Here is a 144,179-nt window from a genome sequence, read left to right on the forward strand (position 1 = left end):
TATCTTGGATATACAAATGTGGAACATGTATATACTTCTCGTCATAAATTAAAGGTGAACTTTATACTGAAATTAAAAAAATTATTATTTTTCCAACTTGTACCGTAGTCAAATATCAAAGATGACATTATGGGTTTTCATTTCCAAAAAAGGATATTATACCTATAAAAGTTGTTAACTCTCTAAATATTTGAGATAAACTGACCAGATCCTAACAACTCTAAAGCTTTTACCCAGGCAAGTTGTATAACACCCACACTCCAGAAAGGACATTCCCAGTCTGGAGCTCAACGTGGTAAGACGTGTTTGTTTCGCTTGTGCACACTGCATGTGCTGTCGTGTGCATGACTTGGGGATACTCCATGTTGTTGTTTTTGTCAACGAAATAGAGATTTCTACTGGGATGTATGCGGCCATTGGAACTGACTGAACGCTGGAACGCTTCTCGTTTCGACAGCCTGCACCACCAGGTTGGATTATTTTTTAGAGAGATTCCTTGCCTCCACGTAATTTCTCCAGCTGGCTGTGTCGACTTGTTTCTCCGTGACTCGTATGACAGCCATTCTGAAGAAAGCCATGGTTGTTCGCGTTTAGTATCTACATATCCGAGCCTGTCCTAGCAGTACTGGAAGATTGACGGCCCCACTCTAAGAAGAAATAAGAAACAGGGTCAGCCCCTACTACTCATTTCTAGACTTTACTTTGTTTTATACTGATACCATCTCGTATCCTCCGGGCCCGTCCGCACCACTATACCAACCCATGACGACTGGACTATACCCTAGTCTGATACCCTCTCTTGTTCAGACGTATCCGGCTTCTCAAGATCTGTATTTCAGTAGAGCACTACACCTTCAAAGAAAAGAAAGACATGTTTTATTTAACGACGCACTCATCACATTTTATTTACGGTTATATGGCGTCGGACATATGGTTATGGACCACACATATATTGAGAGAGGAAACCCGCTGTTGCCACTTCATGGGCTACTCTTTCCGATTAGCAGCAAGGGATCTTTTATGTGCACCATCTCACAGACAGGGTAGTACATACCACGGCCTTTGATATACCAGTCGTGGTGCACTGGCTGTACACCTTCAACGTCTAATGACTGTCAATCTAGGGGGTTTTCTTGACAGGATGCAACCCATCTCGTCCCTATAAGCTGTGCACCTAAACGACCTTAACGAGGCCAACGACGTGGACATATAGCCTCTATTAGAAAGTCGACAAAACAAATAGGCAGAGTTACGTCCCCTAACCACTCTCTACTTCTGGCGTGATGAAAATGTGCCTCCAAAAAAGATTACAAAGGTTAGGTTGCAGGAATAGGCCTATTTACGAAAAAGGGAGCTTCCAGCAACGAGAACAAAACCACAGCTGGAAAAACGATGGTCACAGTTGTTTGTGAATCTTTAGCTGAGATTTATGCATACCAATCCCTGGCATCAAAAATGTCCCCACCTATGCTTTAAAAATAAAGAATGATACAGGTGAAAATTAAGTTGATGAAATTGCGTTTTGTTATAACTGATCATGTGTTAAATATAGGAGATGAATCTAGCGAGCTGTCACACACCCTAATTGTTTTGGTTTTCTTGCATGGAAATATTTTAATTTTTTGTGTCAAAGCTGCAATCTCGCCTCACATTTCATTTAAACACAAACACACCTGCAGTTTTAATGAATTGTGTCTGATAGTAACACCGTTGTAACAGATAATATAAACATGTTTATAGTGCGGCAGGCCCGAACGCAGAAATGTATATGGGGTTGGGGGGTGGGGGGTGGGGTGCATAATCGACGGCCCAAAGGGCCGGAGTTATTAGGGGGATCCGGGGCCATGCCACCGAAAACAATTTAAATCTAGAAAGCAGGAGATGCATTTTCCTGCATTCTGGGAAGTAAATTTGTCACATCGTCGGACTATTTTTTTTTTTTTTACACATCCACGGACGGACCTCGACAGACTATAGGGGGTGCGTACGCACCCCTCGCATCCCCCCCCCCCCCAACCCCGCGTACGAGCCTGCGTTCCACGGGGAACGCATTTTTTCATACTATGGAATTTACAAGTTGTTTATTTCTGAGCCGCTTGTTTTCTAAATTACACACAAAAATAGTATATTTTTATTTTTACGTCAAACCAAACTTAAATTATTTACAAAAAAAATTTGTAGGATGGGACGGACTATATGTAATATTCCGATCAAACAGTCCCCTTCATCACGTGCTATAGTATGTTTGTTTTGTTTTTTTCAGTGTATTTCTGGGGACGCATGACCCGACCCCTCCCCTAAAAACACCACTAGCCAGTTACACAATTTCCTGCACATGCGCTTGTTCGACTAAATATTTCGTTTGCGGTAAATTGATTAGGCCTATATACATTGCATTATATAGTGTAAATTTTGCTGTAATAACAGCTAAATATATAGTTTAACCTAAAAACATCTACCTATAATAACAGTACTTGTTTTGTTTACATCAAAATATCTGTGAACATATGTATGTTAGTCTTGCATGATAAATCTGCCCCCAAATAAACAATAGCCTACAAAACAAGCCAACACACCAGTAGGCTACACACGCACAACCAAAAACATAACCCAAACTAACACGCACATTTGAAAAAAAAAAGTTTTATCTATGTACATATACCAGTGGCGTATGAAGGTGGCAAGGCGAGGGGATGTATGCATGTGTGTGCGCACACACACACACACACACACACACACACAGAGCCAAAAAGTGTAGGGAGGGGGCCACACTTTTATATTAATATATAAAGCAAACTATCTGAAAAGTGTTGGGGGGGGGGGGGCACTTGCCCCCCTGCTTCCTACGCCAGTGAATATATATAGGTCGTAGTTAATAATGCAGCTAGCGGTACAGAAAATCGCAGCTAGTCGTTTAGTCAAATTAATGTACTGCCATTCATACACAGTGATATATACACAAACACATGCATATTACTTGCAAATTTAATATTAAAACTTTATTAAGGTGCCGTTTTAGCACGATCAAAACCAAGGGCAGATAAGTATGTTTCTAACAGAGGCTATAGATCGGACTTTAAACTTTTATGTCAAAATTATTTTCTTTTTTTAATATTATTAAATAGTCCGATCCTTTCTTCTTTCTTGTATTTATTTTTGGACTGTTCTTGTAAAATGCTCCAAATTATACAAATATTCGGCCGAGCAGTCAATTCTTTTTATTTTTGGCTTGTAACTTTTTATTATTATTATTATTACTTTTAAATTCTATTAACTTTTTTACTAATTGTTATTTTGAAAATTCTTCCTATTTCAACTATATATACACACTTTTACACTGTTATAAAGCAAATATAAAGCAAAATATCTGAAAAGTGGTGGGCCCCTTGCCCTCCACCCCCCTCCGTTTCCTACGCCAGTGAAAATAATTCAGATGTCTTGCAATCGTGTTATAAGTCAAGCAAATAAATAGTTATAATGGTAACATTGTTTGGTTTAAAAATATAAGCTGCATTCTGAGTTTTAATAAATAAACAGATATCCAAAAAGATATTTGTTAAAACATATAAGGACCATATATTTTTTGCAAGTATCTGTAAAGATAATTTTGCCAGCAGACACCGTGACAATCATGTGATTTCAATAACTAGATAGCAATACAGTTGACAACAGACAAAAATAATTTTTAAAATTAAGTTTTCTTTTAAATGACAGTCTTTGAAAATCATAGAAAAAAAGGTATTAAGAAATGTGCTATATGTTTATGAAAGAAAGAAATGTTTTATTTAACGACGCACTCAACACATTTTATTTACGGTTATATGACGTCAGACATATGGTTAAGGACCACACAGGTATTGAGAGAGGAAACCCGCTATTGCCACTTCATGGGCTACACTTTTCGATTAGCAAAAATGGATCTTTTATATGCACCATCCCACAGACAGGGTAGTACATACCACGGCCTTTGATATACCAGTCGTGGTGGACTGGCTGCTTGTTTCCTTCCTTCTACACTAAAGCATACCCAGTAATGACTTAAAGGGGAAGATGTGAGTTAACTACCACTTAGGGTCAGAACCAGTAATGACTTAAAGGGGAAGATGTGAGTTAACTACCACTTAGGGTCAGAACCAGTAATGACTTAAAGGGGAAGATGTGAGGGTCAGAACCAGTAATGACTTAAAGGGGAAGATGTGAGTTAATTACCACTTAGGGTCAGAACCAGTAATGACTTAAAGGGGAAGATGTGAGTTAACTACCACTTAGGGTCAGAACCAGTAATGACTTAAAGGGGAAGATGTGAGTTAACTACCACTTAGGGTCAGAACCAGTAATGACTTAAAGGGGAAGATGTGAGGGTCAGAACCAGTAATGTCTTAAAGGGGAAGATGTGAGTTAACTACCACTTAGGGTCAGAACCAGTAATGACTTAAAGGGGAAGATGTCAGTTAACTACCACTTAGGGTCAGAACCAGTAATGACTTAAAGGGGAAGATGTGAGGGTTAGAACCAGTAATGACTTAAAGGGGAAGATGTGAGGGTTAGAACCAGTAATAACTTAAAGGGGAAGATGTGAGTTAACTACCACTTAGGGTCAGAACCAGTAATGACTTAAAGGGGAAGATGTGAGTTAACTACCACTTAGGGTCAGAACCAGTAATGACTTAAAGGGGAAGATGTGAGGGTCAGAACCAGTAATGACTTAAAGGGGAAGATGTGAGTTAACTACCACTTAGGGTCAGAACCAGTAATGACTTAAAGGGGAAGATGTGAGTTAACTACCACTTAGGGTCAGAACCAGTAATGACTTAAAGGGGAAGATGTGAGTTAACTACCACTTAGGGTCAGAACCAGTAATGACTTAAAGGGGAAGATGTGAGGGACAGAACCAGTAATGACTTAAAGGGGAAGATGTGAGGGTTAGAACCAGTAATGACTTAAAGGGGAAGATGTGAGGGTTAGAACCAGTAATGACTTAAAGGTGAAGATGTGAGTTAACTACCACTTAGGGTCAGAACCAGTAATGACTTAAAGGGGAAGATGTGAGTTAACTACCACTTAGGGTCAGAACCAGTAATGACTTAAAGGGGAAGATGTGAGTTAACTACCACTTAGGGGCGGGACATAGCCCAGTGGTAAAGTGATCTCCTGATGTGCAGTCAGTCTGAGATCGATCCCCACTAGTGGGACCATTGGACTTTTTCTTATCCAAAGTCCGTGCAAGTAAAAGGCCAAGGTAAGTGCTATCCTGTCAGTGGGATGGTGCATATAAAAGATACCTTACTGATAATGGAACAATGTAGAGGATCTCTTCTCCAAGACTCTATGTCAAAATTACCAAATGTTTGACATCCAATAGCCGATGATTAAAAAAATCAATGTGCTCTAGTGGTGTTGTCAAACAAAAAGATTTTAACTTTACCACTTAACTTGTTAATCTTTTCAAACCTAATAGGGCCTCGATGGCACACAGTGGTTTAATCAAATGTTAGGGCCCACAGAATTGTTTTATTAGGTTAAGACGTCAATACAAGTTTCACGGTGTTGTCAAACAAAAAGATTTTAACTTTACCACTTAACTTGTTAATCTTTTCAAACCTAATAGGGCCTCGATGGCACAGTGGTTTAATCAAATGTTAGGGCCCACAGAATTGTTTTATTAGGTTAAGACGTCAATACAAGTTTCACGGTGTTGTCAAACAAAAAGATTTTAACTTTACCACTTAACTTGTTAATCTTTTCAAACCTAATAGGGCCTCGATGGCACACAGTGGTTTAATCAAATGTTAGGGCCCACAGAATTGTTTTATTAGGTTAAGACGTCAATACAAGTTTCACGGTGTTGTCAAAACAAAAAGATTTTAACTTTACCACTTAACTTGTTAATCTTTTCAAACCTAATAGGGCCTCGATGGCACACAGTGGTTTAATCAAATGTTAGGGCCCACAGAATTGTTTTATTAGGTTAAGACGTCAATACAAGTTTCACGGTGTTGTCAAACAAAAAGATTTTAACTTTACCACTTAACTTGTTAATCTTTTCAAACCTAATAGGGCCTCGATGGCACAGTGGTTTAATCAAATGTTAGGGCCCACAGAATTGTTTTATTAGGTTAAGACGTCAATACAAGTTTCACGGTGTTGTCAAACAAAACGATTTTAACTTTACCACTTAACTTGTTAATCTTTTCAAACCTAATAGGGCCTCGATGGCACAGTGGTTTAATCAAATGTTAGGGCCCACAGAATTGTTTTATTAGGTTAAGACATCAATACAAGTTTCACGGTGTTGTCAAACAAAAAGATTTTAACTTTACCACTTAACTTGTTAATCTTTTCAAACCTAATAGGGCCTCGATGGCACAATGGTTTAATCAAATGTTAGGGCCCACAGAATTGTTTTATTAGGTTAAGACATCATTACAAGGTTTACAGTGATGCAGTCAGACTTAAAAAAAAATTGGTTCCTGTTCAAAAACTTCTATTTATTTTTGTGTGAATATTCCGACACACTTTATTTTTGGCACCCGTCAAAATTGCTCAAATCACCTTCAAAATTTTTCTGTCAAGCACCGTTTATTTTTGGATTTAATTTTTTATTCCAGACTTGAGTTGACTGATCAGTTCTCCATTTTTGGCTTTAGGTCTTTGACCAAACTTTTAAATTTATTCCAAATTCCGCCCACTTCAAAGTTACCTTCCCACCTTACCTGTCCCAGACTTTATCACTGGCGATGTCAGAGGTTACACCCGGGATGGGTGTGTTTGAAACCTTTGTGGTACATGAAAACATGAAAGTAGTACCCAGGACCCAGTGATGCAGTGGTTTGAACATCAGTTTGAGGCTGTAGATGCAGACTTCGTATCTTAAATCAAAGATAGACTTCGGTTACTCCACATTTACAAAGGTGAGAATTTGTAGTGCACATACTGGTACATTAAATTCATTCCCATTAACACTCTATAGTTATCTTGGATATACAAATGTGGAACATGTATATACTTCTCGTCATAAATTGAATCTGAACTTTATACTAAAATTAAAAAATAATAATTTTGCCAACTTGTACCGTAGTCAAATATAAAAAATGACATTATGGGTTTTTATTTCCCAAAAAATTGCTTTTTAGCCCCCCCCCCTTCCAAAAAAAAAAAAGGATCATGAGTTAACTCCCTTGAAGAGTCCCACATGAATAGTGATTAGTCACCTTGTTTTGAATAAAGTTTAAAATATTTAGCATAGGTTTGATACTTTGCAGCGCTTACATAAAAGCAAAGGAATTTTTTTTATTTTTCCCTCATTATTTGAATACAAATTGCATGTATACAGTGAAACAGACTAAAGTGTATAGCTCATAGTTCACAATCCTATAATAAAGTTAACCTTTCTGTGAACATTCAGTCGCACATGTACTTTACTGCTGTTTCACAGGGTTCATTGGTTAGCTGGTTGTCTTGCAGGTGATAGAACAATCAATCTTCTGGAGATTTATTTGTATTATCACTCGGAGCTCAGAGCCGGTTTAAGGATCCGCGAGGCCTATAGCACAAATAACAGCGGGGCCCCCTTTCCAGGATATATATTTTGCAATCCCCTTGGAAAGAGGGGGAAAATGACCTGTGGAAAATAAATGTACACATTACCGTGGGGCCAGTTGCACGTGCATCATGTGATACTAGGATAAACCGGCTCTGCCTGAGCTTCCTTATTTCGAGACCTCATCATTCTTCAATCTTTATACTTCTTTACAACATATTAGTTATTAGGGTTATTATGGCCGTTTTGGGGGAAAACATCATTTAAGCTTAACTGGAATTGAAGAAGATATCGAAATTTGTTTTTTGCTTTTAGTAAAAATTAGTCATCTCAGATAATGCAGTATATTATGATCTGCATCTTGTATGGTCGAGGGGCAGGATGTAGCCCAGTGGTAAAGTGCCTGACTGAGGCGTGGTCGGTAGAGGATCAATCCCTGTCGGTGGGCCCAATTGGGCTATAGTACTTCTTGTTCCAGCCAGTGCACCACAACTGGTATATCAAATGCCATGGTATGTGCTATCCCATCTTACTAATAATGGAAAAATGTAGGTTTCCAATAGCTGATGATTAATAAATGAATGTGCTCTAGTGGTGTCGTTAAACAAAACATTTTTAAATGGTCAATCACTCTGTATGTAAAACTATTTATCCAGTTACTAGTCATTTCATACCATAGTTTATAGTCATTTCGTACCATAGTGCTTGGTCATTTCGTACCATAGCCATTTCGTACCATCTCATACCATAATGTTTGGTCATTTCATACCATAGTGGTTTCATACTCGGTATTTAATTTTTTTCACGGTATGCCACTTCTTATTTTTATTGTTGACGAATAAATGTTGACGTGTAAACATACCTTGTAAAGTGAGCAAAGGTTTAAATGAACATATGTATATTCCACTGATGATCATTTCATATGAGCCTAATGTTTATTTTTTAAAATCAGTAATTCGACATTTTACTCTCTATCAGTCAACTAAGCTGCACAATAAATGATTGAGGTACAAAATGACTTTGGTACGAAATGACCAAACAGACATGGTACGAAATAACCATGGTACGAAATGACTATGGTACGAAATTATCAAACAACTATGGTACAAAATGACCAGGGTACGAAATGGTAAAATTGGGTAGGAAACGACTGGTACGAATTGACTGGTTACCATTTATTCAGCAACCGCTGTTTATACTACTAGTAATTTATCACTTGTCAGTTAATTGACATAAGCTAACTCAACTCGCTTACTTTGAACTAGATTTTTAATTGTTTAGTTTAATATCATTAATTTTAATGCAGTATATAGAAATAAAGTATTATGTATATAGAAATAAAGTATTATGTTTTGGTAAATGCAAGCAAGTGACTTGTGTGTCCCATGACAATGTCTGAATACAGGCAGCAGTTTTACACTGTGGCCCTTAACGTTTGCAAATAGAGGTAATAATAAACAAGTATTCTGAGAGTAATGCTAAAGCAATACACGTCTTATTTCAAGGGTGATAACTCTGTCAAAATATTTTAAATTGCCTTGAAAGTCAAAGTTGATCTGTAGCTATACATGATAAAGAAAGAAATGTTTTATTTAACGACGCACTCAACACATTTTATTTACGGTTATATGACGTCAGACATATGGTTAAGGACCACAAAGATATTGAGAGAGAAACCCGCTGTCGCCACTTCATGGGCTACTCTTTTTCGATTAGCAGCAAGGGTTCTTTTAAATGCACCATCCCATAGACAGGATAGCACATACAATGGCCTTTGATGTACCAGTCGTGGTGCACTGGCTGAAGAGAGAAATAGCCCAATGAGCCCACCGACAGGAATTGATCCCAGACCGACCGTGCAGCAAGGGTTCTTTTATATGCACCATCCCACAGACAGGGTAGTACATACCACGGCCTTTGATATTAGCCCAATGGGCCCCCCCGACCGCACATCGAGCGAGCATTTTACCACTGGGCTACCTCCCGCACCCTATACATGATAAAGCTATACACAATATTTCACTTCACTATCTCAACACATTGTGAAAAAAATGTGAGCAGAGGAATGGACAGACAGATGGACAGACAGACAGAAGTACGGAGATGAAACCAAAAGTCCCCTCCGGTTGGACTGGTGGGACTAATAACTGATATATACATGTACATGTGTGAAAAAGACTCCCCAAAACTCCAGCCACTATAATCAGTTAAAGATTGACAAGTGAACAAAAACAAACAGGACATGCATATGAAAAGATTCTTTCATTCATGCTTTTGTTGTATTACTGTACATTATATAAATAGGCTCTAGTTAACCCTATATACAGCATAATCCAAACCCTACATAATTTAAATATGTACATTGAGAGATTGTTATGGCATTCAGTGTATACATACATGTATAGTACAAGAGCTTCTACAAAATCAAGAGTAGTTTCTCCGTAAAGAATCTACAGTGCGCAAACAAACAATAAACTCAACCAAGGTCCTAATCCAAATTATACCCAACCAGTTTGTTTAGTGCACACAGTTTATGGAAGTCCCTAGAATGAAAATGTGAACAATGAATCGGCCGTAAGATGTTTTATTATTATTATTTACAAGCCCACCACCTCACCTCCAAATAAAAAAGTAAAAACCAGACATAATAAACACCAAAAGTTGTCTTTTATTGATGAAAGAGTTCATTCTTTATATATTAATACCAAGCAAACATAAAAACTTTGAAACAGACTGTAACCTTGACCTCAACTGACAGACCCGAACCCGACAGGGTTGATTACAGAAGCCAGGTGTAATAAGTTTTAAAGTTTGTTTCATTATTATTTAAAAAAAAATTATGCTTATATGGTAGTTTATCAAATAAATTAAAAACATTAATATATAAAAGACAACTTTTTCTATCTTTGTTATGTCTGTTTTTATGTATAAGAGCAATCACATACGAAAACGTATTAATAATAGTTCATCATAATACTAATAGTTTTCACGTTTTCATTCCAGGAATATTTTCATGAATAAAATGTAATAAGGAAAACAATTGCTGGGTATAATTTTGATTAGGACTCCAGGTGTACATGTAGACAGCTTGCTAGGTAGTTTTCAGCCTGTTTCATTGATTACTGGGTGTGAATCCTGAAACCAAACTGCAAACAAACCAACTTCTTGAGAGAGTTCTAGGTGCTGAGTTGCTAATTTACTTTGTTGTTGTGTCTTGAATTCACCACACAACAGTTACAAGGAAGGAAAACAATGCAATTTAAACTATGGCTATCTGGTGCCACCAATTAGAATACTCTTACCAAACAGCAGAAAGCGATTGTTTACATGAATTTTCCAATAGACTAGAATAGAATAGAACAGATGTTTAACGACACCCCAGCACGAAAAATACATTGGCTATTGGGTGTGAAACCCTGGTATTTCCAATAGACAGGAACACACAAATAATGGCCCTTGATATACCAGTCTTGTGGCACCGATTAGGACAGAATAACGATGTTAACAGGTCCACCGAGGGTGATCGATCCTACAACTCACTGCACCTCAGGCGAGTGCTCTACCACTGAGCTACATCCCGACATACATTTTTAGATGTAACAAATATACAAAATAAGGATCATAACAAAATTCAAAACAACCTTTATACAAAAGTCATTGTATGTGTTCCTGTAAAATTATGCATTTCATAATGTACTGTCTTCCTCTCTTTGGTAAACAACGATAGAAAAAACAACTCTATGCCATAATTTAATTTTCAAGCAGGTGAATAAACAAAATAGAATAAACAAACAATATTTTGTGAAAACCATTAAGAAACAAGAACTAAGAAAGCAAAAGATGATGGTACAAGTAAAACTGCACTACCACCCCCTGATGATTCTGTTAAGTGAATATCACAAGTCACAGCCATTTGAGATTTTGCATAATCTACACTTTGTTCTGATCACACAAGGTCACTGAATAATACCAATTTACAGAAGTAGCCTCTAAATATGCAGTGTCTAACAAATGTATTCAACGTTTCCTAGTGTTGGTTAACCTAAGGGATAACTCTACTTTGTTTTCTATTTGCTGATGCAGATTTACGGTTTTACTGTAGCAAATTTATTTTATTGGTGAACCATTATCAGAGCCAATAAAATGGGAGATTTGCGACAGTAAAACGATCAATCTGCATTGACAAATCAAAACAGAGAGTAGTGATTCATACTCTAATTTCAACCATTTGTTGTCGTTTTTAATAACTAATTGTATTCATGTGTTCTGTATTTTCAGGATCAAATAAAAGTAACACCTGGAAAGTTAATGACATCATTAGAAATTGGAACAGGCCAAGTTGACGGTTCAAGGGTCTACAGTTAGATTGTAGCCAGGTATTTTTTTTTAAAGAAATGCCAAATATAGTTAATTCCGTAGAAAAATTATTCAGTTTACAATGGACATAACCATATGGAGTTTTTAGATTTGTGGGTGTTATTGTCTATTTGATGCCTGCAAATATTTCATTTTTAACCTCAGGCTAACGCCTTTGGTTAAAAATAACATTTCGTGATCAAACAGACAATAACACCTGCAAATCTAAAAACACTATTATGGTTATCTCCTAAATCTAAAATGTTTGTTATGAAAAAAATGTCACCAGCCAGTGACATCATTAGGTAACCTAATACTAAAAGCTGGGTGGAACCACCATTATTGGTCCTAACACAGATCGTTTCATCGGCTATCATGTATAGATAAAGCCTAATTGAAGAAAATTATCATTTCTGACTTTAAAGTAATTCAATATTTAACTTATTCCATATACAATATATACATGATAGCGATATTGTCTTCATGGCATCATTATTGAACATCTTTGCTAAGTAACTTATATGCATGGCATGGTTTGACTTCCAAAAACTGTGGCTGGTAAATCAAGTGTTACTACCTCAGATTTTAGTAGGAATCTAATCAGATTTTTTCTTACAAATATGTAGCATTAGAATTAAAATTGTACTTGCACAATATTAAAAGAGGTTAATAATTTGTAAAAGATAAACTTATATCTAGGAATGTTCAAGAGATCTCCAACACCATGGCTCTGTAAACCACAAACCATATTTGCAGACAAAATCTGACCACAGAAAGCAACTTTAGATAAAATATCTCAGCCAATTTAATTAAAATCAGGCTTCATGCTTATGAAAACTAAGTCTAGACTAAAGACCTTGATAGTGTTGCCCATACAAACAGCTTGTGGTCTAAACATTTTGGTGGTCTCAAGTCTGGACTTACAAGTCATTCTTTGAATCCCTGTCAATAGATGACACTTCATTCGACCCATCAAAACAAAACACCTCCAGCATAACCGTACAACTATAGACAACAAGAGGGACGACTTTCTGACTGAATTAATGAAGCCTGTTTTTCTTAAATGTAGGTGTTTAAGCACTGAAAATTATGTACTAACCCGCATGTAAGACAAAAACAGGCTTTGTATATTTAGCTCTATGGATTTTCCCAGCTTCATAGACACAACTAGACACAACTAGATTTCATTGTCCATATAGTTCAACATAACTGAGTTAATAATAATCATACGAAGCACACATGTAATAACAAGTTTAATGATGTAATTTGGGGAAGTGATGTCATAACAGGAGGTTGCTTCTCCAGTCCTAGCTCAGACTGTGCAATTGAAATATGTCATTTCGTCGTCTCCTTCAAGTTGTGGCTGAAACATTTTGAGTTGGGTCTTGTTGTTCATAAAGAAAACAACACTAATAATATGGATAATAAAGAAATGATTACACTCGTGAGTGAGTCGTACTGATTTTACGAAACTTGTGTCAGAATTCAAGTATTACCCTCGCTCTCACTCAGGCAATACAAAAATCCTGACACTCGTTTCGTAAAATCAGCACAACACACAAACTCGCATAATAATGTCTATTTATTGGACTGTGAAATGTTGTCTTTCCCCCACTATATACGATCCCACACTTAGCAAAGCTCAAATCTTTTACAATGGACCTAATATTTCACCAATATGATCAATATGAAATTCACATGGATTAAACATAATCACTAATGCATTGTAAGAAAGTGCTCAATAAAGGTAAACATAAATGCACCTGTACCTGTTAAAACCCTAACCCATAGAGGTTTGCAATGCCCATAGAGGTTTGCAATGCCAAGTGAATTGTGAATTAAAAGTTGAAAATATCAGTCCAATAAAATATGGAACTGAAACACGAAAACACCATACTTTTGAAATCACAAACTGTATGGTCATACAGTTTTTTTGTATTCTTGACTTATTCATCTAAATAAGGAAAAATAAGGTGTAGTAACTTTGGTAATTAATTTAAATTGTAATATGTCCCATGCTCCAAAAAGCATGTTTAATCAACTTTGGTTTGCTCTAGAGGTGAGAATTTAAAAAAAGGGACAAGTTTTGGAAATGAGAAAAAGGTGTTGTATTTTTTGAAAATTTAAATAAAATCTATCAACCTAATAAAAGAAGAAAACAAATATTAGTAAAACTTGAGAAGGAATAATTTCTATAGTTTTCAATAGCAACCTTAGGGTACCACAATAAATGGTACAGACAATTTTAATATCTGTTCTTAAAAAAAATCATCAAAAATGTCAAAACGCTTTTTCACAGTGACTATTCTTTTAAGTACTGATAAAATTGTATTTGAATTCAAAGAAAAAAAGTATGTTCTTTAAAAAAAAAAAATTGCACTTTTTTTTCTATGTTAAACCAAACTAAAGTAATTAGGAAGAAATACTTTTGTGGACACTAGGATGGATCAATCATTATATTTAATAATTTTATTTCCAATGTATTTTTATATAAATCACCTATCACTTCTCAATAAATAATATATTTTCCCCAATAGTTTTACTGCCTTGAACCTTAAATATATTGGTGAAATTTATGAAAACTCTTTCATATTCTAGTGATCTTATACATGTACATCCACTTTATAAATATTTTTTAAAAATAGAAATATTCTATAATAAAAATATTGGATTTACAATTCTCTTGAAAATGTTTAACATATGCTGCAGTGTTACACTGCATTTATACACATTACATCATTCATACATTTGATTCCAATGTACCAACATGGCATTATTCCAACAGGTTTGGTCCAACACACCTAAGCAATTCCACATGGCTAAACAACATAGACTGGTCCAGTGCAGAATTTACATGGAAGGAAATTTCTGTCCATAAATGGAGGCTTCTCAACCATACTGGAGTGTCCTATTTCTGAAAGAAGGTTTAGAATTCTGTGAGCCGTTTGGTCTTCTTCAGAAACGAGCGGCCGAGGCACATGGTTTTCATGGTGATGATAATGTACATGTTTGTGATTTTGAGCGTGATCGCCCACTTGTTCACCCTCGGCTGTTAATTCATGCTTATTGCCCATGTCCGTATGATTGGGAACAGTTTCTTGTTGGTCGCCGTAGCCAGCAGCACTTTCGCGATCACTGTCAACACGGTGTCCATCCACTTGCATAACTGCCGTTCCTTCAGCACCACCAACAATGGTTTCCACTTCACTCTCCGTATCACTCTCAGAACTCGTGTAGTCAGGCCAGTCTGAAACGTATAAGATATATGTTGTAAATAAATGACTTTCTTGTTACTTTGTACCAAAAACAAAGACTTGTTAATAATTACTTAGCCAAAATAAAGTGGTCTTCTTATGGGTATTAGCCAAGAAAAAATAATGAAGACAAATAAGAGAGAGGCAATTTATGAAATAGTTGCTTTTCATGACAAATGACCTTAAAGATAAAAAGACTTGGTTCTTGTCATTAAAAACTGCTAAAATGATTAGATAGTGTGATTTATTTTTACTCTCCTATAAGTAATTGACTTACATTTGGTTACTTAATTGCAATTCTAGTTGTGAATCAATTCATCTTCATATATATATATATATATATGCAGATCAGAAAGCTGAACATAAATCAAAATGAGATAATTAATCAAACTGATTATGTAAGAAACTTTTGTTCTCCATAAAAAAACAAAAAAACAAGGTGGCACATGAGGCAGTGTGAAGAAAATCTCAAATATTTCTTTCCTTCACGAAGAGCTCAGATTTCCAAATATCCCAGACTCAAATATAAATGTGTGTTCTTCAAAGCAGTATTAATTGTATACTGTTTCAGTATGTCACATGTCATATTTTATGTATGCGTTACTTTTGTTGTGTGGTGTAGTATGTTGCATGGGCAGTGTGTGGATGAACAGTGGAAGGCACGGGATAATGGTGTATTGTATTGGGATGGGCAATTCATGGAAAGCACGTACTAATTGTGTCGGGGAAATGCGTAAATAGAAAGCATTATTAGGTGTTGGGCAGAGTTATCATTTTCGTTAAGGAGGAAGGTGCTCTCGTATTTCTCACGGTGTTAAGACGTAAGCTTTGATTCTTATTACTTAGATTGCTGTAAATGACTTTGTGAATATTAGATACCGTATTTGTGCAACAATGATTATGTATAGTTATAATTTGTTAAATGTTGGGCAATGCATGTACACGTTTATAGTGATATTTGTTTGTAAATAATTTGGTACATGTATATAAAATACGGGATTGTAGAATGCAATACATGCAATGCATTTTATATTGTTACAGCGGGTGTTCCCAGGTGTAGAATCCTGAGGTTGGGGTGGAGACTAAACTCTTTGATTGATGTGAGTGGACTCATATGGTTGGATTCCCGAGGTTGGATTCCTGAGATTGGATTTATGAGTTTACTCCGACGATTGGGTTACTCCGACGATTGGATTCATGAGGTTGGATTCATGTCGTAATCGGGAGGTGTATACGAACCACCAGGGTGGTGTGGATTGGAGACGTGGTCTCTATAAAATTCTGTAGTTATTTTGATATTTAGATTTGGAACGTTTGTAACAACACTGAGTAATTTTCATTTCGGAAACTGTTCTAGAACAAACTGTGCACATTTAAGTACTGTGATTATGTTTATTTTAGTTTTTTTCCAACATGGGGTTGGATTGATGGATGAATGGGGCAAATGAGATGAGTGGTGAGTGATTGTGGGGTTTTGTTGTGCGTGTATATGTATATATATATATATAGTTTTTTGTATTAAATATATAATAATATTTCATTTTTTGTCGAGTTATTTTTTCCATAATCTTTGGTACGTGACAATTTTGGTGGAGATGCAGGACAAAGTTAATTAACGTCACGTGGTAAAGATTTGGAAAAGATAGTCTCTTTGGTACCAGGGGTACAACTGTGTTATTTTTGTTAGATTACCCGGGTTCATGTGCTTGTTAACTGTTCGGTGTTAACATGGGACTGGCGTTGGGTTAGTCACCACCTTCTTCTCAGCCGGGACGCAGTCCATTATCTCACCAGGGATAAAATGACAGGTATATCTAAAGTAGGGTATATACTTCGGAGGTAACTACAGGTAAGCAGTATTGGTCATTGGTTATAGGTTACTTATTGATAGGTCGGGCATAACTAAACGGGATAGTTTGTACAGGTACGTATATTGTAAATAGTTTCGTATTTTATTGTGGTATATATGTGGATTAATCATTATTGGATTTGTTTTAGTTTGTGTATAGTGTTTATGTCTAGATTCAGCATGGACATCGAAAAGTTTTTGAACTGGGAAAGACTCTTGGATTGGAGAAAGAGGAGTTACAGAAGTTTGTGAAGGAGCAGAAGGAGCAATGGAGAGAGAAGGAATGACTTGAGAGAGCAGACCAATTGATGGAGAGAGCGGAGAAGGAAAAGGAGAGAGCGGAGAAGGAAAAGGAGAGGGCGGAGAAGGAAAAGGAGCAGGAAAAGGAGAGACAAGCGGTGAAGGAAATGGCTAAGTTGGAGTTGGAGAAAGAAAGGATGAGGTTGGAGTTTGAATGACAAAAAGGTAATGTAGACAAGGATATGTCGCCGAATCATACAGCCACGGGTAAACTTAAATTGAAGTTACCAGTATTTCAGGATGGACGAGATGATATGGACATATATTTGACAACTTTTGAAAGATTAATGACTGTACAAAAGCATCCAGAAAATACGTGGTCGATTAATTTAGGAATTTTGTTAACTGGAAGAACTAGGGATGTGTACGCAAGGTTGAGTAGTGAAGAGGCAAGTGACTATGATACACTTAAGAAAGCATTGTTACATAGATATGATCTTACAGAGGAAGGATTTCGATTAAAATTTAGAGGATCCAGAGTTCAACAGGGAGAAAGGTATGCACAGTTTTTGAATAGAATAAGCTACGTGACTAGATGGATTCAACTTAGTGGAGCTCCATTAACATATGATGGTTTGTTAGACTTGCTCTTAAGAGAACAAATCTTATTTTCTGCAGGGTCTGATTTGACATTATTTTTGAAGGAAAGAGTACCAGAGAATGCGACAAAGATGAGTTGGCAGACAGATTTCTTGCGGTAAGAAAGGGGCAAAAATGGAGAGATAGTCGAGACAGAGGAGTGAGACCAGGAGGAAGTGATGGAGAGATGCACATGGGAAGAGGACGAAGCGGCATTGACCACAGGAGTAGTGGTAATTCAACGATATCGGGTAACGATAAGAAAACTGAGATCAAGCCGTGGCAACCATGTTGTTTTGTTTGTGATAGGAAAGGTCATATCGCTAGGGATTGTCAACGGAAAAAGACTGTAGATAGACGAAATAGGGAAGTGATAGGATGTTGTGAGATTTCAAGGGAGGAAAAACCATGGAGAGTGGGTTCAAATATTGTCAAGACGGTTGTGTCGGGGAACTGTATTACCATACTTAGAGATTCTGGTTGTTCAACAATTGCGATTAACCGTAAGTTGGTACCTGAGAGTGCTATGACAGGGGAAACTGGAATTTGGAAAGGTATTGATGGAGTTGAAGGTGAACGTCCTTGGTGTAGGATAAACATAGATAGCCCATTTTTCACAGGAGCAGCAGAGGCACTTGTATTTGATAATCCTATATTTGATATTGGGATTGGTAACATTTCAGGAGCTCGTGAAGTGGGTGATCCGAACCCATCGTGGAATACGTTGAAGATTTATGGTACGAGTGAGATGGAAGATAAACTGAAGAAACCAGAAACAGAGGAGGTATACACAGTAGGAGTAGTGGAGACAAGATCACAGAAAAAGGTAAAATGCACCAAACCATTAAAGATGACCGATGTGAAAGTTGATGTGATGACTGCAAATGAGATCCAGACAGAACAAAAGGAGGACGCGACTTTAAAGAAAGTGTTTAACTAGCTACTTTACAAAAAGAGAAGGTCACGGGTGAGAATGTTTCAAGATTCATCTTTAGAAAAGGCATCTTAATGAGAGAGTTCAAGTCAAAAAAGGTAGAACATGGAAAAGCATTCACTCAGTTAGTAGTTCCAAGTAGCTTAAGAGCACAAGTAATGAAAGTGGGACATGAGACGATGATGGCGGGACATTTAGGTACAACAAAAACTATAGATAGGATACAAAGACATTTTTACTGGCCGGGAATGCAAAATGATGTACGAAGATTTTGTCAATCGTGTGACAAATGCCAAAAGACCATACCTAAAGGGAGTGGGGAAAGTTCCATTGGGTCAAATGCCATTAATAGATACACCATTTCAGAGGGTCGCAATGGATTTGGTGGGACCAATTGATCCGATGACGGAACGCAAAAGCAGGTACATCTTGACAATTGTAGATTATGCTACGAGATATCCAGAGGCCATTTCTTTACAGAATATTGATACTGTGACGGTAGCAGAGGCATTGATATCGGTATTCAGCAGAGTGGGTATGCCAACTGAAATCTTGACGGACATGGGGACACAGTTTACTTCAGGAGTGATGAAGGAAGTAGGACGTTTATTATCTATTAAACAGATGACCACAACTCCATACCACCCAATGTGTAATGGTTTGGTAGAACGCTTTAATGCAACACTAAAGTCCATGCTAAAGAAAATGTGTTCTGAAAAACCAAAAGAATGGGATAGATACATTGATGCATTACTTTTCGCATACAGGGAAGTTCCACAAGAAAGCTTAGGATTTTCACCTTTTGAATTATTGTATGGTAGAACGGTTCGAGGGCCAATACAGATTCTAAAGGAACTATGGATGGACGAGGCACAAGGGGAAGATGTGAAAACGATGTACCAGTACGTGATTGATTTAAGAGAGAGGTTGGAGGAGACTTGTTCACTAGCGCAAAAGGAATTGGAGAAGGCATCTACAAGATACAGGAAGTATTACGACACAAAGGCAAAAGATCGACACTTCAAGGTAAACGATAAAGTGTTGTTGTTACTACCAGAAAGTCATAATAAACTCTTAATGAAGTGGAAAGGTCCATTTGAAGTAGTGGAACGATTAGAAAAGATGGATTATAGGATCAGACATGACGATGGAAAAGTAAAAACGTATCATGCTAATCAGTACAAGGTAAGGGATGTTATTGATCAAACAAATGTTGGAAATAAAAATCATATAATATCTATGTGTGTTATAGAAGATGATTCTTCAGATGCAGTGGAGATACATCCAGAGATTGAATTGCCGGTGTTGGAGTCGACTGAGGCTTGGACAGACTGTCACATACCGAGTGAGTTAACCAAATAACAAATGAGTGAGGTGAGAGAGGTGTTGGAGAAGTATGATGATGTTCTAACAGACAAACCAGGTTTGACGAATTTAGATACATTTTCTGTAAAACTAACATCAGAGGATCCTGTTAGGTCAAAACCATACCCTACCCCACATAGTCTTACGGATGTAGTCAAGAAAGAGCTTGATCAAATGCTAAAGATGGATGTGATTGAGTCATCTAATTCTGCTTATGCTAGTCCAATTGTATTAGTAAAGAAAAAGGAAGGTACATTCAGATTTTGCATAGACTATCGGAAATTGAACAGAATTGTTGTATTCGATGCTGAACCCATCCCCAATATTGAGGAAATGTTTACAAAGTTGTCCAGGGCTTTATTTTTCAGTAAGCTCGATCTTACTAAAGGTTATTGGCAAATACCTGTTAAAGATGATGATAGAGACATAACAGCATTTGTAACACCACATGGGTTATCCCGTTGGAAAGTTATGCCTTTCGGAATTGTGAGTGCTCCCGCAGTTTTTACAAGAATGATGAGGAAATTGTTACATGGCCTAAACAAGTTGTGAATTATATTGATGACATTTTGATTTATACAGAAATGTGGGAAGAACATGTGAAAATTCTGGAGTTGGTGTTAGAAAGATTGAGGAAAGCTAATCTTACCGCAAAACCAAGTAAATGTTTTATAGCACATCACAGTTTAGAATTCTTAGGACATGTGATTCAGAAAGGAGAAGTCATGCCAGAGGAAAGTAAAGTTCAAAAGATTCTTAAAGTGCAAAAACCAACGAACAAGAAGCAAATGAGGTCATTTCTGGGTTTGATAGGATATTACCAAAAGTTTATTCAAAAATTTTCAGCTATTGCAGCACCGTTGACTGATCTGACCAAGAAAGGAGTCAAGAATCATTTGGAATGGAATGAACCAGCCATCCGAGCATTCGAGAGACTGAAAGAGTTGATGTCCCAAGCACCGATTTTGAAATTGCCTAATCTAAATGAAAAGTTCATTTTACGTACAGATGCATCGGGAACAGGTGTAGGTGCTGTAATGTTACAAGAATGTGATGGTAAGTTATTTCCTATTAGATATTTGAGTCGAAAACTGAAACCACGAGAGACGAAATATGCTGTGGTGGAACAAGAGTGTCTGGCAATCGTTTGGGCAATAGGCAAGTTGAAGCTGTACTTATATGGTAAAGAGTTCATTTTAGAAACGGATCATAAATCACTGACGTGGATGAACCACGCGAAGAGTTTTAAGGTGGGCCCTAAGCATGCAACCATTCAGGTATGTATGTCGAAGCATCCGTGGTGTGGATAATGTGGGGGCGAACTTGTTGAGCAGATGTGGAGACACCAAATATGAGGGTCTGTAAATAGGTGCTGTATTGTTTTGGTAGCTAATGGAGTATTGTTTTTATGACATATGAATTTGTGAAATTTTCTGGAAGAAATTTCTTAAGTTGGGGTGTGTGTCACATGTCATATTTTATGTATGCGTTACTTTTGTTGTGTGGTGTAGTATGTTGCATGGGCAGTGTGTGGATGAGCAGTGGAAGGCACGGGATAATGGTGTATTGTATTGGGATGGGCAATTCATGGAAAGCATGTACTAATTGTGTCGGGGAAATGCGTAAATAGAAAGCATTATTAGGTGTTGGGCAGTCATCATTTTCGTTAAGGAGGAAGCTGCTCTCGTATTTCTCACGGTGTTAAGATGTAAGTTTTGATTCTTATTACTTAGATTGTTGTAAATGACTTTGTGAATATTAGATACCGTATTTGTGCAACAATGATTATGTATAGTTATAATTTGTTAAATGTTGGGCAATGCATGTACACGTTTATAATGATATTTGTTTGTAAATAATTTGGTACATGTATATAAAATACGGGATTGTAGAATGCAATACATGCAATGCATTTTATATTGTTACAGCGGGTGTTCCCAGGTGTAGAATCTTGAGGTTGGGGTGGAGACTAAACTCTTGGATTGATGTGAGTGGACTCATATGGTTGGATTCCCAAGATTGGATTTATGAGGTTACTCCGACGATTGGATTCCCAAGGTTGGATTCCTGCGATTGGATTAGAGGTTTGATTCCCGAGGTTGGATTTCAGAGGTTGGACTCCTGCGATTGGATTCATGAGGTTGGATTCATGTCGGAATCGGGAGGTGTATACGAACAACCAGGGTGGTGTGGATTGGAGACGTGGTCTCTATAAAATTCCGTAGTTATTTTGATATTTAGATTTGGAACGTTTGTAACAACACTGAGTAATTTTCATTTCGGAAACTGTTCTAGAACAAACTGTGCACATTTAAGTACTGTGATTATGTTTATTTTTGGGGTTTTTTCCAACATGGGGTTGGATTGATGGATGAATGGGGCAAATGAGATGAGTGCTGAGTGATTGTGGGGTTTTGTTGTGCATGTATATGTATATATATACAGTCATCTCCACTTATTTGCACATCGGTTTATAGCATAATTCGGTTAATCGACTATTTTCACCCAACACGGAACCATTTGCCCTTATAACACTACAAAACATCCGGTTAATTGCACAGTCTACAGGCTATATATCGGTTATTTGCACACATAAAGAAAGATTTTTTTTTTTTTGTGTGTGCGAAATTAATGTCACAAATGACTGAGAATGTCTATCAAACTTTGGCAAAAAAACCTCAAATAAATCACCGATTAATCTGTTTTGTTTGAGCTCACTGTGTGGTAAGCCGACTGTAATCGCTGTTTACAGTCCACATGTGACATGCAAATGAGATGGTGTGCACGTTACTACTGGTGAATCACAATACCCGACTACAAGATTTAAGAATGACATAATTAAGTTGAATAAACCTAAGACCTAATGTTTTGTTTGCAATATATTGCTGTTAATCAGAGGCCATCTCAATAACAGGTAACTCTTCGACTATTATTTTTAGAAGTACCGCCTGTGCGCTTGTACGCATGCGCACTCAACTATTGAGGCCCTATTCGATTGACGTGTTCAGGGCAATCATTGTTCTGTATCAATTATTACCTTATGTTGAGAAGCCTTGTTAATAATTAAAAGATTACAGATCAATCGTCCTAGGTGGTTATGTTTTTAATAAATGTGACCGAGAAAGGGTTGTTGTTCACTTATTCATTAGATGCAGTGTACGCTATATCTGTTAAACGCAAAAGAAACGATTTATCACTTGCTTCCCGGAAAATGTAGCGGAAAAAAAAAGACTGGTGGGGGAGGTCGTCAAAAAAACAAACATAACAAAGACCGTTATTTATGGATCGTCCCTAAGTTTCTGCTATATTGTTAGACACCAATCAGTCGGACCGCACCATGAAGGTCAGTCAATTGTGTTAGACCGGTCATGCATGCAATGCAGACTGCTGGAACTGATAACGACTCACTAGCCGAGCTTAACTTTAATTGCTTAACAATAGCAAAGTCATTATTTGGGGATCACAAATAATACCAAAGCTTGCCATATCTTTTGGGATGGAAAGAACACCATACCAGCAAATTCATACAAGTAACTCAAGTTCACGTAATTCTATTCGGTCAATCGGTAATTCCGGAAACTGACGTCATTTTGTAAACATGTGCACCGATGAAACGTGAACTTTTTGATGGTTCTGTTGTTTCAAGTTTATCTCATTAACTACATGGCTAATACACTTTGTTTACACTAGTGGGATGGTCAGTGGGTTTTTTTTAATGCACAAAGTTTTTTGTATTAAATATATAATATTTAATTTGTGTTGAGTTATCTTTTCCATAATCTTTGGTACGTGACACAGTACCAATATGGTAAAAGCTCAACTTACAAATGACTTTTTGATATACCTACAGCAAAGAAACATTTTGTTAAAACTCAACAAAATCAAATCTAAAATGATGACAAAATGCGAGAGATGCTTTACCATTGTAGCTGTTATCTGCCCCACCATTAACGAGCTGATGTGGATATTTATGTGTGTGGGCCTTATTAGCATGGTTATGGTGGTGTGGTATGTGTTTCGACTCGGGTGACCGCTGTGTCTCCTCGTTGTAGCTGTTCAGCATATTGCGCTCTCCCAGCAGCTGCATTACCAGAGACTGAAGCTGGCCAAGCTTAAGCTGAAAAAACAACAAAAAACTTTTCAATTTAAAACTCTGATACCGTTCCAGGAAATAAGTTACCTCCAGGGACAAAAATTAAAACTCACCTCCTCGTCCAGACAAGTTGAAACAACACTAGCCCCCCTGGCCAGTTAGTTATGTCCCAATATCATTATTATAGACATACTTTGCGTATCTGTCAGTGACATGGTTTTAATTTACAACAAATGGGGGTGGGGAGGATTGCAAGAGATTTTTTTTTTTGTGGGAACTAATAACTATTATAACCTACTAGTCACACATATCAGCTGGAAAATGTTCTTCATTTCTACCCCTGATCTTGAGATAATGATCCAACAATGTTTATGTTCAAATGTAGGTTTAGGGTAACTTAAAATACATCAAATGCAAGGATTTGTCTTTTCAGTTTTAAATTACTTCTTAGAACACACACTCTTTGATCGTGGTGTGCATTACTTTGGTCTTCTTCTTGTCTGATATTAACAATAATTTCCAGATGGTAACAGCTCTAGTTAATTCAACTTTGCCAACTTTATGAAATTGAAGTCCACACATTCTGCCAAGTATGGGCAGAGTGCACCTGAATTGCCTTGACATCTATTATACAATTTATTATCTTAACTAGTATAAATATACAAATTCTGCTAATAACAGTTAAATATATTATATATGATTTTTGTTTTAAGCCTCACCCTCTTTACTTGCACTAAAAAACACCCATTCTTATATTCACAAGAATATCAATATTAATCATTTTTCATTTCAATAAAAAAAAAAAAAAAAAATAGTGCATCAGAGAGTTAGTGTTAGTGTAAGTTACAGACCTGCATTTCCTGTCGGTCTTTATCCAGATGAACAATGTACTCATTCTTCTGGGATTCCCGCTGCTGTAGCAGTGCCCTCTGGTGGTGATACAGTGAGATGTATTCACCTGTTTCAAAACAAAGAGACAGCACTCCATACAACTCTTCATCACAAAATAGGCCTTATCACTTTTGTACCAGTTTCAGTCACATACACACCAAACAAATTGTAAATAAAAGAAAATATCAAACTAAATTTGCACTTAATATGAAATGTAGAACTAAATGTGTAAAATTTGAAAAACTAGAAAAACATTAAAATATATATGAACTGTGCATAAAATACATTCAGACTATCATTTCTTTCTTGTCATAAACAACAGATTTATTTCTGACATTATATGAAGAGTTCAGGCGCAATAAAAAGATAACGCTATTTTATGAAAAAACTACTATAATTACTCAGTTCAAGGCGTTATGTTCTGATTGTCATACTCGTTTTTATAAATTATTTCCTTTATTTACTTTACTTATTTCAACTTAAGATCGCCCATTGTAAACTTGATTTGTTTTACATAGAAAGCATAACAAAAAAATACTCTATTGCACAAAATTACTAATAAATGGATTGGTCGGTTTTTGCATCTGAACTCTTCATATAGAGCCTGTACTACAAACACAGTGTTTGAAATCTTGCCTATAGTGTCCGTTTCTCCTTGAAGCTGCGTCACCATGTGTTCCAGCTGGTCTGCCTTGTCCGACAGATCAGCCTTGTCTCGCATTACCTTAGAGTATTTCTCCTGCGCAAACAAAAAACAGACAACTCAATACTGTATAATATTATAATGCATTAGTATCGTTTCAGCCAGAATTACAGGTGTTTGTGCTTTATTTCTGCTAAATAATGCTACCAGAAATGGGCCAATTACTTGACAAAAGTAATCGATTATGATTACGATTACTTGAGAATGTCACAATTATGATTAAAAGAAAATTGAAAGTAATCTATTACGATTGCGAATACACTGTCCAGTATTAATGATTAAAAACATGATTACATTTCCACAAATATGCACAAACAGTGAAATGGTATTATTAACATGAAATTATTCACTTTTACATGGTTTATCATGATGGACTACTTTCAACTGGGTGTTTGCTTAATTAGTAAAGTTATTTGTGGTTGTGTCTCTTGATACGACTGGCTGGCTATCCGTCTGCAGTCTCAACCACTAACAAAAGAAACAAAATCTTGTAACAGTACTGTTGGTGGACTTTCACACCTGTGACAAAACGAGGTATTGTCAAATGTTTCTTAGTTGAATTCTGACCCATGATAACGCTGTACACGCATTGAGAGGAACACAAGTGTTTTATTATAATTTTTTTTTTTTTTTTTTTATGGCAATGAATTAGTACATAAAACTGGGGTAGGGTGCAGCACCCTTCTATATATTGCTAGCTAGAACACTGTATTTATTCAAGTGGTTTTATAGTAAACGTAAACAAGATAGAAGCCATAATGTGAATGTGTGGCTTCGTCCCTTGGGTTACATTCATTTGATAATCCAGACAAATGATAGTTCTACTATGAGAGTAGTAGACAATGGGAGATCAGTTCTACTGATAGACCAGTACTGCTTCTAACTACAGGCAATGTTACTGAAGTCGATGCTAAAAATATCTAGGTTTAGTAAATAATTATGAGTAATCGAAAAAGTAATCGCCGACTATAATTACATTAGCAATGTAATCAATTACGATTGCGATTACATGGCATTCTCAAACACTGTAATCGATTACGATTGCGATTACATGACATTCTCAAACACTGTAATCAATTACTATTGTGATTACATGACATTCTCAAACACTGTAATCAATTACGATTACTGATTACGATTACCCCATTTCTGAATGCTACCATTCTTAAAAATATTCTAGTTTACTGCCATTCAATCACCAGTTTAGGTTCTTTTCCATATTATTTACAATATTTTTATTCTCTAAGAATATATAATTCCAAAAGTTGTGAGGCACAAAACTATTTTATTTGGACCATGCCAGTTTTAGGCACTGCGAATACTTAACGGAGTTTTAGATTTCTTATGTGTATTTGCACATCTGGTGTAGTGATGAAGTTTGATGTTTGACATTATACAGGACAGTTCGTCGTGTGATATGTCTACTCAATACAGACCCGTATGTCTACTCAATACAGACCCGTATTATTGATAATTACAGTTTGATGTTTGACATTATACAGGACAGTTCGTCGTGTGATATGTCTACTCAATACAGACCCGTATTATTGATAATTACAGTTCGATGTTTGACATTATACAGGACAGTTCGTCGTGTGATAGGTCTACTCAATACAGACCCGTATTATTGATAATTACAGTTCGATGTTTGACATTATACAGGACAGTTCGTCGTGTGATATGTCTACTCAATACTGACCCGTATTATTGATAATTACAGTTCGATGTTTGACATTATACAGGACAGTTCGTCGTGTGATATGTCTACTCAATACAGACCCGTATTATTGATCATTACAGTTTGATGTTTGACATTATACAGGACAGTTCGTCGTGTGATATGTCTACTCAATACAGACCCGTATTATTGATAATTACAGTTTGATGTTTGACATTATACAGGACAGTTCATCGTGTGATATATCTACTCAATACAGACCCGTATTATTGATAATTATAAAGATAAACCATCCAGTCATAACATACTGTTACACATACATGTGCAGCCAAATCTTTTTAAACAGCAATTTTACAAGTGCATCACATGTACATGTATGTGATGGAACATCAAAAGTAAATGTTGCCGTAAACCTGTCTAATATAGCCAATATCTTAAACCTGTTTCAATTGGTTATTTTGATATATGCTGTACATAAAGGGGAATAAGGGATAAACGTATATTTAGTTTTTTGTAAGTATTATGTACTCAAATGCTATACCATTCATACTGTGTGTAAAGAGTCTGAGGTTTACAAATGTAAGAAATGAAGTTCTTAACTGGCATCAGCATTACACATAATACAGACCTGCACCATTTCCATGGCCGTCTTCAACTGATCGTAGTCAGCTCTTGTTATTATGTCGTTGTCAAGGTTATCCTGAGCTGTAACCAAACAAGCAACATCTATTATTATAGTCTTTTATTATAAGAACATTAAACAAGTACAAATGCGTGAATTCGATTATACACAGAATCCATCTGAACTGGGGATAGAAGAGACCACAATAACAAGAGACCACATTAGTAAATATGAGGATGTAATTAAGGATAGAAATGTCAGGTGAAAATAAAATTATAAAATGCTGTTACCCTCTGTTCTGAATGTTATGTGACAAAATTAGGTTGATATTGAAGCCTAAAAAATCCCAACAAATTTCAATTAGCTAATGTTAACCAGTTAGGAAAAGCTTTAAATACATATTAGGTTGTCAAAAAAAGAAAGAAAGAAATGTTTTATTTAACGACGCACTCAACACATTTTATTTACGGTTATATGGCATCAGATTTTGAGAGGAAACCCGCTGTCGCCACTACATGGGCTACTCTTTCCGATTAGCAGCAAGGGATCTTTTACTTGCGCTTCCCACAGGCAGGATAGCACAAACCATGGCCTTTGTTGAACCAGTTATGGATCACTGGTCGGTGCAAGTGGTTTACACCTACCCATTGAGCCTTGCGGAGCACTCACTCAGGGTTTGGAGTCGGTATCTGGATTAAAAATCCCATGCCTCGACTGGGATCCGAACCCAATACCTACCAGCCTGTAGACCGATGGCCTGCCACGACGCCACCGAGGCCGGTAGGTTGTCAAAAAGGCAAAATGCATTGTAAAAATATCATTTTTTATTTATTCTTTTCAATCTGACACCTGGTTAACATTTATTATGCAGAAATGTTGGTTGTCACTTATGAATGATTCCTCTGACCAGAAAGATTCTAAAAAAAATGTCCTGATATTCAGCCAACTTAAAAAACTACTAGGTTTATTTATACTCTTTTAAGGCGTCAATTTCGTAGAATATTAAGATATATGGTTTGACACAGGTGACTGCTTAATATACATGTATTCAGTACACATTATTTGGTGGAATATTAAGATATGTGGTTTGACACAGGTGACTGCTTAATATACATGTATTCAGTGCACATTATTTGGTGGAATATTAAGATATGTGGTTTGACACAGGTGACTGCTTAATATACATGTATTCAGTGCACATTATTTGGTGGAATATTAAGATATGTGGTTTGACACAGGTGACTGCTTAATATACATGTATTCAGTGCACATTATTTGGTGGAATATTAAGATATGTGGTTTGACACAGGTGACTGCTTAATATACATGTATTCAGTGCACATTATTTGGTGGAATATTAAGATATGTGGTTTGACACAGGTGACTGCTTAATATACATGTATTCAGTACACATTATTTGGTGGAATATTAAGTTGACCTTTTGAAATATGGTTGCTTGAGCTGGTTTAATTGTAATCAAATTCTATATAAATATTTAACATGATACTTATTACTTATAAATGGACTGGTAGTAAAATTGATTTATGATACATGCAACAGAATAGATAACAACAAACATACAGACAGACTGATTTTTAGATACAAAAATATACTAAACACTGTGCATTCATTTTTAAAGGACAAAGTTATTGTCGGTCATGAACACTGATAAGGACACATGCCAGTTAATGACCTACTTTTCCTAATGATCTCTTCTTGTAAATCGGCGACTTTGACCCCAAAGCTATCAGACAGCTCTCGCTGTTCTCGAAGACTGTCAATGAGTTGAACTCTTTCATTCTCCAGCTGTCTGATGGTTGATGAAAGTGAATCAATCTGTGAATAAATACAAACATTAACATCAAGGTGAACAGCCTTTCCCCCACTACGTAATGCAAAGCCCTTCCTCCTGGATATAATTTTTTTCAATTAAAAATACTGTAAAGTTTTGTCTGTTTACAGAATCAGGCAAGGGTTTAAATGGACCAGAAAATACTATTAGCTTGAAAACATGGAGTCACCTTCAATTGGGTATTAAATGAACAAAATTTGATAAAATAATGGCTTTTAAAAACATGCTAATTCTTTAATTTTTATTTGACAATTTTGTAATGTAATAAATGTATTATTACAAGTAACAGAGTGAACTCCAGTTTGTATTTAGTAATTTGGAGTGAATGAAAACTGAAACATTTTCAGTCAGTCTGAGCTAATTTCCATCAGCCACATCAAGTGAACCTGGTGACTCAATGAATTTGTCAATTAATACTTTACATGATTAATTTCCATATGGTCATTTTCTTTAAACAGGAAATGAAGATGACATGTATTTCAAGAAGCACATTAACATCAAATACTTGATTAAACATGTATCTGAACATGTGTCAAGAGATTAGTTTCTTTATATCCATCTCACCTTCAATTTTTATGTTTTGTTAAATTAAAAAAAGAAAGAGAGAAAAAAGAAGAAACCCCCCCTAAAAATAAAGAATTAATAAAATAACCCTTCCTTCCACCAAAATTAAACCTAATTCCAATACAAGCCATTTTTTATTTTTTAACTGGCACCAAGGAATCATTTCTAGTGATGGATTATTACTGATAATGAGAGACGTCCAACAGATTCAGTGGTGGTTACTGACTCGGTGATCAAAGAGACAGGTCTGCCGATACAGTACTAACATCAGTGGCTAATAAAACTATTCAAACTTACGACTTCATCTCGGTTTTTGCCCATGTCCGTTTCATCAGAATTGTCAGAATCCATCTTAACCTCAGTTGCCTTGATTAACATGGTCCTTAGTTCACGGTTTTGTGTGGTCAGTGCATCCATCATATCCTAGACAAACAAAAAGTGATACATTACATTTAGTTCCACCCTTTCATAAACATTTTGCACTTGCTCTAAATATAGTAAATACATTAAGGACTGAAGCACCACTGCTCTTGATTTATCATACATGTCATTTTACTTTTCATTACAAAAACCAATCAATAAAAAAGGCCTAATTTTGTATTTAATATAAATTTTAAAATCTTATTATTACTATAATCATTTAAATATACTACCATATTTAGCAAGCATTCAGAGTACTACTAAAGCAATAAATTTTCTCCACTAAGCCCAACAAATTGTCATGTCCTAAGTTCAAGGGCCATAACTCTAGAAAAATGTGTAAATGACCATGAAAGTTAAATTTTGTATTAATATAAATTTTAAAATCTTATTATTACTATAATCATTAAAATATACTACCATATTTAGCAAGCATTCAGACTACTGCTAAAGCAATACATTTTCTCCACTAAGCCCAACAAATTGTCATGTCCTAAGTTCAAGGGCCATAACTCTAGAAAAATGTGTAAATGACCATGAAAGTTAAATTTTGTATTAATATAAATTTTAAAATCTTATTATTACTATAATCATTAAAATATACTACCATATTTAGCAAGCATTCAGACTACTGCTAAAGCAATACATTTTCTCCACTAAGCCCAACAAATTGTCATATGTCTTAAGTTCAAGGGCCATAATTCTATAAACATGAAAGTTAAACTTAATTTGTAACAATACATGATAAAATATACAAAATTTCATCTCAATATCTTCAGGCATTAAAAAACAGTCTGGAAAACAAATTTTCTTATCTCCACTGTATAACTCCATAACTGTGAAAAATGGGTAAATTGTCATTGAAAGTCAAACTTTTTTTTTTAATGAAAATCAAACTTAATTTGTAACAGAATATAATAAATCTATTCACAAAATTTCAGCACAATATCTTGAGGCATTGCCTGAAAAAAGTTTTGGAAAATAAATTTTCTCATCTCCTAAGTTCAAACTCCATCAAATATGGATAAATCGTCTTGAAAGTCAAATGATAAAGCCATGTACACAAAGTTTCAGCTGAATATCTTGATGCAATGCAAAAGAAAGTTGGAGAAAACAAATATTCAAACCTCCTAAGTTCAAGGGCCATAACTGTCAAAAATGGGTAAATTGTCACGAACATCCCACTTGATCTGTAATAGTATGATAAAAGCTATACACATACTTTCAGCTCAATATCGCAAAGTATTGTCCAAAAAACTGTATGTGGCGCAGATTGGCGGAGTGACAGAAAGAAAATGAATGAAACTTATAGTCCACTCCAGTTAGACCAGTAGGGGACTAATAAATGTAAAACAACAGTGAGTCCAGGAGTTGAGATCCATGATTTATATGAAAAAAAAGTTTGCTTTATTTAATGACACCACTAGAGCAGACTGATTTATTAACCATCAGCTATTGGATGTCAAACATTTGGTAATTTTGACATACATGTAGTCTAAGAGAGGAAACCCGCTACATTTTTCCATTAGTAGCAAAGGATCTTTTATATACAACATCCCACAGACAGGATAACACATACTATGGCCTTTCATTTCCCAATATGTTGTGCACTGCTGGAACAAGAAATAGCCCAATGGGCCCACCTACGGGGATCGACCCCAAACTGACCACGCATCAAGCGAACACTTTACCAGTGGGCTACATCCCGCCCCTCCATGATTTATAATGATACACACATACCTTTTAACATACCCCTAACCTCAACAGGTTTATAATGATACACACATACCTTTTAACATGCCCCTAACCTCAACAGGTTTATAATGATACACACATACCTTTTAACATACCCCTAACCTCAACAGGTTTATGATACACACATACCTTTTAACATACCCCTAACCTCAACAGGTTTATAATGATACACACATACCTTTTAACATACCCCTAACCTCAACAGGTTTATAATGATACACACATACCTTTTAACATACCCCTAACCTCAACAGGTTTATAATGATACACACATACCTTTTAACATACCCCTAACCTCAACAGGTTTATAATGATACACACATACCTTTTAACATACCCCTAACCTCAACAGGTTCACACACCTCCTACATCCCGCCCCTCCATGATTTATAATGATACACACATACCTTTTAACATACCCCTAACCTCAACAGGTTCAGACACCTCCTCCATCACACCCAACCCACCCCCATCCCCCTCTGGGCACAACCTCTGACATCGCTAGTGGCAGACTAACAAACATTCAACAAACCCATTTATGTAGTAGAGCTAACTTTAATCTGGAAGAAGTCAAACTTTGATTATAAAATTCTTTGATCATAAAATCATACAGCAAATCAGTAAGCACACACGCAGAGCAAACAGGACAGTTTGTTAGATTTTGTTTTCTTTTCACAAGTACTTCAAGAGAATTCATTTACAACAGCATAAACCATTATAAAAAATAATTCTACCTGAGCAGAAGTGAGTTCATTTTGTAACGTGTCCACAAGCTGGGCCTGAGCTTCATAATGTCGTAGTCTATCTTGAATCTGATCCTGTTGAAATTCTTCTTTCTTCACATTCTCTGTCATGCTGTACAGCTGTGACAATTCTGCATCTTTTTTCAACATCTAAGTAAGACAAAAGCAGGTAATAGATATACCTAATATGTTTACATGACAACCAACCAACAAAAATCTTTTAAAATATCATCATATTAACATATTTATCAACATATTTGTTATACATAAGTGAGTATAAGTATAAATCTTTATACAAAAATAATTCCAGACATGTACTTTGTTAACTGACATAACATACAAAAGAAATATTTATATTTCAAGCTGACTTTTATCAACAGTTCCTACATGTATGTTACTCGTGTATGTACGACATCAAAATTTAACATTTTTTAATCTCCATTTTTAATAACTGGTTGTAAAATGTTACAAACTGTGATGCAATGTTAATTTTATGGTTGATTAAACAATGTAAAACCAATTACTGAATATATAACAATTACCATGCTACTGTGCTGTTATAGTGTACGTTTGACACCATATAGCATATTTATTAGACTTTCCAATTTTGAAACAAAGTATTGATATTTATGTAATGCCAGTGTGATATTAGCAATTTTTTTTATAGCTAGAGCCAATTATGACCATTAGTATTAATTTTTGTATCCATATAATTGGATGTGTATCAAAGGGATGTTTATCAGATTTATTAATTATGTTTCAAAATGTATATTACACTTACACCTAACCACCCCCAGTGATGCACCTGGTAATTGTTTTTAATTTTTTCCAAACACAAATAGCAAATCTTAGCTGTAGCCTTGTTTCTGTTTTTAACATCTTTTTTGTTAAATATAATGATTGTTTTTTACAACTTGTCAAGTTGTACTTCACACACATACGTCAGACCCCCCCCCCAAATGTTTGTCTCTATTTTTTAGTGTGTAATAAAAACAACGCTATTACATGTAACATCAACATTATAGGAATAGGATACAATATATCTAATATGCCCTCACATATCACAGAGATTTGGACATAACTATGTGTTGGTGAAAAAGTACAGTTTGTGCGAATACGTCTGACACTATGTATAGTTTTCACTGTACACCTAAAATGACAATAGAATGCAATAAAGTTTATATACGATGATGCCCCAGATGGTTCTTACAATGTATAACAATAAAAAGTTATGGAACACTTTTTTTTATGTTTATGCAATGCTTGGCAAAAAGTGTCTGAAATGTAAATCCGACACCACAGAATTGCCCCGAATGGATGTACATGAAGTGATCAGTCAAATAGTTGTTTTTAAAAATTGAGGTATAGATCAGTGTGGTTAAGTCTTGATATTTTATGATGTGCAATGTGTGGACACGAATTAAGTGATCAACCTTTCAGCTATTTTCAGAAAGAGTTATAGAGGAGTCATGTTTAAGTCTTTGATGTTTTACGATGTGCAGTCTGTGATGGATAGACATTCTGTCATCAATCTACCACTACCAGCTGTTTTTGAGAATGAGGTAAAGAGGAATGAGGTTAAGTCTTTGATGTTTTGCGATGTGCCGCCTGTGATGGATGGACATTCTGTCATCAATCTACCACTACCAGCTGTTTTTGAGAATGACGTAAAGAGTGAAGTTAAGCCTTTGATGTCTTACAATACAATGGATGGACAGTTAAAAGTTTGTTTTGCTTAACGACACCACTAGAGCACATTGATTTATTCATCATCAGCTACTGTATGTCAAACATTTGGTAATTTTGTACATATAGTGTTAAGAGAGAAAACCCGCTATATTTGTCCATTAGTAGCAAGGATATTTTATATAAATCATCCCACAGACAGGATAGCACATATCACAGCCTTTGATATAACAGTTGTGGTGCCTTGGCTGAAACGAGAAATAGCTCAATGGGCCCACCAACAGAGATTGATCCTAGACCGACCGCACGTCAGGAGAGTGCTTTACCACTGAGCTACGTCTCACCCCTTGCATAGACACAGATGAACCAATCGACCTACCAACTGTTTCTGGTTTTTCAGTTCGTCCTCTTGCTGAGCAAGTTTCTGAGTGAGTTCTATTGTAGTGTGTTCCTTTCCCTGCAGCGTCGTCAACAACTCCATGTTGTCGTTGCTCTACAAACAACAAACTGTGTATTTAGCATCAACCAGATAACACTTCGCTAGCAAGGGATCTTTTATTTGCACTTCCCACAGGCAGGATAGCACAAACCATGGCCTTTGTTGAACCAGTTATGGATCACTGGTTGGTGCAAGTGGTTTACACCTACCCACAGGTCAAGTGTCTCAAACAATGTGCTGAATTGTACTTCAAAAACAAATGGCATTCAAACTGAGTTATTGCTATCAATTGATTAGCCCTAATAGCTAATCCAAATTTTTAAAACAAAAAGGTCTCTACTCAGAAACTTAATAAAAAGATATGGACAAACACTAAAACATCCACAGCCATCAATGAATCAAATAAATATATTAGTCAAACCTGTCTTAAGTGGTCACACATGGGAGTATATAAAAATGGCTGCTTAAGACAGGTGGCCGCTGAGTACAGGTTGCCACATATATAGTCTTTAAAACATTTGTTGTTGTTTCTTGTTTTATCATCTGTACTGCTAATCAACGTATGTGTGCTACACATTGTTGACTATAAATCAACTTTTGACTTTCAGAAATAATGTAAATAGAATGTATTAAATTAACCTTCTCAACAAGTTTGTTTTCTTTTTCTATTTAATTATTTAATTGCTACTTCATATGGTGTATTGTCATAGTATGTGAATCGTGCCCAAAGGCAATTAGATGCATTCCAGAGTCATACTTTCTTAATTGATACACAGTAGAGATGTTGAGACTGAATGGGTACTAGTATGCATGAAGGTGTGAAGATTGGTTATTTGGTGCACGTTATCGCTGTTGTTAAAATATCCCTTTTATATAATAGTAAAATTTTACTGTGGCCGCTTAATACAGGTATTTTAGCAATTTGGGATCCGATTTAGGTGGCTGCTAGTCGCGTTAGACAGGTGACTGCTTATTAGAGGTGCATTTACATTATAAATCGTTTGGGAGGAAAAAAAGTGGCTGCTTAAGGCAGGTGACCGCTGAGTACAAGTGGCCGCTAGGACAGGTTTGACTGTACTCAGAGATGCCAATAATAAGAGATATCTACCAGTTTAACAAATCCATTTTGCAGTTCTGCTAGCTGTCTCTTCAGATCTTTATTCTGTGTCAAGGCTCGACTGAGTGCGGTTTTATCACTCTGGACACTTTCCAAGAGAGATGCTTTGTCACCTGCCTCTGCCCCAAGATGAGATATAGTTGATTCTAAACTCAAAATATGGTCTTCTTTTTCCTGTAAGAATCTAAGAGTAAGAGAAAAACCCCACCCTGAATCAGATGTTTTGACTTTAAAAACCATTTCGAAGCAATACAAAGCAGCTACAAATAAAGCATTTAAACAGACATCCTATTTAACAATAAAACATGAAAATAATTATTGCACTGAGGGCCAGAATATAGCCAGTGACAGAACATTCTCCTGTGGCAGCAGGTTTCCTTTTCCAAGTGATGATCTAATAACCTTTAAAAAAATAATCTGCCCAGGTAAACATTCATTTCCTTGCTGCACTCATACATTTGGTTGAGTTTTTCGCATTAAGTAAATATGAGTTATATTTCACCTGCTGAGCTGTGCGTTATCGCGGATTTGAGCTTCATGTCTGGCCTGCAGCTCACTGTACTCTGTCTTTAATCGGTTCATTTCTTCAAGGCTTTCAGACGGAATGTCGGTTGTAGGTTGTTGAAGATCATATTCTTCTGGGAAAAAGAAAAAGAATTTAAATTTGTTACTGTCTTATGAGACTTTTATTACATACGTTTGCACCACAGGATGACACATACCAGACTGATGCAGAGTCATAAAGCATTGGATGGAATGAGAGAAATCCACGGTATGTACACACTGACAGGAGTCGATTCTATGACCTCTATTTTGTTTTTGCACAACCAGAAACTCCATATGTATAAAGCTGTATGTTTTAGTTCTGAAAGCGGACCATTTACTTCAGCAGCGGCGGGTGTGTGTGTGTGTGTGTGGTCGTCTGAACCCCCCCTCCCCGAACCCCCCTAGCCTACGCCCCTGCTTATCCGAAAGAAGATTTTAAAAATCTCTTGAAATAAGTCTACTTACCAATTTTCTTCTTTAGTTCAGATAGAGATCCTTCTAGTTCATGGTTTTGACTTATCACCTTTTCTCGTTCATGTGTCAGTATAGATACCTACAAACCAAACATAATATATCATTGAATTGTCATATTTTTCAATTACAGTTAAAAGAGAAAACAATTGAAGATAAGAGGCCAATAGAGCTGATTTATTCAAGTGCACCAAAATCATATCTGGGTTTTTTAATGCTTGTCAGATTGTGTGCCATTTTGTCTTTTAAGTATTCAATAAAATAAAACAAAGGAAAAGAAAGAAAGAAATGTTTTATTTAACGATGCACTCAACACATTTTATTTACGGTTATATGGTGTCAGACATATGGTTAAGGACCACACAGATATTAAGATCTAGGAAACCCGCTGTCGCCCCTTCATGGGCTACTCTTTTCGATTAGCAGCAAGGGATCTTTTAAATGCACCATCCCATAGACAGGATAGCACATACCATGGCCTTTGATGTACCAGTCGTGGTGCACTGGCTGGAGAGAGAAATAGCCACCAACAGGAATTGATCCCAGACCAACCGCGCATCAAGCGAACGCTTTACCACTGGGCTACATCACGCCCAACTAAAGATGGGACCACACTGCATCAGTCATGTGACAATGAATACTGTCCTACCTGGTCTGACACCTCTTCCAGCTGATGCTTCAACTAAACATGGGACCACACTGCATCAGTCATGTGACAATGAATACTGTCCTACCTGGTCTGACACCTCTTCCAACTGATGCTTCAACTAAACATGGGACCACACTGCATCAGTCATGTGACAATGAATACTGTCCTACCTGGTTTGACACCTCTTCCAACTGATGCTTCAACTAAACATGGGACCACACTGCATCAGTCATGTGGCAATGAATACTGTCCTACCTGGTCTGACACCTCTTCCAACTGATGCTTCAACTAAACATGGGACCACACTGCATCAGTCATGTGACAATGAATACTGTCCTACCTGGTTTGACACCTCTTCCAACTGATGCTTCAACTAAACATGGGACCACACTGCATCAGTCATGTGACAATGAATACTGTCCTACCTGGTCTGACACCTCTTCCAACTGATGCTTCAACTAAACATGGGACCACACTGCATCAGTCATGTGACAATGAATACTGTCCTACCTGGTTTGACACCTCTTCCAACTGATGCTTCAACTAAACATGGGACCACACTGCATCAGTCATGTGACAATGAATACTGTCCTACCTGGTTTGACACCTCTTCCAACTGATGCTTCAACTGCTCAACATACTGCTTATACTGGTCCGACAACTGGTCCCGCTCAGATGTCACAGTTTGGAATGATTCCTCATACTGAAAAATAGCATCGCTACTTTCAGACTGTGATAAATTAATTTGAAATACCTCTTTAAAAGCTCAATAATAATATAGTTATACTTCTATAAATGTTTACACTACAAGTTAAATATGATGGGTATGGTACAAACATTTCCAACAATGAGTATCTAAAATGACAGGTTATCTGTATCCTAGTAACAATGTATGTTAAAATGGATATTTGTAAAAAAATACAATCATTTACAATGAAATACATGAAATACTGCAACACTCAATTAACAACACAAAATAATACATTTCATAACCATACACGAATATACATATTGATACTGCAAAGTTTATAATAAATTTATAATATATAGAATCAGAAAAATGATAATCTAAGTATTGCACTGTTTAAAGACAAACTTTGAAATATAATAAATAAAAGAGTAATCATAAAAACAACTGATGTACTGCACCTGATGTATTTTTGATGAAAGTTCGTTTTTCTCTTGCTGTAGTTGTTGAATCAATTGAACGGATTCTGCTGAGGATTCACTTTCAGTAGACAGCTAAAGGAAAAGACATCCGATTCATGAAACTTCATAACACTGTTTCATCAGCAGCTATCAGGCGTATAACACAGCTGAGACACTTAATCTTGATAGCTAGAGAAGAAACCCTCATCAAGCACACTGTGATGGGAACACACCTTAGTAACCTGGGCTGTCTGTCAAAGACAGTAGGTAAGGGGCCATCCATAATTTTTAACATTTTCATGAGTGTACAAACCGTATGCCGGGGGGGGGGGGGGGGGGGGAGGGAGGGAGAGAGGGGGGTAGGGGAGAGAGAGGGGGGAGGGGAAGAGGGTTAAGGGGCCAGCGTACACTTTAAAAAAAAAAAAAATGTCAATCAACATTTTTCATTTGGGGATGTACACTTTTGGGGGGGGGGGGGGGGGGGGGGGGGGGGGGGGGTCAAAAGTGTATTCTTTGTACACTTGTGAAAATGTTGAAAATTATGGATGGCCTAAATAGTTGACTGTTAGTGAGACAGAAGATGATGTACTGGCCTTACACCTACCCATCAAGCTGATAAAACCTATTCCAGGTGGGAGCCAGTGTCGGGTAGTTGATCCAGTATCTAGCAGCCTGATGGCCTAATCACTAACACCACTTCCAATTAGCAGTACAGGTCTTATTACATGCATTTTCTCACTGATAGGACAGCACGTACCATGAACTTTGACATACCAGTTTAGAGCAGTGGCTGAAATATGAAATCCATCTGGCTCAGTGACTGAACAATTATTTCGCTCTAAACCTTTTATTTTTCATTTTTAAAAGTATTACCAATATCACAATAGAGTTGTCAGAGATACAAAGGTCATATAATTTAACAGGCACCACAAACTGCATGTCAAATCTATTTTATTAACTGTCACCTGCAATATATGTTCCAAAATACATGTATGTAGCAAACTGTTACATATTTACACATGATAATTCTTGCATTATGACATACATACAATATAGTATCATACCTGCTTAGCATAAAGTTCAGCCATTTCAAGTTTTTTTGACAGTTCTCCAACTGACTGTTCTAACTGTGAACATTCTGCAACCTGAAATTGTGTAAAAACAGAATTGATTAAATTGCAGATTACTTCTACAGATATGCAACCAGATGTTTTACTTTTTAACAAAACCAGTATTTAAGTCCACAAATGCTGATCTTAAACCTCAAAAAGCAAATCCAATCTAGTACAATTTCCCAAATGGTACAGTTGAATAAAGATGATAATAATCTCTTACTTTGAAAAATAAAATGGACCCAATGTACAGTTGTGACAGGAAAATTAACTAGCATTTTGTGAGTATTGGCAAAGCAATACATATCCCCTAACCGGCCCAACACATTTTTTATCCCCTAACTTCAAGGGTCATAATTGTAAAAAAATAGGTAAATTGTCATGAAAGTCAAACTTAATCTGTAGCTGTACATGATAAGGCAATGCACAAAATTTAAGGTCAATATCTTGAAGTATTGGGGGGAGGGGGGGGGGGGGGGGGGGGGGGGGGGAGAGAAGTCTGGAAAACGTTATGTGTGACAGATGGTCAGACAAACAGATATATAAGGACAAAGACAAAATCAATAGTCCCCTCCGGTTAGACTAGTAGGAAACTAACAGCTACCTAGGCCCCGTTCCACAAAGCGATCTTAGCCCTAAGATCACCGTAAGTGCATAACTACCGTATGCACTAAGATGACCTTAGTGCTAAGATCGCTTCATGAAACGGGGCCCAGATGTAAAACCATGTTGTGTTAATGGCAGTACTAAAGCAAATAACTTCCGGCTAGGTCAAAGTTCAAGGTGCACCCAAGTGAACACCACAAGTCCTATGATTGGTGATAAATGTGAGTGTATTGGTTGTAAAATAAAATAGTTTCATCTGGGCAAAAAATGTATGCAATTTTATTTCATCTAGTACCACTGTGTCAAGTACTATTTATATCTGTGGCATTTATGTCGACTGATACGCTGCAGGTAGGAGTTTTAGCCCACATATGTTACTAATGTCGTCTATGGGATTTGATTTGGTAGTATACAACCTATAGGGATATATTTGAAACTGATTTACTTCTACTTCTCTGAGATAGTTATCACTTCTAATCAATCTATTATTACCTTTGCTGAAAGTTTTCCACCCAATTCTTGTGTTTGGAGCTGCAACTCTTCTTTTGATTTACTGAAAAAAGAAGAAAAAAAGGCAACTTTAAAGTAACAATTAGTTACACTGATAAATTGCAATTTTATAGAACATTCCTGTCCTATTTATTCACTTATATAAAACAAATCAACAATGAATAAAGGAAGTTAGATTTACATGCCACTAAGACCCTATTTTTACCGACTACTTATATTTATGCAAGTCATAAGAAGGACATAAAATGGGAAATTTAACACAGACATAAGATAACACTGTTGCTGCTGTCAGTAAAGTAATATCTATCTTGAGACAAGATAAAAAAGAAAGAAACCTAAACAAATAAACATATTAAAAGAAATAACCCAATTTTATTTTTTTTAAACAGACAATTAACTAGCAAAGACGAGTCAGTGGTTTTCACAAGCTATATGGACAAGATCAAATCATAAATGACTTAAAACTCATTAAATCACAAAGAAAACCAAAACATAAATCACGTACTTGGCTCTGTAAAGCTCCATCTTCAATCTATCCACATCTTTGGCATATTCCCGGCTTGACTAAAATAAAATGTTCATTTACATAATATAGAAAATTATAACAATCACTACCAAGGATAGCCAAACCTCAAACCATAAGACCAATAACACAGTAAACGATTTACATGGATCCACCTAGCTACTTGAAAAATGTTTCCCAAAGCCTTTTTTTCTGCTAGTTCATATTTATGATTTGCTCATGATAAAGCTGATAAACTGAACAAAACTGAGATTCAGTCTGAAATTGTAAATTTGAGATTTATAAGGGAAAAGGGATAAATTAAACCTATCATTATTATTTAGTTTTACTTTGGAAAATTATCAGACCACTGATTAAAATGGGCATTAATCATTCTGTATTTTTTAGTTAAAACATACACAATTAAAACCAGAAACATGATTTAGGCTAGGCCTAATTCTCGATGCCAAAATATTTTGATACATTATATTATTTTTGGTATTTCATTAAAAAAATTAATGGCAATGAAGGGGGGAATTTTTAAGAATAAAAATAGGCATTAATAATAAAAACAGCACCAATAAGCATAGAAACACAAAAAGGAAAGCTGTGTTTGGGGTTTAAAAACAACATAAAACATCCAATGAATGCCTTATCTGACCAAAACATAAATTTTAAAAATCCCTCATTACAAATGTTTTATTCTGCAAAATCCATGCGATATTCAGAGCAGCCCAGCTGATGCCAACTGTGAGCGACTTAACAAGATGATGGTCAACTGTTCACAGTGCAAAGTGAACCAGATTCTGCTACTGGTATTACAAGTAATGGAGGAATATTTGTTTCATAACACCTCAACACATTTTAAACTACAACTATCTTGTATGGTTATTTCGACACAGGGTCAAGACGGAGAATGGCAGTAAGCCTGCTGCCATCAAATAGGCTACTCCTATAAATAAGAAAGAAAAAGCAGCAATAATCTTTTATATGCATGGTCTAATAGGTTATTGGTAGAAAATGTACTCGAAGCACAACATGCCCAATATGCAAGGATAAGAATAGCAAATGAGAATAACAGCTTACGGTTATGTAACCAAACAGACACAGACTTGAAATTTACCAAATTGCTAGCGTTGTTTTATCGGCATGAACCATGACACACATAAATGTAAATGAAAATAGACTTCAACTGCATGGCCAAGTAAAAATGAAGACAAAAAAAAATATTGGCATAATTTGGAAATACCATAAATGGGAAACATGGGTCACCCACAGAACCGACAAGGGAGACAACTCACCTCTGCAACAGTCTAGAATATAGTGCATTTTATATTTACTTTAAGAATTTCAGTTAAATTTGAAACTACTTTTTTTTCCACCTGAAGGAACAATTTACTATGACACAATTATGTTTCCTGAAGTAAAGAAACAGTATTACATGTTTTTTGTAAAAATAATTGAACGAGAAACTAAAATATAAATTACACCTGAGATAACTAAATGATTAACACTGTCACCAGTTATGATTACCAAAATTATACATTTTACCATGCATCCAAATTAGTAAACATATTCAAACAGTTCAAAAACATTCTAACAAGTGATATCTATAATTTTGTGATGATATAACATAAGACACAATACAAAAATTCCTTTTAGTGTAAAGCAAATTTACTAACAGATTATGCATAAATATTAGAAACAGGAAGAATTTTTATCTTTTTTTCTACTGAAGTACATGAAAGATGTGTAATAGATCATATGCATTTAGTACCAAAAACCTCATGACCAAATTTAGTCAAAATTGTCAATAAGAGATTACTTTGACAAATTTTCCATTAGTAACATCCACTTTTAAAATGTATGTGTAAATGACATTTAAGTCAAGGACAAAGGACGATATTCATCACAGATATATGTAGTAAAAGATGGCAAATTAATGTAGAAGACCGCAGATGCACAATTAACAGGTACTCAAACAGAAAATACTATATGAGCTGCCGTTAAGATAGCATTCATTTACAAGTAGTTTCAGAATGCATCTAATAAGCAAAACTGAGTGGGTTATGTTTGTAAACTAGTTATAAGATAAATGGTATCTAACAGACACAAGCACAATATTCTATTTCTCAAAAAATCAGGTAAAAAAAAAAAAAAAAAAAAAGTTTCCAACCAAAACATGTTAATAGCACTTGCAGACTTAGCAATCACTTTACAGTTAATTTATAATGCCACATAGCAATGAATTTGGGTCATGCTCAATTCATTGGATGGTATGGCTTAGGTATCCAGGTCGTCACAGTGGTGCAGCCAACCAGATGTCTTCAAATCAATCTTCCACTTAGTAACACCAAAAATCTCACATCTTATTACCTCCAACAGGTGTGCAAGGAAATATTTTTTCCCCAGCAATACTTGTAGATAGATTGATTTATATAGCCCAATGAAAAATTAACTAAAGAGATAAATTAAAGGAAACAGTATCAAATCCAACAAACCTTCTCCAATTGTTGACTAGACTGTGAAGAAGACGACAGATTTCGTTCCAGGTCAGCCACCCGTTGTCGAGATGCTTTCAGTCTTCCACTTAGTTCCTCTATTTCATCTGCAGTGTTTTATAAGTTTAAAAAATTGTTACACCATTTATCTATCATTCCACGAAAAAATAGAAAATATGACATAATTAGTCCCTAAAAACGACTGACAAAGATGAAAATTACCATGACAAAATAAAAATATGGAAAACTCTGCACTCATGAAAAGTAGAGGGAATATTCCAGACATATCTGTAGGTGCTTTATCCTTGAAATTAGGAATTTTCACAGCCTTAGTATACAACTGAATTGTCTACTGTTAGTTTAAAAAAAAATTTTTTTTTTAAAGTATGCAATGAAATTCTGTACAAATTCAGTGATATTTGTACATGTTTTGGCTTGTCTTTTTTTTTTTATTATTATTATGTGAAAACCTACCTACTAAATAACAGTTTATTCCAATTCCAATGCTTACAACTAAAATTATTCCTTCACACATACGTTTTACCCCAGACCACATTTAGCCTTTCAAACATCAGTTGTGGAGCATTGACAACAGAACACCACCAACTAAAGAAAGACTCCTGTGTGTAGATTTCTCACATCATATAACAGAAGACCAACCTAATCTCTGCACAGCAATTCTCTGACTTTGTCCAACCTGAGACTGGAGTTCAGTTTTCTCAGCCACCAAGATGCCTATTGTCTGTATGTGAACCTGTGGTAACAAAGCAGAAAATAAACACCGGTTTTACAACGTCTCAGAACACCGGTTTCCATTATTTGCTATTAGGACTGAGATATGACAATAATTAAACATTGTGTGTTAGAGAAGAAACCAGCTACCAGCATGCAGACTGGGCTGTATGTGGCAGCAGATGTCTTCTCAATACAGGGCACAATATTTCATGTTAACCAACATACTGTTTTGAAACTTTAAAATGACACAAACTGCCAATCAGCTTTGTGGTTAACCATTACATGTTCGGAAGATAACTAATTGATTTGGTTACACAAATACTGCTATCTTGATGAATGCTAATATAAAAGAGACTGTAATGAAGATCACAGACAAGCCGTGTCAACTAATTTTTCAAGCTAAATGTTTTCTGCATCAAACAATTACCTGCAACTGTTCTTTCAATGCACCAATTTCTTTCCTGTGCTTTTCTTCAAACGACTCCCGCTCTTTGTCAAGCTGGTCTTGTAAATGTTTTGCATGGTCTCTCTAAAATAGTGAAATAATAAGCACATCACTCTTGGTCATCTCTCAAGTAACAAACAATACGTTTTCCTCTTTCATCAGCAATAAATCTGCTCTGCTACTGTACCTACTCGGCCAAAACAGGACTAGGAGATTACGTCAAATAGATAAATCGGTCTCCACTGAAAGGATTTGAACCAGGGACTCTGTGTGCTACAGTCCAGTGCTCTTCCAAATTAGCCAAAAGGGAAATTCACATTAGCTGCTGCTAGTCGGAGCATTTAATACCAACACTACTACATGTCTACACTAATATTAGTATACTAAGATGATTTATTAGCTTTTTTGAGTTTTGGAAATAACATTTTATGCAGTCAGAGAGTTCTCTTCAAACAGTTACTTAAATGTAAACAAACATTCTATGGGCACTGCTAAAGCAATACACCTCTCCTGCTGGGCCCCACAAACTGTGAACTTTGAAATATGGATAAATACCATTTTCAACAGCTATGTCCCTTGAATAAATTCTCATGAAAACTTGATATGGCCATAGCAGTGTAAATCCACATGAAAGTCAAACTCCATCTGTAACAATGTATGATAAAGATACACACAGCTTTCAGCTTAATATTTTAAAGCATTCCAAAAAAAAAAGTCCGGAAAACTATATGTGGGACAGATAGATGGACAGATGGACAGAAGGACACAGATGAAACCTATAGTCCCCTCCGGTTGAACTGGAAGGGTACTAATAAGTGGGTCATTAAAATAAAGGGTAGGAGAGTCTGGTCACCTATCTGATCACTAAATAAAAACTTACTACTTGGTCTATCTGTATAGACAGTTGTTCGTTTGATTGAGACGCTGTTTCAACATATGACGCCAATTCACGGTTTCTTTTCTGATAAAAAAAATAAAAAGAAACAAATAAAACAATCTTTAGTATTTCCATAAATATGCAAAACACTTTCAAATACATGTAGGTGAAAAGTATAGTTTTTACTCTTTTTGACATATTGTAATGTATAATATGACTTTAAATATATCACTGATCTAATTAAAGTTCATTTTAAGATTAAAAGCAGAAATTACAGGTACCTACAAAGGTTAGACACCATCTAAAACTTCTGTTTGGGGACAAGGGGGGTGGTAAGCTTTTCAAAACCAACAAGACAGTAACAAAGCTGTCATAAGAATAATTTTGTATGTTAATCGAATACATAAATTATGAATGCATTCAATTTATCAATGAAATCCTAGGATAAGCTTAACTGAAAGAGACCTTAATTGGTTCCATAATATAATACTGTAATAAATATTCATAACAATCATCCATGAACCGTTAATAAGATTTTATTCAGTTTTCAAATGATAAAATACGGTGAAAAACCAAATCAAACTAAATTAAAAGATTTTAAATAATACTCAGTTACTGAAATGTGGTGAATTGGTCTTACATAAGTTTAGTCAACAAACAGTTAACAACACAAAACTTTACTGAACAAACAAACCATTTCCAAAAGTGTTAATTGTAATACACTCTTACTTCAAGTTCGGAGATACTAGACGATTCCATGTCTTCTCCATTAATGTATTCTTGTGACTGAAACAAACATAACAGCAGCCAATTAATTGATTACAACGTCAAAGTATTACAGTCACTGATCTTAGTTCCTATACATACATATACCTTTTCTCTTTTGTATAAAATGCATTTTGAGCCTGTACCAGGAAGACATGACACACTGAATTTACCAAAATTTATAACTGACATTGTTTAAAAACTAAGCAAACACAAACCCACCAAAAAAAACCAAAAACCCATCAACAACATTAAATGCAGAAGTCTGATGACATCCCAAGTCTATCCATCACAATGTATCAGTTTTGTGTTCGAAGTAAAACTGCATGCATGTCTATACCAATGTATGTACACGGTTCACTCTTTTAGCCACCCGAGAATCATGAAATATTCGTTGGCTTAGACAAACAGAAATTAAAGAGGTAATTCAGAAAAAGTATACAGACGCTGCTGCCCGTTTTGCATGTCAATACCCTGGAATTCATGCAATGTTTGGGGACAGGCCTGGAAACATGCATACACATTGAGAATGGTTGTTCAGGTTACCTGAAGGTTACCTTATAACAACACTTCTTTTTTTCTCCATGAAAATCTTATTAACAAAATCACCATCACCTAAAGTTTGATTAGTTGTGTTATTTAAAAGACTAGATACACATCAAGTATCAGTGCAACAAGAATGGTGATATTAATAAATAATAAGGTATTGGCTCATCTGTGATGGGATTTTTTAGTTTTAAAAAGGTAAAATGTTGTAAACCTGATGTCATATCTTATACAATGTAGGTTACCAGGCCTGTAGTCTGTGGTAGATTGGTTTCTGCACATTATGCTTACTGTCATATCTTATACAATGTAGGTTACCAGGCCTGTAGTCTGTGGTAGATTGGTTTCTGCACATTATGCTTACTTCAATACCCGTGCAGGGTTTTCTGTCAGAGGGTAAAACGGGTATGGCGCCATACCCAAATTATTATTTTTTAAAGTTAACATTTTAACAAAATTAATGATTCTTATCATTATTGTATGATTTTCTTAACCCCAACCCTAAATGTAACCCATTTTCTTTGTTGGGGAGGCCGCCCTTACCCCGTTGACTGTGGCTGCATTCAGTTTCATAGCACCATACCCAAAAATGTCTTTCTGGCATAAACACTGCCGTGGGAAAATAAACAAAACAATACCAGTACAGGTATTTCTTTTACCTACCTCCGCTAGCAGACCATTTATCTGCCGTGACAACTGCTGCAAGCTCTCTGTTGAAGATGTGGCTCTGGAAGTATTACACAAATAGTATTACAAGTATCTGAAATCAGCATGTCCAAGATAACACCCAGTAGCCAGCCATGTTGGTAATAGCAGAAAGCAATAAACAACGCCCAACAACAAATGAATAGAAATTTAAAAGAAAAAAAAGAGTTAATATTAACACATTACATTTATAAATATATGTAAATTTAAAATGTTTGTGTTCTGGTGCAGTGATACCTCAGTCCCATATTATAATTATGAAACATAATATGGCACATCAGTTTTAATGTCTGCACAGCATATAAGTATACATCCACTTTTATACTATGCAATGAAGACAAGACAAGACAAAAGAGCTATATTACATATATAAACATGTATATGATTATTTTTTATCATCACCTACAGCCGTAACTACAGGGACATGTAAATAACATCACAAAGAACATTTAAAGTGTGAGTGTTCTGCTTTCTTGATTGCAAAGCTCTGTCTGTTGTCAACTTCATCTGACAAGTTTTGTTTAAATGTATAACACTTCACCTGGTGGTTATCAGATAGTTACAAATTGTACAAATATACAGGTATCTGTCTGTGAAAACAGAACATCGTATTCTCATGGCTATGGTATATATTACTTATTATCATAGTACAAATTTAGGTCTATCTCTCCCCCCCCCCCCGTCATTTCAGTTAAGATCAAGTGTGAAGTGCCTAACATATATACATGTAACTGTTTTATAAATATTAATTTCAATTAAGAAAATATATTTCAACATAACTCTAATGAAACTACAATACAGAATATATATATACAGTAAAGTACATGTACTTTTAGAACGAACACACTTATAAAAAAATACAGGTTACAATCCACCTATATATAGTATAAATAAATTTTAATGTATAGAACGAACTATGTACATCAAAATAACTGCTAAAACGAACCAAATTTGTTGTCAAAATTGTGAATTTCAGTGTAAATTAGTGTATAGAGCAAACCAATCATAATTTTTATCTTATTTGTATCTTATTTGCTTCTACTGGTGATAAATGAAATATTAAAAACCCCCACTAATTCTTGGTTATGGTGTTTAAATTTGAAATGCAAAATAGCCGACTTCCTGAATGACAACTTCCGCAAATGTGTACAACTATTGCTATAATGAACCAATTTCCCTGGTCCCTTGCAGTTCGTTATAAGAGTACTTTAATACTGTACAATGTACATCTCAGACCCATCTACTGTCAAGCTGTTGAAATTACATGTAGGCATACACAAAAAGACAACGAAAGACGAGAGAGATAAACTACATGTACATGTATGCACAGTTACATGCAGGAAACACACACTCTATAAGAAACATACAAGTACATATTATATGCAGAAGAACATTTCCATTTTGAAGAGCAGGTTTTGAAACTACATGACAGAACATTATATTTTGTGCATGAACAATGGATTATAAAGACATTAAATAGAATGGTCATAAACTTAGGCAAACTTGTGTAACAACAACAAACAAAACTCAACTTGAACTGTAAAATATGTAAATAGTTATTTGTAAAACTTTAAAACTGCAAGTAGTAACTTTTGTACACAAATGTTAATCATCCAGCCATTGATATCTATTGCTGTCTATCTGTGTGTGTGTGTGTGTGTGTGCGTGCGTGTCAATATGTGTTGGTGGTCCAGGTATGCATCTTTCCAACACATAAGGCTCATGTTTGAGTTTACTTCCTGTTTAAAAACTAGCCAGTGTAGTGCATTCTGGTCTAGTGCCTATATCACACTTTAAAGTTCCATTTTCAAAGAAGGACCCATCTATCTACATGCATGTGTCTGCTTGCTTGCTTGCTTATCTATCTATCTATCTATCTATCTATCTATCTATCTATCTATCTATCTATCTATCTATCTATCTATCTATCTATCTATCTATCTATCTATGTATGTATGCAAAATTCATAGAACGATGTTAGTAATAGTATCGAAGCATGGCCGTCTACAAACTGTTTTACTATACGTACAACACAAAGAAATGTAAATAAATATATTTTACTATACAACACAAAGAAATTGCAAATGAATGGGCAGCGGTACATGTATGTATGATTATGAAATTAAAACTGTTGGTTTCAAAGATAGAATCAAATAAAATATACTTTTAAAAAGATTAAACAAATTTATTTCATTTTTTTTTTATAATTTAACTGCTTAAAATGTTACATTAATCAACCACAAGAGTATGATGCAACCATTAAAACAATATGCCCTTTAAGCCATTTGTCTGTGTTGTGTAATTATGCACTGGTGTAATGCATTACTAGCAGATGCACATCTAGCACAACAATCAAAATACCTTGATGAATTATACCATTCACAGTGCTCGTTACTGGGGAGTTCAGAATTCGTTTTAACTGATTTAGCTGAAAGTCTGCGTATAAAATGGTCAAATAATACAATTTATTTTGATGGAAATACAACATATTTTTAATATCTCCATCTCCCCAATCCAAAAGCAAACCACACACATGCAACCTGCATGTAGAATGTTTAACTGATGTTATTTACGTGGCTATTCACTTACAATAATACAGAGATCATGGATGTATGTGAAGGACTATTATTAACTGATGTTATTTACGTGGCTATTCACTTACAATAATACAGAGATCATGGATGTATGTGAAGGACTATTATTAACTGCATGTCTAACTCATGTACAATTACGTAGATGTATGTGAAGGACTATTATTAACTGCATGTCTAACTCATGTACAATTACGTAGATTAATATTACATATATTCTTGTATGACAGGCATGGTACCGACATACATGAACAATGGTTTTGAACGAGGGAATCTTTTTACAATAGGAATAGAAGTACAGATGCCAGATATGAAAAGTAATATTTTATTGGAATAACAATGGAGAAAACTTTGCAGTGTTACATGTATGCTAAAATTCCAAATGCTAAAAAAATCTTGAAAATTTACATCTCTGAGAAACTACAAGACTTGCTGTTCCTCCGAGTTAACTAGCCTAACTTATTTATAGCCTAGAGACATTCACACACCAAGAGGGAGGGGGGGGGGGGGGGGGGGACCAAAACAAAACAAAACCCACACTAGTATGTAACGGATTTAAAATAATTTATTTAAATTGTTTTGTTTATCATGACCTTGTTTTATTCATGATGATATACCATGCCTGCATGTATGTACAAAGTTCACAAGTTACATAAAGATGCATGATATTTAAGGTGTCAGTAATTGCTTTTTTCAGCTGTAAACCTTTTATCTATCTTTATAAAACATACAACAAAATTTATGTTTAAATCACATTAAATATCAACCTTTAAGAGGATTTTCTGTTCATAAACAAAGTTAAAGTTTGGTTTTGTTTAACAACACCACTAGAGCACATTGATTTATTAATCATCGGCTACTGGATGTCATACATTTGGTAATTTCTGACATATTCTTATTAAGAGAGAAAACCCACTACATTTTTCCATTCATAGCAAGGCATCTTTTTATATGCACCATCCCATAGACGGGACTGGTTGGTGCGAAAAAATAGCCCAATGGGCCCACTGACGGGGATCAATCCTAGACAGACTACTGTATATAAATAACACACAAACTGAAAATTATTACTTTTATATATATATTTAAGTATAAAAACTTTAAAAGGACAAGCACTATGAAACTTTTTATAGACATTTACCTGTATGTAAATGCATATAATTAACATGTTTTCAATAAATCATCACTAAATATATTTACATCTATATATATATACATGCGTAACAAAATTACAGGCCTCTGATAATTGAAAATTTGCTAAACCATTTATCGGTTATGCAAAAACAAGCTGATCAGGGTTTCTGCCAGAGGATATGCAGGGTAAAATTATGTACTATAAAATCTTGAATTTAATGGATATATTATCTTAATTTTTAGACAGATAATACTAAGAGAACTGCGGTTTAAATTTGTCACATCACATGAAATGCGGGAACTAATTTCAAAGTGGAGGCACTGATGGTCTGTTCTGTTTTTATTATGTACCCTCAAATGATTAATGATGATGTCCTAAATTTAATGTGTGAATGAAAACTGGGTAAAGCCAAATTAAACTTGGGCAAGTGATGCATGAACAAAACTACCGTTCTTGCAATTGTCAGAGGCCTAGAATATGACAGTAAAGTTCTGTTTATGCTACCAACCTAGAATCAGCACTTTCAGTGGTGGGAACCAAGGCACAATCAGAAGACTTGCACTAAAAAAACAAAGCAAACAAAATGATCCATAAGTTGCATGTATAGGATGGCTTACCACTCTTCTTTCAGAAGAATATATGTCTTTGCAAATGTATATTTGTGTAAAATCTTTGTAAGCTTTTCAGAAGGTCAGTAATTCTTCAGATACCTGCAAGTATTAAGTTGCGTTCTAAATATTATATTATATATTATATATTATGTTATATTATATTATATTATATTCTTAGACTACTATTATTGCTATCTACATCATTTCCAGTAAATTTACTTTTATTTAATCAAAATTAATGTTAACTAGAAAATGTTGTCAACACAAGCACGTTCAGTGAAATCTCCAAATTTTAACAATTGTTTCCAATAATGTTTTTTCTATGTACATTTTACAAATACAAGTATGTACCTCAGTTTTCTCTGAAGTAACCCCCGTTTCTACAGACTTGCTGCTGCTGCTGCTGTCTTTCTTGGTATTATTTCTTGACACAGATGTTTTCGATGGTTGTGTTGAGGAATTACTTGGTGAACGTCCCGATTTTTGCTGGAACTGTTTTAACTGTTGAAAATAAAATGACAAAACATATATGACAACAAAAAAAACCCAACTTAATCTATAAAAAACAAAAACAAAAACAAACACACAAAAAAACCAACTATTAAAAATAACAACTTTATGTAACTGCAGATCTCAGCTATTATATAATAAAATAACAATATGATATGATAACATGAGAAAATCATGTACATGATCATGGTCTGGATGGTCAAACCCTGATTTTATATGATAATCACAAGTTATAAATATCCTTGACTCTTGTTGAATGGGCCAAGAACAACAAGTCATTTTGTTTGTCTTACCACCACACATCAGTCATCTCAAGCAGCAACTCGATGTTGGCGTCTTTGGCACTTTCAAGGGCATGTACTACAGAGAATCTCAGTTGAAATATATGCAGAAAAATTCTGGATTACAAATAACAAAGTCAACCATATATACTTGAAAGCCATGTATGTACTCTGAAAATCTGGTGTCAGCATTCAGAAAAACTGGTATTGATCCTGTTGATAAATTTCTTAAAATCATAACTACTACACGTAGCACCATCTACCATTTACATGGATTCGAACAAGGAAAGCGACATACATGTAGAGGCCACATATATTATGCAAAGTCATCCTTCCCAGGAAAGAGTATTACCTGATGTGACACTAGTTAATACACCCGATACAGGCAGTGGATGCTGTGACTTTTTCATTGGAAAACAAAATGACGAAAGTCTTTAAAAAACGTTTGTACCGTATTACCTTGTAGATACATGTACATGTAGCATGTTGAAGAAAAAAATTATCCTGACATCATGCACTAATCTGCTAAATCTACTAAAAAGAAAAAACAATAAATGAACCCTTGCTGTAAAGTGTTAAAAAACCCACTGTAGATATGTTTAGTAGCTAGGCTATGTGCCATCGTTGCCTCAGCCAGGACCTTCAGCTGTGTTGTCAAGAATGGAAACGAGTACTGACAGCCAGTATAATCTTCCTTTCAGAGGATGAGGCAAACAACTGCTGTGTTTGTAAAAGGTTTCAACCGCCAGCATTACAATATATTATCCAGCTAACCATTGTCAAGTGGACACAGTCAAACAAATGTGGGCATGGGACCCACCTTAATTTCTGCTGTAACACCACAGTTGTCAGGAGACACACCACATTGTTGTGTCCATATTGTTAATCAAGAAAATGTGAACAATCTTTTAAAACTTTTTGAATACTTTAAAAAATTGAAAAAAAATTCTGTTATATTGTGTTAAAATTAGGATTTGGACCATTTCTTGGATTCATTCAACTTCGTGACCTTGAAATCACAAAAACAGACATTGAAATAAACAATACATGTGTCTAGTAACTCATTTACAGACTACCACAAAATACAGATCTGGTAACCTGGTTACCAATTAATACCATATTTATATTTCCATTAAATGATTATTAATTTCCTAAATTTATTCTTTTTAAAATTTATTTTACATACATGTACTTGATTGTATTATTGTTAATTATTAATTTGTATTGGCATGCCAGCTTTGCTGTATATGACAATTAGCAATCAACCAAAAAAAAATGTTGTCAAAGGATAGGGTGTTGAGGGCATCAGTATTATTAAAGAAATGTTTCACCTAGATTAGAGGTGTGAATTATTGTTTAAACTTTAATGTAAATGTCAAAATGTTGTAACATTCAACTTTCAAGTCTAAGTGTAGTGACAATTCATTTAACCAATCAAAACAGGGGAGAATGCCCCTGAACCACAAGTTTGGGCCTTCAAGTACATTTATGTATTTTCATCCCCAGACCATATAGCACTAAAAGAACATCCACACATGCACACACACACTTTCACATAATCATGATAATGTTCGAAAATGTGTGACAGTAGATATAGTACGACTGACAGTGGTAACGTCAGTTTTAATTTTTCTCTATACGTACTATAATAACTTATCAGCTACCATAGTTTAACTTAATAATCTTCGATATTTAGCTTATTCTCCACTCCATACCACACACACACACTATAAAAAAAAAAATATATTATAAAACAAATCAGCTGTCACCGAACATGTTTCTTGGACCGTCTGACAAGTCAGAAATATATTCCAACCCCAGACGAATAGACGACATATATGCAAATATTGGCTGTTACAAAGCTGTCGTCATACTAATGCAACTGAAAAAGAAGTACATTTGCTTGTAGAAACCAAGTGTTATTACCCTCTTCTTGGCAGCAGCGATTTTCTCCTGCTTCAAGCTGTCGGCCATTTTCGGCCATTTGGATGTATACGCATTTTTGACACGCAGTCCGAATACAATGTCGTTCCAAAAAGTTTAGGTAACAAACGAAAATATGTAGGCTAAATAGTCGTCATATCTCAAGCACGAAGGAAGGAAGGAAATGTTTTATTTAACGATGCACCCAACACATTTTATTTACGGTTATATGATGTCGGAAATGTCAGGCACGAAAGATAAAACGCGCAATTTTTTTTTTATTATTATCATCACTTCTTTTTTCTTCTTCTTCTTCTTCTTCTTTTTATTATTATTATTATTATTATTTTTTTTTTTTATCAAATTGGGCAAATGTATCTGATGTAGAGAGCTGGTAATAATAAAAAAAAGAATTCTTCTTGTTTTTCGTATCTCTGCCACAGTTTAAATATCCCCCTTTTCAAATTTTTTTTCGAACATCCCCCATTTGTAAAATAAAATCTTAAATACATTTTTATCTTTCTGTACTTAATAGTCGTTCGAAAATATATGACTCCTTAGCGGTTTGTAAAATCAAACCTGTCTTAAATAATGTTTTGTTTACACCACGCTTAGTTTTAGAACATTCTGCTATCCTGTCTCATTGAGATCGCGCATTTCATATGGAAAAATATGCGGGCTGTTCGAATTATGTCAGAATTACCAAATGTTTGACAACCAATAGCCGATGATTAATAAATTAATGTGCTCTAGTGGTGTCGTTAAACAAAACAACTTTAACTTTTATCACAACGCTTTGTAGCGCGAAGGCTAGTACTTTCTCTAAACGTACGGTACTATTCAGTACCTCCGTCCCTGTCATATTATAATGATCGATGTATTTTAATTGAATAGTATTAGCTTTCCTCTGTTTTTGGTTTGGTAATAAATACTAGATAAAAAAAAAAAAAAAAAAAAAAAAAAAAAAAAAATATATATATATATATATATATGAATATATATAATATAAAACAGAACAATCAGCAATGACTGGCTTCATTGTATTTTAAATAAATAAAAATTAAACAATTGTTTTTAAAACGTTACCTAACTATTTAGTCCCACCATTACGTTTCGTAACGCATCCCACGGAATGTTCGTTTATCGGTATAATGATCGTGTATTGTGGTGAGGTCTATGTGCCTATATACATGCATACATATGTACGTGTCCTCGTGGCACAAAATATATTTGAATATGATGGTAACTTTTTAAAAAGTGTGTTTAATTTTTTTATTATTAGCTATTAACAATTTCCACCAACATTGATGGCTAATTATATACAAGACACGGATCCAGGGGAAGGTGCCCTGAAAAACATATCGTGGATAATGTATTCATATATGCTAATGAATACAGTGAATTTAGATGTTTAGTGCGGATCGTATAATTATGTATCGGTATAGATACATTATTGCACGAACGGGAGTGTTATACGGAATTTATGAAACGAGGTTGGAAATATTTTATTCCCCGAGCGAGAGTGAAGGGTATAAACAATTTTCAAACGTGTTTCATAACTTGCGTATGGTACTCCCGAAAATGTTATAATTTGTTTATTATCCACAAAGTGTGCTTTACAACAAATATTAATTTAATTGATTGTAATAGCTTTATTTACTTGAATAGAGATTAATAACTTTCAGCAAGTGACGCGGATTGATATCAGTATTACAGCCGCGATTGTCGCAAGCTTGCAGCTGCTTTAGCAACTAAAGTTAGGCTACGTCAGAAGTGTGCTATCTATAGCAGTTTTCAATGTGTTATTACAGCCCATGCCATAAAGATAGAGTGGGGAAATACGATATTTATGTAACTGTTTATTGTATACCATATGGGAGACAGTGGGTAATGAATTATCTTTATCGGCTTGGTGTTGTGGGGGAGTATTGCCACATATACAATACAACACACTCCAATACAATACAACATGCTTTATTACCATGCTTATATGATGTAAACTTATAATTAAACACACAAACACAGCAATAATAAAACTAATGATAAGAATAATGAACGACTAACTAAAACAATGTATAGTTATAAGTACGACAGTGACTTGCCGCATATCATGCATGTGCCAGTGTACTTTTAAATATTATAGACCAGGCGCGGATTTAGTGGGGGGGCCCAAGGGGCCCGGCCCCCCTCCTATTTTTGGGGTCAAGTTATTATTATTTTTTAACTATAGCATACACTAGAGTGGAATTACTCAACACATTTTATTTACGTTTATATAGCGTCAGAAATATGGTTAAGGACCACAAAACAATGAGAAAGGAAACTCGCTTCCGCGACTCCAGGGGCTACTCTTTCAGATTAGCAGTAAGATATTACATACCATGGCTGTTGATACACATTGGCCCAGTTGTTCAAAGCAATGTATATTACTGAAACAACTGTTTCGATATTTCTTCCCATTTACCGGCAGCCGCAGTCAACGGAAAACCAGCCTAATATGGGAAGGAGAGATGACCACTTTAACTTTAAAAAAAAGAGAAGAGACCAGAGTTTATGAAATTTTGAAGATAACAAAAACAGTATGACAATACCAAAAACATACGTTAATATAGCTATTTTGTTACTCAGATGCGAGGAAATCGCGTTTCAGGCCATTTAAATTTCAAAATTTCGCGGGGGAGCATGCCCCCGGACCCCCCTAGGAATCTCGGGCGCTTCGCCCTATTTAAAAATCCTGGATCCGCGCCTGTAGACGTACTCCTTATTTAAAAACGTTTCCAATTGTTTTCGCTAGTTAGATGCGTTTTTATAAACAACTCGTTGAGTGTTTCTGCCAAAAAGAAATTTGTGGGTATGGCGCTATGGAATTGAATACAACCACAGTTCAGCAGCCTACCCGAGAACGAACATGGGTTAAGTTTAGGGTTAAGAAGATCATACAGTAATGATAAGTGTAATTAATTTTGTCAAAATGTGAACTAAAAATAATAAAATCTGCAAAACAATTTAGGTATGGCGCCATACCCGTTTTACCCTCTGGCAGATACCCTGGTTGGAAGGTATTATCTATGTTCAAATGAAACTGCGATAAAGCTACTTTAAGTTACATGTCATGCCATAGGGTTTTACGTGCACATTCAGAACAAGCTGTTGTAGCGCACGCCTGTCGTGGGCACAAGACCGGCTCCTCTGTCCATGACAGGAAAGGTGGGGGAGGGGAGAGGAGGGACCGCCTGCACTGGCAGGTGCAAGGGAACACCAGCAGCCCGATCAAATCAGTAGCAGGCGGGAAGGGAAGGGAAGGGAACTCTATTAACGTGCCCATATCCTTACGGTTCAGGCACGCCCGCCGTGAATTCATGTGCTGACATCGCCAGCCCACGACACCACGGCCGGAGGGGTGGGGAAGGGGAGGTAGGTGGTTGCTGGGGAGAATTACTAAATTTCTAGGTAGGACCTAATTCCTAATTATAAAAGAAAAAAGGGGATTGGGGAATTATAAATTAATGCACCACTAAATGTGCAGTTAATTTACTATGCACCTTTTTCAAAACAAACTATAAAAAGTGTTATATTCAATTATGTTTTATTTAGTTAGGTGCTATTTTAAATCGGGCTAGTCCAAACTTTATAAAATTCATACCCCTCATTTAATAAATGAGAGGTACCTTTACTTAATTATTAGCCCTGGAGGATAAAGGGTTAAAAAAGGGGGGGATTCGCGCCCAATCCAGAGTGCGATCCAACACCGGGCAAAGCCCATTGACAGCCAGGCCGGATTTCCACATGGGGAGACGTGCCGGGGGGGGGGGGGGGGAGGCCTCCTACCAGGAAAACTATCGGCCGAAACCGCTTACGCCCTACCGCACCCAAATAAGCACCCTATCACGGCGTCCCACCCCCATCCTGCCTACCCCAAAGTTATCCATACAGCTAACCGGGCATTAGAATGTAGTATGATGGGAAGGAAGGGTGGGAATGATTGGAGGGGGATGAGATGAATATGGAAAGCAGGCGGGTGTTAAGTTACACTTTTGGCTCTTTTCTGTATCACAGCGTAGACTTACTTCTTTCTCTCCCAATGTTATTTGTTACGCTTTTGCACACGACGGAGAAACAATCGAATCCTCGCGTATTAATTTACATATTATAAAATAAATAATAACTAGCACAGAGGCACATTATATTATAACAGAAATTAATATTCTAAAAAGTATAATACAAATAGTGCAGTAATATAACACAATTTTAAGCGTTAAATAGTTCATATTATAATGAATTAATTCTAGGTTTATACTGCGTAATAACTTCCTGTTAATGACAGGAAGTGTTCCAAGGCACACGTGGATAAGCAGAAGTATGGCATTTTCATCGTCAAGTTCCAGCTCTGAAAGTGAAATAGATGACATTGTCGAAGCAGCGTTAATAGAAATGAAGACTACGTTAGATAAACGAATTGCACACGAAAATGATCTTAAACTTAAAAATATTCAATTGGAAGATGGAACATTTATAATAGATAATAAACCTTCATCTTTGACAAGAAGTCCGTGCAAAACTACTTTTATGACACATAATGTTAGTGAAGAGACTTGTGAAAGACTACATATATCAGATAGTTCTGATGACGATAATGTTAAAAAAATAGAAGTACCTAAAAAGGGGTAAATAAATGCTAATATATAACTATATGGCCATTCAACAATTATATAACACTTGATAACTTTAACTTGGGCAGAGGGTGTATCATGATCATAATCATAGGATGTATTACTAAGGTCGATGACAGTCACTTTTCGCACCCTTGTTTTGGCTTCATACACCGTGATATGATATATTTGACAAAAGGTATTTTTTATTTCTTTCACAGGCATCGAAATAAGTCGAGAACGGTCGTTCAGGTTACCGGGAGGTTAGAAAAGTCGAGAACGGTGTTTCGTTCTCGACAAAAATTTCAAAGTTTCGTTTCCGAACGTAAACCAGGCAATGCATTCAGGACTTATGCGTTTCATTATCTCGTCAGGAATTGCATCGATGTTCGTGCGCAAGTCACTCCTCCTTTAAGCAGCGTCCACTAGATGAATTTATGTCCGCGTTTTGTTTTCTCGTACAAAATTGCACCGATGTTCGTGCGCACTTGTGCAATTGCAAAGCAATTTTGGCAGTCCGCGTTTAAGCAGCGCCTACTAGATAAATTTACTTCCGGATTTCGTTTCTCTTACCGATCTTCGCGTGCACCGTTACAAACTCAGAACGACCGCGTAGTAGTAACAGGAATTCAATTCTAACTTTCATATAGTTGTGGAAACCTATAGGTTACCAGACTATATTTTGTGGTAACCTGTAAATGGGTTATCAGACACAATGCTTATTTCGATGCCTGCTTTCATCTTTTGAAACTTAAAATTAATATTTTGTCCAGAATTATGAAAAATAACAAAATACCAACCTGTAAACAACGTTGTCCGCTTGTTATAGAAATTTGACAGGGGTCAAGGTTAGTAGACCAGTTTTTAGTTTAATGTGGCGAAGCATTGTAATATAGCTAATTTTGAATTTGAATGACGTCAGTATTCCAATGAAGTCACTTTGAATCGCCTTACAATAACCATACACTGGGCACATGACGTTTCCGTTTTAAGAATGCTGTAAAAATTCCAATGCAAACTTGCTATTGAATTTTTGTTTGTTTGAACATTACTAATGCATCTGAATGTGTTTGAAGAAAATCTTGTGATTAAAAAATTGTACCTTTTATGAAATATGGATTTCAAGTGAAATTACGGTAAGATATGCTATATTTATTGTGTACGAACCCAAAACAAGGGTGCGAAAAGTGACTGTCGTCGACCTTAGAAATTGCACAGGAAGACTGTAGCCCGAGTACTCTGACTGTAAGAGAGCTAGACGGACATTTGGACATAAACACGCTCTCATTACAGTCAGAGACCAACCTATGTTGGCAATTCCTGACTACCAAACGGTAGGCAACGATAATACCACCAATCCTATGTTTTCAAAACCCTTTACATCAATCATTTTCGAGTTAAGTGATACAAAAAAAATCCACATATTAATCACTAATACACATACTACAGAAAGAAACCCGACAGCACCCACATTCAGCTACGCTTCGTGACACTCCGTCGCAACAATTGCAAAGCTCGGCGATCTATTTCGAGACGTAGGCAAAGTTACAACATGGAAGAGTTGGCTAATGCCGTTTTGGATGAATTTGGATTTCATTACGTCATTAAACCAAAACAATTACACATTATTGATTCCATTTTGAATTTGAAGGATACATTTGGGGTGTTATCGACAGGATACGGCAAAAGTATGTGCTACGTACTGCCTCCTCTTATGAGATGACCCTTGTAACTGCTGCACAAGGCGGAATCACCCAGTGCGCAATCACGTGGTCTACGTCTCGAAATAGATCGCCGAGCTTTGCAATTATTGCGACGGAGTGTCACGAAGCGTAGCTGAATGTGGGTGCTGTCGGGTTTCTTTCTGTATTAGTGATTAATATGTGGATTTTTTTTGTATCACTTAACTCGAAAATGATTGATGTAAAGGTATTTGACGTCAAACATAGGATTGTTGTGGTATTAGAGCGGGACTCGTTGCCTACCGTTTGGTAGTCAGGAATTGCCAAAAAAAGACATAGGTTGGTCTCTGACTGTAATGAGAGCGTGTTTATGTCCAAATGTCCGTCTAGCTCTCTTACAGTCAGAGAGCTCGGGCCAAGGAAGACTGGTGCCACTAGTGCAGTGTTTGGCAAGACTTCCGACCATTCCAGCATTCAATTCATTCAGGCGGTATAATTATTGTTAGAAATATAGCATAGAAGACACAATGAGGCATTATGGGACTAAAGGTTCGTTTAATTCTGTAGACGCTCAATTCATTCCGTCAAAATACACCCTATAAGATTTATAAGTATTAAAATACAGTCTCACTTGTTGATCCACTGCGTGGTTTAGTGGATACAGTGCTCGGCTACAGTCCCGATGGTCTGAAGTTCGAATCCCAGACCCTAGCACTACGTCGTTTGTAGTGTTTAATGCAATCATCGCAGCAGTGTCCATTTGATATTGCTATCCAATACATGCTGGAACAGTCGAAAGTCTTTCCCAGTGTTTTTTAGGTTGGGGTGGGATTTAGCTCAATCGGTTGTGTGCTAATTTAAGGTGCTTGTGTCGTAAAATCGAACCACCTCGGTTGATACAGATCTCTGAGAATTGAAAATTTGCATAAACCATTTATAGATTATGCAAAAACAAATTCAGGTCACCCATTTTATTTTTATGTAACCCATCGTGATTCAATGCGCGAACAAAAAATGGGTTATGCAAACTATACTTATTGCGAGCGATGCACAAACAAAACTATTGCTCTCGCAATTTACAGAAGCCTGTGGTTCCATTCAGCTGATTACTGGGGGAAAATTAATTTTGCGTAACCTATTTTTTTGTTCGCACAAAATTTCGAGCAGCATTTAAATGGATATAAAGAGTTACTCAAAAAGGAAATGGGTTACATGGATTTATTTCTGCGTAACCGATAAATGGGTCTTGCAGATTTTCAGTTCTCAGAGGCCTGTGATATAGTTTATTTTTGTTCTGACCAGTGCACCACAACTGGACAAAGGTTGTGGTATGTGCTTTCCTGTCTGTGGGATGAAACAAAATGGCTGTGCCCGTTGTATGTGATAGCCATCACATTTAACCATTTTATTAATTAAATATAATAACATACCTGTTGATATTAAGCATTATTGTGCATTATATATTGTTGAATATGCATACCAGTCCAAAAGCCTTGCGCAAGCATTCCTTTAAAATGGATATATATCGGTACTGAGTACATGTACATCTTAAGGTATGTGAATGGTTGTGTTTTGGCCTTGAAAAATCGTTTGGGTTATTTTAATGACAATTTACTGGAAATATTTATAGGTTAGGTCTTAGGTCTTGTGTAATTTTTAGCTAAAGAGTTATTTCCCCTTAATAGAAAATTTCCATTCATGGGGTTAACCCGGGTTAGGGCCAACTTTATTTTATTTTTTTGTTGAAAATAGTTATTTTAAAGGTATTCCATCAATACAGCAAAACATTATTATTCTTGTCATATTTAGAAAGTGTCGGTGGTTCCTAGTATTACAAAACATTAACATAGGGTGGATGTGCATGTTTGCCAAAAGATATATAATGTTTTTGTAGTATTTGTTACCAAAGTTGTTATCAAAACAAAAACCGGCATAGGTGATGCAGTGGTTAAGCCATCAGACATAAGGCTAGTAGGTACAGGGTTAGCAGCCCGATTTGGCATTAAATAAAATTTACTCCAGAGCTGCAATAACATACCTGTGCTTGAAGTGCTGCAGGTTAGAATCTTGTAATGCATCAATTTGTTGTACAATTAATATTAAGCTTCTGCATACACTTGTATAACCAACCCATCATTGTTACATACATGGTCATATATTTAGAATAATGATTCAATAATTCAGAATTAAAAAAAAAAAAAAAAAAATCATTTGAAATTACATTTATCATATTTTATGATTCAACTCTTTTAATTTATATTCTTAAACATGTTTCTTGCAGACGAAGCACAAAGTTGGCATCCTCATTACAAGTGAGTGCTGATCTATCTGATTTGTATGTAGATGTGAATACTGCCAAGAAGGCCAAAAATATAGCTCCTTCCTCCAGCAAAGTATTCAGCAAGCTGGACAGAGATGCTGAGGTATGTGTAATATGTTTAATGGTAAGCTACTGAATATTCATTGATTTCAACTTATTTTTATGCTTATATTCAATTACGGTTCAAGCATGCTGTCACGGGCACACTTTAGCTATCTGGGCTGTCCGTCAAGGACTGAAGGTTAGTTGTTAGTGGTTCACGAGAGAGAAATCAGTGTAGTGGTCTTACACCTCCCCACCGAGTCATTAAACTCACTCTGGGTGGGAGCCAGTACAGAGATATCGGAGGTTCTAGAATATGGTGGTTTTTGGATTCAGGCCAGTAAAAGTTACCGTCTGCGATTCTGATGGCAACTGGTCCAAAAAAAATTAAATATATATATATATACACAATGCTATGATCGTACGAAAACAAAAGAAACATCTACAAGTCACTTCTTTCGATTTGCTGTCACATGCAATATTTCATTAACAAATAGTTGGCCACCAGTAATCTTTGACCCATCCACAACATCAATATACCTACCGATGTAACTTTATTCAAGTTGTAAATATTATAAAATGTAAATATTGAAAAAACAAAAGTTCATCGTATCGCCGCCATTTTCTTTTTTGCACTGGATTCCAAATATTTGGTACTCTAATACTAATATTTGTACAATGCAAGTGTAATATGCAAAATAGTAACCAGTCTTTTATTAGTTGAACGGTTGCAAGCCACCATTTACGTTAGCAAAACTTTAAAAGTGTAAATTTTTATTCTAATTCAACACATTTGTAAGAACGAATCTGATTGGATCGCTGCTAAAAATTTCAGGTGGTAAAATCACTGATATACCAGTCGCAAATTTTCTGGCAGAAATATGTCATAGGTTAAGCGAGGAACAGGGTTGTTTTGTAATGACATTTCTGTAGCGTTCATATTATGTACAGAAGTCGTTAAATACTGAGAAGTTTTTATGTCAGAAATGAACATATTATTCTTTATTAGTTGTTATCTAATCATGAGAGCAGATTAAATATGTCAAATTACACATCTATGTTCGAGCCGCTAACTGTCCGACCACCCATCGTCTGTTAATGGGCTGCCTAATGATGTCAGCAGCTGGTGACGTTTATAGGCTTATTCTTACTACAAATGTGACAATTTCCTATTTAAAATCAACCAGCAAACAGTTTAATTAGAATAGGAATAACCCTACTATCTTCTCCGATTTGCGTACGTATATCGGTGGTTTTACAGTAGCAAATTTACCGTTTTATTGGCTCCGCTAACGCGTCGCCATTAAAACTAAATTTGCGACAGTAAAACCACCGATATATGTCCGCAAATCGGAAAACACAGTAGGGTTATCCCCTAAATTTAATTAATAAAATATCACATAAATTGCAAAAAAAGTGATAAAATATTAATTTGTTTTTAATGCTGTTAATTGTTGTAATAGGTAACATGTATTGTTTTTATAACTTAGGTGGTTTTAGTGGAAACAATTATTTTTAAATATTAATAGGTAACTTTATTCTAAACTGATGATAATTGTTTGCATGTTTTCTAAATATACCATACAATATGCCCAATGAGCATGTGTAAATTGACAAATTGATTTAACATGATCTTAGTATGCAAAATGTACATTAAAAAGTTAATTATTTTAATTTACTGTTTTGTTTTGTTTTATAAACTGTTAAAATTGGGCAAGTGAATTTTTCACTATGGCCAGTAAATTTTCAAATCCACTAGCCCAATGGCAAGTGAATTTAAATATATTTTTTAATGTAATAAATATGGTATATCATATGATATTATCATACATTGGTTAGGCATGAGAAACTTTTTCCATGCATTAAGAACTGTTAAAGTTTTGAATATTTCAAATTTTTGTGTTTGTTTTCTTCTATATCAGGTAATGAAGAAGAGTGTAATAACCCCCGACTTTGAGAAGAAATTTGTCATACCTCCGTACCAGGAGAGTTTTAGACAAGAAAAGAAACAAAGGAAGGTGTGTGTTACTGCCTGGCTCTACAGTTACATTATCAAGGCTATACCAGGGGAGGAGTTCACTGTAACCTTGCCTACAGAAAATGTTTTATTTAACAGCGCATTCAACACATTTTATTTATGGTTATATGGTGTCGGACATACATGTATGGTTAAGGACAACACAGATATTGAGAGAGGAAACCCGCTGTTGCCATTTTCTGGGCTACTCTTTTCAATTAACAGCAAAGAATCTTTTACATGCACCATCTCACAGACAGGATAGTACATACCACAACCTTTGTTACACCAGTTGTGGAGCAGAGCTGGAGTTGTGGGCTAATAACCTAGGCCTAACAAAGCAGCTTGTTATAAGGCACTCACTCCAATTTATTTGGTTTTGTGAGTGTAAATATGTATTTCATAGTTGTAATGTAGGATTTGATAAGAAATTATTGCCAGTTGCTATTAACTTTCGTATCCAATTTCTTGAAAAAAGAAAATCCTGATCAAGAAATATTTAGTGTAACCGTACTATCATAACTCTGTTATACTAATTATCTGATCTGAATAAATTTAGTATCCTTTAAAGCTGAATTAATGTTCTTTCCAGTGATATGAAAACTCTGTTTCCAGTTTTTTACACATGACTCAATCTGGTGATGTGTCACAAATGAATACCCAGATCCATGATTCTGAGTTTTAAAATTATGTCATCAAGATTTACAAGAAAATTATCTCCCTTGTTTCATATACATTCTGGGTGACTTTCAGAAAGTTTTGCCAAATTATCAATAAAATTTCAAAACTAGCAGAAATCCAGTTGTTTCCAACAAGATGATCAATCATTATATAAAACTGTTTTGCCAAATTAAAAATTAAAAAAATTATTCACCATTTGTTTTGAAAATTCACAATAGGTGAATTTGGCGGGAGGTAAAGCATGCCCTGACATGGACTTTATATATCATGGTATTATTGTCATAATAATTACACACTAAATACCACTTATATTATAGGTCTGGCAAATGCAACTTTTAAAGGCAGAAAATTATATGTTTTCACACAAAAAAAAATTAATTAATTTTTTTGTGAGATTAGGTTACCCCTTTTTCTTTCGAAGGTTGACCTCAATGACTGATGTATGTAATAACCCAGAACGGGTTTCTTTTGCTCAGAGATTTTATGTTACTGAGATTGTGGTTGTTTATTGCTCATTTTTAATGTTACTGAAATGGGTGAAAAACTATAAACAGCTATTTTAGATGATTTCTTTCCTAATTTTTTTTGTTTTGTTATACATTAGTTACTCCAATATCCACATATCACGTACATCTGGAGACCGTTTTGTATACATCTAGTGATATGTCATATATACACGTATGTATGTAACTGTTAGTGTACTATAAGTAAATATAATTCTGTTTTTCTCCTACAGGTTGAGAGAGAAAAGACGAAAGGCAAAGGCTGGTTTGGTCTACCAGCAACGGAGCTGGATGATGAAAAGAAGAATGACTTGTTAGCATTACAAATGAGACGAGCTCTTGATCCAAAGAGGTTCTACAAAAATAATGACCTTAAGGGTCTTCCAAAGTACTATCAAGTGAGTTGTTACAGGAACAGTTGGGTCAAAGTACTATCAGGTGAGTTGTTAAATGAACATTCAGGTCAAAGTACTATCAGGTGAGGTGTTACAGGAACAGTCAGGTCAAAGTACTATCAGGTGAGTTGTTAAAGGAACAATCAGGTCAAAGTACTATCATGTGATGTGTTACAGGAACAGTCAGGTCAAAGTGCTATCAGGTGAGTTGTTAAATGAACAGTCAGGTCAAAGTACTATCAGGTGAGTTGTTAAAGGAACAATCAGGTAAAAGTGCTATCAGGTGAGGTGTTACAGGAACAGTCAGGTCAAAGTGCTATCAGGTGAGTTGTTAAATGAACAGTCAGGTCAAAGTATTATCAGGCGAGTTGTTTAAGGAACAATCTGGTCAAAGTACTATCAGGTGAGTTATTACAGGAACAATCAGGTCAAAGTACTATCAGGTGAGTTATTAAATGAACAATCAGGTCAAAGTACTATCAGGTGAGTTATTACAGGAACAATCAGGTCAAAGTACTATCAGGTGAGTTGTTAAAGGAACAATCTGGTCAATGTACTATCAGGCGATTTGTTGAAGGAACAATCTGGTCAAAGTACTATCAGGTGAGTTGTTAAAGGAACAGTCAGGTCAAAGTACTATCAGACGAGTTGTTAAAGGAACAATCGGATCAAAACCTATCAGGCGAGTTGTTAAAAGGAACAATCAGGTCAAAGTAATATCAGGTGAGCTGTTAAAGGAACAATCGGATCAAAGTACTATCAGGCAAGTTGTTACAGGAACAATCGGGTCAAGTATGAGCCTTAAGTGTTCGAAAGGTTCAGAACCAGACCACCAACACATGCTGACAGTTTAAAAAAGTGAAGAAAAAAACACGTAAAATAGAATTAATAAAAAAACCCCATGATTATTCCTGCTAAGTGGGGGCAACTATTTATTCCTTTGTTATCTCCTCCAGTACTCTAGCTTGGAGGAGAACTGACATCAGCTCCTTTATACTACTGTATGCACAAAGGAAACAAACCAGTAATTTAAGGCAAGGTGTTTCGTTTTGCTTAGCCTGACTTGCAAAACAACATAAATGTCCTGATAATATAATAAACTATTGAACTAAACATTTCATTGTGCATTAACAGATCAAAATGGGGTTACAGTATTTTTTCCTCTGCAAAAATCCAAAGACAAAAATGCATTTTAGTAATAGTATGTTTGAACAAAAGCGACTCCCACGATAAACAAGTGATAATTTCTTTTCTTTAGAACTACAGTACATAAGTGGTCAGTTCTGTGATTTTAGATGGGACAGTCTACTTAATCAATACTATTATAGAATTATTTACAGTAATAAACGGTCCTGTCGGTAGATAATGTCCACTACCAAGTTAGGGTAAAATTTTAAGAAAATAAATAAAATAAAATGAAATTAATAAAACATATATACAAATTGGTATGGAAATGACCAGCTGTTGAGCCTGGTGGGGTAGTGAAATTTGTTTATAACACTAAGAGAGTTGACCGAATGCAGCTTAAATGGATTAAAAAACAATCACACTTCGATGTATCCATATGAATGGCACAACTCTTTGAGTGCAAAGTCGTGATGTCAGTATGTAGCTGCTTTGAAATAGCCATAGCTGAATAGTTATTTCAAACCACACTGTCATTTTATAAACAAAGTTGTTTCAAAATGCATGGAACGGGCACTGGCGCTTAAAACAACGAGTTGTAAAATAAATGGTATCTAATGGACACAAATGTTGTATTCTATTTCTTATACATGTATAAATTTAAATGTCTTTTCCAACTAAAAATGATTTACGACCGTAGCGCTTGTAGTTAACTTATATGTCAGAGTAATCAGTTTCAGGTTGACTTCAGTAATCGATTTTGACCGCTTGTTTTTAATTGGATGATATGGCAGTAGCGACCTGGTTATCACGTAGGAGGAGCCTTTAAATTGTTAACACACATATTAGGTCGTATGTGTGTTATTAGTATGTGTTAACAAAAATAATGGTTTTCTCACCAACTGGTGTGTAAGGAAACTAGTTGTCATGATCTGTTCACATTGTGATGAACATGAAGGCACTAATTAACTGATACTTATGAACACTGTTTTTCAGTTTGGAACAGTGATAGAAAGTCCTACAGAGTTCTACAGTGCTAGGATACCAAAGAAACAGCGAAAGAAGACCATTGTCGATGAATTATTAGCAGATGCTGAATTTAGAAAGTAAGTTTGGTATTCTTGTTGTATGGCTTTTTTTTCATTGACTGGCAATTCTGTAAAGTAGTATGGAGACGAAGAAAAAAAAAAGAGTACATTTTTAGCTTTATTCTTTGTTTTTAAAGAGTTATGTAACCCATTCTGTAACCAGAAAATGTTATTACTAATATACAATGAATGTTAAATGTAAAGCAATAAATTACCAGTCAGATTATTTACTGTATTTACCATGATATTTATATGGGTGGGTTGTTTTTGTTATAGGTACAACAAACGGAAATACACAGAGATACAGGATGCAAAACGACGTGGAATAGGTCCCTACCAGCATATCAAAAGAATCAAGAAACGAAAAAAATGAAGTACGATGTACACATATGTACACATATGTTGTTTGCAGCAAAAGTCCATTAAAACAATTCATGTTGGCCTGTACATGGTGCACCAAAAAAAATTTCTTTTCCTCATTTGTGCACTTTGTTTTGGGGAAGCCATTCTTAATTCAACAAAAGTATTTTGATGTCAGGGTTCATTCATATGCAGATTTCCTTAAAAACAAGTCAAACGTAAACAGACCAGTTTATGGGATAGCCTGGTTCACGCTTTTTCATGATACCATCCACTAAAAAGGACAATTGAAATTGATTGCTCTTTGACGATAAATTAACCTGTGACAAGCATGTTATTTGTCAAATTGCGACAGTAAACCAGATGGTCAAATACAACATAGTTATCAACAAATTTTATTTCAGTATTCAGTATCCATTTATTTCATAAATTATTTAATCTTTGGCCAAAATATGTACAGGAGAATATTTATATTACATTAAGTAAGAACAAAACCAAAAGGAAATGCTCATTAATATTTCCACTTTATTTTTGCACGGTAATTTCACAAAGTTTTCAAGACTTGCTAATTAGATTTTTTATTTTATCATTTACCAAAGTTGGTTTATGGCACAGTAATTTCACAAAGTGCTCCATTCCTGTTAGCGTTGCTGCAGGGTCGGTCAAACCAGCGATGCTTTTTAGCTTTGTTCAAGGATGCACAATCTTGATTGTTATCGGGTTCTCCAGAAGCCCAATCTGTGAACGTAGCTTGGTTACCATTACCTTGCCACACCCACTGATCACCCACAAACTTGAGGTCGATCCAGAAGCTGTTGGCTATGCACACTACAAAACAAGTGATAATATATTATATAGGATACAGAGGAAAACAACAATACATGTATCAGACATTCATCTCTCTTTCTGAAGGAATTGGCTGGATATTAAAAAATGTTTTAAATGTACAACATCCATATTTAGTACTGTCCCATAGAACGGTGTTAATTCTTAGGACAGTTAAAAAAAACCCCAACACTTTAACATTTACTTGCATTGACTGTTCAGACAAATTGAATTGGTTACATCACAGTGCAGCACAGGAAATATGTTACTACATGTAAACATGATTATATGACTCACATGTTCTGATGGTATCCACCATCAGGGCGTTCTTCTCCAGCGTGTCCAGTGTGATGAGGGCGCCACCAGCAGCTGCACAAACCACTTCTGCGCCTGCATAGATCACAATGGTGGTGCTGGGGTGGTAGCTTCACAACCATCGCCAGACTCCAAGAAAGTCAAGTCTGGATCCGCATCGCAAGCAGCTGAAAGAAAATAAGCGATCCACTTCAACGAGTATACTGTCAGTCATTTTACACACTTACCTTTCCTTTGTTAATGCTACAAATAAACTTGTTCGGATATATTTTGTACAAGTGATGACGCTTACATGTACCTTGAACAGTGGAACTACTTTTACATAAGAGTTCACCATGTATATCAACAAAACGTATACACTAGAGATAACCAGCTTAAATATGTTTCATATTTGATGAGAAGAAAAGCAACGCTATGCTTTGGACATAAAATTCTAACGACTGAAGTATAATTTCATTGCAGCAGAAATAATCGGTCCCAATTATAGATGTTAGATTTTGAACATTAGGGTTAGTCAAGGTATTTTAAATTCTATATCCATGGGACCCGCTGACATGGATTTTCTTTATTTAGAATATAAATAAATTTGAAAAAGGGTTAGTCCAGCGGCTAAGTAAGGCCCAGAATCTGAGAGAATCATTAACTTTTTCAGGAAAACATGAAGCTTGACATGGTGGGATCAATTTAAAAATAGGACACAAAAAAATTATTCCCTCTGGTGGCCGCCATTTTGCCATCAGCCTCATTTATATTGAAAAGCTCACATTCTAAGGCAGATAGAACCATTCAATCAAGATTAGATCAATAATCCGGATGTGGTGATGAAATGTAACGTCTTCCAGAGGTCGTCGAGAGGATTACATTTTTGGAACATTGATATATAGATATATATATATACATGTGTGTGTGTGTGTGTATATATATATATATATATATATATATATATATATATATATATATATATATATATATATATATATATATATATATATACACACACACACACACACAACAATTTTCATGTCTTATTAGTTACCTTGTACATGAATGGTCATAATGGTAAAATTGTTTGCTATGAAATCTAAGATGCAGTCACACTTCTAATGATTATATAATGATTATATAGAAAGATTTTTATGTTAAAACAAAGGACTATATATTTTTGGCAAGTATATGTGAAGACAGTTTTGCCAGAAGGTAATACACTCATGTAACCAGATAATAGCACAGCTGATTACATAAAAACTAAAACAAATATGTCTCGAGTGTAAACATTATTACACTCGGGACATTAAAATCAAGTTTACTTTCAAATTTACAGTATTAACAAATAATCCGTGTTTGTGAGTCAATGGCGTAGCCAGGATTTTATACGGGGGGGGGGGGGGGGGGGGGGGATCACCCACACTGTCTACAAGTCGTGTTTTAGGACGACAGGAAAATATAAAAGGTGATGAGGGAAAGAGGTGGGATCGGAGATGGGTTTGGTTCCATGTGCACTCCTGGTTAACCAGTGGCGGATCCAGAAAATCCATTTAGGTGGGCCCCAATGACATGAGGCAGAATGACAAGGCAACTTTGGGGGAAAGTTTGGTGGGGAATCGATAAAAAAATGAAAATTAATATATAATAAAATTATAACTGTTGCAAAATTTAGGGGTCCCGGGGCCCAGCCCCCCCCCCCCCCCCCCCCGATCCGCCTCTGTTAACCCAGTGTCATGAATGGGTTATGTTCAATCTTGATTTCTCTGATTTTAGAAGAAAATAATTTCTATTTAAAAGAGTGTACGAGTATGTGCTAATTAGGCAAAAACCAGTCTGGCCCTCTACAAAACTGGGAGCCCGTACGTTTATGTTTTGTTATATTACAGCCAACTGAGTGCTCATTTGAAGGGTAGAAAGAGTAATAAAAAGCTAGCCATTTCCATAACAACTACCTTTTTTTTTTTTTTTTTTTATAAACATTGGTATACTTTAGAACCAAATTGTGTATGCCCAGTGAAACTGATCGGAAGTACAATTCTTTTTGGTTTTTAAATAAAATTCAGGCTACTCAAAAATTGCATGGGCAAGTCAAAGAAACCTTTTTTTTGCAATCTTAACCTGATTGCAGTTGTAAAACATCAACAGGAGTAGAATTTAAAACAAATTTCAGAGCTACTAGCTGAGGATTCCTATAGAATGATTCAACAAAAAGTATATTATTTAAAAAAATAAGAATTTAAATAATTCGAAAATATTTTAATTCCATGTTCTAAAATACATCTCAGAGGTCCTAACTTTTCATACACCAACCTTCCTATTTCCAGCAGGCCATAGTTTATTTCTTTACACACACATTTCTTTTTGCCTGCTATTTTTGAAAAACAATTTACAGGTGATACGTCTTCATTGTTCATATTTGGCACAAAGATACACCTCCACACGATGCATTTATATATGTAAAAAAAAAAAAAGAAGGAAAAATATATTTTGTAAAAAAAATCACATTTTTCATGCATCGTGTTGAGGTGTATCTTTGTGCCAGATATGAACAATGTACACCTCGACATTAACATTCGGGCTTTGTTTTTGTATCCGGGCGTCGTTAGGCCCCGGGCTGCAAATAGGCTGACCACATTTGGCTCGCCGGATCCTCGTCGGTGTACTATGGTTCAAGCTGACGGATTTTCTCCTTCCTCACCAGTCGAGGTAGCATTAGAATAAATAGGCAAATGCGACAAGTCCGAAATGTCCAAACTAACGTCCGATAAGAATGAGCTATTTTCCGAAGAATCATTACATGCTGGTCGCAATGCTAGCCTACTAATGAATGAGTGGAATTCACATGATGTTACGTCACAGGTCAGATGCGGGTCAAATCGACTGGATCAGTGTTTTTTTCCCGAGCGTTTTACAAAAAGTCACGTTATTAATAATTGGGGTGGTATTTTTGTTTTTTATGTTTAATATTAATGTAATCTTTATATGTTTTTTTATATTACTAGTGGAAAAAAGTAACTGTGTATGGTTATCATGTTGATAAAAACATAATTTCAAGACATAAAACGATAAAATTATCATATAGCATTATTTATTAGGCAATTAAGCAAAACGTCAATTCATTTAAAATGTCACAGCATCCGTCATTTCATCGGTATTGGGGATGAAAGACATGGGGGGGGGTAAAAAACCAGTTCACAAAGTTAATAGCGCGTATGGCCACCGTTTGCGTCGATGCAGGCCTGGCACCGTCGCCTCATAGAGCCTACCAAATTGTTGAAGAATGCCTGGGGAATGCCGTTCCAGATCTGTACTAACGTCTGACCATGCGCTCTCAACGTCAGCGGCTGGTTAGGCAGTGCACGTACACGACGTTGCATCTCATCCCAGACGTGCTCGATTGGTGCAAGATCGGGTGAGACCGCAGGCCACTGCAACACATCGATGTTCTGCTGTGCTAGAAAATCCATTACCACCCGGGCGACGTGAGGTCTAGCATTGTCATGCTGAAGCGTGATGTGACGTTGCTGTCCTTGCACAAATGGGATGACGTGAGCCTGAATAATGTCGTCACGGTAGCAAACAGCGTTCAAATTGCCATCGATGACCACAAGAGGTGTTCGTCCAGTTGACGTGATGCCACCCCAAACCATGACACTGCCTCTGCCAAATGCACGTCGCTCCACAACACAGGCGTCACTAAAACGTTCTCCAACACGACGATACACTCTTGACCGTCACTGCTGTCCAAGTGAAACCTGGACTCGTCCGTAAACAGTATACCCACCCAGTCACGGCAATTAAAGTGCAAGTGTCTTCTACACCAAGCCAAACGTGCTACACGATGACGTCTTAGCAAAACTGAACGGACAGCCGGGCGTCGCGGACGGATACCATGTTCACGTAATCGATTCCGTACATTTCTGGGATTAATGGCACGCAATCCAGGAATAGTCCGCGCTGTCAGACTTGCCGTTTGGAATCGATTCCTGAGGTGCACGAGTCTGATGTGGTTGTCCTGCTGTCGTGACGTCACGCGTGGACGGCCCGCACGTTGTTGGTCTCTGACATTACCAACATGTTGATAACGTCTCCACAAAGCCTGAATACTGTTTATGTGTACACCAAATTGCGTAGCGACAGCGCGATGGCGCATACCAGCCTGGATCATGCCAATTGCGCGAAGGCGGTCATTTTCGTTTAGCCTGGGCATTGCTCTGCTACAATTTTCAACAGAAATAACCTGCTTTTCTGTACCCCCGGTTGGCATGCAATGACCCGACAGTTGAAAAGTCGACAAAAACTTGAAAAGTAACATTTTGGGAGAAAAAAATGGGAAAAACATGTTCATGTCCCAGAAGCAAAACTGCACGTGCAAATACGGCATTGACCCAGCTATTGTGTGGCGGTGCGTTCACTGGTAACATGTACAAAACATCAGGCTAAAATATTGAGCAGTTTTATTTTCATCCGATTTTTTAGGTTACACAGTTACTTTTTTCCACTAGTATATATAATGTGTGTTAATAATTTGCCATGATTGTGGACCTTTAAAGAAAACACAGCTCATACTGCAATGAAGAACATGCGTACTTGGGTGGCGCAGTGGTTAAACCATCGGACTACAGGCTGGTAGGTACGGGGTTCGTAGTCCGGTACAGGCTCCAACCCAGAGTGAGTTCTTAAGGGCTCAATGGGTAGGTATAAGGCCACTACACCCTCTTGTCTCTCACCAACCACTAACCCACTGTTATGGACAGACAACCCAGATGGCTGAAGTGTGTGCCCAGGACAGCGTGCTTGAACCCTAATTGGATATAAGTACAAAAATACGTTGAAATGAAACGAAGAACATGCAAATCAATTAGACCCTTCTACTTCGTGGGACATTTATTATTATTATTCGTCTTACCGCTACTACACAAAATAGGATTTTGTACTTCCCGGGCCGACACCAGACGTTCCATCTCAAGAGGACATGCTAATTAGGGAAATTTTGTTTCGTCTTTTATTCGTCAGCTTTTGCTGCATCTAGAATGGACGAGTCTGAATCTAAAATGGACGAGTCTCAATCTTGAATGGATAGGGGTACTTTAAGATAGTTTCCCATTCCGTCTTTGGAGAATCTGGGCCCATATTAAAAAAAAAACCCAACCTTTAATTAAAATCTTAGACTAATGTTAAATGAATGTGAAAGGTTCGATAAAACCCCAGTTAAACTGTTCGGAAGCACTACCCCCTAATAATCGTACGAGACTGGGGATCAAGTCTCCCCCTCCCGCCCCAGTGTTGGTGCAAAAACAATGGACACATTATATATTTAAGAAAAATTAGCTGGCCTGAAAGTTTGTTATCATGAATTCCATCATTCTACTGACAACACTAGATGTAATTCATGTAAAAATGCGTAGTGATTTATTTCCAACCCTATAGAGCTAATTGGTAGGAATAAACGTTGTTATCCAGATTCGGGCATTTTCGTTTAATTCTGCAAAAATCAGGATGCCCCCTCCCCCTCGTCCCTTCTCCCTACAAAAATGGGAGCCCGTATGCCTATGGTGCCTCCAGAACCCGCCCTAGTACTTGTCGTACAACAAACGCCACACACACCAATCAAATATAATAAACCGTTTTGTACTGGCTTGTAACACCAATTTTATTTCAGTGCACGTGTTTGTTACACTGATGACATGTAGTTGTTCTGCATTACATTTCTTGGGCCTCATGGGACGGTAATTTCACAAAGGGCGCCGCTCGTTGTGGAACTACTGCAGGGTCGGTCGAACCAGCGATGCTGAGTTACCTTATTTAAAGACGCACAGTCCTGATTGTTGTCTGGCTCGGTGTTCGCCCAGTCGGAGAACGTCATCTGGTTACCGGTTCCTTGCCACACCCAGTTACCAGTCACGAACTTGAGGCCGATCCAGAAGCTGTCGTCACGGTTCGCTACAAACACAAATCTCAATAATTGTAAATCCAAACGAAAAACAATTTATACCAAGAACTCTTCTCTTTCTTTTCTTTTCTTTTCTTTTTTCTTTCTTTCTTTCTTTCTTTCTTTCGATAAACGTTTAAATATACCAAAGCTTATATGGCTGATTCATTGGGAACGGGTTATAAAACGTTTGTTTTATTTAACGACATCACTAGAGAACAATGATTTATTAATTATCGGCTATTAGATGTCAAACATTTGGTAATTTGACATATAGTCTTAGAGGAAACCCGCTACATTTTTCCATTAGAAACAAGGGATCTTTAATATGTACCATTCCATAGACAGGATAACACATACCACGGTCCTTGATGTGCCAGTCGTGATGCACTGGCTGGAGCGAAAAATAGCCCAATAAGCCCACAAACGGGGATCAATCCCAAACCGACCTCGCTTCAAGCGATGCGCTTTATCACTGACCTACGTCCCACCCTGGGGACGGGTTAAGCCATCGTACTTAAGACTTGTAGGTACTAGGTTCGCATTCCAGTACGGCCTCTCACCCAGAGCGAGTTTAACAACTCCATAGGGTAGGTGTAAGGTCACTACACAGACTTCTCGTTTACTAACCACGAACGAACTAACCACTAACCCACCGCACCGGACAAACAGCCCAGACAGGTGAGATGTGCTCCAAGGACAGCGTGCTTGAACCGTAAAAATAAGTGAAATGAAATATAACTCACATGTTCTGATCGCATCGATCATCAGGGCGTTCTTCTTCATGGTGTCCAGAGTGATGAGGGCGCCACCAGCAGCTGCACAAGCCGCTTCTGCGCCTGCGTAGTTCACTTTGGCGGTGCTGACGTTGTAACAGATAGCTTGACAACCATCGCCAGACTCCAAGAAAGTGAAGTCAGAATCCGCATCGCAAGCAGCTGAAAGAAAATAAATAATTCAGTTCAATTATTTACTAACTTTGATATTTATAGCTCATAGGTACAAAGAACAAACATGTTTTATAATACAGTTTAGAGCAGTGGAATGATTATATGCTACTAGTATATTAAATATGATCATTTATAAACAATACGTAAACAACACACTACACGCACCATGTATATAACGAGCTTGTTTTGTAGAGTGGTGAAGCTTACCCTGTAGAGCACTGGAGCTTGTTTTGTAGAGTGGTGAAGCTTACCCTGTACAAAACGAGCTTGTTTTGTAGAGTGGTGAAGCTTACCATGTAGAGCACTGGAGCTTGTTTTGTAGAGTGGTGAAGCTTACCTTGTACATAACGAGCTTGTTTTGTAGAGTGGTGAAGCTTACCTAGTACGTAACGAGCTTGTTTTGTAGAGTGCTGAAGCTTACCTTGTACATAACGAGCTTGTTTTGTAGAGTGGTGAAGATTACCTTGTACATAACGAGCTTGTTTTGTAGAGTGGTGATGCTTACCCTGTAGAGCACTGGAGCTTGTTTTGTAGAGTGCTGAAGCTTACCTTCTACATGACAAGCTTGTTTTGTAGAGTGCTGAAGCTTACCTTCTACATGACAAGCTTGTTTTGTAGAGTGCTGAAGTTTACCTTCTACATGACAAGCTTGTTTTGTAGAGTGCTGAAGCTTACCTTCTACATGACAAGCTTGTTTTGTAGAGTGGTGAAGCTTACCCTGTAGAGCACTGGAGCTTGTTTTGTAGAGTGGTGAAGCTTACCTTGTACATAACGAGCTTGTTTTGTGGAGTCCTGAATCTTACCCTGTAGAGCACGGGAGCTTGTTTTGTAGAGTGGTGAAGCTTACCTTGTACATAACGAGCTTGTTTTGTAGAGTGGTGAAGCTTACCCTGTAGAGCACTTGAGTTTGTTTTGTAGAGTGGTGAAGCTTACCTTCTACACGACAAGCTTGTTTTGTAGAGTGCTGAAGCTTAACTTGTACATAACGAGCTTGTTTTGTAGAGTGCTGAAGCTTACCTTCTACATGACAAGCTTGTTTTGTAGAGTGCTGAATCTTACCTTCTACATGACAAGCTTGTTTTGTAGAGTGGTGAAGCTTACCCTGTAGAGCACTTGAGCTTGTTTTGTAGAGTGGTGAAGCTTACCCTGTACATAACGAGCTTGTTTTGTAGAGTGCTGAAGCTTACCATCTACATGACAAGCTTGTTTTGTAGAGTGCTGAAGCTTACATTGTACATAACGAGCTTGTTTTGTAGAGTGCTGAAGCTTACCTTGTATATAACGAGCTTGTTTTGTAGAGTGCTGAAGCTTACCTTGTACATGACAAGCTTGTTTTGTAGAGTGGTGAAGCTTACCCTGTAGAGCACTGGAGCTTGTTTTGTAGAGTGGTGAAGCTTACCTTGTACATAACGAGCTTGTTGTGTAGAGTGGTGAAGCTTACCCTGTACATAACGAGCTTGTTTTGTAGAGTGCTGAAGCTTACCTTCTACATGACAAGCTTGTTTTGTAGAGTGCTGAAGCTTACCTTGTACATAACGAGCTTGTTTTGTAGAGTGCTGAAGCTTACCTTGTACATAACGAGCTTGTTTTGTAGAGTGCTGAAGCTTACCTTGTACATGACAAGCTTGTTTTGTAGAGTGGTGAAGCTTACCCTGTAGAGCACTGGAGCTTGTTTTGTAGAGTGGTGAAGCTTACCTTGTACATAACGAGCTTGTTTTGTAGAGTGCTGAAGCTTACCTTCTACATGACAAGCTTGTTTTGTAAAGTGCTGAAGGTTACCCTGTAGAGAACTGGAGCTTGTTTTGTAGAGTGGTGAAGCTTACCTTGTACATAACGAGCTTGTTTTGTGGAGTCCTGAATCTTACCCTGTAGAGCACGGGAGCTTGTTTTGTAGAGCGGTGAAGCTTACCTTGTACATAACGAGCTTGTTTTGTAGAGTGGTGAAGCTTACCTTGTACATAACGAGCTTGTTTTGTGGAGTCCTGAATCTTACCCTGTAGAGAACGGGTGCTTGTTTTGTAGAGCGGTGAAGCTTACCTTGTACATAACGAGCTTGCTGAAGCTTACCTTGTAGATAACTGGAGCTTGTTTTATGGAGTGGTGAAGCTTACCTTGTAGAGAACTGGAGCTTGTTTTGTAAAGTGGTAAAGTTTACCTGGTGCTGGAGTTTATTTTGTAGAATAGTAAAAATTACCCCGGAGATCTGTCGAGTCTGGGCAGATGGCCTGTAGTTGTTGATTTGTAGCGTTCAGTTGTGCCTGGGTGGTATTCAGTTGTCCTGTAACGTCTGCCAACTGGCCTTCAAGATTAGATATAGTAGTTCGAAGTTGGGCCATAGTCATCTTGAGGTCTTTAACTCTGATGATTATAAAAAAAAATTAATAATATATCTGCCCTTGTATAGGTATCATACGTAATATAACAGGATACACTTTCACAATGTCTATTAAATACGTGTATATTAAACAAAAACGTTCCAATTCCAACGTGTTTATTATTATTATTATTATTATTATTTTAATATATATTATTCGCATGTTGACCGTTGTATAGTTAGGCCAAAAAAAGAGCCTGTCTCTAGTCAGACCAAAGTAACAGAATTGATGCGGCTTTTTTTTTTTTTTAATGGATTCCGCAAAAAAGATGGGTATATATCGTTTTTTCTACGTCCTCCTCATCTGCCCTGGTCCATCCTCAATAACCTTGGTGCCCCCTCCCTTGCCTTGTTACCATTAATATTTCCCTTTACATTTTCCATATAACCAAGGCAATTACTTCGGCTTTGTCAGAAACTATTTTTAAAACAAGCCACACTACTCATTCAGAACAACATAACCTGTTTTAGAGAGAAACTAAAGAAAGCTAATGTTCCAAGCCAACATATAGACCATTTTGACTTCAAATGCAGTTTTGTGTCCTAGCAAGAAAAGTCCGGTGAACATCGACGCCATACCGCGGGAAATAAAATTAAAAAAGATGTTGACGTCGAGGGTCAAAATTGATGCGCGCGCTAATCAGATACCAGAAATTTATGTTTGGCCTTATCATACATAATTTTATAGGAGACTTTTTAAATTTGTCTTAATAACAATACAGTTATTGCAACAACAATACAGTTAAGGCAGTGACGTCGAGTTGGCTAACTTCGTCGTGACATTTGACAGTGACACTAGCATTAATCGCAAATATTTTACAATGCAGTAAACTCAGAATAGTTTAAATTCGTGTATATTAAACATTACTGTTAGTATAATATATTTCCAACATTGTGTAGTGTATATATATGCTGTAATACACAGGTGCGGTATGTAGCCCAGTGGTAAAGCACTCGCTTGATGCGCGGTCGGTCTGGGATCGATCCCAGTTTGTGGGCCTATTGGACTATTTCTCGTTCACCACGACTGACTTGATATATCAAAGGCCGTAGTACGTGCTATCCTGTCTGTGTGGAGATGCATATAAAAGATACCTTGCTACTAATGGAAAAATGTAGCGGGTTTCCTCTCTAAGACTATATGTCAAAATATTACCAAATGTTTGATATCCAATAGCCGATGATTAATAAATGAATGTGCTCTATTGGTGTCGTTAAACAAAACAGACTTTTAACCCCTTTTTTACTTACACACAGTTGCATTCATAGGACAGTTGAGGTCGACTTCCGTTTGCAATATTCGCAAGGACTGAAACAAAAACATACTTCAATTTGTATATTTGGTAAACAATCCTTTAAACGTTATATATTTGGTGTATTAAAAATCTCCAATTTTAACCGAGCATTTAATTATACAAATATGTATACTTTTAGTTCGCATTTTTATTGTTTTCGTTGCAGTATTAATTTTGATAAAATACTGTAATTATACAAGAAAAAACCCAACCCGACCTCCAACTGACGATCAGTAAAATTATTTAAAGATGAATCTCAAAGTGCCATATTTCGCTGTGTTAAATTAACCGATCTCGCGTATAATGTGTTCAGAATTAACTCAAGCATATCAAAATTGTATTGTGTTGCTACTTGACGTAAGGAATGGTTTTCCCAAGAACCATTGGCGAAAAATATAAACTTCCATTAAAACGACAGCCAGGACTATCGATCAACCGTTTTCGATTTTGAAATAATGTACATTAAAAGAAATAGTGGCAAATGCAAATATTTGGATGTAACTTGTTTTTTGACGAGTGAATTCAAATTATAATCATGTAATTCAAATTATAACCTTTACATTTCACAAGAAAATGAATAAATACATGTAATTGTGGTCATTGTGCAACTTTGAGAATACTTCTTTAAGGCACTTAAATTACAGATATTGGATTTACAAATATAAGGCTAGGAGATGATGGTCTTGATCCACCTTAGTTATTCGGCATGAGTGGCGGCAGGGCTGACATTCCTTCTGCGAAACAATACATACTTACTTTCACTACAGACAGGACAAGGCTTCGGATTTCCGTGTCCAAACTGAAATAAGGAGAACCGTATTCATACTGTTTAAGAAGTTTATCAATGGTTTTTAACAATTGTTGAGGCATGCACACGTAAATTATAAATAAAACAGTGCTGATACTAGGTGTTCGCGGGGAAAATGGGCATACCTTGACTCACTGGTTGCTCCCGCCGCGAGCATAGCTTGTTTATATCAAATCCGTTTCTTTTATATAAATGATTGAAATTAGATGTACTTCTAAACACGTATCACCCGCCAAAGACATATAGTTAATATTATCTCATTTTTGGACATCTTCTAGAACAAGTCAGAGTCTGTGCCCTCGGTGAGCGTGTTTGGACATTAATTTGATACAAGCACGTTAAATTCCGACATTTGATCTTATGTGGGCTTACATACATACAGCTAATAGTGATCAAATCCGCTGTTTTCAGATGGAAATTAGTTTTAAACTTTAAAAAAACCGCCTTTAGTGCGATTTCACAAAGCAGATGAACATTTGGCTAAGTAGAACGTTTTGATGAATAATTTACCAGGTAGTTTCATACAGTATCTTAAGACAAACCGGATTAAACGCACCTTAAAGTATCAGATGTCTAAAACTATTATGACACAAATATGTTTTGGGTAAAATGTTGTTTATATACACCGACTACAAACAGAAATCGGTTTATAAGCTCAAACATGAAATGAAATTTAATCCAATATTATATAGAAAAAAACTATTTTACCAAAATTAAATAAATTTTCGTCATTTTGTCATAAAAGTAGAAATTGTTGCTTTTCTTTGATCATTTTGTCTACAACAAAGTTTTGAATTTGTATTTTTCATGCTTTTGTACTATTCTTTGTTAACTATATGGTTTTCTTCTTCTTTTAATTACAGATGTAGTTTTAGTGTTACCTAGAATTGCTTTAGATATTTTCAAAAACTAATAACAGTAAATATAACCGCAAGCGGTAATGAAGGATTCCCAAGATATAATAGCTGTAGATTACTCAGGCATATTTATATGTTATTTAATTATAGCAATAATTACCCAGCCCAACCCACATACACGCATATACTTTCACCTAACCAACCACCAAATTTCAGCCAAATCGGCCCAGAACTTCATTTACAAACAACAATAATATTGTTTATTTAAACCACAGGTAACCGTTCCTTTAAGACCAAAAACAGCTGTTGATGACTGATCTCTGACTATCCTCTTATTAGTGCCCACGGTTCAACAGCCCTTGGCCATACGACTGAAGGAGCCACACATACAAACTGTATTGTGGTTAGACTATTCCATTAAATGTCATACCATATTAACAAATAACATTGCACTTGTTTAATATTTTACACGTTACTAAAGCAATAAATGATTAATCCCAACATGTACATTTTATTTATGTCACCTTCATAGATTCAAAGATACAAACTGCGCAAATATGTGCAGTTTTCATTTACAAAATCTATCTGAAAAAAAAAAAATAACAGGTTCCCCAGGCGAAAAGTCTTGGGAACCTAATAAAAAATAGCTTACCACTTGAGTGACACCAGCACACAGACAGAACGCAGCGAGTGCCGACAAAGCTCGTGTAGAGAGATGCATTGTGGTAGTAAGTCGACTTCTTTAAAACGCAGTATATCTATGCTACTCGCAATCGGTATAAATACCTTTTGTGAAACTCGGTCATAGATACAATCATATTTTTAATGTAACAGATTGGACCATCTATCTGAACCAATCAAACGCAACCATGGGTATGTCCCACAGACTTCAGGAATATTGCTCTCATTGTTATCCCGCATCGACTATATTTTACATTTAACTCGCTAAAAACGTTTGAAATCGTATATCAATGGAGGTTCTTCTCGTGTATGTTCAAATATTCCAAACGTTTTAAATTTTAATTTTTTAAAAATTAATTAAATTTGTTTTAATATTTTTAGATTGTCCTGGATTAATAATAAATTAGGTTTATAACACCAGTTACAAATTTAATCATATTAATTTTAAAGTTTAAAAACAAAATGAAAAAAACATTCAGTGAGAAGGAAGGAAATGGTTTATTTAACGACGCACTCAACACATTTTATTTACAGTTATTGCGTCAGACATATGGTTAAGGACCACACATATATTAAGAGAGGAAACCCGCTGTCGCAACTTCATTCTTTTCGATTAGCAGCAAGGGATATTTTATGTGCACCATCCCACAGACAGGATAGCACATACCACGGCCTTTGTTACACCACGAGAAATAGTCCAATGGGACCACCGACGGGAATCGATCCTAGACCGACCGCACATCAAGCGAGCGCGTCACCACTGAGCTATATCCCGCCCTCATTCAATGAGAAGAACATGAAGGTTACTGAAGGTGAAAAACTGCACACTGATTAACGCAGTGAACTTATTATTTTTTAATTTCATTGTTTCTTATTGCACTTCTACACTGATTAAGAAAGCCAAATTTCCCACTTTATTAATAAATTACATGGAGTAAGAACAACAATCCCGTATATTTTCGTCCACGAGTAGGGGTCACAGACAATCTGATTAAAATTAGCTCTACTGATTAACCAGTGGAGCTAATTTTAATTAGATTGAGTTGTGGTGCACTGGTCGGAACGAGAAAAAACCCAACCGAGGTGGTTCGATCGTGCAAGACAAGCATCTCAAGCGAGCACTCAACCGACTGGCGGGGCGGGACGTAGCCCAGTAGTAAAACGCTCGCTTGGTCAGTGTGGGATCGATCTTCGTCGGTGGGCCCATTGGGCTATTTCTCGTCACACCCAGTGCACTGGTATATCAAATGCCGTGGTATGTGCTATTCTGTCTGTGGGATGGTGCATATAAAAGATCCCTTGCTACTAATGGAAAAATGTAGCGGGTTTCTCCATATGTTTGACATCAATGAATCAATGTGCTCTAGTAGTGTCGTGAAACAAAACAAACGTTACTTTTTAACCGACTGAGCTACATCCCGCCCCGTTCCTACTTTGAAAACAACACGAAAGAAATACATTCATATTGTATAGGATTTAGTGGCGGTTGCCATTTCAGTTTAAAGTTTGTTATAGTTAACGACACCACTAGAACACACTGATTTATTAATCATCGGCTATTGGATGTCAAACATTTTAATAGTCAATGAGTGTGCTTTAGTGGTGTCGTTAAACAAAACAAACTTTAAGCTGAAATGGCAACCGCCACTGCATGTAAATGAGATTTGTGGCAATTTATAATTGTCTTATATGGTCAGTTTAAATATGGTTACAACACAGTGATTATTTGACGCGAATAACGAGTGTGCAGGCATGGCGGAGTAAATGTTAAGACATTGATGAATTTTACTTGTAGAATGAAAGAAATTGCATTTCAGGATATCTTTTTTTCAAAATTTTACGGTGAACCATACCCCCGAACCTCCTAGAAACTGTTGTTTTCCCCATCCCAACCAGTGTTCTATAACTGATACACCAAAGCCCGTGATATGTACTGCATTGTCTATTGGAAGTCTATGAAAAGATATACTGCCGCCTCTCTCCCATGAGAAGGAAATAATAATAAGAAAAAAGTACTCCCCCCCCCCCCCCCCCCCCCCAACAACCACCAAAGTTAATTATTCGTAAATTTTGCGACATTTGTGGACACTACACATGACCAGGGACGGGACGTAGCTCAGTGGTACAGCGCTCGGCTGATGCGCGATCGATCTAGGATCAATTCCCGTCAGTGGGCCCATTGGGCTATTTCAGGTTCAAGCTAGTGCTCCACAACTGGTGTAACAAAGGCCGTGTTATGTACTATCCTATCTGTGGGATGATGCATATAAAAGATCCCTTGCTGCTAATCGAAAAAGAGTAGCCCATGAAGTGGCCACAGCGGGTTTCCTCTCTCTATATCTCTGTGGTCCTTAACCATATGTCTGACGCCATATAACGTAAATACAATGTGTTGAGTGCGTCGTTAAATAAAACATTTCCTTCCTTCCTTCCTTCTACACATGACCATCTCTGTTGTTACTATTGCTACTACAGCTTTTAGGCAATCTGTAGCATATAGAAGAATTAGGTGGGGTTTTGTCCTCTGACTGATTCACCAAAGCCCATGCCAAGTCTATGGGTAATGTAAACAAAACTCTTGCTGCCTCTCTCCCACTGTACGACCATCACTAATGTTATTATTACTGCTACTATTACTACTACAACTTTTAGGCAATCTGTATAATATAAAACAAAACCGACCGCCGTTTAGATAGCCAGCCATTAGACAACGCTGTATACACAGTTATAATATACACGACCTCACTTCTCTGTAAATTCAAAGATGGTCGCTTGTCATAGGTGGTTTATTTTTATTATTTTTTATTTTTTATTATTATTATTTTTTTTTTATAAATGAAATTAATATTTTTAATCAATACTGGGCATGAGCATAAACAGATCCTTGCGAGTTTCGGCACAGGGTAAGTATAAAGATGCCGTTTTTGATAATTGAAATGGGACATTCTCGTACATCCAAAATCCGAAGTGTTTCTAGATTTAGCTCACATTGAAACGAATAACCTGACCATCTGTGTAATTTTCAATTTGAAATAGAAGTACAATTGGTAACACGTTTCATAAAAACCACCACAGGACATTGATAACAGCTGTTTGGTGTCTAATATATTGGCATTAACTGTGATATTTGGTATGAAATTGGCTAAATCATTATATAGGACTCATGGCGGCATTTGATAAACGAACCATGAGCACTATACTGTATCGTGCGCTACAGCAGCTAGCTCTGAATGTGCACGTAAAACCCTATGACCTGACCTAGGGGTTAGGGGTAGGGGTATCTTAAGACAGATGCATTTTACTTGTAGAATGCAAGAAATTGTATTTCAGGACATCTAGTTTTCAAAATGTCCACATGCTCACTAATTAACCCATTAAAGCTATAGCACCTCTCCTCCGTCTTGGAGGCTACTGGGAAGTATGACTCGAACCCCCATAAACTTCGCTCGTCACAATCTAGACCCCAGCCCCCGCTAAACTTCCTGCCCACGCGCCTGCCCCGTTTCGAAACAAAGGTATTTTTTCCAAGAAGATTGACGATAATCTATATTTATAATACACAAGGCTGATTTAACTGTTTCCTTCTGACCTCTTCTCCTCTTTTGATTTGTACTGCCGACAGCATTCTTGGTACTTTATCCGATGCCACATTTCGTAATGATCTTCTTTTTTTTTGCGCCCAGATCCAGTCGGCTATCGTACACACATCGTACTAAATATTGCATACAACGATGAGTTCCATAAATTCAAAGGTAATGTAAGTAACTATCTTTGTCATTTAACATAGAGATGGCTATATACACGGTGGCCGTGTAAAATCGTTTATTAGTTTTGTTCTATTAATTGTTCAGACGGAGTTGTTAGTCATAGCAGTTTTGTTATTTTGGGTATTATTACAAGGAATATTTGTTTAATGATACTTGAACAAGTTTCCAAATATGGCTATTTGCTGCCGAACACGACACATAGCTTAGAGAATAGGAGGAAGCCCGTTGCTGCCACACGGGTTTACGCCCACTGACAAGCAGCAAGGACTATTTACATATAGTTCATGGGCCAAATACCGAAACCCTCCCCCCCCCCCCCCCCCCCACCCCGGGATTTCTGGAGACAAGTATTTTTAGATACCTCATTATATATGAATTTAATATCTGCTTGTCTGCAGCAAAAATGTTGGTGGATTAAACAAATATTGCCATTTGAATGTGTGTGTGTGTGTGTGTGTGTGTGTGTACCGTTGCACATTTGTGTCCCAAAAATACTACATAGAAAAATGAAATCTAGTGATAAAGTTGTCATCCACATAAATGTTTAACAGATATAAGGCCAAAATTAATGATATTCATCCTATACTAGATGTTAATATTAATAAACCAAATAACAATGCAATATGTGGTAATAATAATAGTATATTCATCAGCAAAATTTAAGCAATGCCTGAAATGCATTATTTTCTATATTTACACATACTTTGGGCTGCTTGAACCTTTTGCATGTTCTTAAAGTTAATGATTTAAATAACAGTTGAGAGAGAATACAATGACAAATATCATTCTGAACCAATGTGTAACAAATCCTAGGCTAATGCTCATTTCAATACTTTTTAAAACTTCAAGTTTTTTACGTGTATCATCAGTCACATTTTACTGAAACAATGTTTAGAAGTCATGCATATGACCAAAACTAGCTAAAATAATATGACAGTAACAAATAATTATCTGAACGTTTACTAACCCTTAATTTATTTTGTGGAGTATACATGGATGTGCATCAATATTATGAAGATGTCCCTCTATACTAAATACCAATGTTAAAAATTTAAAATGTCAGTTTTGTGTACCTACTGTAATTTCCTTTGCATTACATGTGCAATTCATCTATCTTACAGCCGACGCCATATAACCGTAAATAAAATGTGCTGAGTGCATCGTTAAGTAAACCATTTCCTTCCTTCTATCTTACAGAAGTTCATATTATACTAGTCTGTGTTTGTAATATTTTTAGATTTGCTTTTCTATTTACACTGTGCTTAACTTATGCTCAGGTGTATATAATTAGTATCTACATCGAGTATTGTCATTAGTACTAGGAAAGTCTTGAATTCCTTTCATGTTCACAATTTCTGGGATTATCCTTCTTCAGGCTCTGCTCTGGTTCCTCCATCATCTCCATCAGCTCTCATGGTATAATATCACCATTTCATCTATAGTGTTCCTTCTGAATTTCTCAGCCATATGACCATTTGGTTGGGGAATAGCCTGAACTGCCTGGTCCAAATGACAACTTGGCAGTTTGTTCTCTTTATGTCCATTCTCAGAGCATTCACAGTGAATACATATATGCAGAGTGGAGAAGGCTGTATACTCAACTGTAGTACAGTATTATCATCCTTGGTTTGGCAACAAACATTTCCAGATATTTCTCAAGTCATAATGTTTTGTGTGTGTGTGTGTGTGTGTGTGTGTGTGTGTGTGTGTGTTATTGCACCAGTTTGGCCTGTTGCTTATAAAACGTTTAGAGCCTAGACTCGAGACTCTAATAGAGTCTGAGACACTAATGCCATAACAATGCCATACAAATTGTTTGCGTGTGACGTCATTAGATATTGAATCCGGACTCTAAAATTTTTATAAGCACGGGCCCTTCACTCCCATAGAGAAGGTATACGAAATGATCTACTTCTTAAATATATGAACATCTATCTTCCATGAGCTAACAATATTTCAAGGAAGTCTTGATGTTGCTTGAGAATATTCAAAACCATCAGTTTTCCATTCTGCATAAAAGTGCTGTTGGTATCATAGCCAGTAAAGGCAAGCACAGCTGGAATTGCTAGTCAATGTTTTCCCTGCATTCTTTTTTTTAAATTTTTATTTTTAAATATTCTGTGCACATCTATAAGATGCCTCTTGTTGCATAGTTGAGTGTATAAAAATGTTCACACATGGGATGATGAACTGGCAGCAGTGTACTTACATTGAAGTATAATCTTTGTCCCTGTGTATTTTACAACACCTTCAGACATGGTTTGCATTTGAAACATGTACTTTGTCTCACAAATAGAACCCTCTTCCCAAGAAGCTGAGAGCTGAGTTTTCTTTTTTCATTTAAAACTAATGTATTCCAGTCTCTTGATACCTTTGTAGGGATTCCTTAATTCAAGTGTGGCTTGGAAGAACCTCTTTCACATGAGAAATATAGTGCCAAACCAAGAATGCTGTTATTATTATGCTAGTGCGTATTAGTTGTAAACCTTCCATGCAGCAGAGATTCCCTGAAAATACACTGTACCAATAGAGCAATTTGCCATGGTCTCATTTGCTATTAGTCATATCACAAAGTCTAGGGTATTACTCAATCAGATGGACATGGCTGAGAAATGTCCAAAGAAATACTGAAGCTGAATTGGATGGTTCGTGATCTTATGCTACAAGAGCTGTTGACATATTGAGAGAGGAACAAGAGCAAAGGCCCAGAGGAAAAATAAGAAATTACAGAAATTGTGACATTATATTTGAGTCAGATAATAAGGAAATAGGAAAGAAAGTAAAGTGCTAGATATGCCTGATGACTGTATTTGATGTCAATTATATACACCTAAGCATAAAGTAAGCACAATTTAAATATAAATATGCTTTTAAAAATATGACAAGCGTTTGTGAGATAGATGAATTGTAAATTTAAAACACACATGCCGAGGAAAGGTACTTACAATTGACTGGTACTAAGAATAGTGAGACATCTTTATAAATGATAATACTAAATTTGTGAACATAGTATATAAACTCCATATACTGACCACATTTGAACAATGTAAAAAAGGATACTTTTTATAATAAAAGATCCAGACAATCCTAAGATTGTGTATACATAGAAATTAATGCATTTGTGACATTGGTTAACTTAGATGAGAAGTATATAATTATTCATACCACATATTATATTGTTTTGTAGTTGTTATTGACATCTACTTTAGGATAAAAAGAAGGATGAAGAAACAGAAAATTGTGAATTTCACATACATCATATTTGGGTCAAATAAAATTACTGAGAATTGGGAATGAAAGTTATATTTTCATAGTGCCTAATGATAATATTCCATGTCAGTTATATACACAAAAACATAAGTTAAGCCTAACATAAATAGAACTGCAATTCTAAAATATTACAAAAAGAAAAAACAACAACAGGCCATTGTAAGATGAACTGGTGTATGGGAGTAGTAGTGGATCGTTCAAATGTGTACATGAGGGCTTTAGAAACTTAAAATTTAATTTCAAATCAGTGAATACTCATTACAGTAGACTAAAAAACGACGTAATGATATGACATTTATAATGTGTGCTGTCTTATCTATGGAAATATGTATATAAGAGATCCCTTGCTGCTTTCTTAAGATACTGCCATATTTAAGGAACACACGATTTGAGTAGGGAATAAAACTATCAATTAATTTCTTTATTAATAAATTATTTATTTTACAATATATATATATATATATATATATATATATATATATATATATATGGGTCATTCCACAGAAAAGGGGAAAAATTCAGAATTTATTTTTCTTAAAAATTAAACAACTTCAGTCTATTTTTTAATTTGCAGTACTGTATTCAATATATATTTTTTCATATGAAGTAATGGTTTGGCACGCTAATAGCCATTTCAGTTTTGTATGTGTGTTTTTTAAAACTGACACCTGTAAGAAATAGTGTCCACTAAGTTATGGACAACAGCAATATCAAGCATTGCATTAAACATACACAAGGGACATTTTATATGGTACTACAATTTAGACAAGAGGTCCCTTTGTATGAATGAACGTCACTTTGTTACAAAATAAGGAAATATCTTATGTAATCACCTAAATGTTTACTCTTACCATATATTTTTCTTACAAACTATCATTTATAATTTGGAAAATATTTCCTATATGTTGCAAGAAGTAGTTTTACTATACCAGCACATCCTGTTACTGCCCTTGTACTTATATGCTAATATCCATTAACAACATACATTTTAATTTTAAAAATACATTTGGTCATGAAAGTAACCTAGTGGACATGCGGTAACATAGTAGACCAGGTTTAACAGGTAGACTAAGTTACTTATAATAACCTCTAATGAAATAACGGACTTACAGTGAAAACTCCGATTATGTATATTTAATGACCAGAACAGACTGGTACAGTAATAAGAATGAGTAACAAGGTCATATGTCTAAATACAGACAAATAATTATTTTACTAATGTGAGGTCATCATCAGATGTAAATGATTCAATCGGAATTGACAATAAATAGCATTTAAAGTCTTAACTGTTACACATTTAATTCAAGTGAGTAATTGAATGATTAAAGACACCTCGGCATGAATATCATAATATTTGGACAGTGTTTCTGCCAGAAAGAAATTGGTAGGTATGGTGCTATAGAAATGAATGCAACCACAGTATGGGGGCCTCCTCCAGAAAGAAAATAGGTTAAGTTTAGGATTAGGGTTAAAAAAATCATACAGTAATGATAAGAATAATTAAGTTTATCAAAAGTTAATTTTTTAAAAATCTACTAAAAATGTGGGTATGGTGCCATACCCGTTTTACCCTCTGGCTAATATAGACCAATATAGCAAATACAAAACTGAACTACAAGCCAATACACCTTTTAAAATTTACTTCAGCTGACAAAATCATATATTATTTCTGTTTTTATTTTCCAACACTTTTGAAATTTTATATGTTAAATGCATGCATGCGTACATGCTTATATCATTTATAAGACTTGGCCTCATAACTTGTGTCAGTGTGTTGATGCTAACTAACATTAGCGGTTGGTTTGGGAAGGAGACAAACAGTCTTCATAAATATACCCATAAATGTCCTTATTGTTGAGGCAGAATGCACTCCATCTGTATAGCTGTCTCATTATACAACCTTATGATGCCTAGTTTAACAGTGAATTGTAAAAAAAACCCAGCCAGATATATTTAATGCAATGATGCACGAATATCCTTCATTTGTAGTAGTTTGAGGAACAAGAATGATCAGGAGTGGACACACCAACAACGACCCATGGGGTTATATACACAAGAAGATACATCAACAGCGACCCATGGGGTTATATACACAAGAAGATACATCAACAGCGACCCATGGGGTTATATACACAAGACGATACTTCAACAGCGACCCATGGGGTTATATACACAAGAAGTGGCATCAACAGTCACTTCAGCGTTGACTGAGCTATTTGTGCTGTAGTTTGAGTAAGAGTAGTGCTAGCCTATATTTCATAATTAACGTGAGTCTACAGAAAGAAAGAAAGAAATGTTTTATTTAACGACACACTCAACACATTTTATTTACGGTTATATGGCGTCAGACATATGGTTAAGGACCACACAGATTTTTAGAGGAAACCCGCTGTCGCCACATAGGCTACTCTTTTACGACAGGCAGCAAGGGATCTTTTATTTGCGCTTCCCACAGGCAGGATAGCACAAACCATGGCCTTTGTTGAACCAGTTATGGATCACTGGTCGGTGCAAGTGGTTTACAACTACCCACTGAGCCTTGCGGAGAACTCACTCAGGGTTTGGAGTCTGTATCTGGATTAAAAACCCCATGCCTCGACTGGGATCCGAACCCAGTACCTACCAGCCTGTAGACCGATGGCTAACCACGACGCCACCGAGGCCGGTGATTGAGTCTACAGAAGTCAGAATATAAGAACTCTGCAGAAAGAATGTATTTGCATTTGCACACGTCAGCTTATTTTTTGTTTGTTCATTTTTTACTTATTATTATTTACTTCGGTGACACTTCCATGTGCCAGGTAGAAAACGCATTCATTAGAATATATACCACTAAATCAAATTGGAAAAATGCCATTAGTAATAAACATAATAGTGCATACAGCTGCTATATGTATAACCATTATTTTAATCAACATATTACCACAAAATTGAAATATTAATACAGTGCACAACATAACACCTGACCTTTAAACTGATTTATATTTTGGGACACATCTCTTGACTTCTGACTATCCTAGTTTCACATAAAAAAGTTAATCCTAATTTTACTGGCACTCTGTAAATGTTATAAACACAGTATATAGCAATTAACTGGTACACTGGTAGTAGTTAAATCAAATATGTGACCATCATCAACTATTAGTATAAATCGATGTGATGACAATTATGATGTGTTTTATACTGGTAACTGATATACTGACAGTGTGGCCACTAAGTTACTCTGTTGTCCGCTATGTTACTAAAGTGTCACAAATTTACAGTAAAGCCAATATTCTAGGACTACACTTTAAATAGGTAAACACATGTAGGAGACGTATTAATAGTAACATTTTAGCAATAACCCCATATAGTGATGGCATTTCTACCTGTTTGTCTACTAGGTTACCAACACTGGTCTACTAAGTTACTCTGTTAAAGGTAACTTAGCAGACGGCAACATAGTAGACATTTTCTTAAATGTCTCATCGTATGACCTTCCTAGTTTGACCTATTACCATTCAGGCTTTTGTTTTAGGTTTTGGTATACTTAACCTACTTTGTGGTATAATGGTCAAACTCATTCAATATATTGGTGGATTACTACACTGGTAACCTTGCAGACATATAATAAAGGTACGACTGACTCACGTTTTGAAAATTGAAAATAAATTAGAAAGATATTACATCTGATCAAAACCATGCTTCTCATTACTGTTAGGGATTGCAATGCCATCTGGTGAGTATTTAAAAAACATTCCATATGTATCTCTCAGTGACTGTACTTGTCTAAAAATAAAATAATAACATAGTGGACATAATAAATAGGGACACAAAGTAAATCCTAAATAATGTCTATAGTTTCAACAACTATGTCATTTATAAAATTGATTTCAACACTGGACACTATCCAAAATAAAATGGTTTTGAATAAAAAAAATAATACTACCTGTATATTTGGTTCATACACCAGAGTGTGTGTATAGCCTTACTGTTTGGGACAGTAACTTAGTGGACAAATTTGACAAAATTTGTTTTTTGATTATCAGTTTCGGCGAAATAATTATTATTGAAATGATGAATGTTTACGTTCATGCTAAAGCATGATCCACAATATTTGTTTTCATATAAAAGATAAAAGTGAAGTAATTTTTTTCTGAATAAATGGATGGGGACAAAATCATCCATGATTTTTTACCTTTTCTGTGGAATGACCCATATATATATATATATATATATATATGTATTTATGTATGTATGTATATAATGTATATACTAGTATAATATTAATAATAATGATAGATTTTTATTTCAGATCAGAGATCCATAGAACATATATAAACATCACATACAAAACTGATTACATAATATACAGCAGCTTGTGCCAGCGATTTACACATACAGATTTGACGTACACAGTTGTACACCGCAGGTGGGCAAGTAGGTCGTTTGAAGTTGTTTCGATTCTGCTCTTCAGCGAATATGCTGTTGAGCGAAGTAAAGCGCCAAAGCGTTTTACTCGATGACTGACAAACATCTTGCTGGCACTGTATGGTCGTCGTTGTCCGATCATCCATCGGTATGCATTATTATAACATATGTTTAGATCCTTCATGGTATCCTGTGTAAATTTCACCCATAATGCACCCGCGTACAAATTACTACAATAACTCACAAATAATTGTGTTTTAACAGATTCTGAACATTTTGCAAATCGCCGCAACAACATGTTTGCACGTACACAAAGGGCTCTATACTGTCATTTAATGTCTTTATCGTCTTTCATGTTTTTGCATATAATATGACCTAGATATTTATAGTTGTCAACAAATTTCAGTACATCACCACACATTGATCAACTTCAGAATTTCTGGCTCAATACACATACAAACAGTTTTCATTGTATTATATATAATATTATAATCTTCTGCAAATTTCTCGCAAATCGTTAACATTTTTCTTAATGCAGAAATAGATGGGCAAAGAAGTGACATATCAGCAACACTGAAGTTATTTAGAAACACCCCACCAACATTACACCCAACTGCACATTTGGACAACTGTAGGTTAAGGGCATCAATATAGATATATTAAATAATAAGGGTGCCATTACCCCACCTTGACGGACGCCATTTGTTACATTAAACTTACAGGAAATATATGCACCCCATTTTACACTAAACAATTGGGTTAAATACCATGCTTTGAGAAAGCGAACTACAAAAGTAGGCACGCCTTTTTTCAAAAGTGTCATATATAATGTCCAGTGATTTAGTCGGTCAAAGGCTTTTTTCACATCCAAAAAGCAAACATACACAGGACTACCTTGTGAAATGTAAAAGTTAATAACTTCCTTAAAAGCAAATAAACACATATCGGTGGATGTCCCACTTTTAAAACCAAACTGATAGTCCGATGTACTCAGATCTGTTCGTGATAACAGTACATATTCCATAACTTTTGATATCACAGTTGCTAATGCAATTGGACGGTAATTGCCTTTATCTGTTATGTCTCCGGTTTTGTTTTTCACAATAGGAACAAGAATAATATCTGTCATACTACTAGATACATGCCCGTGTACAAGCATGGCAATGAAACAAAACTGACAATAGAACGAATAATCTCTTGGACGCATATTGGAGGTGTTCCGCTAAGAGGCCGTCATTCCCTGCTGATTTCCCACTGCTAAGTTTAAAAACAAACTCCATTACCTCATTGGGATTTACGTTCATTTCAGCAACATAACTTGAATCATTAGCAATATACTCTTCAACATATGCTCGATGATGCTGACCCGTCACAGAATTTAGAAGTTCTTTATAATGTTCTTTAAACAAACCTTCAACATTCTCTTCCCCGGTCACACCATCCACAGTTGTTGCCAATAGAGTTCGTTTATTATTTTCTGTAGAAATATTTTTCCAAAATTCACTAAAGTTCATGTCGGTCAAATTTTGTGCTATAGCATCTGCCTTCATTCTATCGTTCTCATTTTGACACATTCTAAGAGCGTATTTAAACTGCCTACGTGTTTTGTTCATATTTTCACATATAAGTCCTGTTCTAGGTTTACCATTGTCTCGCCATAACAAGTAGGCCTCTCGAGCAATGAGATGCAGATCTTTTACGTAGTAATTCCACACAGGCACATTTTTGTGATTGTCACTATTACCTTTAATCAAATGTTGAGATACCAATTTTAATGCATTAACAATTTCATTATATAAACTATCAATAGTATGTAGATGACCAGTTATATTGCAGTTTGGAGTTTTACAAGAAATTGCATCATTAGGAATATAGATTTGAGACAAGGAAATATATATATATATATATATAGTAGTCGTTTTCGAGTTGAAAGACGCTATTTTATAGAGTGCTCAACCGTGTGGGAGCCAGATATATCGTTAAAAAGTGTATGTTTTTCTCTACATGTAATTAAATCTACATCTGATGAGTGAGAGCAATAATTCAACTCTCTCACAAAACAAGCCTGTCATGTAGAGAAAAACATACACTTTTTAACGATATATATATATATATATATATATATATATATATATATATATATATACACACGCACACACACACACACACGCACGCACATGCACACGCAAGCACACACGCACACACAGAGTGAAACCCCAATTAACGACCACCCCGGTTTAAATGAACATGAATGTTGTAGTCGTACTAAACTATAACTATTTTTATTTAGGCTACTTTTATACGCAACATCGTTATTAGAAATGTCAAATTCAATAATAGAAAATAAACACGTTTTTCTTATAATTCGACTAATATTCAGTATTTATAAATTCATATTGATATTAGTTCTTAATTCTATGTTAGTGCTCACTGTAAATAATTCAAATAAATAATATTTGCAAACTATTTGCAAATGTTATAATTGTATATAATTTAGAATCCATTGTATATTCGACGCCACATTATTAACCAGAATGTGCAAACGTGGTTTTATATCGAACAACTCTGTGGGAATCTATTTCTGTTTACAGCTGTCTTTAATGAAATCGGTATGGAAATGTATTGATTTGACTTATTAAACTACACAATCTTATTCATGTTTGACACCGATGTGTATTTTTGTGCTGGGGTGCTGTTAATTCATTTTGTATTAAAGTACGTTTTATTTATTATACTGTGTACCATCAACATGTGTTTGGATGAATGAATGAATGAATGAACGAATGAATGAATGGACAGATAAATGAAATTTTAACAACACCCTAGTGAGAAAAAGTTAAGAAGTGTTTCAACTTTGCAGCCGCTGAATCGGTATTTCAGTAACGAATACTGAATACACAATTCCGTCGGCAGCCTTTAAAGTCACAGCCAACCACCAACAGCTCAACTAGATGGCCGATATGTGTGCCTACGTCAACGTACTTGAACCTTAATTTGTTCAAAAATAAAATTTAAAATCACCCTATGAATTTTACCACCTTTTGTTATGCGATTAAATTTTAAATTGTACATCATCTGTTGAGCAAGAAGTCTCATTGTCGCTATCACAATCAGAAGGAATAGCTTGATTTGACAGCAGCAGGTTTGTGTTTTTCCAACAATGAAACATGTTTGACATTTACCATACATCATGTAGAACTGTATTACCACTGACCGAACAGCATGCTGGATCAAGCATTCACTCCGGGCGGGACATAGCCCAGTGGTTAAGCCTGATGCCCTGTCAGTCTAAGATCGATCCCCGTCGGTGACATCATTAGGCTCAGTGGTCATTCGCCCATCCACCGCAAATTAGACGACATCCCCTCTCGAAGAAACAATCGGAAACAGGTGATCTCCTAATTGAAATATTTCGAGTGCGTCGTTAAATAAAAAAAAAAAATTCTTCCAGCACTGACTCTGGTTAGGCCCGTGATGGCCGTGCGTGAACATTCTAATGCACAGGATCAAAGAACATCCTAACTACACCCCCCCCCCCCCCCCCCCCCGAAACAAAAAACAACAACAACAGCAAACAAAAAACCAAAAAAACACACCCCACAACAAACAAAAAACATCAAAACCCCCAAACAAAACAACACAAACAACAAACAAAAACAAACAATAACAAAATAACAACCCAAAACAAAATAAAACAAAACAAACGAACAACACAACAAAAAAACCCATTTACATGTACATATAATACTTCCACTAACTACTAATGAATCGCCAAGTCCCACGAGTACCCCCGACTATCACGACTGTGTCTGCAGTGCACCTACGGATATGCACGATGCATTCACGACTGCTTTAAGAATACGTCACGAATTGAACAATTTCAAGAATACTCCCGACAGTTTTGAACATGATCAAAACTGTCGGGTGCCTTTCGAGACGTTCCAAGAATACTGAAGAATGACCAGGATGCTGCTAGGGTATCACTACTCATATCCAAGAATAACCCCGATTTTTCAAGTCGTGACCATTCGGGGCAAAAATCGTGTATATGTGACTGGGGCTTGATCAAGCGCAATCTGATTGTGATCAACCGTCCAGTATCATGTTAGAGGATCCTGTCCCATTGATCCTGGAACGGGGCGCCTAACTCTACCAAATTGGTCGGATGATGTTGACCGTTTGGTAGACGTGGTCCGATAATGTCCCATGTGTGTTCAACGGGTGAGAGGTCTGGGTTCACAGCTTGTCATGGTGGCATGGTAGTATTGATGGTTTGCTGCTACACGTACGCAGTGGCCAGTCGATTAACATGAGCTTGGGCGTTATCGTCGTCCTGTAAACTAAACCGTCGCCCAGCCTGAAGTCACGGTAATGCCACCCACTAATTAATTAAGATGACCACTTAGATGCCATTACAGGCACGGATACAAGGGGAGAGTGCTGTGTAACCCCTCCTCGAAATATGAAGTGCCAAGGAAAAAAATGTTTAGCAAGTGAATACAATGCAGTTATTAGTTTTTAGTGGAGTACATAATATATTCTTTTAAAAAAGTAGGGGAACTCTAATAAGAATTTACAATTGGTAAAATGGTAGGGTATATTAACTGTGGGGAATGGTTATATGATAATAGTGAATTAATTGGGCAAACATTATAACCGGTAGTTCAGTATTAATAGGTTTTGAAAGTTGACTGTTTTTTTTATCAGTAAATCGCAAATTCTAACAATAAAAATGACTGAAAACAAAACCTTAACAACTGTATGATCAACAGAATGAAAAAGATTGACAGAAATAATGTTCCACAGTGATTAATGGACCTTCCTGGAAATGGTCAAAACCGAGAATGACACCCCACGCACGTGTAAATTTATATATTGTATGTATGTCGAGGTTGACTGTTACACACACATATATTAACACACTGACGCAGTCACATTTACACATTCTGGTTAATAGACTGATGTATGTATGTATGTATGTATGTATGTATGTATTGCTGTATGAATATCTATATATTGTATGTATGTCGATGTTGACTGTTACATACATAGATATTAACGCACTGGCGCAGGGAATAATGAAATCCTTTCTGGCCTCACAAATTGTCCCGTGCCGTTGCTGGGACTTGCCACAATACCTTTTGAGCTATTGAGGCATGTATGTCGAGGTTGTCTGTTACATACACAAATATTAATGCACTGGCGCAGTCACATTTACACATTATGGTTAATAGACTGATGTATGTATGTATGTATGTATGTATGTATTGATGTATGAATATATATTGTATGTATGTCGGGTTTGACCATTACATACATTGCTATTAACGCACTGGTGCAGTCACATTTACATTTTCTGGTTAATAGCCTGATGTATGTATGTATGTATGTATGTATGTGTTGATGTGTGTATTGATGTATGAATATATATTGTATGTATGTCGGGTTTGACCATTACATACATTGCTATTAACGCACTGGTGCAGTCACATTTACATTTTCTGGTTAATAGCCTGATGTATGTATGTATGTATGTATGTGTTGATGTGTGTATTGATGTATGAATATATATTGTATGTATGTCGGGTTTGACCATTACATACATTGCTATTAACGCACTGGTGCAGTCACATTTACATTTTCTGGTTAATAGCCTGATGTATGTATGTATGTATGTATGTATGTATGTATGTGTTGATGTGTGTGTATGTATGCACTGATGTGTGTGAATGTATGCACTGATGTATGAATGTCTATATATTGTATGTATGTCGGGTTTGACCATTACATACATTGCTATCAACGCACTGGTGCAGTCACATTTACATATTCTGGTTAATAACTTGGTGTTGATATAAACGTGACCACTGATCTCAGTAGGATACGACATCTGTCTGTTTATCTCGGGTTAATTAATTTGTAATTTTCAGTGCTAAGACGTCATAGTACATACTACATACTGTTCTGGCCTTTCAACGTTCAGATGGTGTAGCCAACTCTGTTTCTAAATATACTCTTCGAAAAAAAATAGGGGAACCTGAAATATTAATGTTAATATCAACTATTAGACCGAACATACGTTTTGACCACAGACATCCTAGTAAAGAATGTTCAGGTCTGTTTATCAACACACCGAAACACTATCCATAGTTTGCACATGCATCACAGAGTTTTAAAACAACTCATTGTAAGATAAATTGTATCTAACGGCCACTCATGTAGTATTCTCTATATAGCACTACTGACGTCAAAAGTCACCTTTGCATCTGCAAGCTTGCGACAGTCACGGTTTCTGAAATTGACATCATTCCAAGTCACTTTAGCTAACACTTTAACTCAATGTTATTAACACCGATGATTCAGAATCATAGTTTGTGGATAACAAATAAATTATAACATTAACTGGAATGCTATATGGAATTCATGAAATGAGCGAGAATTACTTTATTCCCCGAACGAGAGCAAACACACAGAACACACACACACACACACACAGGCACACACACACACACACACGCACACAGAGGCACACACAGAGGCACACACAGAGGCACACACACACCTATATATATATATATATATATATATATATATATATATATATATATATATATATATATATATATATATATATATACTCTTTAAAAAAACGTAGGGGAACTCTAATAAGAATTTACAATTGCCAAGATTGTAAGGTATATTAGCTGTGGGGAATGGTTATATGATAATAGTGAATTAATTGGGGAAACAATACAACCGGTAGTTCAGTATTACAGTAGATTTTATGACCACCAAAGATCTTGAAGGACGATTAGGGCCAGAAGTGAAATTTGAAAGTTGACTTTTTCTTATCAGTAGTGGGTGATACCGCCACGATGTGTCAGACATTCATTCAGTCGACGAGGCACACTGCGTATGAGTCTCCTAATGGCCATTTGAGGGAGTCTGTTCCACTTCTCTTGCCTGACCAAGTTCCGCTAATTTGGTCGGCGGTCTTTGACGTTGGCGCACACGTCTGCCTATCATGTCCCAGACGTGTCCAATGGGGAAAAGGTCTGGGCTCATTGCTGGCCATGGCATTCGATATATGTTGTGCTGCTGGAGGTGAGCATTGACGATTCGTGCACGGTGAGCACAGGCATTGTCTTCCTGAAAAACAAAACGTCGACCCACACGCCTAGCAAACGGGACGACAAAGGGTGTCAGTATGTTGTCCCGGTAGTACTGCCCAGTGACCCTTCCTTGCCCAATATGCAGGGGGTTCTGTCAGTTATACCACCCCACACCATAACCGATCCACCGCCAAATCTGTCATGAAATCGCATTGTGACGCTGGGGTGACGTTCATTACGTCGTCGCCAGACCAGACCACGCCTGTCAAGGAAGTCCAAACTCAATAGGGACTCATCTGGAAACATGACACGTGAGCAGCAACGAATACCCTAGTTCTGACGCTCCCTACACCATTCACGTCCGTGGGTAATGTGACGATTTGTCAAGGTAGGCACAACCCGGGACCGTCGAGCATGATGGGCTGCATGAAGACGATTTCTAATCGTCTGACCCGTAACTCGGACACCAGTAGCCTGATGAAGGTTTGCAACAATTTGATTTGCCGTTTGAGCTCGATTTCTTAGAGCCTGGACCCATATTTTCGAAGCAATCTTAACCTACCAAATCGTAAAACCATCGTAAGCTATGACGTCACTATGGCGTGTGCTGTAGTGACGTCACAACCTACGATAGTTTTACGATTTCGTAGCGCTAAGATGGCTTCGAAAATATGGACCCTGGTTAGGAATGAATCGATCCTGTACTCCTGTCGTTGCCCTGGGACGACCTGAACGGGGTCAATCGTCAACATTTTGGGTTTGCTAGTACCTTTTCCATAGTCTGCTAATCACTAACTTAGAAACAGTGAAGGTGTTGGCCACTCCGCGCTGACTTCTGCCCATTTGCAGCATGTCAATAGCCCGTAGACGCTCATCGCGTTGCATACGCCGCATCGCAAATTCAAACAATAAAAATGACTAAAAATAAAACAATAACAACTGTATGATCAATAGAATGAAAAAGATTGACAGAAATAATGTTCCACAGTGATTAATAGACCTTTCTTGAAATTGTCAAAATCGAGAATGACACCCCACATACGTGTACGGGGCAACTGCGTGATGCACGTGCAAACTATGGAATGTGTTTCGTTATGTTGATAAACATACCTGAACGTTTTTTTACTAGGATATATGTGGTCAAAATGTATGTTCGGTCTAATAGTTAATATTAACATTAATATTTCAGGTTCCCCTACTTTTTTTGAAGAGAATATATATTGAAACGCCACCTAACGAACACCCCGGTATTAAGATCACTCCACTATTAAGATCACTTTTTAAAGATCGGAATATTTTCTTATTATTTGATATGCAAAACTACCCCGGTATTAAGACCACCTCGTTTTTGCGGATTACGACCAGTAAAGTCATTCCTATTGGTCATTTTTACTGCATTTCGACCCCGTCAAAGCGACCCTATTATGATGGCAAATTTTCTGCATTTGTCGTTTACACAAGTGTTGAAAAGTCACGCATCTGATGATTTCTTTGATCTTGCTGATTGTTAACAAATGACAGGTAGGACAGTCAAATAGTAATCGTGTTAATTTAGTCTGTGGAGCATGTCTTAATCAGAGAAGGAATACAGAACAGAACAGAACTTATTACACTCAGGCCGTTCTGCAACAGCATAAGAGGAACATACATAGTCTGATTTTGACAAGATGGTTTATAGAATACAAACAACAGGAGTACATATCTTGGTACATATATAAATACAAATACAGTTCATGGTATTTCATTATAAAGACATGTGTATTAACAATATAGATACACTGTATTTCATTATAAAGACATGTGTATTAACAATATAGATACACTGTATTACATTATAAAGATATGTGTAATAACAATATACACATGTAGATGCATTCGTTGACGTAACAGAGTAGAGATATATTATAAAATATAATTATTTAAGAATATATTAATATAAAATGTTCACGCTGGTCAAACGGATAAAGAGATAGCGGTTGGATAAATAACGCTGCAGTCTAGAAGGGGGTAAGAGTAAAGTGTTGATTTCAAGCAATTCTCTCCTATTTGTGTTAAAATAAGATTGAGAGTATTATAACAATATGTTTCTTCTTGTCCTGCTATACTATCAAGATAAACAAATTGGTATTTGAAACGAGAGAAGCCATTACATCCATATAACAACATATTTAATCCTACTATTGGCTGCATTTTTGTTCATAATTATTGATATATAACAGGCACTTGTAGTACAAACTAAGGATACAATTAGTGCAAACATATTTTTAAAGATAAAGATTAGTTATATTTATGTAAATTGTATTACACGACATAAATAAACGTTTTTATTAAGTGAAGGTGATGTGTTTTCGAGTAAAACATTTTGCGGTTAAAAATATATAGAGTAAATAATTATGCGGTTTGGAGTAAAATATTATGCGGGTATTACATAAGATTTCTATTCATTTGTTTGCAACAGTTATGGTCATTTTGAGATTTCAGTGATGGATTTGGTGTCCATATATTTTTGGATAAATCATTTTAAGAAATATTTTAAACGCACTGACCGTGGTTATTAGGCAGTGTAAAACAATTATGGTAAGTTGTAAGTAGGCCTACTTGTTACCTACTAATTACGCATTTCCATTCGCCACACAACCCATTTAAAACTGGTATTAAAATGTATTTTAAAATATAGATGAATTTCAAAACTAAGACATTTACTGACTTGACTTTATCAAAAATGTATTTGGGTCAACAGAACTTCTTTTTCCGGGATTGTCTAAAAGGTAACTTAAATTTTAAAGGCCAAACATGAACCATATAAATTTTACATGAAAGAGTCTGTAAGCAACTGTCCAACATTTAATAGCTGTATACTGAATCGCATGTGTGTGACAGTACTCCATGAATACCACTTACAATTGATAACATCTAGAAACAATATTAGTCGAAAGTGTTTTATTAAAATAGCGTTTTTCGAAATTCTAGTAGGAATCGTTGGTGAACCTTTTTTATTCGGAAATTTATGTCCTTTCCTTTTTGAGTGACGATATACAATTTTAAAACTTTGCAGTTTGACAGAACACTTAATGTCTTTCCTTCACCTTGGTTCGACATCATCCAGGCCAAGATGTCTGTATTCGAATTCACCCTCGGGGTGTTCTGTCGAAGCATGTTCGACGATTTCAGTTGAAGACCGACATTGGGCTTTACTGTAATAACAACGGAATGACCTTACTTCATCCATAATGGGACAAGATCTAGCTCAGCCAGTAGAGCGCTCGCCTAAGATGCCTTCGTCATAGGATCGAACCACCTCAGTGGACTCATTCTCTGATTGTTTTCTCCGTCTCATCCAGTGTCCCACGACTGGTATATCAAAGGTCGTGGTATGTGCAGACTTGTCTGCGGTAATGTGCATATAAAAGATCCCTCGTTGTTTTAGGAAAATGTAGCTGGTTTTCTTTACGACTTCATGTCAAAACGTACCAAACGTTCGACATCCAATAGGTTATGACTGATTGATTGATTGAGTGATTGAATGTTTAATGACATCCCAATACACAAAACGTACATCGGCTTTTGGGTGTCAAACAATGGTAAGAATTATGAGTAATGTCAATATACAAACTTTAAAATAACATTAAAACAGTGTGAACAGATGTGCAAAAATAGAAATGTCACAGATGTATGTAAAGAGACTATCCCGAAATAGCTGCCATTGTAAAATGTTTCCTATTAACAGAATCTCCGTGTTGGGTTTCTGCCTGAGGGCAAAACGGAATAAAATGCCATCCCCCAAAAATATTATTTGGGTATGTCGCCATACACAAAATGTTTTGCAGATTTTTATTGTTGTTGTTGACCTTTTTGACAAACTTAATTACTTACTGTACGATTAAGGTGTTGATTAAATAGAGAAAAAATCCACAGCCTAACAGTAACAGGATATACATGTATTTTATTGGAACATTTAATTCTGTTTAAAAGACATTATTTTCCCGAATATTTTCGTCATATGTGGAAGAATATTTTTTATATATCAACTCGAGTGTGCACACACACACACACACACACACACACACACACACACACACACATATATATATATATATATATATATACATGAGAGAGAGAGAGAGAGAGAGAGAGAGAGAGAGAGAGAGAGAGAGAGAGAGAGAGAGGTGTTATTACCAGAGTCTCTGGCGAACATAATACATTATTTTTATTCCTAATATATGATATTGATGATACCGAAACACACGAGGGTAATAATCTTTTTATCATATAATCTCAAGCTTAATACAACGTGTTTTTATAAACTGTACACACAACTTTAATTCCAGTCTGTCATTACTAGATATTCAAATGACGTAGGAATATGTGGCGCGGTGTCTTTTTAAATGGAAATGACTCGATTGACGTCATTTTGGATGTCCTTACATCAAAATGAACTAGGGCTTGACGTTTTTTGTTTTCTGAACGCTGGACAGCTTTCAGTGTAAAATTGCTATTAAAATGTTTTTATTGATGACTATGAATGCGTACGTCAATTATGAAGTGTCACCCAAGTACGTTTGCTTAAATGTCAATAAACCTAGTGCCGAGACCTCGACTAATTTACATCTAATTTGCAAAGTTATCAAATTCTTAAAGTATGTGATCTGAAAAATATCACATACTTTAATTGTACTGAAAATACAACCGAAACTGGATTTTACTTTCTAATAATTTTGTACACGTGTGAAAAAAGATTTTTTGGTTTGAATTAATATTGCGTATATTTCCAGAGCAGACAACACCTTGCAATTTTTAGTATATAATCTTATATAACTATTAATTTTGTATAACTATTAATTTTGTATAACAGGTATTAAATTGTTTGGCTATAAATGTAAGAAAACGGTGCAGGGGGGGTGGGGGGGGGGGGGGGGGTACCTCAATTTTACTGAAAATATATAATTATGCAAACATATTACATGTATTTGTTTGCTGACTTAATATCAGCGGAATCACTTCCAGATTTTACACACTTATTTAACTATATTTAGTTTTAAACCACCAGCAAACTCAAAAGGAATAAGTTTTAAAATCTATAGGAAATTAACAATTTTCTCTTACCTATCGCATTTCCCCATTAATTTATCCAACAGCCATTGCTTTCTCCGTATGACTAGCGTAATATTTTAGTTACAATTTTGTACCTTACATTTCTTTATATTATAGTATATAAATATAAATATTCGGTACATTTCACTTTTTATAAATGTGTATACTTCGATGTAAAAGACAAAAAGAAAAACTGTTTCATAAATTAGCACTAAAAACGTAGAATTGTTTTCATTTTCCAGAAAACAGCACCGCCTAGTTATTAATACTAATGAGAAATGTACCACGCTGATTGGTTGTTTTCATACTGCAATCCGTCAAGTGACACCCCCACCCCCCATCCCAAGCCTGCACACATTCTCACCTTGTGTCAGTACTACAAATGTATATTTACCTCCTGTTATTACCCCGAATGTTGATATACCTTGTGATAGTACATCAAATATTGATCCATGTTATGTTAATACCACAAATGTACAAACAGTTTCTATTAGCACCACAGATGTTAATCTACCCTGTAGGAGCAACATAACAATCTCATTTCACTGACCTCTTGTGACAGTTGTGAAAATACTCAATTATACTTTATTAGTATTAATGTGTGTGGGCTGAGAAGTAAACTAAAAATCCATGAATTTGTAGAATTTATATCTAAGTATGATATTCTTTATTTTTCTGAAACAAAAACAGACCAAACAGACTTGCATGTCAACATTAACACCTGGCTATACCTTCCTTCTGAATAACAGGAAAAAAGGATTTACATTCATCAGGTGGAATAGCCATTGGTATAACAAATGAATTGTCTTCTACTAAAGATTTCAAAATCACAATTAATTCTGAATATGTATCTTGGTTTAGCATTCCCACAGACATTACAGGTCTTCACGGAAAACTAACCATCGACGTTGTATACATTCCCCTTATTGGATCTCCATACTATAAAGAAGATATTTTTGACATTATTGAAAGTGAACTTATTGAACAGATAGAACAACATAGCCCACTTTTACCATTAGGTGATTTTAATGCTAGAAGAAATTGTTTCCCAGATTACACTGCAATTGATAGACATACTAAACAACATGAAAAATGATATTAGTCTGAGCTCCAGATTCTGTAGGAGGGCAAAAAACAACTTTACCCTACACCATTTGGCCCCCTTAATTTCTGGGTATTTTATAATGCGTATACCATTGCTCGTGGAAATTAGGACGCTACACCAAAATTTAACCCTGCGAAGATTTTCATTTCCGGTCAAATCCAAGATGGCTGCTAAAATGATCAAATTCTATAAATATTATACTTTTTTTGTCTCACGCCACTACTAATGATCCAACTGTAGTAAAAATAGCCTTAAACGATTGTTTTTAACATATTCACTCACCCATCCCCCCCCAAAAAAAAAAGTAAAAAAAAAAGAAAAAAAAAAGGATGAAGAACATGATGGAAATTTATTTTATATAAATTAATAATAGACACAACCCCAGGAACCTATGCATTTTTCTTCATATTTTGTTTGTCAATATAAATAAAAATTTACATTAGAAAAATAATGATTGTTCCTCACACAATAATGACATTGTTTTACTATTACATAGCTTTTAGGATTTTCTGGTCAAAATTTAGGTTGGCATTGTCAGATTAAAGAATTAATATAATGTTGCTAACATCACTAATTCTGAACCGATTTCATCACAAATAGTTTTAAACTGTTTGCCGTAGATGATTTATTTAAAATACTGGTTTGTTTTCAATTTATTTCCAATAACAAATAAACATCAAAAAGGCAAATAACTGTACTGCCGTATGCTATCACTTTTAAAGGTGAAAATAATATTTAAAAAATGACAAACAAAAAAAGCTAAACAGAAATCCCAGCACACACACACACGCACACACCAACACACACACACACACACACACACACACACACACACACACACACATAATGTATTCATTAAAAACAACCAGAATCAGACACATAAACATACATGTCACTGCATGAAAAACTGTAACTCGGTAATAAACAGATGCCAGAGCAATTTATAGATGATCCCCAAACCACACTTATTCAAAAGGATCACCATCTTCATAGACTGTTTATTGTACCCGTGTACATGTATGCAGCTCACATTTACAATAACAAGCAATGTCACATGGAACATTTTTCTTCTCACATGAACAATTTCTTGAGCACTGGCGTTTACAGTTACAAAACGAACTGCTCATCAGATTGGAAGGCATCAGACTTTGCAACATCAACAGTGGTCGGACTCCAGATGATACCGATATCATCCAAATTTAAAGGGATCTGGGATTGTACGTTTGGGCTGCATGGCTTTTATCCAAATGCATGTTTGCAAGATAACTCGAAGGATGTGCTGACGATAGGCGTCGTCTGTTGACGGTCGAAGTTTGATGTCTGTTTTTCTGGCATAAAGATGGCATCTTATTGTGCTCGGGTTGGTGAATTGGTGTGTATGTAAATATACAGTGCTTTGAAGCTCAGTAGCAACAGTGATTGTGCGATCTATGAGATCATTAGAAATGCTGGTTTGTTTCTCTATTTGGATACAATGGTCAGCAAGATCAGCTGCTATCTTAGATGTTGCTTTCATAAAAGTACATTTTTTCTTTGCCAAAGAAACAATTGTGTGTGTCACATCCACTCAGTGATGCCCTTATAACAACTCGAGTGCAACCTTTGTGAACTCATGCAGCTGTGTGTAAAAAAAACATGAGTTTAAGACTATTTGTGATGAAATCGGTTCAGAATCACTGTTGCTACTGAGCTTCTAAACACTGTATATTTACATACACACCAATTCACCAACCTGAGCAAAATAAGATGCCATCTTTATGCCAGAAAAACAGACATCAAACTTCTACCGCCAACTAAAAAGGTTTTAATGACAGCCTGCGGTGCAAGAAACTGCACCTTTATCTACATGGTTCTCATCCCTGATACATTCACAGATACAGATGCTCAATGCTTCCAGCTACTGGAATGCTTTACAGACGAACGACCTAAAGCATGTTGACAAAGCAAGGAAGGTGATATACTGCTAAAAGGGGCAGACAATGGAAACCATTCCACAAACGGACGTTTGTTAAAAACAGCTAGTTCTGTATACTGTACAAATCCTCTATAATGTACATGTGGCGCCAAAAGCTTGCTGTGATTTGGATATATGTGGTTGCAAAATTCTGAAATGATGTGGCACTAGATGTGCATGCAAAAAAGGTCTATTGGAAATGCGCTGAATTGAAATGTTCCATAAAAACTGCATGCATGAGCAGTGACAATTAGCAAAGTATCTTGAATGATATATGCCACTATATATTGCAATTCGTAATCGGGTTAATATATGCCGTGACTACACTGACCTTTATTCCAAGGAATCTTTGCCTTGTCTAGAATAAAATGACGCCAAAGCAAAAAGCTGGCAAGACTCACAATAAATGTTGCAGCTTTTTCTTTGATATCTTGTCAATTTTATAAATATTCATCCAAAGATATTTTGAATAGAACGTCCTCCATCGGAGGAGGATGGGGTGGTGGTGGCATTTTCGTTATCCTCCCACGGTCACCAGGGCCTGCTGTTGAGTGTTCGTAATGCATCATGGTATCTATGCGTAGTTTCATGATATATACAATGTATTTGATGTGCATGTTACATACGATTGTCTCCTGGCTTGAAAGTACAAATCCTCCACATCAAAAAATATTGCTCACCCTGCACCCCCCAAATCTGCACCTGTATTCGTCTCATCTATTTACAATTACATTTAGAATTGATGCAGCATTAACAATGGATGAGATTCATGCATTTGATTCATCAATAACAAATTATTAACACATCCATACACGGAAGGGGGAGGGGCATTTGTAGATCCTCCCTGACCAACAGAGGCGCTGGTGACTTGGGTCCATATCAGAAAATGCTTTTAATGGGGCAAAGTATGTGTGTGCCTAGTTTCATGTTTTTAACCAAAAGTGCACATTTATTTTGTTAGCCGTGCCACTAATAGAAGGTGGGGGCAATGGTAGATCCTCCCTGGCCACCAAGGGGCGCTGCTGACTTGGGTCCATGCTTTTAGCCAAAAGTGAACAGTACTGACTACAAGAAAGGTTTTACACTTGGAAATCATGTGCACGAAAACATAAAAGAATATAAATACCTAGGTCTTACTTTTACCAAACTAAATAAATTTAATACAAGTAAAAAAAACCCAGGTAACTCAAAAGGCAACAGAAGCAATGTACTTTGTTATATCTAAATCTAAAGACAATAACTTTTCAATAGAATGTAAATTAAAAGAAAAAGATCCCTTAAATTAATTATTCAACAAAGAATTATACGTTTTTGGGCCCGTATCGTATCTAGTAAACAAACAAAAGCTTTGTTTTTACTGCATGAATTAATGTTACATAACTCTTCTGTTAATGGATATAGTTATAAATGGATAAAAATGGTCGAAGATATATTTAACCAGCTAGGCATGACAAATGTTTGGATGTCACGGAACTTTACATCCATAAAAATACTTCTTAAGCAAGTAAAATTAAGACAAAACGACCAGTATTTACAACAATAGAATAATAACATAGCTTTATCATCAAGAGGTAAAACGCACACTATATTTAAAGAAAACCTTAGATTGGAAAAATAACTTATTATATTACCACAAATATTTTGGGCTATATTACTCAAATTTAGAACATCTAACCACTACTTACCAATCGAAATAGGACGCTGGAACATCACCCCAGTAGAAGATCGAACGCGCACATTATGTAACAATGATGACATTGGAGACGAATTTCACTATTTAGTCACATGCACTTATTTCATTAACTCCCGTAAACATTTGCTTAAGCCATATTATTATTACAATAAACCAAGTACGTTGAAATTTAAACAACTAAAGACGAATAGCAAAATAGGTGTTCTCAAGAAATTATGTAAATTAATAAAAGAAATTGTTGATACATGCAATAAACCCTAAAAGAACACTGGCCTATAATTATTTTCAATATCTATCACTACCCAAGTACACATACATACATACATACATACATATACATATATATATATATATATATATATATATATATATATATATGTGTGTGTGTGTGTGTGTGTGTGTGTGTGTGTGTGTGCGCGCGCGTCTGATAAGCACATTTTGGTAGTAATTACAATAACGTGACATTACATTACTTTATTCTAATTGTATGTTATTATTGCTCTGTTGTCTCCTGTAAACCCTATCTTGTTACTACAGTTTATATATCATGTTCCTCATATGCCGTTGTGTAACGGCCTGAGCGTAATTACAGTTCTGTTCTGTTCTGTTCTGTTCTGTTCAGTTCTGACTAAACCAATAGGTAACAAAACAAGTTACTTATAGAAGCAGCATTAACAAAGTGAGTTTGACACTAGTTCTTAATTCTATTTCAGTGCTCACTGATAGTGCATATTCAATGATTCCATTGCAGTGTTCTTGACAACGTTGGCATGTCATATGTCTGGATACGTCAGTGTTAATAATGAAGCAATATTTATCACAGAGGTTATAATTCGTTTAAGAGATAGATTTATTCAAGAAATGTATGCTACTCTCTCAGTGTCTTCAAAATGTTTAATTTATAATCACTGTCTCCAGTACTATTTAATAAAAAAACCTTTCTTTTGCATTTAGAAGTTACATTCGTAAATTTAGATGTTCTGCTCATTAACTGAATATTATGTGTATTATTATTTTTTCATTTGTAGATTTCTTTTAATTATTTCGTTTATTTATTTTATATTACATCTGTGGATGGTATTAAATGGTATAAATACTACATACAATAGAATAAGAGGTGATCCAACCTTTCGTAATTTCTTAATAGTGTCTATATTTACTGCAATAGTACAATAATATTTCATACGGCCATGAATGTACTCTTTCATCAACATCCAAATTTAAGAATAATAAATTTGGTATCAGAAATTGATTGTTCCCCTCCCCCGAAAAAAAGTTTAGTAAATTAAAAAGAAGCATGGATATACCTACATATATGATTTGTATTAATGCCATATCCTGTACTTGCCTTCAAAAATAGATTTTTTCGCGTTAAATATGCCCTACAATTAAATTAGCGCCCTTAGAGAGAGAGAGAGAGAGAGAGAGAGAGAGAGAGAGAGAGAGAGAGAGAGAGAGAGAGAGAGAGAGAGAGAGAGAGATTACTATTTTCTTTTTAAAAATTATTTATTTATTCATTTTATTTAGTTATGACGTCCCTTTCTATATTAGTTAATTATGAAGTAACATGTAATATTTTTTTATGGAATAGTTAAAGGTACATGGACGTTTTACAACGTTGCATGATATTTATTTTTAAAACGTAGCTTCTAATCACGTACAATTGCATTTCTGGGTGCATAATTACCTTAAAATGTCCCAATGTTATCTGGAAACTAGTAAAATGGTTGCATGTGTGATCATGTGTTCTGAATTAACTCTCTCTCTCTCTCACACCCACACCCACACACACACACACACACACACACAAACACACACGGGGAGAGAGAGAGAGAGAGAGAGAGAGAGAGAGAGAGAGAGAGAGAGAGAGAGAGAGAGAGAGAGAGAGAGAGAGAGAGAGATTATTATTTTCTTTTTAAAAATTATTTATTTATTCATTTTATTTAGTTATGACGTCCCTTTCTATACTAGTTAATTATGTTATTGTCAAAATGGCCCAGTAGCATGTTTTGTTTTAAAAATGGTACATAATATTCTATATGTATGTACTTACTGCATTTGTTTATCATGGGGTTTTGATTTAGCTTTCTCTCTGCTTGCATTTATGATACTGTATTGAACAACTCATGTATACCCCTCTACATTGGCTGTGTGTTTGTATGTGAAGGACTGAAAAAATAGTAAAAGAAGAAAAATAAAAAAAAGTTCTGAAAAGTTATACACAAAGGGGGACAACTGCTGCTGCCTTAAGATATATTGCCGATAATACACATATCGTCCAGTTACAGCCCTTTCATGTTTGAAGAGGTCTATGGAGCAGATACGTGCCTGTACCTTTTTGTTTTTGGATATAGGCACGTTAATAAAGTTAAAAGAAAGAAAACGAAAGGAGCAGACAGCGGGTCCTGAAGGAATTCTGGTTCGCCAGATGGACAAGATGGCGATAATGTCCTCACTATTCTTTAGTTTAATTCAACTGAACATTATTTGATATATCACATACATTAACCGGCAAGCATAATGATTCTATAATACGTACTACCTAAAACATCCGTGGTCAAAGTTTTATGAAGCTGTCGTATTCAGACAATTAAACCAAGATCAAACTATACTCAACACAATATAAAACTATTAAAACTGTGTATTAAACACTTAAAAAGAGACGCCAGAATGAAAAAGATTTATGATTAAAATTTACAGATAATTCCTTACCTAGTTTACCAAGTTTGAGAAATACTGTCTTTTCCGTATCGACACTATATACTACGTACTTTTGGAGTAAAGAGCAAATTCCACTTGTCTGTATTCCGTATACGTAATAAGTACGGAAACGCATACGGGTCATTCTACAGAAAGTGTCACTTTTATGTCCCTGCACAATTTCTTTATATATATATATATATATATATATATATATATATATATATATATATATATATATATATATATATATATATATATATATATATATAGAAAACTAAATTTGTTGTCTGTAACGATACCTTATTAATATTGTCATCCAGTCATAGCATTTTTCTCTCTCTGGTAATCAGCTTTGATAGAGATTTTATTCGAGATTAGTGTAAAATGTCATTGGTGTTACCTGTCCCAAGCACAACACTATACATAACATGCACTGTTAAAATATATAACAGAAGACATAACACTGAATACCTTTAATGTAATACGTACTGATGGCTGACTTACTTAAGAAGGAATCTTGTAAATATTTTCCGTATTCAAAAGATGGTGGGCAATATAAGCTTGTCCCTGGAGTTTTATGTCATTGGTGTTACTGTATATACTTATGAGAAAACAAAATAAACTAAATGCTCTCTGGATGAAACATTCCACCGATAGATATCGGCCATCAAACTTATTTGTCAAAAACAGCAGACATATGAACAGTTGTGAATAGTTTTCTTTAAATGTCATGAATGTGTTGTCAAAATACAAAAGTAGGTTTATTCACTGTCATTGGTGTTACGATCGTATTTATGGCATGGTTAATAATTTTAAGAAACATTTTGTACGTTATTGTAGACATCGTATGTCTGCTACAGCATGCACTTTTTCAGTTTTCTCAACTGTTTCTTTAGAGAGCACGAATTAATTATGCACTTATTTGTCATTGGTGTTACCTGTCATTGGTGTTACCAGGTACTGAGTAACACCAATGACCATTAGTAACACCAATGACAATGAGTTTGAATAAGATGCCGTTTTCCTCGCTTTGAATATTTTTAAAGATGATTTGAAAATTAAAGGGACTTGTGCAGCATCATAGTTGCATAATGGCACTTTGGGTAAAATAAATGTTTTGTTGGAATGTAAAGAGTATATCTCTAACGTCCCTAACTGCGTTATGCTTGGTTCGTGCAGTTAACATCCGATTTGTTGTCGTCTACTTGTTCATTTGTGAGGTTTTTCTTCACAGTTAGTGAAGATTTCCATTAACAATAAAGTTCGGACAAGCAAGTATCTAAATACAAAACTTTACAAACCCCTAAAACCATTAAGCTTAGGCTACAAAAGTCCGTCCCATCCTTCTACAATTTAAGTGTTGTTGTTGTGGTGGGGTTTTTTTATTTTTAATTTTTTTTAAAATTTTTTTTAATATATCCAGTTTGGTTTGACGTAAGAAAACAAGTAAAGGTGTTTTGGAAATAAAAAATAAATACTATTTTAGTGTCTAATTTATAAAACAATCGGCTCAGAAATAAATAGCATGTAATAAATTTCATAGTATGAAAAAAGGGTTCCCTGTGGAACCGTTGGTAAAACACGGACCGGACCGGAACGCTGGACAAACTGATTTTTTTCTTTAAAAAAAACAACAACAAAGTATTCTTCCATTGGGCATAGTTCAAAAAAATATATTTTTGTCATGTAGTTATTTTTAAAATTTTTAAATGTCGCACGGCGCATGCGCGAAAATTTTTCCAAATGCTAAACGCAGTTAGAAACTACTAACCTTTCCTGTTTAAGAAAGAAAGAAAATACCGAAAATGTATTACCAAGTTGTAGTCAAATATCGGAAAATTACATTACGTATGTTTTCATTTCCAATAAAGTAAATTTTATTAAAAAAAATATATTGAATATCCTGCATTAAAATAGCTTTTTAGTTAAAAGGAAATAGTTAACTCTTTTAAATAATGACGCAGTTCTTATGATTTATTGCTTGAATAATGACATAATTTGTTTGATTTGCTCTATAGTGTATGTACTGAAAACATTAGAATGACATCACGAATTTATAAGGCGTCCTCATCTTCTGAAAATATTTGGAACATTTAACGCAGAGTTTTGCAGCGCTTGCGTAAAAGCAAAAGTAGGAGTATAACATGTTACTCGTTATTGGTAATACAAGTATACAGTAAAATGGATTTTGAGCCTTAATATAAACATGAAAATAACTACATAAATGAATGAATAAATCTTTAATTTAATATTTAAACAAAATTAAAATTATGTATCTTAATTTAGTATATTTTTTAAACTGTCTGACTGGCCGTACCTTACCAATACAGAAACACACAGTTATTCTAATAGGCCTTTAATAGTTGTAGGCTAAACAAGAAAAAAAAAACCCAGAAGAAAAAACCATTTAAGGAAATATTAATTACATAACTTTGCTAACAAGTAATGTAGTGGTAGTCTCAAGAATAATAGTATTTCCAGGATACAGTATTGAATGTCATTGGTGTTACACATTGTCATTGGTGTTACTTGTTTTGTCATTGGTGTTACACATTGTCATTGGTGTTACTTGCTTTGTCATTGGTGTTACGCAAGGATATTTTAGCTGTCATTTCTCAAGAAACTTTATTTTCAAAATTTAAATTGTTAATTTAGGAAAGCATATCTTTTACCTTTATGACTTTGATGAAATTTATTTTGAAGGAATCCATATTTTTAAATAATTAAAACTGCCACAGTGTATAATTTAAGTCACATACAGAATATCCATATGGAAATGTACAATTACACCCTTGGATAGTATTTAATTTTAAAGTTATTCCATATATGTTATTAGGGACACCCAAATAACACATCCATGTGCTCTTGATCACTATAAACCAATTGGATCACACTGCTGAACTACCCCAATTTTATATTTCTTTGTTCATCTAGTTTCCAAAAATTAACAATAAATATTTATATCTTTTAATTGTTTTATCTTGAATTTGTATTTTGAAAAGTGACGCTTTCTGTAGAATGACGCATACATGCATACTCAATCCATGTGCATAGAAAGTGATTGATACGGATTACGCATTCTCGTATACGTATAGGCATGCGGATTACGCATTCTCGTATACGTATAGGCATGCGGATTACGCATTCTCGTATACGTATAGGCATGGGATTACGGGCAAATGAAATGTGCACCTACATCACGGAATAGGACCCTAGGTTTGCGAAAATGGAGAAAGAAAAAAATGTTTTATTTAACGACGCACTCAACACATTGTATTTACGGTTATATGGCGTCAGACATATGGTTATGAACCACACAGATATTGAGAGAAGAAACCCGCTGTCGCCACTTCATGGGCTACTCTTTTCGGTTAGCAGTAAGGGATGTTTTATATGCACCATCCCACAGACAGGGTAGTACATACCACGGCCTTTGATACACCAGTCGTGGTGCACTGGCTGGGATCGATCCCACACCGACCGCGCATCGAGCGAGTGCTGTACCACTGGGCTACGTCTCAATAGGCGAAAATGGAGATACTGGTGATTAGGTGTGCTGCACTGGCCACTGTCATGAAAAAAAAAAAATTCATCGAGAATTTTCCTACCCCTGCAATATTTGTAAAGAACAAAATAAATCACAACTTTTACTGGACTTGTTTAAACGATCACTTATATTTGACTTGTTTACAAAAACATAATGATCATATACGAAAACAAAATGTGTTTACTTACTGTAAATACAAATAAACAATTTCACTGCCACGCAGTTTATCACAGGTGACCAATCAGATAAGCGTAAACTAATTAACTTATATTAATTTGTGGTGGTTAATAATTAACTTATATTAAATTATGTTGGTTACTGAAAGGTATTTATATAGATTTTTGTGTAAAAATTTAAAGTTTGTGAAACTCGACTCTTTAACAATGAATCTCTCTTCTCGAACGTTTGACATAGTCACCGTGGTATGTCTCTTTGCAGCTCACATAGAAGCGGTAAGTTATATATTTTTTAGTTACTCCACTGAACCTAGTCATTAGCTAGTGTCAAATATTTTAAGAGTATTCTGACGCGGATCTAGAGTTCTACGGTGCTGAGGTGCGCGTAACCCCCCTCCCCCCTGAACTTCAAAGTATCACAAAAATATAAATAATATGTTTAGTGTACGTTTGGAATAACACAGTCTGCAGCCGCTCCTGCTGTTATTATTATTTTATTTTTACCGTTAACATATGTATTAATTACAGCCCCCGTTTCTTTTAATTGTCACGAATGTATATTTTACTAGGTGTATAATATGTAGTACATGTTACTAGGTGTATAGTAAGTAGTATATGTTACTAGGTGCATAGTATGTAATATATTTTACTAGGTGTATAGTATGTAGTATATGTTACTAGGTGTATAGTATGTAGTATATGTTACTAGGTGCATAGTATGTAGTATATGTTACTAAGTGTATAGTATGTAGTATATGTTACTAGGCGTATAGTATGTAGTATATTTTACTAGGTGTATAGTATGTAGTATATGTTACTAGGTTAAGTGAAGTGAAAAATATGGCGACGTCCATTACGGTCGTATTTATGGAATTGATCTTTGTACTCAATATGACGCAAAAAAGATTCTTACGAAATGCGGCATCAGGAAAGTACAAATAAGGCTGTAGGTAATGCAAATCAAAAGAGGAGAAACTACCAGAACGATGAGAAACTGTTAACACGGTCCTGCGTATTATATCATAGAAAACAAAAAGATACGAACCTCGATCGGCTGTAATGTTTGAGAAAATCGTTTAAAATTCAATATTGTTGTGAAACAAGGTATTCAATCGTTGATTAATGACTGTTAATATGACATAGCATAACGATATGCCGTGTTCAAATATAGTTTGTAATTTATGCTCGTGATGGATCCCAGAACCTGCGTGTTTAAAGGATTGCGTCATGGAACTCTGCGATAGGGCACTGGCCTGAGGTGCGAAGGGACACAGGGTCGACAGCCCTCAATGTATTCCAGTGATTAGCAAACATGGCTGATACCATATAGGCCTCATATCAAAGTGTTTGTTATGTTGTTGCCCCCCCCCCCCTCTCTCTCTCTCTCTCTCTCTGTCTTTCTCTCTCTCTCAAAGTCGTGCTGACTGCTGTGCTAAGGAAAACATTGATAAACAGATTCAATGATTTCCGTTAATCGAAAAGTAGCCTGTGAAACATAAGAAGGTTTATTTTGTAATACCGTAGACCAAGTATTATGTGAATTGAATGAATAAAAAACACCGCACAAAAATACACATTGGCTATTGGGTGTCAAATAAAGGTAATTGTTTTTATTATTAAACAAAATTATATTCATTTCGTTGTGTGTATTACAGATGGGGCAAGGGCTTTTTAATTACCTTTTTTTTTTTTTTAATAAGTAACAGAAATACTAAAAAAAAGACCCCACACAAACAACAACAAACAAAACAATAACAAACAAAAAAAGAAAGAAAAAAAGGTAAGTAATGATATTGTAATACTATTATAATAGATATCACATGGCACACACATGTACGCCCATATATGCTTACCTCTATATGACATGTGTACGTGTTTGGGTATTGACTGGGACTTCTTCGTCTGTATAACGCCTGGCTCAGGTAACATAGGTTATATCGCGTCTGTGAATGTCTTTTAGTTATTTATTTAAAGAAAAGAAATTTCGAATATTCATAACTGCTAATCTCAGGTTTCTCCTCTGATGCTTTAAACTGGGTTGCACAGGTATTATAATCATGTTGGACACATAATACCCGCAGTAATGTGCTGGCATCTTGTTAAACAAACATTCTTTGTCTTTTTCAGCATTGTCGTCCCTGCGAGGAAAGTAAGTACTGTTCTCTTAACTAACACCATAGGCCTTGTATGTCTTATTGTAAATGCACTGCGACATCGCAAAGTTGAGGGAGTTCAGTGAATTAGCCCAGGCTCTCTTAATATCTTCTTAGCAACATCACATCGTCCTTGTAAGTCGTTTTGCATTGCACTGCGACATCGCAAAGTTGCAAAAGTTCAGTGAATTATCCCCCAGGTCCATTTGTACAATCACACTTTGTAACATCACATACACATAAATGTATAAAGGTATGCGTGCGCGTGTGCATGTATGTACGTACGTACGTACCAGGGCCGTAGCTAGCATGGAGGCAAGGGAGGAAGTTGTCCCCCCCGAAAAAATTCGGTAAGCATTATAGAAACTTAAAGAAAAGGAGTTTTAGACTATTAACTACTCAGTTACCCCCCCCCCCAAAAAAAACCCCCCCCACAAAAACAACAAAAAAAACAACAACAAAAAAACAAATCCTAGCTACGGCCCTGCGTACGTACGTGCGTACGAACAGAAGAATACCAGAAATGTACTTTTTAAAACAAAAGATAACCCCTCGTTCCCCCTGCCCTGAGTGTCCTCTTCCGAATATATACATGTATATGTTTTATTGTTTAATCCACATTAATCTAAACATACCAAAGTTGACTGAATTGAAAGGAAACATTTTGATTTTATTTCAGTTCTCGGAGGACCAGCTTTATCTCGACATTATCGTGATTGCAAGTGCCTGTAAGTACTAAAAACGGGATCATGTCTATGTTCCCTCGGCTAACCCTAACCCGTAACCCTGAGGTACATAAAGCTGAGGGAACACAGTGCTGACCCCCTAACACAGAGCGAAAGATAAGACTTAAAGGGACATACCCTAGTTTCAGCCCATGAAAATTAACACTGAGTTTAGTTAATCTACAAACCTGTAACACATTTGGATAAAGTTACAATTGAGTGAAACAAGAGTCTGTGACTTTGAAATGGTGAAATACCCTCCAAAAATAGACAAAAACTCGACTCGATAACTGTTGCCTCTCAGACACACGTGCGTTTTTAAAAATATGAGAAATACATTTTGTGATATTAGAAACACCCAGATGACCAAAAACACTTCGAATGTACGGAAATGGATAATCTAAACAATAAAATATAAGTAAAGTATGATTTCAGGAAAAAAAATATGCCTTAGTGTTTAAAAACTAGGGTATGTTCCTTTAATAAACACTGAAAAAACCCACCCATCTACATTTATAGAGACATATTCATAGATACACTAACATGTAAACACCGAGCTATATATAATTTCTTAAACATAATTTAATAAAAAGATGTATGTTTATTACCGTCAATATATATTAATATATCCTCGTTTATTCGAAAACTTTGTTTCTAACAAGAAATGGCTGACGCGCATGCTTAATATAGTTACACTAACTTGTTGTCAACAGTATTGTTTATAGTACCTTTTTTACTTTAGTGGTAATAAAATATAGGCTATTAGAACATTTACCAATAATCACATGTCGCTTTTGTTTAAGTAAACATTCCAATGGGTAGTAAGAATCTGTTATTTTTGTATCCACTTCCGAAAACCGTACTATGCACTTATCGAAGCGAATCACGTGATTTTAAACTAAATTAATGGCCAGACATGACGGACATACATCGCATATTGTTTAGAAATCTTGTTTATCAATTACAGGTATATGTTTTTTAAAGTATATTAGATATGCATTAAAGTTATATTCAGTATGATGCTAGAATGCAATGTAACTGTAATGATATATTGTATAGTGCCCACAAAATACATGTTCCTGTTTTCAATTCGTTCGAAAAAAGTACTCAAGTCTTCTTGCACGGTCTTCGAGTTAAAAGAAACACGAATATTAATGTAATTTGCTTTAAAAGGACTATCCTGAGTTTGCTGTATTGTAAGATGTTTTCGACTTTTCGACAACCTTTTTAACAACTAAACTTATATATTAAATACATTTTCGTGTTTAGAATATCAGTGTCTGTATATATTCAAAGTCTTTCTGATAGTCGCAATATTTGTAAGTAGCCCAAACTGGATTTGGTCTCCAAAAAATATTTTATGAAATAAAATTGCCTTTAACCTAGTACACACAATAGGACGCTAACAAACACATTTACATTATAATTACAGTCGTTGAAAAGTCTCTGTTAGTGGGCAACTCAGAATAGTCCCTTTAATTTATGTATAGTATTTAAAGTATCAATGTCCTATGGAGATTTTAGGCCCATTTTGACCGTCCATTTACTAAACTGATTTTATCATGAAACAAATTTATATTAAAGTATTGGCGTATTATGTGTTGTCCAGTATACATGTAGTAATGTAATACTGTCAGCTATTTACCGGACGATATTGCTGTTTCCATATAACCTTTCAAAAGTATACTCGGTTGAATGGTCTCAGCGCTTAGAATGATCATGAAGATACTCATTCCAAATCAGAAAATTACTATTTCAACGAAAACAAAAATACTCCAAAATTGCATGTCCACTTGCGGACGCAGACAGTGACGCGGATACGGGTAAAATCCCACACAGTGAATTAACATAACACTGTATCTATTTGTCCGGTGCGCAATGCGGTCGGGCGTACGGCTGCGGTTACGTTTTTTTTTTTTTTTGTGCAACCGGATAATGTTGCGGTAGGTACGGAAAGCACACAATAGATACAAAACCGTACTGGTAACCGCATAAATGGACACACACACACACACACACACACACGAAAACACGAACACACACACACACACACACACACGAACACACGAACACACGAACGCACACACGAACACACACGCACACACACACAACGTGTCCGTGTTCGTGTCCGTGTCTGCCACGCATAGGCACAGGTGGACATGTAACTTTAGTTAGGTCTAACACCCCCCCCCCCAAAAAAAAACAACAACAAAAAACACCGTTTGTTTTATTTAACGACACATTTATTTATTAATCATCGGTTATTGGATGTCAAACATTTGGTAATTTTGACATATCTTAAGGAGGAAACCCGCTACATTTTGTTTTTATCAGTAGTAATAAATCTTTTATATGCGACATTACACAGACATGATAGCACATACCACAATCATTGTGCACCGAGTGGAACGATCTTTGATCGACCGCGCTTTACCATTGGGCTACGTCCCGCCACCGGTATAAATAGCATACCATGTTGTAAGACGACCAAATACCAGACCACGGTAACAGAAATAATATGGACTTTTGGATAATTAGTTACTGGTTTTCTTCACATTTAATAAGTATTTATAGAACGCTATCTCATTTTCACCAGGGTTAACTGTCTGCTGGAAGTTAAAAGCGAACTTGAAAATGAAGTCAAAGGCTTGACCGAAAAACTAAATCTCGTTTGTCCAAGTTCTTCTGCTCTGAAAGGTAATGTTATGCACGTATACACACAGACTTAACTTTACTTACAATAACTAACACGCCCCCCCCCCCCCCCGTCTACGATACAGACACCAACACAATGTATCGCTACTTTTAATAACTAACTAACAAGCCCCCAGTCTACGATACAGACACCAACACAATGTATCGCTACTTTTAATAAATAACTAACACGCCCCCAGTCTACGATACAGACACCAACACAATGTATCGCTACTTTTAATAAATAACTAACACGCCCCCAGTCTACGATACAGACACCAACACAATGTATCGCTACTTTCAATAAATAACTAACACGCCCCCAGTCTACGATACAGACACCAACACAATGCATCGCTACTTTCAATAAATAACTAACACGCCCCCAGTCTACGATACAGACACCAACACAATGTATCGCTACTTTCAATAAATAACTAACAAGCCCCCAGTCTACGATACAGACACCAACACAATGTATCGCTACTTTCAATAAATAACTAACACGCCCCCAGTCTACGATACAGACACCAACACAATGTATCGCTACTTTTAATAAATAACTAACACGCCCCCAGTCTACGATACAGACACCAACACAATGTATCGCTACTTTTAATAAATAACTAACACGCCCCCAGTCTACGATACAGACACCAACACAATGTATCGCTACTTTCAATAAATAACTAACACGCCCCCAGTCTACGATACAGACACCAACACAATGCATCGCTACTTTCAATAAATAACTAACACGCCCCCAGTCTACGATACAGACACCAACACAATGTATCGCTACTTTCAATAAATAACTAACAAGCCCCCAGTCTACGATACAGACACCAACACAATGTATCGCTACTTTCAATAAATAACTAACACGCCCCCAGTCTACGATACAGACACCAACACAATGTATCGCTACTTTCAATAAATAACTAACAAGCCCCCAGTCTACGATACAGACACCAACACAAACACAATGTATCGCTACTTTCAATAAATAACTAACACGCCCCCAGTCTACGATACAGACACCAACACAAACACAATGTATCGCTACTTTCAATAAATAACTAACACGCCCCCAGTCTACGATACAGACACCAACACAATGTATCGCTACTTTCAATATAGTCTCCATCCAGTGGTATCAATAATAAAGTGTCAAAACGTTGAAACAAATTGAAGGTTGTAAAATAGAGATTTTAGTTTTATTAATAAAATCAAAACAAACAACATTAAATACAATAAATTTAGGTTACATAAGAATACTATGACATGAGCCACATAGTGCATTATATAAATGATGATGATGACAACGACGCTGATGATGGTTATGATGATGATAATAGAATACGTAGTGTTTTCCCTAGCTTGATTTAGCATGGTGCCGCACCATATCCCAGTAGTCTAGCACCATATTGCCTTAATCAGCACCATGCTGCCCATCTTCATAAATCAAGGCTAATATTCGTTCCTCGTATTCAGCCTTGATACATGTCGTCAAGAAATCGTGCCACAAAATGCTTAAATTTCATTGGATGCGATGAGATCTGATTGCAACGAATCGCAACGCTCCTTATAGATTCCTTTGTTATTGTAAACAAAGATGGCAGCGTCAGGGTCCGGCGGTTAATTTTTGATATTGCTTTCAAGATTGTCACATGTTACCGATGCTGTGATTGGTCAGCGATGTCATCGTGTAAGGGACATAATCGGTGTTACAAATTTTCTTCCAATAGAGGGCGCTAGTAGTGGATATCAGTAATCTTGACTACATGTATCAAGGCTGAATACGAGGAACGAATATTAGCCTTGATTTATGAAGATGCATGCTGCCCTGAAAGTAAAGCCTTTCTCAATCATTAAACTGCCTAATCCACTCAGAAAATATATTGTTAATTAATATAATATGTCTGTTATATATTTTGCCATTCATTTATTAAAACAAACACATTGATTACATTTATAATTATTTTTATTTCAATTATTTTTCTCTTTATCTTTAATGAAAAAAGTGCCCCGAAAATGGTAAAAATGCCCCCAAAGTGTGATGTCTACCAAGTCTTGCCAGTTTTCTATGGAAACCACTGTATACGTGTCTAACCTATCCAGATTCCTAATACTGTATTATGGTATACTCACATTGCTGCCAGGTATGTTATTAGCTCTGCTGCCTTTATTTGTTCCATTCATAGACACGAGAAAAGTTTGTTAAGAAACACATCAATACCCCCCCCCCCCCCCTCCCCCTTGAAGAAGAATATATCTTTTATTCATTTCCTTTTAGCTGCTTGCGATGCAGATTCTGACTTCACTTTCTTGGAGTCTGACGATGGTTGTGAAGCTATCTGCTACCACGCCAGCACCACCATTGTGGACTACGCAGGCGCAGAAGCGGCTTGTGCAGCTGCTGGTGGCGCCCTCATCACTCTGGACACGCAGGAGAAGAACGCCCTGATGGTGGATACTATCAGAACATGTGAGTCATATTTAATGGCACAAGGCCACTGCTGATGTGGACATACACATTTCACGGCTTTAAACGTACTAGTACTAGTAATGGAACAATGATCGGAATGGGAAATAACACAGTGGATTAAACGTACATTGTTCTTTAAAATAGTATGATATGATAGTTCTGGTTGCTTCTTGCTAAGAATACTCTAGAATAATCTAGTGTGTTTTTGGTTGTTTTAATTCCTACAAATGATTAGTGTCTTAATATGACCGTCATAGCGCGTACCACAATTCTGATGACTTTAGGGTTCTGCAAGTACCTGTAAAAATAGTCTGTTAAACACTCTCTCTCTCTCTCTCTCTCTCTCTCTCTCTCTCTCTCTCTCTCTCTCTCTCTCTCTCTCTCTCTCCGTGTGTGTGTGTGTGTGTGTGTGTGTGTGTGTGTGAGAGAGAGAGAGAGAGAGAGAGAGTTAATTCAGAACACATGATCACAAATACAAACATTTTACTAGTTTCCAGATAACATAGGGACATTTTTAGGTAATTATGCACCCAGAAATACAATTTTACGTGATTAGAAGCTACGTTTTAAAAAAAAATATCATGCAATGTTGTAGAACGTCCATGTACCTTTAACTATTCCATAAAAAAATATTACATGTTACTTCTTCGTCGATTGATTTTCTTTCTTTTTTTTGCAATCCTATGCTTTGAGGAAAAATAATGTACTATTCCATTACAAAACAAATTCTTGTGTCGCCCGTGTTAATAGACTATTATTTGCTATGTCTATATTTCACTCATTGGCACTCCCGTAACTGTTCCTGCTGGTGATGTCTCAACATTTGACGCATCATATTTGTTAATAATTAGAAACTGTTGTTTTCTTTTGGTCTACAAATATGTACTCTACAAATGGTGCGAACATCGTTTACATTTACAATATTATTTAGATTTTTGCAGTATTTAATTTTATTATCTGAATTACGAAATAGCAAATATATTGGGTTTAATACATTTTAAAAACGTCCATTACTTCGCTGAGAAAAAAGGAGTAATAGTTATTTATTTGTGTTTCACTTTGACTTGTTATTATGACTATTTTGATTTGTTATGACTATTTTGACTTGTTATTATTACTATTTTGACTTTTTATTTATTTGACTTGCTATTATGACTTGTTATTATGACTATTTTGACTTGTTATTATGACTATTTTGACGTGTTATTATGACTATTTTGACTTGTTACTGTGACTATTTTGTAGTGTACCGCACCGACAGCTTCTGGATCGGCCTCAAGTCCGTGGGTGGTAACTGGGTGTGGCAAGGGACCGGTAACCAAGCGGTGTTCACCGATTGGGCGAACAACGAACCCAACAATGATGGCTGCGCGTCGTTGTTTGCAGCCAGACATCACCGCTGGTTCGACCGACGCTGCAGCAACAGCAACAGGAACGGCGCCCTGTGTGAAATTACTGTTCCCTAAAGGAAGCTTTGGCTGACTGGAAAAAACTCCCCAACCCAACCCAAAACTACTACACCAAAATAAAAGGGCAAGCCTGTAAGCATAATTTGTAATGGGTGTGCATATATTAGTTTTTGGTTTTGCTCTTATCTAAGAGATAAACGATTTGTGCCTAATACGCACATTCATATTTAGATATATATGTATTTACCAACATAGTGCTAGCCCGACATTGTAATAGAGCTGTTTATCATGAACAAACACATGTACTGAAATAAATTTGGTGTAACAAACAAATCACAAAACATGTTTGTTTTTCTTTGTTTTGTTTTGTTTTCTTGTTTTTGTTTTGGTGGGGGGAGTGGTGGGGAGGTGGGTAGAAGGCGGCGGGGTGTTGGTTGGAGTGTTTGCCTGTGGTGCGATATGTTGATAGATCGATCACACTCGATGCCCGAAAGTGTTTTTTTATTTTATTTAACGACACCACTAGACAAAAATTACCAATTCGTCTGTTGGATGTCGAACATTTGGTAATTTTTGACTCGCAGTCTTAGGGAAACCCAATACATTTTTCCATTAGCAGCATTTTTCCACAGAAAAGACAGCACACACCACGACATTAATATACCAGTCGTGGAGCATTGGTTAGAATGGAGGGGGCGGGACGTATCCCAGCGGTAAAGCGCTCGCTCGATGCGCGGTCTGTCTGGGATCGATCCCCTTCGGTGGGCCCATTGGGCTATATGTCAAATTACCAAATGTTTGACACCCAGTAGCCGATGATTAATAAATTAATGTGCTCTAGTGGTGTCGTTAAATAAAACAAACTTTAACCTTATTTTCATCTCTTTTATTTTTAATGATAGGATTTTGGTGTATAGAATCAAACTTCTTGCAGTTTCTCGCCTGAAAATTGCATTTCTTGTGTACCCAGGGGCGGTAAGTAGCCCAGTGGTAAAGCGTTCGCCTGATGCGCGGTCGGTCTAGGATCGATCCTCGTCAGTGAACCCACTGGGCTATTTCTCGTTCCAGCCAGTGCTCGACAACTGGTGTAACAAAAGCCGTGGTATGTACTATCCTGTCTGTGGGATGATGCATATAAAAGATCCCATGCTGCTAATCGAAAAGAGTAGGCCATGAAGTGGCGACAGCGGGTTTGGTACCACAACTGTTCTTTGTGAGATTTGTTTTGGCTGGAAGATGCTGGCTGATAATCCAACGCATTTTGACGCATTCAAGATGGCAACCAAATCAGTGGAAAGGGTAATGCCTCGGATATTATATCATCTTTGACAAACATTGTGATGTTTCTCACTGGCTTTACAGTTATTGCGGCATCATTAAACTCCAAGATGGGCGCCACTATGGCATATTTCAAATAATGAATATTTCAAAATGTTAGAAGGCAACATGATTCGGGTCCTGGTTAGTATTTCTGAGTGTTTAATTAGTTTATTAAATGTTACTAAATGAAACAAGTCTAGCGTTGTATTGCGTGTATGTTATGGATACTGACACCATACACAATACAGTAAAGCCCACTGACACCATATAAAATACAGCATAACGCACTGCCACCATATACAATAGAGAATAACACACTGACACCAAACACAATACAGCATAACGCACTGAAACCATATACAATAGAGAATAACACACTGACACCAAACACAATACAGCATAACGCACTGAAACCATATACAATAGAGAATAACACACTGACACCATATAAAATACAGCATAACGCAATGCCACCATATACAATAGAGAATAACACACTGACACCAAACACAATACAGCATAACGCACTGAAACCATATACAATAGAGAATAACACACTGACACCATATAAAATACAGCATAACGCACTGCCACCATATACAATAGAGAATAACACACTGACACCAAACACAATATAGCTTAACGCACTGAAACCATATACAATAGAGAATAACACATTGACACCAAACACAATACAGCATAACGCACTGAAACCATATACATTAGAGAATAACACACTGACACCAAACACAATACAGCATAACGCACTGAAACCATATACAATGGAGAATAACACACTGGCACCAAACACAATACAGCATAACGCACTGAAACCATATACAATAGAGAATAACACACTGACACAAAACACAATACAGCATAACGCACTGAAACCATATACAATAGAGAATAACACACTGACACCAAACACAATACAGCATAACGCACTGAAACCATATACAATAGAGAATAACACACTGACACCAAACACAATACAGCATAACGCACTGAAACCATATACAATAGAGAATAACACACTGACACCAAACACAATACAGCATAACGCACTGGAACCATATACAATAGAGAATAACACACTGGCACCAAACACAATACAGCATAACGCACTGAAACCATATACAATGGAGAATAACACACTGACACCAAACACAATACAGCATAACGCACTGCCACCATATACAATAGAGAATAACACACTGAAACCAAACACAATACAGCATAACGCACTGAAACCATATACAATAGAGAATAACACACTGACACCAAACACAATAAAGCATAACGCACTGAAACCATATACAATAGAGAATAACACACTGACACCATACAAAATACAGCATAACGCACTGCCACCATATACAATAGAGAATAACACACTGACACCAAACACAATATAGCATAACGCACTGAAACCATATACAATAGAGAATAACACTCTGGCACCATATACAATACAGCATAACGCACTGAAACCATATACAATAGAGAATAACACACTGACACCAAACACAATATAGCATAACGCACTGAAACCATATATAATAGAGAATAACACACTGGCACCAAACACAATACAGCATAACGCACTGAAACCATATACAATAGAGAATAACACACTGACACCAAACACAATACAGCATAACGCACTGAAACCATATACAATAGAGAATAACACACTGACACCAAACACAATATAGCATAACGCACTACCACCATATACAATAGATAATAACACACTGACACCAAACACAATACAGCATAACGCACTGAAACCATATACAATAAAGAATAACACACTGAAACCAAACACAATATAGCATAACGCACTAACATCATACACCATACAACATAAAACACTGAAACCATACACAATATAACATTACACACTGAAACCATACACAATAAAACATAACACACTGAAACCATACCCAATACAGAATAACGCACTGAAACCTCACACAATACAAAATAATACACTGAAACCATACACAATACAAAATAATACACTGAAACCATACACAATACAACATAACACACTGAAAAAATACACAATACAGAATAACGCACTGAAATCATACACAATACAACATAACACACTGAAACCATACACAATACAACATAACACAGTGAAACCATACACAACACAGCATAACGCACTGAAACCATACACAATACATCATAACACACTGAAACTACACACAACGCAACATAGCGTGCCCGACACAACAAACAATACAACATAGCCCGTTCGACACCACACACAACGCAACGTAACCCGCCCGACACAACAAACAATACAACATAGCCCGCACGACACCACACACAACACAACATAGCCCGCTCAACACCGCACACAACACAACATAGCCCGCTCGACACCACATACAACACAACATAGTGTGCTCGACACCACACACAACACAACATAGCCCGCTGGACACCACACACAACACAACATAGCCCGCTCGATACCACACACAACACAACACAGCCCGAACGACACCACACACATCACAATCCGCTCGACACCACACACAATACAACATAGCCTGCTCGACACCACACACAACACAACATAGCCCGCTCGACACTACACACAATACAACATAGCCCGCTCGACACCACACACAATACAACATAGCCAGCTCGACACCACACACAACACAACATAGCCCGCTCGACACCACACACAACACAACATAGCCCACTCGACACCACACACAATACAACATAGCCCGCTCGACACCACACACAATACAACATAGCCCGCTCGACACCACACACAACACAACATAGGCCGCTCGACACCACACACAATGCAACATAGCCCACTCGACACCACACACAGTACAATATAGCCTGCTCGACACCACACACAACACGACATAGCCTGCTCGACACCACACACAATACAACATAGCCCACTCGATACCACACACAGTACAATATAGCCTGCTCGACACCACACACAACACGACATAGCCTGCTCGACACCACACACAATACAACATAGCCCGCTCGACACCACACACAATACAACATAGCCCGCTCGACACCACACACAACACAACATAGCCCGCTCGACACCACACACAACACAACACAGCCCGCTCGACACCACACGCAATGCAACATAACCCGATCGACACCACACACAATGCAACATAGCCCGCTCGACACCACACACAATGCAACATAGCCCGCTCGACACCACACACAATACAACATAGCCCGCTCGACACCACACATATTACAACATAGCGTGCTCGACACCACACACAATACAGCATAGCCCGCTCGACACCACACACAACACAACATAGCCTGCTCGAAACCACACACAACACAACATAGCCCGCTCGACACCACACATATTACAACATAGCCCGCTCGACACCACACATATTACAACATAGCGTGCTCGACACCACACACAATACAACATAGCCCGCTCGACACCACACACAACACAACATAGTCCGCTCAACTCATTCCATGTAGTAATATTAACTAAATTAAACACCCAGAAACTCCAACAAGGTTTCAGATGCTCGTGCCCAAGGGTGCCAAATTTGCACATTCAGATTCTCAGTCAGTACCCTGCAACATGAAAAATGAAACAAAAACCTAACAACTACAACAACAACAAAACCCAAAGAAATAAACAACAACAAAAACATTAAAACAAACAAAAACAAACATCGTTTGGGACTAGCAACTTGCGTCATACGTTTTCATTGTGTTTGGCATCTGTTTCATGTAAACAAAATTACATCATAACAGAAGACGAAAGAAAATGAAATGTATACACTGTATTTAAATTAATCTATATTAATTCAGCTGTTACAGGCCCGTACGCAGAAATTTATATTGGGGTGGGGGGGGGGGGGGGTGCGTAACCAACATGCATCCCCCAATTATTTTTAATCTAGAATGCAGGAGATGCATATTCCTGCATTCTGGGAAGTAAATTTGTCACATCGTCGGACTATTTTTTTTTACACATCCACGGAAGGACCTCAGCAGACTATGGGGTGGGGTGGGGGGGGGGGGTGCGTACGCACCCCCCCCCCCCCCCCCCCCCTGCGTACGGGCCTGTGTTAGCAGTGATACAAATTGCGTTTTACGTGTACGTGTAAAACTAGGTTTACGATGTTTTGTGAAATTGGTCCCTGGACGGTTGTGAGATTTGAATAGGCGTACGGGCTCCATTTGTGTACATGGATTACAGCTAATTTTGAGGGTAGAAGGAAGGAAGGCAATGCTTTATTTAACGACGCACTCAACACATTTTATTTAGGTTATATGGCGTCAGACATATGGTTAAGGACCACACAGATATTGAGAGAGGAAACCCGCTGTCGCCACTTCATGGGCTACTCTTTTCGATTAGCAGCAATAGATCTTTTATATGCACCATCCCACAGACAGGATAGTACATACCGCGGCCTTTGTTACACCAGTTGTGGAGCACTGGCTGGAACGAGAAATAGCCCAATGGGTCCACTGACGGGGATCGATCTTAGACCGATCGCACATCAAGCGAACGCTCTACCACTGGGCTACGTCCCGACCGTTGAAGGTAGAATGATGGAAATGCATGATTAAACGGTCTCAGGTTACCACATTTGCCCAAATATCTGTCAAAAGTTTGCCCGAATTTGAGCTTTTGCTCCAGCATTAGGGGCCAGTTGACCCCGCCCTACTGTTTCGCACGCTTATGCCGCCGATTAATATATCAACGTGTTGTTAAACGAAACAAACTTCTTTTTTAATTATGGGCTTCAACTAATACTGTGGGTAGAATGATGGAAATATAGGTTTGAGGCAAGCTAATTGTTCTCCGAATATCTTTATCGTTTTTGCCCGAATTTCAAGATTTGCTCCACTGTGAGGTGAACGCTCGTCTTCCTGAAAGTAGTACTAACCAAATAACTTCCGGCTGGGTCAAATTTCGAGGTGAACACCACAAGTCCTGTGATTGGTTGTAAAAAAAAATTGTTTTATCCGGGCAAAAAAATGTATGCAGTTTTATTTCATCTAGTACCACTCAGTCAAGTAGCCTTGTGCTTGAAACATGTATGGGGTACCTGTAAAAAAACCGTACTCAAATTTTGTGCATAACTTGGGTGTCATAGACGCTACCCGTTATCTCAGAAATGAGCAGCCTGACCCATTTTTAAAAATTCACTTTAAGGGTGAGGGGTGTTAGTATTTATATCCGTGGCGTTTATGTCGGTTGATACGCTGCAGGTAGGAGTTTTAGCCACATATATTACTATTGTCGTCTATGGGATTTGATTTGGTGGTATACACCCTATACAAACGTTACTGACGATATTGGTCGATAATGAACGAGCACGAGTTTATTAAAAAGTAAAGTTTGTTTTATTTAACGACGCTACTAGAGCACCTTGATTTTTTTTTATCTTATCATCGGCTATTGGACGTCAAACATATGGTCATTCTGACACTGTTTTTAAGAGGAAACCCGCTGTCGCCATATAGGTTCTTTTATTTGCGCTTCCCACTGGCAGGATAGCACAAACCATGGCCAGTTATGGTCGGTGCTAGTGGTTTACACCTACCCACTGAGCCTTGCGGAGCACTCACTTAGGGTTTGGAGTCGGTATCTGGATTAAAAATCCCATGCCTCGACTGGGATCCGAACCCTGTACCTACCAGCCTGTAGACCGATGGCCTAACCACGACGCCACCGAGGCCGGTGAGTTTATTAAAACGTTCATTGTATTTATGTTTTGCGATATGACTGCTTTAAATAATGGAGCCAAAGTTTGATTACCTGTGGTCATAACAAAACTTGTCAACATGACCTCGCTGTTCGACATTCACTCAAGGAAGCTTTTTAGAAGGTTATTTATAGCCAAGGGCTGTTTTCACTCTTTAAATTGATGGTGGGTAACAGGTGATTTAACCTAGTTTATCGCAATTTGAATAAACAAACTGTTGCTACACTTTAAGTTAGAATTTTCTCCAAGTGTTTGTTTCTAGTTAGGGCCGATATAAGGTTGAGAGGTGCCAGGCTCCATATTATACATAATATGTATTTATATAAGGAGCCTGGTACCGCTCGACCATATGTTATACTATCAACAGAAACTATTTACAGAATATATTTTATACAGTTATTAATTTATTTGTTCTTTCTTAACTCCATATTAACTCATTAATTAGTTAAGTTTACTACCAGTTAGAATGCAAATTATATAAATACAGTATAATGCTCCTAGGAGTAGATATATTGAAGACAATATTTGTTAAAGGGACATACCCTAGCTTTTCAACACTAAGGCATATTTTTGACTATTATAGCTATTTTTGATAACTAAAATAATACTTTACTGAGATTTTAAGGTTTGGATTATCAATTTCCGTACATTCTAAGTGTTTTTGATCATCCTGGTGTTTTTAATATCACAAAATGCATTTCTCATATTTTTAAAAGCGCACGTGCGTCTGAGAAGTAACAGTTATGGAGTCGTGTTTTAGTCTGTTTTTAGAGGGTATTTCAAAATTTCAAAGTCACAGACTCATGTTTCACTAAATTGTAACTTTATCCAAATACGTTACAGGTTTGTAGATTAACTAAACTTAGTGTTAATGTTCACGCGTTGAAACTAGGGTCTGTCCATTTAAACAGAGACCATTTTGCAATTAACAAAACCCCCCAATAAAATAGTATTATAAAACCGAATACACAGGCACGTGTGCAGTGGTGGGTTTTGGTATGTGCTATCCTGTCTGCTAATCCCTTGCTGCTAATCGAAAAGAGTAGCCCATGTAGTGGCGGCAGCGGGTTTCCTCTCCCCACTTCTGTGTGGTCCTTAACCATATGTCCGACGCCATATAACCGTAAATAAAATGTGTTGAGTGCGTCGTTAAATAAAACATCTCCTTCCTTCCTTGTGGACACATAGGTTATGTTTCTGCATGGTCTTAATGCTGGGTGGGGCGGGATGTAGACCAGTGGTAAAGTGCTCGCCTGATGAACGGTCCTTCTGGGATCGATCCCAGTCTGTGGGCCCATTAGCCTAATTTCGTTTTAGCCAGTGCACCACGACTGGTACATGTATATCAACGGCTGTGGGATGGTGCATATAAAAGACCCCTTGCTACTAATGGAAAAAATATAGCGGGTTTACTTTCTAAGACTATATGTCAAACCGATGATTAATAAAGCACTATGCTCTAGTGTCGTTTTGTCGTTAAAACAAAACAAACTTTAATGATGCTGGGTTATTGTAAAGTTGAAATCCGACAAGAAAAAATATGTGAGGATATGTCAGTGTTACTGAGACGAGAGAGAGAGAGAGAGAGAGAGAGAGAGAGAGAGAGAGAGAGAGAGAGAGAGAGAGAGAGAGAGAGAGAGAGAGAGAGAGAGAGAGATAGGGGGAGGGGGAGGGAGGATTCGTCAAGAGTATTTTTTAATATGGAAAATATCAACCGAGTCTATATTAATGGCAGAGCCTCGACAAATACCAATTAACTAGACGAGGTTGATATTTTACATATTAAAAAACACGAGTAGCGAATTCTATTTATCCTACGGTATAACACTTCTAAAATAACATTCTAATTACTTTTTTTTAGTAAATCACAGTACTAAAGTCGCCACAATCGATAACATGACGTCATCACGATTAGCACAAATTAGTTTGACGTCACGCATTTTAAACAAATCTTTGAAAACGTTACGCTCAGGTACACGGGTCTTGTTGGCTTGTAAGCAAATGACCCATCCACAGCAACACATTACCTAGAGACCTTGCAGATTTGCATACCATTATTAACCAGGTTAATAATATAAGTTGTAGAAGCATCACGAGGGGTACATGGCTTTTTATGTACCCTCTGTGTGTTCTTTTACCCCGAGCCGAAGGCGAGGGGGTAAAAGAGCACACAGAGGGTACATAAAAAGCCATGTACCCCGAGAGATGCTTCTACAACGAATTTATCTTGCCGACATGTTAAAGCGTATAGCCAAATAATCAAAATAACGCCAGACAATAATTGTTAACAATTTATTTCATTTCATTTCATTTCAACTTATTTTCGTGCTTATATCCAATTAAGGTTCAAGCACGCTGTCCTGGGTACACATCTCAGCTATCTGGGCTGTCTGTCCAGGACAGTGGGTTAGTTGTTAGTTGGTTAGTGGTTAGTGAGAGAGAAGAGGGTGTAGTGGCTTTACACCTACCCACTGAGCCCTTAAGAACTCGCTCTGGGTTGGAGCCGGTACCGGGCTGCGAACCCTGTACCTACCAGCCAACAATTTATTAACGGAGCCGTACCACGCGGACGCGAACGAAACCACTTGCCAGTGACGAAAAATAGTTCCATCGATAAACGAGTTTTTAACTTCAAATGTTTGTAATACGAAATTGTCTGAAACAGATATTAATTTAAAAAAACCACAAAAAAAAAACCTTTTTTTTTTATCAGAAATGTATGTAATAAAAAAATAATAAAAATTTAAAACCCCCAAAACAAACACAACTGTTGATACAATAACACCACGACCGTAATTAGGTGGCCGAGTTCAACATTGCAGCTTTTAAAAGTATTGAAATAGTGTATTTTATAGTAAAAATAAAATTAATTATGTATACTTGATTGATTATGAATGTTATTTATAATCTAATTATTGCTTTAGCATTAACTGGGGTGGCTGGAAACTGTTGGAAATTACAGACGGGGTATAAGAGAATTTGGCTCCGCCCACAGGGGTATAAGGGATTTGTCCAACGGCAAACAACCAATGAGATTAAAGAATTTTATATGAAGGCGAGATAAAGTAAATTATCATATGGGTTTATGACATGGATATCATGGGTAAGTAATAGGATAACAGTATAAGTTAACACGTGTTTCAGTGGTAGATAATGTCTGTGTTATGAGACCTAATGTCATAAGCCTTGTTGACGAGGTGATTAATATTTGGTAGGTGCTGGGTTCGCATTCCGGTAGCGGCTCCCATCTACAATGAATTTTAATTCTTTCATGGCGGAGAGTAATGCCAATTACAGCCCCGATATAAACAGCTGAGATGTATGCCCAGGGCAGCTTGCTTAAACCTTAAATGGATATAAGTACAAAAACACGGAAGACATTTAAATCCGTTTCGAAATTCTACTTTAATACTTTAATAGCGAACACACCATTTTTCTTTTTGGTACCTGCACCGTATACGTACCACAAGTCCTACTAACATCAACGAATATAACATTGTTTTTATTACCCATATGGTTAAAACTATCTCGGTACATATCAAAGTAATACGTCCCACTAGGACGCCAAGTGGGACGTATCACTGACGTCACACACGAGTTGAGCAATATAAATTAAGATCGATTATGGGTAGTAAATAGGATTTTAAACTCGCTACCATTTCATATTATGTTTATGTCCCTTGTGAAATAAGTTGCATTGTCCCTTGCTAAAGCTCGTGACAACTGAAAATTATTTCATTTGGGACATAAACATCAATCTAATTAAAATTAGCTCCACTATTACATGTGGATCTAAAAGCAGCCCGTTGGAACTCATGTCCAGTTGACCTTTTATTCGACCAATCAAAACCTTACTTGCAAAATCATGCCAGTGATTTGAAAACATTCGGGATTATGCCGAGGGTATACGAAATGATTCAGGTGAATTACGAAGTATACCGGAAACTAATTTCAATTAAATTTTGTATATAAAATTCATTTCAAGACGAAAAAACCCCCAGCGTGATGGTATAGCCATAAAACTGTTTATACTAGTATACAATCCAGAGTTTATTACTGCACTCCCCCCCCCCCCCCCCCCACTCTGTTTTTGTAATGTTGAAATAGACCAACAAGTTCGTCTATTTCATAGTCTCGCCCGATATTTTTAGAATTTGTATGCTCCCGAATAACGCTATGAAAGGCGAAGTGTAATTGGTCGATATTTAAATTATTATTTATAGATGAAATGTCACCTGGACATGGGAGTCCACGCAATGCTGTTACATCTACTGGTAGACCAGTAGAGCTAATTTTAATTAGATTGCATAAACATTATATTAAATGGAAGCTCGTTTAATATTCTATAATTATCGTTTATATTGTCCTGTGTTTGTTTAAGTGCTACCCGAGTCTACATGCACGTACAAAGTGTACTTGACATTTTCAGCACGTATTTGTCAAGTGTATTTCAATCGTGACTACTGTCAACTGTTGCCGGCAGTTCGATATCTTGTACAAATGTTTTGTAAGTGTAAAATATAAACGTATGCCGCTGGTAAACAAACGGACAGGTGGTAATCCCTGTTCTAACAATGAAGACAACTGTTTATTGATTGCATGAGGTGATATATATATCGGGCGGCACATCTTGTAAATTCGTACACAACGTTTTCGTCAGCAAGATGAAGATACTTCTGTGTTTATTTGTAGTATTACACGTGTCGGCGGTAAGTAGAACAAGAAAAGAACAGTTTAACAAAACGATAAAGGGTCATTTCATATAACAAAGGGTCACCTCCGTAACACTATTTATTACAAATGTAAAACTGAAACAATGATTAAAATTTATGAAATTACGTAATTATTCCCAGACCCAGTGATATATATATATATATATATATATATATATATATATATATATATATATCTTTTGGTCTAAATTGTTTTGACATTTTAAGCTTATTTGCAATAGATAGAGTTCCTGACAAAATGTCATCGTTATATATGAAATGCTCTAAATGTACATAGACATCTAATAACGGCATTCAATTCTTTAAATTACGCTTGGCAGTTTGATGCTTAGAATATACAGTTATGTACCGGTGTGTTCTTTGTTATCTGCAGTTTAAAACGAATGAATGAATGAATGTTTAGTGACACCCCAGCACGAAAAATACATCGACTATTGGGTGTCAAACTATGGTAATGCAAACAAATAAGGTGATGATCAACATCAATATAAAAATTCAAGATTTAAATAAAAACTGTTCAAAAATACAAATATCACAGATAGATATTGACTTACTCAAAATTTCAATTTGTGCTGTATTGGCCATTCTCAAAACACGTTGAAATTAATGAAATGTTTTTGAAAATAGAATTTAAAGGTCCTCGACAGGTGGACGGGATAATATGTATTCTGTCCCTTGGGCACCCGCTTGAATCCGCGCCTGAAAACCATTACACCAAAGAGATCAGTTCCTGTATCCGTCATTTATTAGTAAAATATATATATATCTTTTCAATTCAGGGCGGGACGTAGCCCAGCGGTAAAGCGCTCACTTGATGCGCAGTCGATCTGGGATCGATCCCCGTCGGTGGGCCCATTGAGCTATTTCTCGACCCAGCCAGTGCACCACGACTCGTATATCAAAAGCCGTGGTATGTGCTATCCTGTCTGTGGGATGGTGCATATAAAAGATCCTTTGCTACTAATGGAAAAAATGTAGCGGGTTTTCTAAGACTATGTCAAAATTACCAAATGTTTGACATCCAATAGCCGATGGTTAATAAATCAGTGTGCTCTAGTGGTGTCGGTAAACAGAATTTTTTTTCAATTCATTAGTGTGTCTAGTGGCGGATCCAGCATGAAATCGAACAGGAGTCACAACGGATGTGGGAGGGGGTGGTAGTAACATTGCAATTGGTAGTAACATTGCAATAGTGTCAAAACAGGTAGGGGCGGATGCATTATTGTTTTCTAGGGAGGGGTGCAACGCTTAAAATGGGCACCTACAGTATTGAGAAGTACACTAACATGTACTGACCATTGTAAATAATAAAACATACTAATAAAAATTAACATATTTTAGGTTCATCTGCTAAACACTGGATTTTTCTGGGCACTTCAAACTTTGGAAGGGGTGCGCATATCCCTCGTGGGCAGAATTACGATTAAATTAATAACGATGAACTGAATTGAATTAACATCGCGAAAATTTATTTTACAGTCTTACTAATATGGGGGTGGGGGGAGGGGACACGGAGGCCATGGTCCTTCTCCTCTTCCAATGTGGGTGGTCCCTCAATAGAACCCCCAGCTCCGACTTTAACGGTCCTGGTAAACAAACAAACAAACAAACAAAAACAAACAACCAATCATTTTGAATACATGTACTTACCTCTAGCATTGCAAAGTTCTGAACATCACAGTGGTTAGCTATCGTCAGTAGATCCAGTAGTATTAGATTCATGCACAGATATTTTACATTTATACACATATATTTTACATTTATACACATTTAAAATAAATATGATTATTAAATGTCAAAAAGCGATTCTGTTCGCACATTTTTGAAGTTAAACTATATCCAGAAGAATGTACGTAGTATCGCGTTGACATCAATAAGCAGATTAAAGCATTGTTGACGTCACGCCAAAGCATTGTTGACGTCACGTCAAAGAAATGTTGACATTTTTATGGTAGGCTAACTTTTCATGCAATTTTCGTAACGGAAACTATCAAAATAGCATCGAAATGCGCACCGCAGCACCCTCGCCTTGCATACCCGTAGGAACCGAGTAAGTTGAGGCGGCGGGCATTCCTTGATCAACACCTGGGAATGAAGGTATCGCAGGATTGTTTAGTAACAAACCATTCTCCGTAACACAGGCACGGCGGAGCAGGGGGTGGGGGTGGGGTGGTTGTGGGCTCTAGCCCCCCCCCCCCCGAATAATTCTAAATTAAAAATAAATATTTGTAGTAAATCTTAAAGCGGGGCCCAATGGTAAAGCGCTCGCTCGATGCGCGGTTGGTCTGGGATCGATCCCCGTGGGTGGGCCCATTATGCTATTTCTCGTTCCAGCCAGTGCACAACGACTGGTATATCAAAGGCCGTGGTATGTACTACCTTGTCTGTGGGATGGTGCATACAAAAGATCCCTTGCTGCTAATCGAAAAGAGTAGCCCATGAAATGGCGACAGCGGGTTTCCTCTCAATATATGTGTGGTCCATAACCATATGTCTGACACCATATAACCGTAAAAAAAATGTGTTAAATGCGTCGTTAAATAAAACATTTCTTTCTTTCTAAATCTTAAAGCAGATATGAATTTTACTGCATTTTAGGACATCTAGTTTTCTAATTATATATATATATTTATTTATTTATTTATTTATTTATTTATTTATGTGTTTGTTTGTTTGTTCCAATATTAACTATTTGGAACATATTTCATTAGATTCCGAGCTGTCACGAAATCCCCCCCCCCCCCCCCCCCACACACACACACTAATATAGACGTTTGTTAGTTATAGGCCACTTCGTGAATATAATATAATTAATGTTTTAGGGATTCCGCTTCAACCTAGGAGCCTTTGCGAAGAAGAAACTAGTTATGGGCATCGACAAGCTTATTTCCAAAATGCCATGCGAAACTGGTAAGTAGGACACTAATGAAACGAAAAAATATTTATTTAAAGACAATAATACTTTATACTAAATTTGCATTAGACCTAATGGCCTTTGGGCATAATATATATATATATATATATATATATATATATATATATACATGTGTATATATAAATATATATAAGGCATATATTATTAAAATACAATTTTGTTAAACAAACGTAAAACAAGACATTTACTTGTATAGAACACTATTTATAAAGCAATCATTTTGTGATATGACAGACGAGCTTTCTGCCAAAAAATGTTTTAGGGGTACGTAATAAAATAAAAACAGATCATAAGTGCCAATATTAAGTGATTATGGGTTTGAAATATTT

At 36.2% G+C, this 144,179-nt stretch overlaps 4 protein-coding genes across 9 annotated transcripts in view; 2 read left to right on the forward strand and 2 right to left on the reverse strand.

Moving 5' to 3' along the window:
- Positions 1-13,319: 13,319 nt before the first annotated feature.
- On the reverse strand, positions 13,320-55,968 carry LOC121384030 (golgin subfamily A member 2-like). Of its 3 annotated transcripts, XM_041514174.1 has the most exons (28): positions 55,914-55,968; positions 53,548-53,697; positions 53,094-53,146; positions 51,221-51,295; positions 48,818-48,881; positions 47,573-47,629; positions 46,847-46,927; positions 45,949-46,050; positions 45,447-45,540; positions 44,787-44,893; positions 43,587-43,598; positions 42,289-42,347; positions 41,766-41,826; positions 40,620-40,700; positions 39,556-39,648; positions 39,002-39,109; positions 37,752-37,839; positions 37,243-37,378; positions 36,732-36,924; positions 35,564-35,677; positions 33,490-33,648; positions 30,878-31,003; positions 29,862-30,000; positions 28,171-28,247; positions 25,798-25,900; positions 25,122-25,228; positions 24,099-24,294; positions 13,320-15,143 (listed from the first exon to the last, which is right to left on the reverse strand). In XM_041514174.1, exons 1-28 carry the CDS (start codon positions 55,959-55,961, stop codon positions 14,716-14,718), a joined length of 3,111 nt encoding a protein of 1,036 aa, XP_041370108.1. In that variant the 5' UTR covers positions 55,962-55,968; the 3' UTR covers positions 13,320-14,715. The 3 variants fall into 3 exon arrangements, with proteins under 3 accessions (XP_041370108.1, XP_041370111.1, XP_041370110.1); XM_041514177.1 differs by lacking the exon at positions 51,221-51,295; XM_041514176.1 differs by lacking the exon at positions 43,587-43,598.
- A 4,257-nt stretch (positions 55,969-60,225) lies between these two features.
- On the forward strand, positions 60,226-73,842 carry LOC121383051 (deoxynucleotidyltransferase terminal-interacting protein 2-like). The gene is made up of 6 exons (XM_041512811.1): positions 60,226-60,574; positions 64,523-64,664; positions 66,526-66,621; positions 68,038-68,202; positions 70,321-70,430; positions 70,689-73,842. Exons 1-6 carry the CDS (start codon positions 60,228-60,230, stop codon positions 70,783-70,785), a joined length of 957 nt encoding a protein of 318 aa, XP_041368745.1. The 5' UTR covers positions 60,226-60,227; the 3' UTR covers positions 70,786-73,842.
- LOC121383052 lies at positions 71,333-84,844 on the reverse strand. 3 transcript variants are annotated; one of them, XR_005959248.1, is made up of 8 exons: positions 84,766-84,844; positions 83,205-83,247; positions 82,405-82,462; positions 80,974-81,137; positions 78,576-78,767; positions 77,698-77,840; positions 71,895-72,079; positions 71,333-71,600 (listed from the first exon to the last, which is right to left on the reverse strand). XR_005959248.1 is itself a non-coding variant. In XM_041512812.1 (7 exons), the coding sequence occupies exons 1-7, from the start codon at positions 84,832-84,834 to the stop codon at positions 72,053-72,055; spliced, it is 696 nt and encodes a 231-aa protein (XP_041368746.1). In that variant the 5' UTR covers positions 84,835-84,844; the 3' UTR covers positions 71,333-72,052. The 3 variants fall into 3 exon arrangements, 1 of the variants encoding a protein (XP_041368746.1); XM_041512812.1 differs by having other exon boundaries at positions 71,333-72,079; XR_005959249.1 differs by lacking the exons at positions 77,698-77,840; positions 78,576-78,767; positions 80,974-81,137; ... (1 more) ...; positions 83,205-83,247; positions 84,766-84,844 and adding an exon at positions 74,528-74,789 and having other exon boundaries at positions 71,333-72,079.
- A 57,983-nt stretch (positions 84,845-142,827) lies between these two features.
- LOC121384230 (C-type lectin lectoxin-Lio2-like) overlaps positions 142,828-144,179 on the forward strand; it is a 7,536-nt gene continuing 6,184 nt past the window's right edge. Inside the window, exons 1-2 of one of the 2 annotated variants that reach the window (XM_041514517.1) lie at positions 142,828-142,965; positions 143,738-143,825. In XM_041514517.1, coding sequence (XP_041370451.1) covers positions 143,783-143,825 — 43 coding nt within the window. In that variant the 5' untranslated portion in view covers positions 142,828-142,965; positions 143,738-143,782. Of the gene's footprint in view, positions 143,013-143,737; positions 143,826-144,179 lie in introns of both variants that reach the window. The other variant, XM_041514516.1, reaches the window with a different exon arrangement.

This window comes from Gigantopelta aegis, chromosome 10 (genome assembly GCF_016097555.1).
Source record: "Gigantopelta aegis isolate Gae_Host chromosome 10, Gae_host_genome, whole genome shotgun sequence".
Lineage (NCBI taxonomy): Eukaryota > Metazoa > Mollusca > Gastropoda > Neomphalida > Peltospiridae > Gigantopelta > Gigantopelta aegis.

Coding starts and splice junctions, on each gene's coding strand:
- LOC121384030 (XM_041514174.1), bottom strand. CDS start 55,961: ATGGCCGACAGCTTGAAGCAGGAGAAAATCGCTGCTGCCAAGAAGAGG. Junction 36,925..37,242: donor GATAACGCACAGCTCAGCAG/GTGAAATATAAC, acceptor TCTTACTCTTAG/ATTCTTACAGGAAAAAGAAG. Junction 24,295..25,121: donor AAGACCGACAGGAAATGCAG/GTCTGTAACTTA, acceptor TTGTTTTTTCAG/CTTAAGCTTGGCCAGCTTCA.
- LOC121383051 (XM_041512811.1), top strand. CDS start 60,228: ATGACAGGAAGTGTTCCAAGGCACACGTGGATAAGCAGAAGTATGGCA. Junction 66,622..68,037: donor AAGAAAAGAAACAAAGGAAG/GTGTGTGTTACT, acceptor TTTCTCCTACAG/GTTGAGAGAGAAAAGACGAA. Junction 68,203..70,320: donor GTCTTCCAAAGTACTATCAA/GTGAGTTGTTAC, acceptor ACTGTTTTTCAG/TTTGGAACAGTGATAGAAAG.
- LOC121383052 (XM_041512812.1), bottom strand. CDS start 84,834: ATGCATCTCTCTACACGAGCTTTGTCGGCACTCGCTGCGTTCTGTCTG. Junction 78,768..80,973: donor AGACTCGACAGATCTCCGGG/GTAATTTTTACT, acceptor ATTTTCTTTCAG/CTGCTTGCGATGCGGATTCT. Junction 77,841..78,575: donor GATCGATGCGATCAGAACAT/GTGAGTTATATT, acceptor TTGTGTTTGTAG/CGAACCGTGACGACAGCTTC.